The sequence below is a fragment of the Mobula birostris genome, chromosome 5 (genome assembly GCF_030028105.1).
Source record: "Mobula birostris isolate sMobBir1 chromosome 5, sMobBir1.hap1, whole genome shotgun sequence".
NCBI lineage: Eukaryota > Metazoa > Chordata > Chondrichthyes > Myliobatiformes > Myliobatidae > Mobula > Mobula birostris.
Window position 1 is genome coordinate 197801272 of NC_092374.1, and position 135228 is coordinate 197936499.

General features: G+C 45.4%; 3 protein-coding genes across 4 annotated transcripts in view; 2 read left to right on the forward strand and 1 right to left on the reverse strand.

Annotated features, from left to right (window-relative positions):
* Positions 1 to 18325, forward strand: part of LOC140198460 (POU domain, class 5, transcription factor 3-like) — a 19412-nt gene extending 1087 nt beyond the window's left edge. Inside the window, exons 2-5 of the mRNA XM_072259545.1 lie at positions 9227 to 9338; positions 11626 to 11756; positions 15496 to 15660; positions 18071 to 18325. Of these exons, the coding sequence (XP_072115646.1) occupies positions 9227 to 9338; positions 11626 to 11756; positions 15496 to 15660; positions 18071 to 18325 (663 nt within the window). The remainder of the gene's footprint in view (positions 1 to 9226; positions 9339 to 11625; positions 11757 to 15495; positions 15661 to 18070) is intronic.
* An 8923-nt stretch (positions 18326 to 27248) lies between these two features.
* On the reverse strand, positions 27249 to 58146 carry tcf19l (transcription factor 19 (SC1), like). The gene is made up of 3 exons (XM_072259283.1): positions 57286 to 58146; positions 55540 to 56314; positions 27249 to 29663 (listed from the first exon to the last, which is right to left on the reverse strand). The coding sequence occupies exons 1-3, from the start codon at positions 57563 to 57565 to the stop codon at positions 29408 to 29410; spliced, it is 1311 nt and encodes a 436-aa protein (XP_072115384.1). The 5' UTR covers positions 57566 to 58146; the 3' UTR covers positions 27249 to 29407.
* A 2688-nt stretch (positions 58147 to 60834) lies between these two features.
* Positions 60835 to 118514, forward strand: cchcr1 (coiled-coil alpha-helical rod protein 1). Of its 2 annotated transcripts, XM_072257402.1 has the most exons (17): positions 60835 to 60977; positions 64495 to 64684; positions 68089 to 68485; positions 72664 to 72839; positions 74939 to 75074; positions 78204 to 78314; positions 83819 to 83962; positions 89962 to 90072; positions 96456 to 96562; positions 106902 to 107014; positions 108275 to 108353; positions 110592 to 110716; positions 111346 to 111534; positions 112772 to 112873; positions 114622 to 114773; positions 115045 to 115198; positions 117822 to 118514. In XM_072257402.1, exons 1-17 carry the CDS (start codon positions 60920 to 60922, stop codon positions 117926 to 117928), a joined length of 2451 nt encoding a protein of 816 aa, XP_072113503.1. In that variant the 5' UTR covers positions 60835 to 60919; the 3' UTR covers positions 117929 to 118514. The 2 variants fall into 2 exon arrangements, with proteins under 2 accessions (XP_072113503.1, XP_072113505.1); XM_072257404.1 differs by lacking the exon at positions 117822 to 118514 and having other exon boundaries at positions 112772 to 112869; positions 115045 to 115134.
* The last annotated feature ends 16714 nt before the right edge of the window (positions 118515 to 135228 follow it).

A 135228-nucleotide genomic window follows, 5' to 3' on the forward strand; every position in this document is an offset into this window, starting at 1 on the left:
TGTTTACTCTTTTCCACAGATGCTACCTGGCCTGCTGAGTTCCTCCAGCAATGTGTGTGTATTAATCTGCTGGGACGAACTCAGCGGGTTGAGCGTTGACCCAAGATATCGACCCTTTCTTCCCTCCCACCGACGCTGCTCGACTTGTCGCGCCGAGTTCCTACATCAGATCGTGTCTTGCTCCGAAATAATAAGCCTTTTACATTTTTTTTCTATAGACTAAGGTCGGTACAGATATGGGCTTGGAAGTGGCTTTTGAAATTGGCTGGGACTGTTGTATTTGGGGGTTTGTGGTAAACTGGAAATCCCCTTCCCATCTGGCGTAATTTACATATTATTTTAAATTATTTATGGTTTCATATTGCTATATTTATACTCTATTCTTGGTTGGTGCAACTGTAACGAAACCCAGTTTCCCTCTGGATCAATAAAGTATGACTGTGACTGTATCTATGACTTTACGAGATTCTATCGAATCCATGCTGCACCTGAGTCACGCCACCCCCCACAGACCCATGATTTGCTCCGATTATTCTCCATCCACCTAAACTGGTAAGGGTTGAGGGGCGGGGGGAGGATATAATTTACTGTTGACCTCTGGGACGCGGGAGGAAACCGAAGTAAGGAGAACGTACAAACCTGACGCGGATAGGACCCGAGGTCAGGATCAAACCCCTGCCTTGCCGCTCTCATTCCAAATCCCAAGCTACTACGGTTGAATGTTTAACACACTCACGCAGGCAGAAAAGGTGATCAAGTGTTTGGAAATGATGTTCGTAGCGCATACATCATTCAGTCAGTCATCGGGTTCGCAAGGGCTACACGGGGAGGTTTAAACTATTGTTGCAGGGGAATGGGGACCAGAGCAGAGAACAGAATGGTTGGGGAGAAAGATGTTGTTACATACAAAGTCAGGGGTCAAAAGATCCAGCGTGATGGGAGTGATATTCTAAGCTGTGTATATTTCAATGCAAGGTGCATTGTAGGAAAGGCGGATGAGCTTGTGACATGGATCAGCAGGTGGAATTAGGATATTGTAGCCGTTAGGGCGACTCGGTTGCCGGAGGGGCGGGACTGGCAGATCGGTGTTCCGCGGCTCCGTCGTTTTAGTAGGGAAAGTATCACCGCAGTGCTCAGTCAGGACAGACTGCAGAGCTCGTCCAGCGAGGCTTTCTGCGTAGAAATGAGGAATAAAAAAGGGATGATCACGTTAACGGGATTATATTATAGACCACCCAACAGTCTGTGAGATTTGGAGGAGCAAATTTGTAGAGAGATCGCAGACTGTTGCACAAAACACAAGGTTCTTATGGTACAGTAGGTGGAAAATTAAATTTACCTATTGACTGGGACTCCCATACTGTAAAAGAGCTGGATAGGAAAGTGTTTAATATGTTCAGGAAACTTTCCTTAATCAATGCATAAAAGTCTCAACTAGAGAGAGTGCGATACCAGATCTGCTACTAGGGAATGAGACTGCGCAGGTGACAGAAGTTTGTGTAGGGGAACACTTTACATCCAGTGATCATAATGCCGTTAGTTTCAAGGTAATTATGGAAAAGGATAGGTCTGGTCCTAGGCTTGAGATCCCAAACTGGAGTAAGGCCAATTTTTATGGTATCAGAAAGGAACTGGCAGACGTATGTTGGAGCAGGTTGTTTTCTGGCAAAGGTGTATTTTGTAAGTGGGAGGCCTTCAAAAGTGAAATTTTGAGATTACAAAGTTTGTATGTTCCTATCAGAATAAAAGGCAAGGACACCATGTTCAGCGGACCTTGGTTCTCAAGAGATTTTGAGGTCCTGGTTAAGAAAAAGAAGGAGGTGCATAGCAGGTAAAGGCAGGCAGGAACGAATGAGGATATTGAGGAGTACCAGAAATGCAAGAGAGCACTTCAGAAGGAAATCAGGAGGGCTAAAAGAAGACATGAGGTGCTCTAGCAGGCAAGGTGAAGGAAAATCCTGATGGCTTTGACAGGTATATTAAGAGCAGAAGGATAGCAAGGGACAAAATTCGTACTCTGGAGGATCAGATCAATCAATGTGGGAAACAGAGAGATGGGGGAGACACGAGGAATTCTGCAGATGCTGGAAATTCAAGCAACACACATCAAAGTTGCTGGTGAACGCAACAGGCCAGGCAGCATCTCTAGGAAGAGGTACAGTCGACGTCTGAGGCTGAGACCCTTCGTCAGGACTAACTGAAGGAAGAGTGAGTAAGAGATTTGAAAGTGGGAGGGGGAGGGGGAGATCCAAAATAATAGGAGAAGACAGGAGGGGGAGGGATGGAGCCAGGAGCTGGACAGTTGATTGGCAAAAGGGATACGAGAGGATCATGGGACAGGAGGTCCTGGAAGAAAGAAAAGGGGGGTGGGGAAACCCAGAGGATGGGCAAGGGGTATAGTGAGAGGGACAGAGGGAGAAAAAGGAGAGAAAGAAAAAGAATGTGTGTAACCAACCTGATGGCACGAACATTGACTTCTCTAACTTCCGCTAATGCCCCACCTCCCCCTCGTACTCCATCCATTATTTATTTATACACACACATTCTTATATAAGGTGTTGTTCCTCCAACCTGAGTGTGGCCTCATCACAACAGTAGAGGTCATGGATGGACATATGGGAATGGGAATGGGAATTAAAATGGGTGGCCAATGGGAGATCCCACTTCTTCTGGTGGATGGAGCGTAGGTGCTCGGCGAAATGGTCTTCAAATCTACGTCGGGTCTCTTCAATGTACAGCAGACCACACCGGGAGCACAGGACATAGTATACGATTCCAACAGACTGCAGGTGAAGACTGCACCTGGAAGGACTGTTTGGAGCCATGAATGGTAGTGAGCACAATGACCACAATGACGAGGGCAGAGTTATTTTTGTTCTAATTATGTTTTGTTGTCCAGGTTGTGTATAGTTTGCGCTTCTTGTGAATAATGATGTGTATCTGATGCTACGTGCCTGTGGTGCTGCTGCAAGTAAGTTTTCCCATTGCCACCCGTGCAGACATGTACTTAGAAATATAGCAATAAACTGCTTTGATTTAGACACGTGTTGCCTGACCCGGGGAGCATTTTCAGCACTCCTTTTTTGGTTTGATATGAAAATGCACCTAGGTGAGGAAAAATTGGTAAAATTGGCTTATTGTTGCATATACTGAGATACAGCGAGAAACTGTTTTGGATGCCATCCACACTGGTATCTTCATTGCAACAGTGTACTGAGTGTCGGTGTACATTGGAAAGGCAATAGAGAGTAGGGAATAGTGGTACAGAGAGGGCAGAGTAGAGTACTAGGGCATCATGAGGTAGATTGAGGCCTTGTCCAAGGACTGTTCAGTACAGGATAGAAGATGCTCAAGTGTTGTGTGCTGTCAGGCTTGTGGAGTGTCTGCCCTGTCGGAGGTGGGAGAAGAGAGAACGTTTGGGGTTGGTTGGGTCTTTGATAATGTTGCCTGCTTTGCGGAGGTGCCAGATGTGGAGACAGAATCCATGGAGCTGTGTCCAGAACTTTTCTGTGACCTCGGGCAGAACAGTTGCCATACCAAGCCGTGATGCATTTGGATAGGATGCCTCCTTCGGAAGGCGGTGAGGGTCAACAGCGGGCCATGTCAGATCTCTTCGATCTCCTGAGGAAGTAGAGGGACTGGGGTGCTTTCTTGGCTGTGGCGTCTGCATGATTTGAATGGGACAGGCTTTTGACGATGTTGGTTCTGAAGCTCTTTTAGCTCTTAAAATTGTAAAGGACTTGTCACAGAATTGGATCGTGACCTGTAAAGTAGGGTTACATTTTTGTAGACGTAGCAAGAAGTTAGTTGACCCATGGAATCAATACTAGCTCTTGGGCCTTTGATTACAACTATTGCCCATTCCCTCGCGCCTATCAACTCTTTTCTTTCACTATCTACGCTAATGAATGGTTTACAAGGCCAATTAACCCACCAACCTTTGTGTTGTGGTGGGGAAGCAGAGCATACACTGACTGCTGGGAGAACATGCAAACTCCCCATAGTCAGCTCCAAAAATCAGGATCAAACCTGGGTACTGTACCTGCAGGTGAGGCAGTAGATCTACCTGCTGTGCAGCTCATTATTCCCATGTACTGAAAACATATGGACAGAATGAGTCAAATTGCCTCCTGTCCTGCAAATTTCTGACATTTTAAGGTGGTTAGAACAGAGAGCATAGAGCATAGAACATAGAACAGGACAGGCCTTCGGCCCACAAAGTTGTGCTGACCCTTTAGTTTACCCATAGATCAATCTAACCCAGATTGATAAATCCAGAGTAATACACACAAAATGCTGTTGGAACTCAGCAGGTCAGGCAGCATCTATGGAGTCAAAGTTTCAGGCCGAGACCCTTCAAACCACCGCCTGTTTATTCCTCTGCAGAGGTGCTGCAAGACCTGCTAAGTTCCCCCAGCATTTTGTGTGTTTCTCTGGACCATGGACGATTCTCGTGATTCTTTGAGGCTGCCATGAGTGTAATGCAATCAACCCGGTGATTCCGAAGCTGGAGTGAAGAAGCCTCCGGCTCACCCACTGTCATGGAGTGAGAAGGTGAATTTCAAGTATGTTGTTTTTCTGAAATGTTGTCCTTGTCATCTGGCAGAATGCCTTTCTTTGGAGTTTGATTTGAAAGGAGCTGAACGGAATTAGAATTGGTTCATTATTGACACACGTACTGAAATACAGTGAAAAGCTTTTTTTGCAGACTGTCCACACAGATCAGATCATTACACAGTGCACTGAGGTAGAACAAGAACAATACAGAATAATGTGAAAGTGTAACACCTAGTTTATAGGAAAAGGTTGAATAGGTTGGGACTTTATTTCCTCGCGTGCAGCAGAATGATGGAAGATTTGACAGGGATATACAAAATTGTTTGTGGTATAGATAGGTTTAATGCCAGCAGCATTTTTCCATTCAGCTTGAATGAGAATAGAACTAGAGGTCGTAGAATAAGTGTGAAAGCTGAAATATTTAAGGAGAACTTGACGGGGAATTCTTTCATTTAGAGGGTGGTGTGAGGATGGAACGAAGTGGTTGATGTAGTTTCCACTGCAAGTTTTAGAGAATTTGGATAACTGCATGGATGGGAGGGTGAAGGGCTACAGGTCGATAGGACGAGGCAGAGTAATAGTTCGGCACAGACTAGGTGGGTTGAAGGTCCTGTTTCTGTGCCGTAGTTGTCTATGTTCTGTTAATGTTTTATATCTTCCCCGTTTATTCTCAGCCTGCAGATAGGATTCTCCTTCTCTTTGGATATCAAGAAGGAGAATCCTATCTGCAGGCTGAGAATAAACAGGGAAGACATAAAACAAGTACAGAACTTCTGTTACTTAGGAAGCTGGGTGACCTCAGATGGCAGGTGCGACGTGGACATCAAAAGAAGAATAGGGTTGGCAAAAGACACCTTTACGAGAATGAAGGGTATACTGACCAATACTAAACTAGGCATGACAACCCGCCTCAGAGAACTGAAATGTTACGTTTATCCAGTTATGTTATACGGATCAGAATGTTGGACAATATCTAGTAACATGAGGAAACGAATTGAAGCAGCAGAGATGTGCTTTTGAGGAGGATGCAAAGAATATCATGGATGAAACGAATATCTAACAAGGATGTCACGAACAGAGCAAACACAAAAAGTGAAATAATGTATGAGATCATGAAAAGGCAACGTAACTTCATTGGACATGTGATTAGGAAAGAGGAGTTAGAATGCACGGTAATTATGGGAAAGATTGAAGGGAAGAAAGCAAGAGGAAAGCAAAGACAAATGATGATGGAGAACTGGAAATGAATACCAATGAATTGATTCACTTGACCCGAAACAGGAGTGTTGGGCCATGGCAGTCAAAGCTCAAACTAGGCCCGGCACCTGATGATGATATGGGTAGAGCTGCGTAACACTAAGGGGCAGAAGACGCTGGTGGGAGTTGTGTACAGGCCACCTAACAGTAGTAGTGAGGTCGGAGATGGTATTAAACAGGAAATTAGAAATGTGTGCAATAAAGGAACAGCAGTTATAATGGGTGACTTCAATCTACATGTAGATTGGGTGAACCAAATTGGTAAAGGTGCTGAGGAAGAGGATTTCTTGGAATGTATGCGGGATGGTTTTTTGAACCAACATGTCGAGGAACCGACTAGAGAGCAGGCTATTCTGGACTGGGTTTTGAGCAATGAGGAAGGGTTAATTAGCAATCTTGTCGTGAGAGGCCCCTTGGGTAAGAGTGACCATAATATGGTGGAATTCTTCATTAAGATGGAGAGTGACATAGTTAATTCAGAAACAAAGGTTCTGAACTTAAGGAAGGGTAACTTTGAAGGTATGAGACGTGAATTAGCTAAGATAGACTGGCAAATGACACTTAAAGGATTGACGGTGGATATGCAATGGCAAGCATTTAAAGGTTGCATGGATGAACTGCAACAAATGTTCATCCCAGTTTGGCAAAAGAATAAATCAAGGAAGGTAGTGCACCCGTGGCTGACAAGAGAAATTAGGGATAGTATCAATTCCAAAGAAGCAGCATACAAATTAGCCAGAGAAAGTGGCTCACCTGAGGACTGGGAGAAATTCAGAGTTCAGCAGAGGAGGACAAAGGGCTTAATTAGGAAGGGGAAAAAAGATTATGAGAGAAAACTGGCAGGCAACATAAAAACGGACTGTAAAAGCTTTTATAGATATGTAAAAAGGAAAAGACTGGTAAAGACAAATGTAGGTCCCCTGCAGACAGAAACAGGTGAGTTGATTATGGGGAGCAAGGACATGGCAGATTAATTGAATAATTACTTTGGTTCTGTCTTCACTAAGGAGGACATAAATAATCTTCCAGAAATAGTAGAGGACAGAGGGTCCAGTGAGATGGAGGAACTGAGCGAAATACATGTTAGTAGGGAAGTGGTGTTAGGTAAATTGAAGGGATTGAAGGCAGATAAATCCCCAGGGCCAGATGGTCTGCATCCCAGGGTGCTCAAGGAAGTAGCCCAAGAAATAGTGGATGCATTAGTGATAATTTTTCAAAACTCGTTAGATTCTGGACTAGTTCCTGAGGATTGGAGGGTGGCTAATGTAACTCCACTTTTTAAAAAAGGAGGGAGAGAGAAACCGGGGAATTATAGACCGGTTAGCCTAACGTCGGTGGTGGGGAAACTGCTGGAGTCAGTTATCAAGGATGTGATAACAGCACATTTGGAAAGTGGTGAAATGATCGGACAAAGTCAGCATGGATTTGTGAAAGGAAAATCATGTCTGACGAATCTCATAGAATTTTTTGAGGATGTAACTAGTAGAGTGGATAGGGGAGAACCAGTGGATGTGGTATATTTGGATTTTCAGAAGGCTTTTGACAAGGTCCCACACAGGAGATTAGTGTGCAAACTTAAAACACACGGTATTGGGGGTAAGGTATTGGTGTGGGTGGAGAGTTGGTTAGCAGACAAGAAGCAAAGAGTGGGAATAAACAGGACCTTTTCAGAATGGTAGGCGGTGACTAGTGGGGTACCGCAAGGCTCAGTGCTGGGACCCCAGTTGTTTACAATATATATTAATGACTTGGATGAGGGAATTAAATGCAGCATCTCCAAGTTTGCGGATGACACGAAGCTGGGTGGCAGTGTTAGCTGTGAGGAGGATGCAGGGTGACTTGGATAGGTTGGGTGAGTGGGCAAATTCATGGCAGATGCAACTTAATGTGGATAAATGTGAAGTTATCCACTTTGGTGGCAAAAATAGGAAAACAGATTATTATCTGAATGGTGGCCGATTAGGAAAAGGGGAGGTGCAACGTGACCTGGGTGTCATTATACACCAGTCATTGAAAGTGGGCATGCAGGTACAGCAGGCGGTGAAAAAGGCGAATGGTATGCTGGCATTTATAGCGAGAGGATTTGAGTACAGGAGCAGGGAGGTACTACTGCAGTTGTACAAGGCCCTGGTGAGACCGCACCTGGAGTATTGTGTGCAGTTTTGGTCCCCTAATCTGAGGAAAGAGATCCTTGCCATAGAGGGAGTACAGAGAAGGTTCACCAGATTGATTCCTGGGATGGCAGGACTTTCATATGAAGAAAGACTGGATGAACTGGGCTTGTACTCGTTGGAATTTAGAAGATTGAGGGGGGATCTGATTGAAACGTATAAGATCCTAAAGGGATTGGACAGGCTAGATGCAGGAAGATTGTTCCCGATGTTGGGGAAGTCCAGAAAGAGGGGTCACAGTTTGAGGATAGAGGGAAAGCCTTTTAGGACCGAGATTAGGAAAAACTTCTTCACACAGAGAGTGGTGAATCTGTGGAATTCTCTGCCACAGGAAACAGTTGAGGCCAGTTCATTGGCTATATTTAAGAGGGAGTTAGATATGGCCCTTGTGGCTACGGGGATCAGGGGGTATGGAGGGAAGGCTGGGGCGGTGTTCTGAGTTGGATGATCAGCCATGATCATAATAAATGGCGGTGCAGGCTCGAAGGGCCGAATGGCCTACTCCTGCACCTATTTTCTATGTTTCTATGTTTCTGTGATGATGATGATGAGGATGAAGATGATGATGATGATGATGCATTGGTCTATGACTCTATGACTATGCTGGACAAGAAACCATTATAAGACCATAAGACATGGGAGCAGAATTAGGCCATTCAGTCCATTGAGTCTGCTCTGCCATTCCATCATGGCTGATCCCAGATCCCACTTAACCCCATACACCCGCCTTCTCGCCATATCCTTTGATCAGGAAACGATCAACTTCATCCTTAAATACAGCCATGAACTTGGCCTCTACCTCAGTCTGTGGCAGAGCATTCCACAGAATCACTACTCTCTGGCTAAAAAATTCCTCCTTACCTCTGTTCTAACAAGTCGCCCCTCTTTTGAGGATGTGCCCTCTAGTTCTGGATACACCCACCATAGGAAAATTCTCTCCACATCCACCTTATCTAGTCCTTTCAACATTCAGTAGGTTTCAATGAGATTCCACACCCCCATTCTTCTAAATTTCAATGAGTACAGGCTCAAAGCTCCTCAAAACCCCTTCATTCCCAGACTCATCCTCGTGAACCTCCTCTGGACTCTCTCCAGTGACAACACACCTACACATCTTCTCTGAGATATGGGGCCCAAAGCTGCTCAGAATATTTCAAATGTCTGGCCAACACCTTGTAAACTTCGCAGTTCTTGTACTCAAGTTTCTGTAACTGGTGACTTGCTGTTCGTTAACCATATAGGATTCTCCCACTTCGGAGGACTTGGAGCAGTTTGCAAAAGAGCTGAAGAGGAATCGCATCACAATGGGCTTCACACAGGCTGAGGTGGGCTTGGCCCTTGGGGCTCTGTATGGTGAGTATGAAGCTTGATTGAGGGAGTGCAATGGCTCTTTTCCTTTTTGAAAAGACAAATCTTGATTAGCCCAACATCATTGTCTGTAGTGCATCATTTACTGAACTATTGGTGTCGATCATGGGACCACAGGTACTACTTTTGCCTCTCAATGGGAGGAGTTTTGATAAAAGTATACAAAATTACGAGGTAATGCAGGCTTTTTCCACTGGATCAAGAATTAGAGGTCATAGGTTTAGGGTGAAAGGTGAAATACTTAAGAGGAACCAGAAGTGGGATCTCCTTCGATCAGAGGGTGGCAGGGTAGCATAGTGGTCAACACAACACTTTACAGTACAGACGACCCAGGTTCAATTCTCATCACTACCTGTAAGGAGTTTGTACATTCTCCCGTTGACTGCATGGATTTCCTCCAGCTGCTCTGATTTTCTCCCACAGTCCACAGTCTGGTTGGTAGGTTAATTGTGCTGTGATTAGGCTTAGATTAAATTGGGGGTTTGCTGGACGACGTGGCTCAAAGGAGAGAAAAGGCCTATCCACACTGTACCTTAATAGATAATAGATCGATAAATAAATATATAAATAAAGGTGGTATCAGCTGCCAGCAGAATTGGTGGATGCAGGTTTATTTGCAATGTTTATGGGAAGTTAGATAGTACATGAGTGGGAAGGGTATGAAGGGCTATGTCCAGCTGCAGGTCAAAGGGACTTGGCAGAATAGTGGTTTGGCATGGACTAGATGGGCTGAAGGGTCTGTTACTGTACTATAATGCTCTATGACTATGACACTCCACCACACAAAATTAGTCTGGAATTGCACTAGGTTCCAAGTGTTGGATGAGATGTTAAACTTGAGGCCTGTTTGTTTTTTTCTTTCTTTTTCTTATTTCGTTCTTTCTATTTGCCATGTTGTTAAGCACATGTGCCAGCTTCCTGTACTTTTGTTTCCTTGTTCACAGACCCTGTTTGATGGAAAACAGTTCATCATTTTTGTACAGAAAAAGCTTCCATAAACAGAAAAGGGATAACAGCCTGTTTCGGAGATATTTGTACCTCAAAACAACATTGGTTAGGATACCAGGGAAAACTCCCCCTCCCCCCCCGACTCTCCACTTTCCGCAGAGATTGCTCCCTCTGTGATTCCCTTGTCCATTTGTCCTTGATCTCATTGAAACCTACTGAATATTGAAAAACCTAGGTAAAGTGGATGTGGAGAGGATGTTTCCAATAGGGGAGAGTCTAGGCCCAAAGGCAAGAGCTCGGAGTAGAAGGACGTCCCCTTAGAACTGAGATGATGAGAGTGTCTTTAAGCCAGAAGTGGTGAATCTGTGGAATCCATTGCCGCAAAAGCCGTGGAGGCCAAGTCAGTGGGTATATTTAAAGTGGAGGTTAATAGGTTCTTGATTAGGCAGAGCATGAGAGGGTACGGGGGAAAGGCAGGAAAATGGTGATGGGAGGTAATTAATCTGCCATGATTGTATTGCAGAGCAGAATCGACGGGCTGAATGATCTAACTTTTTAATTTTGCCCCAATGTCTTACGGTCTTATGTTCTGTTTGCTGTCCCAGTCCCCAGCTGAACCTGAAAGGGAAGAGCTCTAGAAGGTCCCGAGCATGGAAAGAGGTTTTTTTTTAAAGTTGTGGCTAGCATATGATAAGTGTAAGGAATGGAAACGGTGGAGTGAGGGAGGGGTTGGAAGCTGCTAAGAGAATCTGAGGCATAATGCAACAGCGCTGAGTAATCAGTGCTGAACCGAGAATGCAGACATGGGTTTACCAAGACATAGACAGTAGAGCACAGTACAGGCCCTTCGGCCCACGATGTTGTGCCGACCCTGTAACCTACACTAAGATCAACCCTACATAGCCCCCCATTTTCTTCTATCATACATGTGCCAATCTAAGAGTTTCTTAAATGCCCTGAATGTATCTGCCTTTAGCACCACCCCTGGCAATACAATACATTCCATGCATCCACCACTCTGTGTGTACGGAGCTATGCAGAGGAAGAATTCACGACTGTGCACATCACATACTCCAGATTTCACTCCATATGCTGTGTATCTCTAGTTTTGGAGATCTCACTTCAACTTCCGAAGTGGGACCTTCAAGGCCAAAAATGCACATGAAGCCGGGGCTGGTCACAGAGGTGCAGACAGCTGACGCCCTACCGAGTGTGCAAAATGTTACAGCCCATCCTGGTGGCAGTCTGCACCTGCTCTCGGCTTGTCATTGTGAACGAGCTTAGCTTTGCAAGAAGGAGTTTGTGAACCTCTGTTTCTCTCCAGGGAAGATGTTCAGCCAGACGACCATCTGTCGTTTTGAGGCGCTGCAGCTGAGCTACAAGAACATGTGCAAGCTGAAGCCCCTGCTGCAGCGGTGGCTACAAGAGGCCAAGGATAACGGCAACTTTCAGGAGGTTAGTGCAGAGGGAATGACCCCACCTACAATGGGCAGAGTAATTGGCGCATGCACGTCCTCTGGGATGTGCACTCCCTCCAGCACTGTGGGTGCTTGCAAGATCCAACGGAGGTATTGTTTGTCTGGGGTGAGAGTGCAGATGCTGTGCTCCTGCTGCCGGCGTCGGGCATCTGCGTGCTCATGTGGAAGAGGGTCAACACCCTCTCAGATGTTGCTCCTCTATTTCCCAGGCATTCCCAGGAGTCGGGGGAAGATGCTGCAAAAGGAATATCCCTGAGCCTTTTTCCTTGTCTGCCTGGAAACCTCTTCCCAAAACAGACTAGGATGACCGGGAAAACACTTGAAGAGCATGCTTGCTTTGGCAGTCTGGTGCCAGGCAAGCAGGTGATGTGGCTTGCCCACTGGAGTTGACTGAGAATAGATTGTTTATGCTGGGGATGTTGGCCTGGAAATGGGTGCTGGTGTAAACTTGCACATGCTGCCTGTGTTTTTGGAGGGGTTTGCTGGCATCTTAAAAGTTTCTTCTCTCAGTTAGAAAATCTGACTAACAATTCTAGTTAGTCACCCCCAACTCCTCCCATCGCTACATTTAAATATGTACACTCCCACCCCACTATCTTATAACCCCATCACTGCACCTTATTGTAAATACTTTCAATCACTTTTTTGAATGCTATTTACACAATAAATGCTGGTATTTATGTTTTTATACATATTTTATTCCATATCTGTACTTTAACATCTAACTTCATTCTTTATTCTTTGGAATTGTTGAATGTTCTTTCCTTCTGTTGTATTTTGCACCCACACACCACAGCAAATTCCCAATAATGTAAATGTAAATGGGGAATAAATTTGACCCTTGACATGCTGTTGGTGGTGCATGCCCTGTGTTTTGTGACGCCCCACTGTAGGTTCTGAAGCTCCCATGCTGTACTCTTCTGTGGTCTGAGGATCTTTGACCAGCACAGGGCTGAAACCATATCACACCTTTATCTCCCCTTGTGTGAGCTGCCATTAGTTGCCAGTGCTGTTGCTAAAGTGTAGTAAAAGGGACAGAGCATCAAGAAAACAGGTCCTTTCAAACTCACCCTGACCACATCTCAGCAGCTCCATTAGGATCCTGGAAAATGGGGGTTACTTTCCAAATGTTGATGGAGAAAGTGAAGAAAAAGATGAAGAACAAGGCCTCCAACCTGGGATGAAGCTGATGTGAGACTCTTCAGAAACCTCCCAGGTAGCCTGTTTCTAGACAATGTTGTGCTGGTGTTATACCCTACTCTTCCCTCCTGCACAACCCTCCATTTTCTATCATCCTCGTCCTTATCTAAGAGTTTCTTAAATGTTCCTAATCTACCTGCTTCTACCACCACCCCTGGCAGAGCATTTCATGTGCCCACCATTAACTGTGTAAATAAAATCTTATCCCTGACACCACTCCTCCAATCACCTTAATTTGCCTTGTATTAGTCATTTCCACCCTGGGAAAATGTCTCTGGCTGCCCACTCAAACGATGCCTCTTATCATCTTGCACCTGTACACTTCTATCAAGTAGCCTCTCCTCCTCCTTTGCTCCAAAGAGAAAAGCTCCAGCTTGTTCAACCTATGACATGGCCTCTAGTCTAGGTAGCATCTTGGTAAATCTCCTCTGCGCCCTCCTTAAAGCTTCCACATCCTTCCTATAATGAGGTGACCAGAACTGAAAACAATGCTCCAGGTATGGTCTAAGCAGGTGATAAAGTTTAAAGGAATGGGGGATTCTCAGATTCCTGTAAACAATGAATTAAGTACTGACTATGTCTGTGACTGCAGTGTGTTTGAATAATGTCTCACAGCTGCCTTCTTTGGAGCAAGATAATTAAAGTTCGCCCGGATCTACATAGATATCTCTGGGCTTTTCACACCTTTTGATTTTGACAAAAAGCAGCACCTGATGGAAATGAGACAGAACATTGCTTTCTTAATTAAAGCATAAATTTGATGGATGTTCTTATCTTTGTAATTAAGTTGTGACTCCAGCAAACCAGGTAGGACATTCCTTTCTTTAATTAATGTGGCTAGAATGGTTATCAAACTGATTCTTCTTTTGTATCAATAGTCCATTGACTTGGCCGGAATGGTTATCAAACTGATTGTTCTTTTGTATCGGTGGCCTTATAACTTCTGACAATTCTGACATCGGGCAGTGAACTTGTAGAACCGCCAGAGAGATGAGAAAGGTTCTCTCCCGGATGTCGGGTCTAAGTTCACTCGCCGGCTGAGCTCAAAGAAATAAACGGGTGAAAAGATAAGTAACGATCTTTTTGTGCTGTCGTTTTTTGATCCAGCGAATTATGTTTACAGAGCTGCAACAACATTACCTCACAGCTCGTTAACTCAATCCCCTGACTCGTGAGAGGCAAAACCATACCCCCGCTTAAACCCCATCAGCTTCCAGTTTACAATGGCAGCGGCTTCCATCTGGTGGCTAATGAAACAAGGAAAACAGCTAAATACTTTGTTCACCACACTTCTCCTGACAAACGATCATTGCGAGCACTAGTCTGTAACTTCCCTTTGAACTTGGAGTCAAATCGATCTGACAGGACTGAGGCAAGGCAAGGCTATGGCCCATTGCCGAGAGCAAGGATGAGCTGAGCTTTGATCGTTTTAAGGCCAAAGTGAGGCAGCGAGGTCCGGGCATCATAGCGTACCGATCTGACTGAACTCGATGTCTGAATGCAGACTTAAGTGCCACGCCAAATCGAGGTGGCGAGGCCGGGGCACCAGAGCGTATTGTGGCGATTGAACCCGATATCTGGACAGAGACTTAAGCGCAGGGCTGATTCAGAAAGGCTGAAGCGAAGCAGTGAGCTCCAGGCCCCAGCACGTATTGAAGCGACTGAACCCAAAGTTTGTACATCGATTTAGGTGTCGGGCCAGATTGAAAATGTCCGGGTGTCGGGGCCCAAGGGGAGGGATGGGCCGGTTCAGATCACAGCTCCACAACTGGGCTCTGTGCTAAATTGTGCTGAACTATGGGACTCTCTTTGTGGACACCAGTTCAGAATGCTACTTGCTTACGATTATTGTCTGCGTGATGTGTTTCTTTTCTCTCTGCACATTAGGTGCGCGACAGTCTTTTTTTAAAATGGTTTCTTTTGGTTTTCTTTGTTTTGTGACTGCCTATTAGGAGACAAATCTCAACATATCAACATATGCATACTTTGATAATAAATGTACTTTGAACATTAAACTTGTGCAAACTTTGAGGGATCTATGGAGGTTCCTTCACATTACTAAGAATCCTGTCATTATCCCTGTATTCAGCCTTCAAGTTTAACCCACGCATTAGGATGGGCGAACCGTAACCCTAATGCATTGTTCCATTCTAACCAACAACCTTCCACACAATGCACAACATCGCCAAACTTTGTGTCAGCTGCAAACTTACTATCAACCCACGTTCACAAATTATCCAATGCCTACACTAATCCTGACGTATAGTAAGTCACCCCTACCCCAATGCCTTACGTGTAGCTACAGCAGAAACATTGGGACCAAAAAGAACATTTTGTGCAACTTCACCCATGGTTTACATTCTTGCAGAACAGAGAAGGGAGGGGCCCACTGTAGTCAAATATGGTTCACCTGTGAAAGACTGTCAAGCAGAGGTAGCTGGTCAATTATTTTTTGGTTGTGGGAGGGAAGCATTGTACATGAACCGCTGTCACCATTAAGTCAATATTTAAACCAGCTGTGCAGCATCGAGCAAACATTGACTCCGTCGCGCAAGCGGAAACGGCGAACCAGCATCGATAACAACGTGAAGGAGGCGCTGGAGAATTTCTTCGTCATGTGCCCGAAGCCAACCACTCAAGAGATCTCGAAGATTGCTGACGACCTCAACCTGGAAAAGGATGTAAGTTGTGGGTTGAAATTGAAGCTCTGTAAGGAAAAGGGAAATGAAGTTGGAGAAGCCCCTGGAAAGTTTTGATAATTTTTCCTGGGATGGAGACTACAACCTCACAGATCAGAGAGCGTTCTTTGGGGGAGAGAGACAGGGGATGGAAAATGATAGATCTGAACAGAGTGAAACATGGGTGGCTGTTTTCCTTTGATAGAGGGATTGAAGACTGGAGCTCATGGGCATAAATTGAAAGGAAAAAGAATTAGACCATAAATCCATAAGACCTAGGAGCAGAAATGGGCCATTTAGCCCATTTAATTATCAAAGTTCAAAGTAAATTTATATCGAAGTACTTATACCTCACCATATACTACCCTGGGATTTATTTTCTTGCAGGCATTCACAGTAGAACAGCGAAATAGAATCAGTGAAAAACTACACACAGTGTGACAAACAACCAATGTGCAAAAGAAGACAAACTGCAAATAAAAAATAAATTAATAAATAATATTGAGAACATGAGTTGTAGAGATGTTGAAAGTGAGTCCATAGATTGTGGAATCAGTTCAGAGTTGGGGTGAGTGAAGTCAGTGGCAGATTCATGATCACGCTCAACCCCATAACCTCTGACACCCTTACTAATCAAGAACTTATCAACCTCAGCTTTAAATTTACCCAATGCCTCCATAATTGTCTATGTGAATGAATCCCACAGACTCACCATTTTTGATTCTAGAAATCATTGTGTTCTGAGGCTGTGCCCTTTGGTCCTAGACTCTCCCATTATTGGAAACATGCTCTCCCCATCCATTCCACCTAGACTTCTCAATATTCAGTCGGTTTCTACGAGATTCCCTCTCAATTCTTCTAAGCTCCAGTGAGAAGATGCCCAGATCCACCAAATGCTTCTCATACATTCTTTCTTTCCTGGGATCATTCTCGTAAACCTCCTCTGAACCCTCTCCAATGACAGCACATCCTTTCTTAGGTGAAGACCCCAAAGCAGCTCACGCTATAATTTGACCTGTGGGGAAATGCAAGTGATGTGTGGGAGAAACATTTTGATGTAACATGGCTGGAGTCTAGAATTATTCTCAGGTGTGTTGGAGGTGAGTTCCAATATGGATTCCAAAAGGGGAATGAAAAGAGCAGAGAACAATTTGGAAAGGCTCTCTAGTAGGTGGGATGAGTTGCTTAGGTGAGGAGCTGGTGAACACATAATGGGTCAAATCATAAACTTGAGAAATTCTGCAGATGCTGGAAATCCAAAGCAACACACACAAAATGCAGGAGGAACTCAACAGATTGGGCAACACCTGCAGAAACGAATAAACAGTCAAATTTCAGGCCGGGACCCTTCTTCAGAACTGGAAAGGAAGGGGGAAGACACCAGAATAAAAAAGGTGGGCGAGGGGAAGGAGGATGGCTAGAAGGTGATGGGTGAAGCCAGGTGGGTAGGAAAGGTAAAAGGCTGGAGAAGAAGGAATCTGGTGGGAGAGGAGAGAGGACCATAGGAGAAAGGGAAGGAGGAGGGGACCCAGGGCAATTGAGAAGAGGCAAATGAGAGGCAATTGAGAAGAGGTAAGAGGCCAGATTGGGAACAGAAGAAGAAGGGAGGGGGAGGGAATGTATTTTTACAGGAAGAAGAAATCAATATTCATGTAATCAGATTGGTGACTACCCAGACAGAATATAAGGTGTTGCTCCTCCACCCTGTGGGTAGACTCATTGTGGCAAAAGAGGAAGTCATGGACTGACATGTCGGAACGGGAATAGGAATCAAAACTAAAATGTTTAGCCACTGGGAGGTTCTGCTTTTGGCAGATGGGTTAAATGGCTGTTTTGTGTGCTATATTTGCTTAATTAAATTTGAGTTTTCAGACAGATGAGTACACAAAACCTTTAAGATTGCTTCACAGATGTGGGAATCAAATAATAACAGGCATTGGTGTAGTGAATAGCCAGTGCAATTTTCCCAGGGCGGAAATGACCTAATACAAAGGAGCATGATTGTAAGGTGATCGGAGGAATTAGGTGGGATGTCAGAGGCAAGCTTTTTTTACACCGAGTGCTGGGTGCATATAATGTGCTACTACAGCAGAGGCAGATATATATATTGAGGACATTTAAGATACTCTTAGATAGCCGCATGGAGACAGAAAACTGGATGGCTACGTGAGAGGGAATGGTTAAGAGGTCGGCACATCGTGGGTCGATGGGAAGCAGTTGGTGTGTTTCTACCTCCTGGCTGATGGGCAGGTTCCATATCTGACCCTGACCCTAGAGCTTGTGTTTTGAGGGTTGGTATCATAAACTTTCTAACCATTGACTTTGTTCAATCAAAGTGCAATCGTCAAGGATTCCCTGGCTCTTCCAGCCAAGCATCTAGCACATTAACTCTGTCTGTGCTTCTCCTCGGCAGGTCGTCCGAGTCTGGTTCTGCAATCGCCGCCAGAAGGGGAAGCGGGCTGCATTCCAGTTTGGGGAAGAGTTTGAGGGGTTACCCGAGTATGGAGTGTCCACATTCCCGTCAGGTGGGTTCGGTGCACAGGGCTACAACGGGGCAGCCGTCTCTGCCGCCACCATCTACGTACCCCAGCTCCACCAGGGGGATTCATACCACAGCACTGTGTCGGCACAGGGCCCTCCAGGGCCTAGGACAATGCACTCGAGTTAGGGACCAGTGAACACCAGGAAACCAAGCGTCCCAGATTGGCAGCAATGGATATCCATGCACAGAGTCCAATCTCGATGGATGGTGTGAGGACAACCAATTTGAAGACAGTGTATGGTCTGGCATTGATGTGAACTTCGTACTTTCCAGTACCTTTTTTTATAATTTTAAACAAGGGGAAGTTGTGATTGGCTAGTAATGATGACCCTACCCCCCCCCCATTAAGGAAACACTAGGCAGAGGGGTCAGGCAGCACCTACAGAAAGAGAAATGGAGTTAATATTTTGGGTTGATAACCCTTTGATCAGAGCTCCATTTACATATTTTCATTGGCTGCCTTCTTCATACGGACTAATTTGGAAAGTGCTGAGTTCCTCCAGCACTTTATGTGTGTTGCTTGGAAACTTTTCCAGCCTCTTGTGGAGTCAGCTCTTCCTAGCCTGCATCCTCCTTTAAGAACCGTCAGTTAAATATGACACAGTGCTGGCAACAAGTGTTCTGATGGAGTCATCCACCTGAAACATTAACTTTGTTTCTCTTCCCACAGCTCTTGTCTGACCTGCTGAGTCCATCAGCAGTTTTAGTTCTGACTAGTATAGTATCTGTAGTTTTTTGATACTTTTTTAATATCCAGATTGTTGTTTTATTGATACCAAGCTGAGCCATTGCTCTCTTTCCACTTTAATTTAGCTTTTATTGATTTCCATAATTTTTAATGTATTTTTTTCAACGGATATTTGGAATGTCAGATACCCCATGTTTTGTTATTTCTTTGCCTCAAAATCTCCCTCAAACTTTGTAGGTTCATAGTAAAGTTTTTTTTTCTACAGTTGGAATCAGAATTATTGCCACTACACATCAAAAGACAGTTGCCTGCCCTCGTGATAATCCATAGAAAGGGTAGGGGAAGAGCGTGTGATGATGCAGCTCGATAACTCGAGAATGTTTTGTGAAATGTTTGTGTACTATTGCTCTTCAGGCATTGTTTTTAAAACAAATATATTTAAAAAGCTTCTTCAAAAGCTGATTCCATTCTTATGAAAAATTGATCTTGCAATGTAAAGAAATGAATGACACAGTACATCATTAACTAGGTGTTATACACTGAACTGTAGTCAGTGGAATTGGATGAAAGACCAGACCCGCTGTATTGATGGAGGCCAATTTATAACCCTCTGGTGCTGCAGTATTTGTGACTCATCCTTAGTTCTTGCTAAATGTCCATGCTTAATTTACTTGGCTCTGCTGCTGAACAGCTAGAAACCCTCCACTTCAAACCAATTAAGAAGAATGTGGCAGCAGCAATTACTCTCGGCCTTGCTGCTTAGGAATGATGTGCAATCACTCGAGTCGACTATGACGTTCTCCCAAGCTGTTATTCCTTCAATGGAGAATGCCTGTGCTTGACTTTAACACAGGGAATTTGATGCAAGGGCAGCCACCACACGGCCCGTGACAGGTTGGGGGTCAAGGTCAAGGTGGCATGGATTGCAATACGAATGGGGATGCAATGCTGCAGCCTTCCTGTCATTGTGATGAGATAGATTATCCTCTGCCTGCTCCACCGCTGAGGTCTTCGTGTGGAACCTCCCCCCTTGATCTTACCACCATGGGCATCCTTACCAGGAGCCAAGCTTCAGACAGCATCAATCTCAGGAACTCACAAGCCTCTCCACCATGATCCTCAGAGACGGCTTGCAAATGCTGCCACTGGAGCCCACTGTCCCTTATAAAATCAATTGGATTTTTATATATTTCTTAGTACAAGCAACAATAAAAGCTTCATTGCTGTTTGTAGAATACTTCTGTGCAAAATCTGCATGTTACATTTAGTAGGTCGCATGTGGCTGCTTTTGGGATGTGCATGTGACAAAATAATAAAGGATATAAAATCATTCCCTGTTGTCAAGTAGCCCACCGGTACTTGAAAGAATGGTGCATCAGACCATAAGACATATACTAGGAGCAGAATTATATCAGTCAGCCCATTGAATCTGCTCCACCATTTCATCATGACTGATTTGTTATTCCTCTCAACCCAATTTTACCGTCTCCTTTTGACACCCTTACTAATCAAAATCCTATCAACTTCTTTAAATATACAAGAGCATGAGACATAGCAACAGAATTAGGCATTTAGCCCAGCCAGTCTACTCCGCCATTTCATCATGGATGAATTATTATCCCTCTCAACCCCACTCTCCTACCTTCTCCCATTAACATCTGATGCCCTAACTAACTAAGAACCTATCACTCTCTGCTTTGGTAATAAATTCCCTGTTATCAACATAGGAAATGGCTATTTGGAAATTGTACTGGGACATGCTTTAACGCTGGTGAGACTTACACTGCTGAAGAGAAATGATTTGTGGGTGATGGTGGTGTGGAAGAATATCAGACACATGGAAGGAAATTGTCACCCAGATTGTAATTGTTTTGTAGAAGGTAGGGTTGTGTCTAGCTTGAAGTATCATAATGGTATCTGAAAGTAGCAATACTTTTGGGCACAGGTTGAAGTTTGTTAGAGGGAATGGGCTGGACAATTTGGAAACTGACATCCAGTCCTTTGTATTTGCTCCACGTATAATCCTTTAGGCACAGTTCAGGGATGATTTTGCAGGTGGATCAACTGTTCTGTAATGTCAAGACATTAACCCAAAGCCCGGTTATGAAATTTTCACAGTTTAATGACTAACCCTGGACTGTTCTCATTAAATTCTGGAGAAGGCAAAAGGTGACTGCCATTTGCTGGCAGAAATAATTTACATCCAAGAATTATTTTTTGTAGGGTGGAATTAGTGCTAGGACATGCTCTTTGCTTTTAAAAATGTTCATTCAAATAAATATGCTCCTAGCTTGTCGGTTTTAAGAGCTTTTGCAACACCTCTGTTAAAATGAGGCTAACCTGCATTCTGGTATTTTAGCAAATTGTTATTGCAGGTGAGTAGTTTAATCTTCATACTTGACACTGCACATCTGCTTTATAGCAGTGGAACTATAATTTAGAACAAAATCTATCTTCTAAATTTGAGTTTTTGCTAACATCTCATGTATTCAAGCCCTTATAAAGTCCTACTGCTTAACACTAACTGATAAATTTGGCAGTCTGCTGAGTAGCATAATTCAAGGTGTACAGGATCATGGACAAGTTTGCGTATAATAAGCTACTCCTGCTAGATGGTTGCAACACACACAAAATGCTGGCGGAACACAGCAGGCCAGGCAGCATCTCTAGGAAGAGGTACAGTTGACATTTCAGGCTGAGACCCTTTGTCAGGACTAACTGAAAGAAGAGATAGTAAGAGATTTGAAAGTGGGAGGGGAGGGGGAGATCCAAAATGATAAGAGAAGACAGGAGGAAGGGGGATGGAGCCAAGAGCTGGACAGGTGATTGGAAAAAGGGATACAAGGCTGGAGAAGGGAGAGGATCATGGAACAGGAGGCCTAGGGAGAAAGAAAGGGAGAGGGGAGCACCAGAGGAAGATATTGTGAGAGGGACAGAGGGAAAAAAGAGAAAGAAAGGGGGGAAAAAAACTAAATAAGGGATGGGGTAAGAAGGGCATTAGCGGAAGTTAGAGAAGTCGATGTTCATGCCATCAGGTTGGAGGCTACCCAGACGGAATCCAAGGTGTTGTTCCTCCAACCTGAGTGTGGCTTCATCTTGACAGTAGGAGGCCATGGATGGACATATCAGAATGGGAATGGGACGTGGAATGAAAATGTGTGGCCACTGGAAGATCCTGGTTACTCTGGCAAACAGAGCGTAGGTGTTCAGCGAAACGGTCTCCCAGTCTGCATCCGGTCTCACCAATATATAGAAGGCCGCGCTGTACGCAGTATATCACCCCAGCCGGCTCACAGGTGAAGTGTCACCTCACCTGGAAGGACTGTCTGGGGACCTGACTGGTGGTGAGGGAGGACGTGTAAGGAAGGGCATGTGTAGCACTTGTTCCACTTACAAAGATAAGTAAGTGTCGCCTCACCTGGAAGGACTGTGCTACAAATGCCCTTACTCTTCTTCCCTCACCACCATTCAGGGCCCCAGACAGTCCTTTCAGGTGAGGCGACACTTCACCTGTGAGTCGCTGATGTGATATACTGCGCCCGGTGCTCCCTTCTATATATTGGCGAGACCCGACACAGACTAGAAGACTGTTTCGCTGAACATCTACATTCTGTCCGCCAGAGTAACCAGGATCTCCCAGTGGCCACACATTTTAATTCTATGTCCCATTCCCATTCTGATATGTCTATACACGGCCTCCTCTACTGTCAAGATGAAGCCACGCTCTGGTTGGAGGAACACCTTATATTCCATCTGGGGAGCCTCCAACCTGATGGCATGAACATTGACTTCTCAAATTTCCATTAATGTCCCTCCTCCCCTTCTTACCCCATCCCTTATTTAGTTATTTATTATTTTTTCCCCTCTTTTTTTCTCCCTCTATCCCTCTCACAATATCTTCCTTTGGTGCTCCCCTCCCCCTTTCTTTTTCCCTAGGCCTCCCGTCCCATGATCCTCTCCCTTCTCCAGCCTCATATCCCTTTTGCCAATCAACTATCCAGCTCTTAGCTCCATCCCTCCCCCTCTCAAATCTCTTACCATCTCTACTTTCAGTTAGTCCTGACGAAGGGTCTCGGCCCAAAACGTCGACTGTACCTCTTCCTAGAGATGCTGCCTGGCCTGCTGCGTTCCACCAGCATTTTGTGTGTGTTGCTTGAATTTCCAGCATCTGCAGATTTCGTCGTGTTTGCCTGTTAGATGGTTTATTGATTAGCGTGCAAAAAAAAAGTGAAGGCTAAAAACAAACTTCAATCAGTATTGGTGTCATGGAACTTGAATGTGGAATCAATTTCAAAAGTATGGTTAAATCAATAGCATGCAAGGATAATATCTGCTGCATGGAAAACTGCAGAACAGGACTGAAGATTGATTTAATGAACCAACACACTGACTGACCTATGCTTTTAACAACCGCATGAGTAGTATATATGGGCAAGCGGATACAGACTGAGGGAACTACTCTTATGGGCCAATCGAAAAGGAATGAATACATGCTAGACCATTCAGTATGTTTGATTATATCTAAAACTGTGCTATTCACTGATCATCTAGAAAATACACTGCAAGTTTGTTTCCAGGTTTTAAATCTCCAATTTTGGAATTCCCAAACCTATTAGCATTGTTAGTATACCTTCATCATAGAAATTATACGGTTCAGGAAAGTAACTCATTGCCTCTTTGAGGGTAAAAACTGTTGGGTTTCGAACAGCCTTGGTCAGAATACCCACATTTTAAAAAATTGTAATTATGCAAAACAAAAGTTCACCATTTTCCAAATATGCTTTGTACTCAATGCATGTGACTTATTGACAGCTTGATATCAGCCACCATTTATTTTTCTCTGCATAAAGTACAAATTTCTTGGCATTTTGACAGTGAGACATGTCCTTCTCTGAACATGCAAATACAGACAAAGTGACAACAGTTGCTTAGTCTTCGATTGACATGGAGACAAAGCCAAGATTCTGCACAGGCCACACTTATGCCTTTTCAGCAGAGGTCAGAACTATACATCGCCTCTTTCCAACCAAAGGGGCATTGAAGCCAATCTGCAAGGCAAGATACCTTACTAGATTGCAGCCTTGCACCTTTGTGGGGCAGGAAAAGAAATCTGTTTACGTACATGACCATCAGTACTTCTTCAGATGTGTCATACACAACATAAAGACAAAGCTCTTCGCAATTTAATTTATTCAATACTGGCAGTGATATTGGCAAGATTTTTCCTACAATTAGAGAAACAAGCAGTAAGGCAGTTGTAATAAATTGTTTCTTAAATGCAAAAAGTCCATAACCAAATCAATTTGGACAGTACAAATCCAGTGCAAGTTACAGAATGCATGTCTAATAAAATATGCTTTATGCTGATTATTTGATATGTAGCTGAATTTTTTTTTGGTTATATCCTGACTGTGCACAAACATAATTGTACAAACAAAACCACCCAACATACATACCATTGTTCCCTCTTAAACAGATCAAATAGAAAAACATAATATAAGCAAGGCTCACACTAACAGATTCGAGCTCAAAGGGGTTGACATGACCGTAGCATTAAGATTTGCATAAAGCTGATCTGGTATTGTAATTGCTGCTCATGACACTGTACAGGGCTTGCATCAATCCAAATCACACATACATAGTCTAAACTTGGGACCTCTTTAAATATACAGCTCTTATTGGGTACTCTGTCTACTGGGTGCTGCTTAATGCACACAAAATCCTGGAGAAGCTCAAGGGATCAGACAACATCTGTGCAAACTGATAAAAGTCAACAAAGGGTCTTGGCTCGAAATGTTGACTGTTTAGTCATTTCCACAGATGCTGCCTGACCTGCTGAGTTTGTCTAGCATTTTGTGCATATTGCCTTGGATTTTCAACATCAGCAGAATCTTATTTTTAATGAGCTACTGGGTCCTGCTGCCAGGCTTTGATCATAATCACTATTCTGCTTCAGCAGAAAAATGGCAGGATCCAAGATTTAACCATTCCCCACTTGGATTGTGTGGTAAAAAAACTGTGCCAATAGATTAACACCCTTTGCCTGTTAGCTACCACTAGCAAGGTGGTTGATCAGTCAGGGTAGATTGCCATTCCACTTGATCTTTATGGCAACAGAAGTCAGCAGCAAGAACCTCATTAAAGGCTATCATAGCCAGAGTTGTGCCTCCTTATCACCATCCCAGCTAGAGTAGCCATAAAAGTACAGATGAAGAGTCCAGTCAAATTTGTGGGCAAAGTGCTTATATTGGAATTTCACTTTCACAAGTGGAAGTGATCTGCACACAGTTGGCTAACTTTATACCCAATGTAATCCTGATCAGATTAATCATGTCATGTTCCAATGAAGTATTGCATCTGGACCTTACTGCAGTACTTTTTTATAACAATGAAAAACAGATGAATTGTGTCCCCTGTGCCCTCATTAATTATTTTATTAAGTTATTTGTAATGAAAGCAAACTCATCAGCTGAATGCTGACAGATGAATGTGCAAAACACACAAACAGCAGACTGTAGTGTTCATATGTCTCATATTTGATTCACTACTACCAGAGTTTAAAATCAAAGTTTAAGAACCTGTGGATTCAACACTGATCCACGATCCTTTTTTAAAAAGCACAGACAAATTCAACATTTAGTTCATAAAGTCTTTCCTTCAGTTGGCTTCCTGATCGCAAATAAACTCAAAGCGGCACCATACAGAAGCAGGACAGCAATGAGAAATCAACCATGCCACAACAAGGAGGACAAAAAGAGCAACAAGGTAGATTGAGCTAATCTACCTCAAGGAAGTCAGCTGCCTACCCACTCTGTAGTCTCTCTGCTAACAAAAGACAGAAAAGTATTAATGCATTCTTAAGATTCTGTACAGTTGCCTCTTTTTTTGAAAAATATTGGTGGATGAAGGAAAATTTGCATCGATGCAATTTATAATCTAATGTGAATTCTCATTAGCCTGCTTGCCAGTTTGTTGTGATGTAATTCCCCAATCCAAAGTATTTAATACCCAATTGAAAAATCAGGGATTGACATCAATATAGAAAAGAAGAAACAAAATCAAATCAATGAATGTGGTAACATTCTGCTAAGTTTCATTAAAATAAATAATTTAACAAGATCCATTATTAAGTGCTTCAGACTTGGACAAGGAATATAAAACAAGAAAGTGATATTTAAACACTGTTAGCTTAAAAACGGAAGATAGCCATTATAAAATAGGTGGTTGCAATTTATCCCGATTTATTCGCCAGCTCATCGGTAGAGCTTCCAATTAGATTGACTGCTCTGGTCTATCCTTGCAGCTTTGCATTTCCCTAATCCACATTAGAAAAATATCCAATGGCAAGACACAAAGTGCTGAAGGAACTCAGCAAGTCCGGCAAGCATATATGGAGGAGAATAAACAGTCAACATTTCAGGCTGAGGACCTTAATTAGGATTAGAGAGGAAGGGGGCTGCAGTCAGAATAAGTGGGGGGGGGGGCGGAGGGGAAGGGAGGAGGAATGCAAGCTGGTTGACAAGTGAGGGGGAAAGGTGGGTGGGTAGGGAAGGGGTTTATCCAATTAGCTTTAAAAGATTACCAAGGAATACAAGACCACCACCTTTAGGGTTAACCCTAACCCTTTATCAGTCAGTGCATTTCAGATCACAACAAACCCATTAAGAACAAAACACATCTGTTCTGTTTTCTAGTTTATTCAAATGTTTCCTGTGACTACATTTCTGAAATACCTCATTAACTGTAAGGTGCTTTGAGACAATCAGAGGGCATAGAATTTGATTGAATTGCAAACCAATCTTGCTTGAAAATTTCTCCCTACATACACTGTCCCCATTCATAAATCCATAGATTTATTTTGAAAATAGGTCAAATTAATGCTTTTCATGCCAAACTACATCAAAATCTAGTTTAGTTTAAGTTTGTTCTTACAAAGTAGTTATGTTTTAGTAGCTCCCTCCTTTGCCCACTAAGGTCGACTCTCTCATTATTACACAACGCTGTCACAAAGTGAAGGAAAATAGATGAGGAGTGGACAGCGGGACCAACACAAATGAGACAACAGACAAATAAAATTTCCTATTTCTAAACATTTAGAGATCCATACTAGTTGGAAAGTTGGAATAAGACCCAGAGGAGCTCAAATTCAGTAATTAGGTTACTTTCTCAGCTTTCTATTGCTTTGATAATATTTACTAAAATTGGAATTATATTTACTGATGTATTAGGAAAAATAACCTGGTTCATGGTAGGCAAAGTCAACAGTATGAAGGAAATGAATCAAAGGTACATGATACATTCATTTAAAACAGAGTAAGTGAATCAACTGAAGTCATTCATTTACTTGTAAGAAACTGGACAAATATATTAATGAATACTCTCTGGTGAAGCCTGATCAGTGTCAGAAAAAGGTTCACAGAATAATCAACAGCATGTCAAGATCAAACTTCCACAAACTTGAAATGATCATTCTTCGACTTTCCCTCATAGAAACTCAATAAATGTGCTGTTGCATCACCCAATTTTGTAGTCTTAGAGCAAGACCACTATTTCAGGCTGTCATGTGTGTGCACTATTTTAAGTAACCCATAAACCTATCATAACTATTTTTACGGATTTAGTTGTACTGATTTACATCCAGAAACAATGGCTTAAGTAGCTGCAAAAATGGTCATTTTAACCTTAAATTCTAGATCCATCACATGATCACACTCACTTATTTAAACCGGATACAGAACCATTGTAAAGGCTGCATGTACTGTAAATCAAAAACAGGCTGGTCAGGAGCTAATTTTTTGTTTAAATGCAGTGCTTAGCTCTGCAATGGATGGTTTCAAACCCAGCTGCAAAAGGAGGAGAGTTGGACAGGGGGCTGGAGACCCCATCCCAGAGCTACAGAAGGTCCAAAGACCTCATCGCTGGGAAGAGAAAGGACCAAGATGGGCTATACGTAGGGACAACTTGAAAGACTGGCCCAGGACAGTGGACCGTCAGCAGCTTATGCCCAGATGAGGTGATACGGCTAAGAAAAAAAAGAAGGCAGTGCTTAGGTCTTAGATGCTCAAGGATCTGTCTCACAATATTTAACATTATTGCTGCTGCTATAATAATTTTACTGCCCCAAGCCATTTTGAAATAATGCTTTACATAAAAATAGCCCATTGGATTCTGATACTGAAAGTCCAAAAGGAAGAATGCACCTTTTATTAATTTTTTTTTAAGGTTAGCTAACATCATCAGGCTCTGCCACAGTCTCACACCATTCTTTCCAGTACTCAATGCAGATTTCTAATTATCATTTAGTCAACCAGAGCAAAGAACTGGTACACACCATATATTCAACTGTCCAAAACGTTACATTTCTGTAATAAACAAATCGGATGATAATCAAGTCAAAAATGCAGAATTGGTTGACAGCTATAATGAATGCAATTCCCTGCATCAAGGATCAGAAAACACACATAAACACCACTTCCTTTCCTAAGGGGTGGGGGGGGGGGGAGGTGGGAGAGAGTACCTGGTCTGCAAGGAGTGACAAGCCTCCACTGAATTGATGCATGAAACTAGGCTATTCCTGCTCAATTCAGTTGTAGCAATGATCTGTTCCTTTACCTCCCTGAGCATACCCTTAATACTCAAGTACAACCAGAAAAATACAACTTTAACAAGCACCTCCTCCAAGACAGACCCAGCAGTTTGATGTTACAACTATCTAATCCTGAACCATCCAATGGTTGTCAGACTGAGAAAGGAACAGTTCCACAAATACAAGGTGTCAGGTGCAGATTCACACAACAGCCCGAGTTTATGGGCATTTCTGCACTAGGAACTTCAGCAGTATGGATCCAATTTCACACACATGATAATAGCCAACGTTAAAAGTACTGGACATCAATCAGCAAAAGTAATCCGAATGGATTTTCCCCGATATCAACGCAGAGCCACTGTGCTGCAGTTAGCTAAATTGGTCAGGTTGTATAGAGATTGTTGAAGTCTCCACAGTTCTTCCCTCTGTTGATGAAAGCAAAGGATTTGTCCTTCATGGTCCAGAAACAATAAAAATAAATCCAGCTCCCCCACTTACTGTGAAGTAATCAGAAGGTTAATCTCAGAGTTTTACAGGTGGTATGAAAATAGAATTTTGCAAAGTGAATAATGGAAAGTTGAGACGATATAGAAATAACCAAATGTTCAGGTATTTTGCAGAAGTTCATACTGGTTTTGTACATTGGAAAACAGAAATAATCAGTAATAATATTCCCTTCAGTGAAACTGAAATTATAATTTAATTTTCATTCACCTGATTGGTCCCACTTATCAGTTGCCATATTTCCAGCACTTTACAAATGAAGTAATTTAAAAGGAAGAATATGCAGCCTTTTAAAATCTGAAGTTCACTCAAATCTCAGGGACAAAATGGTAGACAAGCAGCCAGTAGACTGCCCAGATCACCAACATCTTCTCTCAAGCTTAAAGCTTTAAGGCAAACCCTAACCGGAAGACTGATTATAAAGTGACAGTTACGTGCAGCCACAGTGGAACTCCGCTGATGCTTCTTTCATAGCGATGTAGTTGCACCCAACACAAGCGATGTGATACCATGCATCACAATCATCACACTGCACCCACTCGACAGTATCTTCCTGTGGCAACTGGCACTGCTCAGCGGCACACTGTTCAGCAGCATACAGTGTGTGGGTGAAGACCTTACACGTAACTTTCGAACCAAGTGGAATGCTGCCTAAAGGATGCTTACGGGGACGTCCTCGTTTCTTTCTGAAAGACAAAAACTACAACAGTTTAAAAAAAATCCTATTGCTGTACAATACAATGTATCATCATCTGTTGCATTGTCTCAGTCCTTCAATTTTTCACATAAACACAAGAAATTCTGGAGATCCTGGAAATCCAGAGACACAGACACACACATATACACAATGTGCTGGAGGAACTCAGCAGGTCAGGCAGCGTTTATGGCAGATGTTCTCAGTGGTGGGCAATTGGGTGCTGATAATCGGCTGGGCAGTTTTCACCACACGCTGGAGTGCCTTGCAGTCTGATACGGGACGATCGCCATACCACACTGAGATGTAGTTGGTGAGTATGCTCTCAATGGTACAGTGGTAAAAGTCCGTCAGTATCCTGGGACAGAGGTGACCTTTCTTGATGCTCTGTGGGAAATAAAAGCACTGTTGCGCCTTTTTGATCAGGCTGGAGGAGTTCAGGGACCAGGTGAGATCCTCAGAAATGTGGACACCAAGGAATTTAAATCTTGAGACACACTCCACTACAGCTCAGTTGATGTAGATGGGGACATGAGTGTGGCTCCTAGCATGCCTGAAGGCCACAATGATCTCTTTGGTCTTCCGGGTGTTAAGGGTCAGGTTGTTGTCGGCACACCACGCGGCCAGGTGCTGGACCCCATCCTTGTAGGCCGTCTCATCATCCCCTTTGATCAGGCCAACCACCGTGGTGTCGTCTGAGAACTTGATTATGGAGTTAGAACCATGTACAGGAACGCAGTCATAGGTAAAAAGGGAGTACAGAAGAGGGCTCAGCACACAGCCTTGAGGCACGCCAGTGTTCAGGGTGAGAGTGGAGGAGGAGAGGTTGTCTAACTTAACTGATTGGGGTCTGTTAGTCAGAAAGTCTAAGGTCCAATTGCAGAGGGATGAGCTGATACCAAGCTGGCGAAGTTTGACAATCAGCTTGGAGGGGATCACAGTACTGAATGCCGAACTAAAGTCAATGGACAGCATTCTGACGCAAGAGTTGGGGCAGAGAGAAGTGCCGTGGAGATGGCGTCCTCTGTTAACCTGTTGGTGCGATAAGCAAATTGATGGGGGTCCAGGGTAGTGGGCAGACCGGATTTCAGATGTGGTAGAACCAGTCTCTCAAAGCACTTTGCAATGATGGGAAGGAATCTATGGAAAGGAATAAAGAGTCAAAGTTTTGGGCAAGGAGGAGGAAGTTTTTCCAAGCTCTATTAAACAAGAGGCTTCATAACAAGCATTTGGAGGTTTCTAAAGACAGGAAAAGGGAATGACAGGGAAATGAGGGCCAGTTTGCCACAGGAGTGCACTACTAATGCAAGTGTTCCACTAACCAGCATCAGATCAACTCCAAAAGAACAGAACTAAAGCATTTTCATAAATCATATTCTCTTCACATTTAGGATCAGTTTTTTTTTATAAAACCTTTCTTGTTTTAATGCCAGCTGAATTTCTACTTTGTGGATCAAAACTGGAGAGTATCCCGTAGGACCAAATCCAAGGCAACGTTGTAGCACAGTTCTTGTAGTAATCAGCAGGAACATATGGCCTTCGGGTTCCCCAGTTCATAGTTTTCCTCATACGGAAAATTTCAGACGGAAGTTAATAATCAGGTCATGAGCCTTGTTCATTATGGTGTTTGACTGTATCTAATTATATTATAGTGTAACACTCACAACACGCTGGAGGAACTCAGCAGGTCGGGCAGCATCCGTGGAAAAGATCGGTCAACGTTTCGGGCCGGAACACTTTGTCAGGACTGTAGGGGGAAGGGGCAGAGGCCCTATAAAGAAGGTGGGGGGAGGGTGGGAAGGAGAAGGCTGGTAGGTTCCAGGTGAAAAACCAATAAGGGGAAAGATACAGGGGTGGGGGAAGGGAAGCAGGGAGGGGATAGACAGGAAAGGTGAAGAAAGAATAGGGGAAAACACAATGGGTTTAGCCTCATCATGGCAGTAGACGAGGCCATGTATGGACATATCTGAATGGGAGTGGGAAGCAGAGTTGAAGTGGGTGGCTATTGGGAGATCCTGTCTGTTTTAAACTCAGGTTGGAGGAGCAACACCTCATATACCGTCTAGGTAGTCTCCAGCCCCTTGGTATGAACATAGAATTCTCCAACTTCTGGTAATTCCCTCCCCCTCCCTTCCCCTATCCCTATGTCACTCTGCCCCCCTCCCCCAGCTGCCTATCACCTCCCTCATGGTTCCGCCTCCTACTACCCATTGTGTTTTCCCCTGTTCTTTCTTCACCTTTCCTGCCTATCACCTCCCTGCTTCCCCTCCCCCACCCCTTTATCTTTCCCCTTACTGGTTTTTCACCTGGAACCTACCAGCCTTCTCCTTCCCACCCTCCCCCCACCTTCTTTATAGGGCCTCTGCCCCCTTCCCCCTACAGTCCTGACGAAGGGTTCCGGCCCGAAACGTCGACCGATCTTTTCCATGGATGCTGCCCAACCTGCTGAGTTCCTCCAGCGTGTTGTGAGTGTTGCTTTGACCCCAGCATCTGCAGAGTATTTTGTGTTTATATTATAGTGCATCTGTGCCACCTCATACACCACCTTGACAGATGCTGTCCACCAGGAGAATCATACACAGGAATTAACCATGAAATCTCCACTGCCTTTGGCAATACAGTCCAAAGAACTATTGCCTAGCTTTCCCAAGCATTTCAATTTTATCTCTGAAATTGAAAGGCTCAGGCTAGTGACCAATCAGAAGTCTGAGAGGGGGTGATTTCAATCAGGTCCACCGACCCAGTAGAAAAGGCAGTTTCAGATTGCGGCAGCGTAACAGCTCTGAACAGCCTTTGAGATTGATTAGCAAGAGCAAATTAAAGGAAGGCAGGGACAAGAACAGCCGCCATCGTCAGAGTGGACACAGTGAGAGCGGTGATATTGAGGCTTTAGCTCTTCGAGTCTTCAGTCAGAGAAGGCAACAAAGTAAGGAAAAAACAAAACAAAGAAAACCCCGCGGTAAAGTGCTCCCCCCACCCACCACTTCCATTCTTTATATCTGCTCAGCTAGGACAGTAGAGATGACAGGAAGGATAGTCGAATGCTCCTCTTGCAGGATGTGGGAAGGCAGGGAGACCTCCGGTGTCCCTGACTACAACTGTGAGAAGTGCATCCAGCTGCAGCTTCTAACAATCCACGTTAAGGAGCTGGAGCTGGAACTGAATGAACTCTGAATTATTCAGGAGGCTGAAGGGATGATAGCAGGGCATATAGAAAGGTAGATACATCCAAGGTGCAGGACACAGGAAACTGGGTGACAGTCAGTAAGGGGAAAGGAGTTGAACACCAGTGTAGAGGACCCCTACGGCCACCCCCCTCAACAACAGTATCACTGTCGGGGGTGGGGGGAGGGGCGAGGACCTAACAGAGGAAAGTCACCGTTGTAGGGTCTCTTGCACTGAGTCTGGTTCTGTGACTCAGAAGGAGTGGCAGAAGAAGAGGCGCGCTGTGGTGACAGAGGGTTCACTAGTTAGGGGAAAAGACAGGAGGCTCTATGGGTGAGAACGAGATTCCAGGATGGTATATTGCCCCCTGGGTGCCAAGGTCCAGGATATCTCAGAATGAGTCCTCAGCATTCTTCAGTGGGAGGGTGAACAGCTAGAAGTCGTGGTCCAGGTAGGTACCAATGACATGGATAGGCTGAGTGATGAGGTTCTGCAAAGGGAGTTCATGGAGTTAGGTGCCAAGTTAAAGGGCAGGAACTCCAGAGTTGCGATCTCAGGATTGCTACCCATACCACATACTAGGGAGGCCAGAACTAGGAAGATTATACAGTTTATGTAGGAGAGAAGGCGCAAGATTTTTGGATCATTGGGCTCTCTTCCAAGGGAGGTGGGACCTGTACCAAAGGGGATGCTTGCACCTGACTGGAAGGGGACTTGAATGCTTGTGGAAAAGTTTGTTAATGCGGCACGGTGGGGTCTAAACTAGAGTTGCAAGGGGATGGGAACCATAGCGCCAGAACAGCTAGTGGAGAGTCTGTGGAGGCAGATGTTGGCAAGACCTTAGACAAAGTTAGGAATCAAAAGGTTGACTAGTTTTCTGAGCTGCATGTACTTGAATGCAAGAAATATCGTAGGAAGAGCGGATGAGCTCAGGGCATGGATCAACATCTGGCATCATGACATTGTAGCCATTAGTGAGACTTGGCTGCAGGAGAGGAAGGATTGGCAGCTCAGTATTCCGGGGTTCCGTTGTTATAGAAACGACAGAGCGGGAGGGAAGGCGATATCAGTTAGGGAAAATGTCTGGGCAGTGCACTGTCAGGCCAGACTGGGGAACTCTACTAGTGAGGCATAATGGGTGGAACTGAGAAATAAGAACGACATGACCACATTAATGGGGCTATATTTCAGACCACCCAATAATCCTAGGCATTCACGAGGAACAAATTTTTAAATAGTTCGCAGACTGTTGCAAGAAACATAAGGTTGTAATAGCAAGTGATTTCAACTTTTCACATATTGACTGGGAATCCCATACTGCAAAAGGATTAGATAGGATATAGTTTGTCAAACATGTTCAGGAATGTTTCCTTCATCTCTATGTAGAAGTCCCAATGAGAGAGCATGCAATACTGAATCTGCTGTTAGGGAGTGAGACAAGGCAGGTGACAGAAGCTTGTGTAAGAGAACACTTCGCATCCTGTGACCACAATGCCATTAGTTTCAAAGCAAATATGCAAAAAGATAGGTCTGGTCTACGGGTTGAGATTCTAAATTTGAGAAAGGCCAATTTTGATGGTATCAGAACTGATCTGACAAGTATGGATTGGGACAAGGCAAAGATGTACTTGGAAAGTGGGAGGCCTTCAAAAAAAAAAGGAAATATTGAGAATACAATGCTTGCATGTGCCTGTCAGAATAAAAGCTAGAGATAACAAGTTTAGAGAATCTTTGTTTTCAAGAGATATTGAGGCCCTGGTTAAGAGAAAAAAGGAGGTGCATAGCAGGTATAGGCAAGTAGAAACAAATTAGGTGCTTATGGAGTACAAGAACTGCAAGAAAACACTTGAGGAAATTGGGAGGGCTAAAAGAAGGCATGAATAGCTCTTGCAGACAAAGTGAAGGGGGATCCTAAGGGATTCTACAAATATGTTAAGAGCAAAAGGATTCCAAGGGACCAAATTGGTCCTCTGGAAGATCAGAATGGTGATCCATGTGTGGAGCCAAAACAGATGAAGGAAGATCTTAGATGAGTTCTTTGCATCTGTATTTACTCAGGAGACAGAGACGAATCTATAGAGATAAGATAAAGCAGCATCAACTTAATAGACATTGCACAGATTAGAGGATGAGGTGTTTGCTACCCTGAGGCAAATCAGGGTGGATAAATCCCCAGGGCCTGACAAGGTGTTCCCTTGGAAACGATGGGAGACAAGTGCAAAAATTGCTGGGGCCTTAGCAGAGATATTTAAAACATTCTTAATGATAGAAGAGCTTCCAGAGAATCGGAGGATAGCCAATGTCATTCCACTGTTTAAAAAAGACTAATCATAAACGAGGAAATTATAGGCCAGTGAGTCTGACACTGGGAAAGTTTTTGGAAGGTATTCTAAGGGAGCAAATGCAAGTATTTGGATAGATATGGGCTGATTAAGGATAGTCAGCATGGCTTTGTGTGATAGGTCAAGTCTAACCAATCAGTTTTTCGAGGAAGTTACCTGGAAAGTGGATGAAGGCAAAGCAGTGGATGTTGACTACATGGACATCAATAAGGTCCGCATAGGAGGCTGGTCAAGAACGCCAAGTTCCGCATAGGAGGCTGGTCAAGAAGGTTCAGTCTCTCGGCATTCAGGATGAGGTAGCAAACTGGATTAGACTGGCTTCGTGGGAGAAGCCAGAGAGTGGTAGTAAACGGTTGTCTCTCTGACTGGAGGCCTGGCTGTGGGGATTGGTGTTGGGTCCTTTGCTGTTTGCCATCTATATCAATGATCAGGATGATAATGTGGGGAACTGGATCAGCAAGTTTGCGGATGACATGAAGATTGGGGTTGTGGTGGACAGTGAGGAAGCCCATAATGGCTTGCAGACGGATCTGCATCAGCTGGAAAATGGCAGATGGAACTTAATACAGACAAATACGAGGTGTTGCACTTTAGTAGAACAAAGGGATCTGGGAATCCCGGTCCATAATTCATTGAAAGTAATGTCACAGGTAGACAGGGTAGTAAAGGAAGCTTTTGGCACATTGGCCTTCATAAATCAAAATACTGTATGCAGGATTGAATGTTATGTTAAAGTTGTACAAGGTGTTGGTGAGGCCCAATTTGGAGTAGTGTGTGCAGTTTCGGTTACCTATCTACAAAAAAAGATGTAGGCAAGGTTGAAAGAGTGGAAAAAATTCACAAGGATGTTGCTGGGTCTGGAGGATCTGAGTTATAAGGGAAGGTTCCGACTGTATTCTTTAGAATGTAAAAGATTGAGAGAAGATTTGATGTACGTATGTAAATTTATAAAGGGTATCAATAGGGTCACCGCAGGCAGGTTTTTTCCACTGAGGCTGGGTGGGACTACAAACAAGTCACGGGTTAAGGGTGAAAGGTGAGAAGTTTAAGGGAACGAGGGGAAACTTCGTCACTCAGAGGGTCGTGAGAGTGTATAATGAACTCCCAGCGCAAGTAGTGCATGCAAGCTCGGTTGCAGTTTAAGAAAATTTTGGACAGGTACATGGATAACAGGGATATAGAGGGCGATGGTTGATTGGAGTAGGCAGTTTAAATGATTTTAGCATGGACTAGATGGGCCGAAAGGCCTGTTCCTGTGCTGTACTTCAATCATACCTTACTGCTCTCTTCAAAGATGTAATGTGTGAGTCTCAATTAGTCTCAGTGGTTAAAACAATTCACAAAAAGGTCTTATTAACCAACGTAAACTTAATAATAGAAAGATGACAATTTTTAAAGAACCTTGTGTGTCTGAGAGGTGGAGCGGGGGGGGGGTCAAGTGACCCACACCTGGACATGAGGGGGTGGAAGATGGGAGGGAGGGCGGTGTGAAGAAAGAACAATTCTACCATGTACTGCAGGGGTGGCCAACCTTTTACATAGAAATATAGAAAACCTACAGCACAAAACAGGCCCTTCGGCCCACAGAGTTGTGCCGAACATTTCCATACCTTAGAAATTTCTAGGCTTACCTATAGCCCTCTATTTTTCGAAGCTCCATGTACTTATCTAAAAGTCTCTTAAGGAAAGAGCCTATCGTATCTGCCTCCACCACCGTTGCCAGTAGCCCATTCCACGCACTCCCCACTCTGAGTAAAAAACTTACCCCTGACATCTCCAAGTTTGCAGATGACACAAAGCTGGGTGGCAGTGTTAGCTGTGAGGAGGATGCTAAGAGGATGCAGGGTGACTTGGATAGGTTGGGTGAGTGGGCAAATTCATGGCAGATGCAATTTAATGTGGATAAATGTGAAGTTGTCCACTTTGGTGGCAAAAATAGGAAAACAGATTATTATCTGAATGGTGGCCGATTAGGAAAAGGGGAGGTGCAACGAGACCTGGGTGTCATTATACACCAGTCATTGAAAGTGGGCATGCAGGTACAGCAGGCGGTGAAAAAGGCAAATGGTATGCTGGCATTTATAGCGAGAGGATTCGAGTACAGGAGCAGGGAGGTACTACTGCAGTTGTACAAGGCCTTGGTGAGACCACACCTGGAGTATTGTGTGCAGTTTTGGTCCCCTAATCTGAGGAAAGACATCCTTGCCATAGAGGGAGTACAAAGAAGGTTCACCAGATTGATTCCTGGGATGGCAGGACTTTCATATGAAGAAAGACTGGATGAACTGGGCTTGTACTCGTTGGAATTTAGAAGATTGAGGGGGGATCTGATTGAAACGTATAAAATCCTAAAGGGATTGGACAGGCTAGATGCAGGAAGATTGTTCCCGATGTTGGGGAAGTCCAGAACGAGGGGCCACAGTTTGAGGATAGAGGGGAAGCCTTTTAGGACTGAGATTAGGAAAAACTTCTTCACACAGAGAGTGGTGAATCTGTGGAATTCTCTGCCACAGGAAACAGTTGAGGCCAGTTCATTGGCTATATTTAAGAGGGAGTTAGATATGGCCCTTGTGGCTACGGGGATCAGGGGGTATGGAGGGAAGGCTGGGGTGGGGTTCTGAGTTGGATGATCAGCCATGATCATAATAAATGGCGGTGCAGGCTCAAAGGGCCGAATGGCCTACTCCTGCACCTATTTTCTATGTTTCTATCTCCTCTGTACCTGCTCCCCAGCACCTTAAACCTGTGTGCTCTTGTGGCAACTATTACAGCCCTGGGAAAAAGCCTCTAACTATCCACACGATCAATGCATCTCATCATCTTACACACCTCTATCAGGTCACCTCTCATCCTCCGTCGCTCCAAGGAGAAAAAGCAGAGCTCACTCAACCTATTTTCATAAGACATGCTACCCAATCCAGGCAACATCCTTGTAAATTCTCCTCTGCACCCTTTCTATGGCTTCCACAATCTTCCTGTAGTGAGGTGACCAGAACTGAGCACAGTACTCCAAGTGGGGTCTGACCGGGGTCCTACAGAGCTGCAATATTACCACTCGGCTCCTAAGTTCAATTCACGCCTTCTTAAGCACAGAGTCAACCTGTGCAGCTGCTTTGAGTGTCCTATGGACTCGGACCCCAAGATCCCTCTGATTCTCCACACTGCCAAGAGTTTTACCATTAAAATTATATTCTACCATTACTGTTTGCATGCGACAGCAGCCACACCCTGGGCACACACACCAGGTGAGGGTAGCCGATGGGTCTCAAACCCTCGGTGAGGTAGGGAGATGTCTAACCCAGCACGAGATTGAGTCGACGAGACCAATGGAAGGTCCAACGGTCAAGAAGGCGGTCTCTGCAAGCGTCGTGGAACGTGTAGAGCAGGACAAGACACAGAAGACGTCCTGGTCATCCACTGTGCCTAGTCCCATCTCCAGCCGTCTCCACTCTGTCTTGCCACTGGATCCAGATGGGAATTGGGGAGAGAGTGAGGCTGACGCTGCGCAACTCTCCCTCACTTAAATCCAAATCACGCGATAGTTTCGACACCATCATAATGGCGCTGAGGTCCTCATCGCCATTGACGATGGACGAACATCGGATTCTGCCATCACATTTGACCAACCAAAATGAACCACTTCACACTTATCTGGGTTGAACTCCATCTGCCACTTCTCAGCCCAGTTTTGCATCTTATCAATGTCCCGCTGTAACTTCTGACAGCTCTCCACACTATCCACAACACCTCCAACCTTTGTGTCATCAGCAAACTTACTAACCCATCCCTCCACTTCCTCATCCAGGTCATTTATAAAAATCACTAAGAGTAAGGGTCCCAGAACAGATCCCTGAGGCACACCACTGGTCACCAACCTCTATGCAGAATATGACCCGTCTACAACCTTCTGCCTTCTGTGGGCAAGCCAGTTCAGGATCCATAAAGCAATGTCCCCTTGGATCCCATGCCTCCTTACTGTCTCAATAAGCCTTACATGGGCTATTTTATCAAATGCCTTGCTGAAATTCATATACGCTACATCTACTGCTCTACCTTCATCAATGTGTTTAGTCACATCCTCAAAAAATTCAATCAGGCTTGTAAGGCACGACCTGCCCTTGACAAAGCCATGCTGACTATTCCTAATCATATTATGCCTCTCCAAATGTTCATAAATCCTGCCTCTCAGGTTCTTGTCCATCAACTTACCAACCACTGAGGTAAGACTCACTGGTCTATAATTTCCTGGGCTATCTCTACTCCCTTTCTTGAATAAAGGAAAAACATCCGCAACCCTCCAATCCTCCGGAACCTCTCCCATCCCCATTGATGATGCAAAGATCATTGCCAGAGGCTCAGCAATCTCTTTCCTCACCTCCCACAGTAGCCTGGGGTACATCTCATCTGGTCCTGGCGACTTATCCAACTTCATGCTTTCCAAAAGCTCCAGCATATCCTCTTTCTTAATATCTACATGCTCAAGCTTTTCAGTCTGCTGCAAGTCATCACTACAATCACCAAGATCCTTTTCCATAGTGAATACTGACGTAAAGTATTCATTAAGTACCTCTGCTATTTCCTCCAGTTCCATACATACTTTCCCACTGTCACACTTGATAGGTCCTATTCTTTCACGTCTTATCCTCTTGCTCTTCACATACTTGTAGAACGCCTTGGGGTTTTCCTTAATCCTGCCTGCCAAGGCCTTCTCATGACCCCTTCTGGCTCTCCTAATTTCTTTCTTAAGCTCCTTCCTATTAGCCTTATAATCTTCGAGATCTCTAACATTTCCTAGCTCTCTGAACCTTTCGTAAGCTTTCCTTTTCTTCTTGACTGGATTTATTACAGCCTTTGTACACCATGGTTCCTGAACCCCACCATAACTTCCCTGTCTCATTGGAACGTACCTATGTAGAACTCCATAAAAATATCTCCTGAATATTTGCCACATTTCTTCCATACTTTTCCCTGAGAATATCTGTTTCCAATTTAAGCCTCCAATTTCCTGCCTGATAGCCTCAAAATTCCCCTTACTCCAATTAAACGCTTTTCTAACTTGTCTGTTCCTATCTCTCTCCAAGATAGAACTATAATCACTATCTCCAAAATGCTCTCCCACTGTGAGGTCTGACACCTGACCAGGTTCATTTCCCAATACCAGATCAAGTACAGCCTCTACTCTTGTCGGCTTATCTACATATTGTCAAGAAACCTTACTGAATACACCTAACAAACTCCACCCCATCTAAATCCCTCACTCTAGGGAGATGCCAATCGATATTTGGGAAATTAAAATCTCCCACCACGACAACTCTGCTACTATTACATCTTTCCAGGATCTGTTTCCCTTTCTGCTCCTCGATATCCCCGTTACTATTGGGCAGCCTATAAAAAACACCCAGTGAAGTTATTGACCCCTTCCTGTTCCTAACCTCCACTCACATAGACAATCCCTCCATGGCGTCCACCTTTTCTGCAGCCATGACACGATCTCTGATTAACTGTGCCATGCCCCCACCTCTTTTGCCTCCCTCCCTGTCCTTTCTGAAGCATCTAAAACCCAGCACTTGAAGTAACCATTCCTGTCCCTGAGCTTTCCAAGTCTCTGTAATGGCCACCATATAATATCTCCAAGTACTTATCTACTCTAAGCTCATTCCCTTTGTTCACAACACTCCTTGCGTTAAAATAGACACATCTCAAACCATCGGTCTGAGCGTGTCCCTTCTCTATCACCTGCCTATCTTCCTTCTCACACTGTCTACAAACTTTCTCTATTTGTGAGCCAACCTCCTCTTCCCCAGTCTCTTGAGTTCCATTCCCACCCCCCAACAATTCTAGTTTAAACTCTCCCCAGTAGCCTTTGCAAACCTCCCCACCAGGATATTGGTCCCCCGGGATTCAAGTGCAACCCGTCCTTTTTGTACAGGTCACACCTGCCCCAAAAGATGTCCCAATGATCCAGAAATCTGAATCCCTGCCCCCTGCTCCAATCCCTCAGCCACACATTTATCCTCCACCTCATTCTATTCCTATCCTCACTGTTGCGTGGCACAGGCAGTAATCCTGAGATTACTAGATTACTACATTTGCGGTCCTGTTTCTCAACTTCCTTCCTAACTCCCTGTAGTCTTTTTTCAGGACCTCTTTCCTTTTCCTACCTAAGTAATTGGTACCAATATGTACCACAACCTCTGGCTGTTCTCCCTCCCACTACACTGACTACAGGATATCTTGGATGCGATCTGAAATATCCTGGACCCTGGCACCTGGGAGGCAAACTACCATCCGAGTTTCTTTCCTGTGTCCACCAAGTCGCCTGTCTGACCCCCTAACTGTAGAGTCCCCTATCACTCCTGCCATCCTCTTCCTTTCCCTATCCTTCTGAGCCACAGGGTCAGACTCCGTGCCAGAGGCACAGCCACTGTTGCTTCCCCCAGGTAGGCTGTACCCCTCCATCAGTACTTAAACAGGCGTACTTATTGTCAAGGGGCACAGCCACAGGGGTACTCTCCAGTACCCGACTCTTTCCCTTCCCCCTCCTGACTGTGAGCCACTTGTCTGTCTCCCGTGACCCCGGTGTGACCACCTGCCTCTATCACCTCCTCGCTCTCCCTTACCAAGCGAAGGTCATCAAGCTGCATCTCCAGTTCCCTAATGCGGTCCCTTAGGAGCTGCAGCTCGACACACCTGGTGCAGATATGGCCATCCGGGAGGCTGGGAGACTCCAGGACCTCCCACATCTGACACCGAGCACAGAAAACTGGTCTCACACTCATACTACTTCCTTTCCACAATTAACACAGGTGAACCTACCTCGCCTCTTCCTGTTACCGCCTAAGCCCATTGAGCCAAAGCCCTATCACTCTGCCGCCTCTCACGCCGCTGCCTACTGGATATGGCAGTCTTCTTTTTAAACCTTTCGCACTCTACTGGTTGAGGCCAAGTGCCTGCACAGTCTTGCCTCTCTTTTACCCCAAGTAGTAAAAAAAAACTCCCTTCGCTCCGAAAAATCAGCCGTTCACTGGCAGCCTTCTTGCTCCAAAGCAAAAACCATTGATGATTCCTTGCTTTTTTAAACCTTTCGCGCTCTACTAGCTGACGTCTCACCTCTCATTTACGAGTAGTAAAAAAACTCCCTTCGCTCCAAAAAAATCAGCCGTTCACTCGCAACCTTCTTGCTCCGAATCCCGTGCATCAATTTTTTCACTCACGAGTTCAGATGTGCCATACAATTCTTGTACCCCCATTCAATTCTTGTAAAAATGTTAATATAGAACTCGTGCGTGAAAAAAAAATGGCATCTGAACTTTTGACGCATGGAATGTAAAGGGTTGGCCACCCCTGATGTAGAGTGTGATCTCCCAAACTTCCTACCCACAGAATTACCATCAGTTTGGTCATCGTTTTAAATTCTTCAGTACTGCAGACCTATAAAGAATACTAAGGAAATTCATTAATGCAGGGGGCCGATAGAGGACAGCAGATGTATGATACTGTCATAGAAGCTAGGGAATTCAGGGAATCGGTGTTGTCCCAACAGTTAGTCATTCAGCCAGACAAATGTGGGTAGAGTTGAAACACAAAGGTAGAGATGTCCATGGGACAAGACCAAGTCTAACTTAGACATTGGAAAATAATTGCTGGTAGAAATATAGCCACAGGTGATGTACTGGAAGACTGGACGGTGACTAAGATTGTATTTTTAGTTAAGAAGGGCTGCAAGAACAAGCGACAGTAGGCTGTGGAGACCAACAGGAAGAGAATGTGAATGGAAATAATTAACTGTGATACCACAGTAACATAGCGGTTAGTGCAACACTACTGAAGCTTTGTGCACTGGAGTTTGGAGTTCATTTCCAGTGCTGCTTGCAAGGATTTGTATCTTGTTCCCACGACTGCATGGGCTTTCTCCAGGAGTCCCGGATTCCTCCCACAATCTAAAGGTGTACTGCTTCATAGGTTAATTGGATAACTTTACAATGGTTAAACCCAGGGGATTACAACCCAGGTGGGTTGCTGGGTGACACAGCTTGGTAGGACCTGTTCAGTGTTGTATCTCTCAATATATACATATTTTTTAAAAACTGCTTTTGGAAAGTCAGCATAGCTCTGTATGTGGGAAGTAAGTGTTTTGCAGAGCTGAGTTTTTATTTTAAAGAAGTGACGAGGAAGATTTGCCAATGGTGCCGTCACAACAAACATCTCAGTCCATGGTCAGAAACTTGAGACAGTGCAGCAGTTCAAATACCTGGGGACAATCATCAGTGATGAAGGATCAAGACCAGAATTCCTGGCAAGAACTGCACAGATAATGACTGCACTATCCAATCTCAAGTCAATATGGAGGGACAGCAACATCACCATGAAGTACAAGATCAGACTCCTGCGTGCATTGGTGTTCTCCATCTTCCTGTATGCATGTGAGACATGGACCCTCACAGCAGAGCTACAGAGGAAGATACAGGCATTGGAAATGAGATGCTATCACAACATCTTGGGCATCTCATACTTGGACCACATCACAAACGAGCAGGTCCACAAGACCATCCAGCACCACACTGGTCCCCATGAAGACCTTCTCACAAGGGTGAAGAAAAGAAAGCTGAGATGGTACAGCCACGTAACAAGGTCCAGTAGCTTTGCAAAGACCGTTCTACAAGGAACTGTGGAGGGGAAAAGGAGAGGCAGATAGAGGAAAAGATGGACAGACAACATTAAAGAATGGACAGGGAAAACATTTGCGGTGACCCAGGCTCTGGCACACAACCGTGACAGATGGAACAGACTGGTGGAAAGCTTGTCATGACGGCGCCCCGACGACTCCACCAGGAGTTAAGGGGGCAAGGAAGGAAGGGAAAGATTTACAAGGGTAGGGTGTTAGATGTCACCCATCTGGACCTTAGCAAGGCCTTTAACAAGGTCCCACGTGGTAGGTCAGTTTGGAAGGTTAGATCATGGAGTGTGCTAGCCAATGGGATACAAAATTGGCTCAGTGGTAGGAGTCAGAGTGGTAGTCGAGGGTTGTTTTTCTCGATTGGAAGCCTGTGACCAGCAGGATCCGTGCTGAGCCATGTTGTTTGTCATCCATATTAATAATTAGAATGAGTCTGTAGATGGCATGGTTGTGGATGACACCAAAATTGATGGCAGAGTGGATGGTGTAGGGTATCCAAGAACATAGGTAGAATGAGGAAAGAGGTTCTGCTGAGGGAATTTGAGCAGCTAGAGACTAAATTAAAAAGCAGAACCAAAAAGATAGTAATCTCCGGATTACCACCTAAACCAGATGCAAACTGGCATAGGGTCAAGAAAATTAGAGAAAATTGCATATCTCAAGGATTGGTGTAGGAGAAGTGGGTTTGAATTCATGGGAAATTGACACCAGTATTGGGGAAGGAGGGAGCTGTACAAATGGGACCTGGATTCTAGCGAATCGCATAACTAGGGCTGTGGATAGGGCTTTAAACTAAAGAGAAGAGGGGTGGATTCAACAGATTGGAGAAGTATGGATAAAGTAAAAAAGAAAAGTATAGATAAAGAAAAGCAAAAGATAAAAGTAAGACGGGGTGAAGATAAGTCAACTACAAAAGAATAAAAGATCACAAGATTTTGAAAGCACAGTAAGTATAAAGGCACTTTATTTGAATGCCCGTAGTATTCAAAACAAGGTCAGTGAACATGTGCCACAAATCTGTACAAAGGGGTATAACTTAGTGGCAATTGTAGAGACGTGGTTGCAGGGTGGAGAGGATCGTGAATGTAATGTCCAAGGATATCAGATAATGTGGAAGAAGAGGCAGGAAGGGAAGGGAGGAGTGGTAGTGCTCTTAATTAAAAATGAGATCAGTGCGCTAGTGAGAGACGACACAAGATATAAGGAGCAGAATGTTAAATCTGTCTGGGTGGAGACTAGGAATAGTAAAGTGAAAAAAAAAATCACTGGTGGGAGTTGTCTATCAGCCACTGAATAATGACATTACAGTGGCACAGGCAATAAACAGAAATATCTGAGGCATGTAAGAATGGAACAGCAGTTATCGTGGGGGATTTCAACTTGCACATAGATTGGGTGAATCAAGTTGGTCAAGGCAGTCTTGAGGAGGACGTCATAGAATGCATCCATGATGGCTTTCTTGAACAGCATGTTACTGAACCTACAAGGGAACATGCTATCTTGGATCTGGTCCTGTGCAATGAGACAGGTAAAATTAGCAATCTCGTAGTTAAGGATCCTCTTGGAAACAGTGACCACAGGATGGTTGAGTTTCTCACACAAATGGTGGGTGCAATAGTTCGATTTAAAACCAGTGTATTATGCCTAAACAATGGAGTCTACAATGGGATGAGGGAGGATTTGCCTAGTGTCGACTGGGAACACAGGCTATATGGTGGGATGGTTGAGGAACAGTGGAAGACTTTCAAAGATATTTTTCACAGTGCTCAACAAAAGTATATTCCAGTTAAAAGCAAGGACAATAAGGGTGGGGAGAGCCAGCTCTGGATAACTAAGGAAATAAAAGAAGGCATCAAACTAAAAGCTCGTGCTAGTCGCCAAGAGTAGTGGGAAACTGGAAGATTGAGAAAATTTTAAAAAGCAACAAAGAACCACTAAGCAAGCAATTAAAAAAGGGAAGATAAAGAACATAGAATAGGACAGCACAGTACAGGCCCTTCGGCCCACAATGTTGTGCCGACCCTCAAACCCTGCCCCCCCCATATAAGCCCCCACCTTAAATTCCTCCATATACCTGTCTAGTAGTCTTTTAAACTTCACTAGTGTATCTGCCTCCACCCCTGACTCAGGCAGTGCATTCCACTCACGAACCACTCTCTGAGTGAAAAATCTTCCTCTAATATCCCCCTTGAACTTCCCACCCCTTACCTTAAAGCCATGTCCCCTTGTATTGAGCAGTGGTGCCCTGGGGAAGAGGCGCCGGCTATCCACTCTATCTGTTCCTCTTATTATCTTGTACACCTCTATCATGTCTCCTCTCATCCTCCTTCTCTCCAAAGAGTAAAGCCCCAGCTCCCTTAATCTCTGATCATAATGCATATTTTCTAAACCAGGCAGCATCCTGGTAAATCTCCTCTGTACCCTTTCCAATGCTTCCACATCCTTCCTATAGTGAGGTGACCAGAACTGGACACAGTACTCCAAGTGTGGCCTAACCAGAGTTTTACAGAGCTGCATCATTACATCGCGACTCTTAAACTCTATTCCTCAACTTATGAAAGCTAACACCCCATAAGCTTTCTTCACTACCCTATCCACCTGTGAGGCAACTTTCAGGGATCTGTGGACACGTTCCCCGAGATCCCTCTGCTCCTCCACACTACCAAGTATCCTGCCATTTACTTTGTACTCTGCCTTGGAGTTTGTCCTTCCAAAGTGTACCACCTCACACTTCTCCGGGTTAAACTCCATCTGCCACTTCTCAGCCCACTCCTGCATCCTATCAATGTCTCTCTGCAATCTTTGACAATCCTCAACACTATCTACAACACCACCAACCTTTGTGTCGTCTGCAAACTATCCCCACATCCGGTCGTTCATGAAAATCACGAAAAGTAGAGGTCCTAGAACAGATCCTGTGGGACACCACTAGTCACAATCCTCCAAACTGAATGTACTCCCTCCACCACCACCCTCTGCCTTCTGCAGGCAAGCCAATTCTGAATCCACCTGGCCAAACTTCCCTGGATCCCATGCCTTCTAACTTTCTGAATAAGCCTACCGTGTGGAATCTTGTCAAATGCCTTACTAAAATCCATATAGATCACATCCAGTGCACTACCCTCATCTATATGCCTGGTCACCTCCTCAAAGAACTCTATCAGGCTTGTTAGACACGATCTGCCCTTCACAAAGCCATGCTGACTGTCCCTGATCAGACCATGATTCTCTAAATGCCTATAGATCCTATCTCTAAGAATCTTTTCCAACAGCTTTCCCACCACAGACGTAAGGCTCACTGGTCTATAATTACCTGGACTATCCCTACTAACTTTTTTGAACAAGGGGACCACATTTGCCTCCCTCCAATCCTCCGGTACCATTTCCGTGGACAACGAGGACATAAAGATCCTAGCCAGAGGCTCAGCCAATCTCTTCTCTTGCCTCGTGGAGCAGCCTGGGGAATATTCCGTCAGGTCCCGGGGACTTATCTGTCCTAATGTATTTTAACAACTCCAACACCTCCTCTCCCTTAATATCAACATGCTCCAGAACATCAACCTCACTCATATTGTCCTCACCATCATCAAGTTCCCTCTCATTGGTGAATACCGAAGAGAAGTATTCATTGAGGACCTCGCTCACTTCCACAGCCTCCAGGCACATCTTCCCACCTTTATCTCTAATCAGTCCTACCTTCACTTCTGTCATCCTTTTGCTCTTCACATAATTGAAGAATGCCTTGGGGTTTTCCTTAACCCTACTCACCAAGGCCTTCTCATGCCCCCTTCTTGCTCTTCTCAGCCCCTTCTTAAGCTCCTTTCTTGCTTCCCTATATTCCTCAATAGACCCATCTGATCCTTGCTTCCTAAACCTCATGTATGCTGCCTTCTTCTACCTGACTAGATTTTCCAACTCACTTGTCACCCATGGTTCCTTCACCCTACCATTCTTTATCTTCCTCACCGGGACAAATTTATCCCTAACATCCTGCAAGGGATCTCTAAACATTGACCACATGTCCATAGTACATTTCCCTGCAAAAACAGCATCCCAATTCACACCCGCAAGCTCTAGCCTTATAGCCTCATAGCCTATAAACTAACACAAAATATACAAACATATATAAAGCCGAAAAGGGTGGCTAAAGTGAACATGGGTCCCTTGGAGGATGAGGAGGAATTGATATTGGGTAATGAGGAAATGGCTGAGGATTTGAATGACTACTTTGTGTTGGTCTTCGCAGTGGAGGACACGTCAAACATGCCAAAGGGAGCTGTTATGGATGCGATGGGAGGTGAGGACCTCAATAGCTATCACTAAAGAGGTAGTGCTGAGCAAACTTGTGGGCCTGAAGATAGACAAGTCCCCTGGTCCTGATGGAATGCTTCCCAGGGTACTGAAAGAAATGGCAGAAGTTATCATGGAGGCTTTGGTGATAACTTACCAAAATTCTCTGGACTCTGGGCAGGTCCCGGCAGATTGGAAGACAGCAAATGTCATTCCGCTGTTCAAAAAAAGATGTAGGCAAAGGGCAGGTAACTATAGTCCAGTTACTTTAACATCTATAGTTGGGAAAATGCTTGAAGCAATCATTAAAGAAGAAATAACAAGGCATCTGGAAAGAAATTGATCCATCAGGCAGACGCAGCATGGATTTAGTGAAGGGGGGTCCTGTTTGACAAACTTACTGGAGTTCCTTGAGGATATAACAAGCACAGTGGACAGAGGGAAATTATTTTATTGGATTTCCAGAAGGCACTCAATAAGGCGCCACATAAAAGACTTATCCATAAGATAAGGATGCATAGAATTGGGGTGACATATTAGCATGGACAGAGGATTGGTTAACTAATAGAAAGCAGAGAGTTAGGATACATGTGTATTACTCTGGTTGAATTGAACGGAATTGACTTTATTACTTACATCCTTCATATACATGAGTAAAAATCTTTACATTACACATCCATCTAAATGTGCAATGTAAAATTTATAGTAATTTATAATAAACAGTATGTACCAACAATCAGTGGTGAGTGGTGTGCCACAGAGGTTGGTGCTGGGCCCAACTGTTCACGATATACATTAACGATCTGGAAGAGGGGACCAAGTGTATTGCATCTAAGTTTGCTGATGATTCTAAATTGAGTGAAAAAGCAAATTGTGCAGAAGATATGGAGAGTCTGCAGCGAAATATAGATAGGTTAAGCGAGTGGGCAAGGGTCTGGCAGATGGAGTACAATGTTGGTAAATGCAAGGTAACCACTTTGGAAGGGAAAATAAAAGAGCAGATTATCATATAAATGGTAAAAAAAAATTGCAGCACGCTGTTGTGCAGAGAGATTTGGGAGAGCTTGTGCATGAATCACAAAAGGTTGGTTTGCAGGTGCAGCAGCCTATCACGAAGGCAAATGGAATGTTGGCTAGAGGGATTGAATTTAAGAACAGGGAGGATATGCTGCAACTGTATGGGGTACTGGTGAGGCCACACCTGGAGTACTGCGTGCAATTCTGGTCTGCTGATTTGAGGAAGAATATACTGGCTTTGGAGGCGGTGCAGAGGAGGTTCATCCGGTTGAGGGGGTGAGACTACGTGGAGAGATTGTTTCAGCTTGCTCCTGCCCCACTGAACTCATTTCTGCAAACCTCAACACTGCTTTATCCCCCCTTGTTCAATCCCTTCCCACCTATGTTCATGACACTTCTCATGCTCTGGATTTTTTCAATGATTTCAAGTTCCCTGGCCCCCATTGTCTTATTTTCACATGGATGTCCAGTCCCTGTATACCTCCAAACACCACCAGGAAGGTCTCAAAGCTCTCCGTTTCTTTTTGGATTCCAGACCCAACCAGTTCCCCTCTACAACCACTCTCCTCTGTCTCGTAGAATTGGTCCTTACTTTTAATAATTTCTCCTTTGGCTCCTCCCACTTCCTCCAAACTAAAGGTGTAGCTATGGGCACCCACATGGGTCCCAGCTATGCCTGCCTTTTTGTTGGCTTTGTGAAACAGTCCATGTTCCAAGTCTATACTGGTATCCGCCCCCCCCCACTTTTCCTCCGCTACATCGACGATTGCATTGGCGCTGCTTCCTGCATGCCTGCTGAACTCGTTGACTTCATCAACTTTGCCTCCAACTTCCATCCTGCCCTCAAATTTACCTGGTCCATTTCCGACACCTCCCTCCCCTTCCTTGATCTCTCTGTCTCTGGAGACAACTTATCTACTGATGTCAACTATAAGCCCATGAACTCTCTCAGCTACCTGGACTATTCCTTTTCCCAACCGTTACTTGCAAAAATGCCATCCCCTTCTCTCAATTCCTCCATCTCCACCGCATCTGCTCTCAGAATGAGGCTTTTCATTCCAGGACGAAGGAGATGTCTTCTTTTTTTAAAGAAAGGGGCTTCCCTTCATCCACCATCAATTCTGCCCTCAAACTCATCTCTCCCATTTCACACACATCTGCTCTCATCCCATCCTCCTGCCACCCCACTAGGAATAGGGTTCCTCTTGTCCTCACCTACCACCCCACCAGCCTCCGTGTCCAACATATAATTCTCCGTAACTTCCACCACCTCCAACGGGATCCCACCACCAAGCACATCTTTCCCACTTTCTGCTTTCCGCAGGGATTGCTCCCTACGCGACTCCTTTGTCCATTCGTACCCCCCCATCTCCTCCCACTGATCTCCCTCCAGGCACTCATCCTTGTAAGCGGAACAAGTGCTACACCTGCCTCACCACCATTCAGGGCCCAGACAGTCCTTCCAGGTGAGGCGACACTTCACCTGTGAGTCGGCTGGGGTGATATACTGCGTCCGGTGCTCCCGATGTGGCCTTCTATATATTGGTGAGACCCGACGCAGACTGGGAGACCGCTTCGCTGAACACCTACGCTCTGTCCGCCAGAGAAAGCAGGATCTCCCAGTGGCCACACATTTTAATTCCACGTCCCATTCCGATATGTCAATCCATGGCCTCCTCTACTGTCGAGATAAAGCCACACTCAGGTTGGAGGACAACACCTTATATTCCGTCTGGGTAGCCTCCAACCTGATGGCATGAATATTGGCTTCTCTAACTTCTGTTAATGCCCCTCCTCCCCTTCTTACCCCCATCCCTAATTTATTTTTTTTCCTCTCTTTCCCTCTCACAATATCTCCTTGCCTGTTCTCCATCTTCCTCTGGTGCTGCCCTCCCCCTTTCTTTCTTCCAAGGCCCCCTGCCCTATGACACTCCCCCTTCTCCAGCCTTATCCCTTTTGCCAATCAACTTCCCAGCTCTTAGCTTCATCCCTTCCCCTCCTGTCTTCTCCTATCATTTCGAGTCTCCCCCTCCCCTTTTCAAATCTCTTACTATCTCTTTTTTCCGTTAGTCCTGATGAAGGGTCTCGACCCGAAACATCGACTGTATTTCTTCCTACAGATGTTGCTTGGCCTGCTGTGTTCCACCAGCATTTTGTGTGTGTTGCATGGAGAGGTTGAGTCACTTGGGATGGTACTTGCTGGCATTCAGAAGAATGAGAGATCTTATAGAAACATAAAATTATGAAAGGGATAGATAAGATAGAGGCAGGAACGTTGTTTCCAAGAGACATTATCTCAAGATTCGGGGAGTAGATTTAGGATGGAGATGAGACATATCTGCTTTTCCCAGTGGGTGGTGAATCTGTGGAATTCTCTGCCCAATGAAGCAGTGGAGGCTACTCAGTAAATATATGTAAGACAGGGTTAGACAGGGTTTTGCAAGGTTGGGGAATTAAGAGTTATGGGGAAAAGGCAGGGAGGTGGAGGTGAGTCCATGACCAGATCCGCCATGATCTTATTGAATGGTGAAGCAGGCTCGACGGGCCAGATGGCCGACTCCTGCTCCTATTTCTTCTGTTCTTCACTCAGAGGGTCATGAGAGTGTGGAATGAACTGATTGTGAGAGTGTGAGCTTAATTTCAACATTTAAGAGAAGTCTGGATAGGTGCATGGATGGTAGGGGTATGGAGGGTATGGTCCCGGAAGAGGTCGATGGTGGTAGGCAGTTTAAATGGTTGCCACATGAACGAGATGTTTCTGTGCTGTACCCTTCCATGACCACGGGCAGGATTTGCTCTGCAAATGCCAGGACCATGCATTGTGTTGTAGAATTGAGTCACCGAGGGGTACACGTCCAATGTGACAACACAAGTAGACAGGGTGATCAGATGACGTTTGTCACTCCCACCATCATTCAAGGCACCGAGCTCAAGAAAACGAGAAAATCTGTAGAAATCCAAAAGCAACACACACAAAATGCGCGAGGAACTCAGCAGGTCAGGCAGCATTTATGGAAAAGAGTAAACAGTTGACGTTTTGGGTTGAGACCCTTCATCGGGACAGAATTGAGCATAAGAGTTGGGATGTCATTGCTGAGAAGGCACTTGGAGAATCCTGTGCAGTTCTGGATGCCTACCTCCAGGAAGGATGTTATTAATCTGGAAAGGGAGCAGAAAAGAATTACAAGGATTTTGCCAAGACGAGAGAGCATGAGCTATAAGGAGAGACTAAATAGGTTGTGGCTATTTTCTCTGGAGGCTCGGAGTGACCTTACACAGGTACATAAAATCATGAAAGGCATAGATAAGGTGAATGGTCTGTCTTTTTCTTATAGAGGGCATAGATTTAAAGTTGGGGGGAAAGATTTAATGGGGACCTGAGATATATGTTTTTTGACACGAGCAGCAGTGGGTATATGGACTGAGCTGCCAAACGAAGTGGTGGAGGCAGAAACCATTACAATGTTTGAAAGACATTTAGACGAGTACATGGATGGAAAAAATCTTGAGGTGGAAGAAATAAAGGGTCGAAGAAGGAACCTAACAGGAAAGCAGTGGACAGGAGGAGCTGAGGGCAATACAGAGGGACCTGAAAGCCAGGATCAGGGAGGCTAAAGACAGGTACAGGAGGAAGCTTGAGTGGAAACTCCAGCAGAACAACATGAGAGAGGTCTGGAGGGGGATGGGGACCATCACTGGGTTCTGGCAAACTAGCAACAGAGGAGCTGAAGGCAGTGTGGACAGGGCCAATGAACATAACCTGTTCTTTAACAGATTTGACATTGTGACCCCTGCCCATCCCATACATGAGCCATCTGTTGTCAGTCCCCAACCAACACATATTCCACAGTCCCCCACCCTGCTCTCATGACTTTACCCATTCCCCACACAAAACCACCACAGTGGGCTTCACAGCTCTACAGGTGAGAAGACAGCTGAAACGTCTCAACCCAAGCAAGGCTGCAGGACCGGATGGTGTCAGTACCAGGGTGCTCAAAGCCCGTGCTCCTCAGCTATGTGGAGTACCTCACCATGTATTCAACCTGAGCCTGAGGCTCCGGAGGGTTCCTGTATTGTAGAAAAAGTCCTGCCTTGTCCCTGTGCCGAAGACGCCGCGCCCCAGCGGCCTCAATGACTACAGACCGGTGGCATTGACCTCCCACATCATGAAGACCCTGGAGAGACTTGTTCTGGAGCTGCTCCGGCCTATGGTCAGGCCACACTTAGATCCCCTCCAGTTCGCCTACCAGCCCCGACTAGGAGTTGAGGATGCCATCATCTTCCTGCTGAACCGTGTCTACGCCCACCTGGACAAGCCAGCGAGCACTGTGAGGGTCATGTTTTTTGACTTCTCCAGTGCATTCAACACCATCCGCCCTGCTCTGCTGGGGAGAAGCTGACAGCAATGCAGGTGGATGCTTCCCTGGTGTCATGGATTCTTGATCACCTGACTTGCAGACACCACAGTACGTGTGTTTGCAACACTGTGTGTCCGACAGAGTGATCAGCAGCACCGGGGCTCCACAGGGGACTGTCTTGTCTCCCTTTCTCTTCACCATTTTCACCTCGGACTTCAACTACTGCACAGAGTCTTGTCATCTTCAGAAGTTTTCTGATGACTCTGCCATAGTTGGATGCATCAGCAAGGGAGATGAGGCTGAGTACAGGGCTACGGTAGGAAACTTTGTCACATGGTGTGAGCAGAATTATCTGCGGCTTAATGTGAAAAAGACTAAGGAGCTGGTGGTGGACCTGAGGAGAGCTAAGTTACTGGTGACCCCTGTTTCCATCCAGAGGGTCAGTATGGACATGGTGGAGGATTACAAATACCTGGGGATACGAATTGACAATAAACTGGACTGGTCAAAGAACACTGAGGCTGTCTACAAGAAGGGTCAGAGCCGTCTCTATTTCCTGAGGAGACTGAGGTCCTTTAACATCTGCCAGACGATGCTGAGGATGTTCTACGAGTCTGTGGTGGCCAGTGCTATCATGTTTGCTGTTGTGTGCTGGGGCAGCAGACAGCAACAGAATCAACAAACTCATGCGTAAGGCCAGTGATGTTGTGGGGATGGAACTGGACTCTCTCACGGTGGTGTCTGAAAAGTGGATGCTGTCTAAGTTGCATGCCATCTTGGTCAATGTCTCCCATCCACTGCATAACGTACTGGGTGGGCACAGGAGTACATTCAGCCAGAGACTCATTCCACCGAGATGCAGCACTGAGCGTCACAGGAAGTCATTCCTGCCTGTGGCCATCAAACTTTACAACTCCTCCCTTGGAGGGTCAGACATCCTGAGCCAATAGGCTGGTCCTGGACTTATTTCATAGTTTACTGGCGTAATTTACATATTACTATTTAACTATTTATGGTTCTATTACTATTTATTATTTATGGAGCAACTGTAACGAAAACCAATTTCCCTCGGGATTAATAAAGTATGACTATGACTATAACTATTGGAAGAAATGGGAGGGGAGTCAGAATAGGGAATGGAAAAAGGAAAAGGGGGGGGGGGGGGAGAAATTACCAGAAGTTATTAAAATCAATGTGCACGCCATCAGGTTGGAGGCTACCCAGACAGAAAATGAGGCGTTGCTCTTCCAGCTTGAGTCTTGCCGCATTGTGGCAGTAGAGGAGGCCACGGACAGACATATCAGAATGACAACGGAATATCGAACTGAAATGGGTAACCACTGGGACATGCTGCTATTTGCAGCAGACAGTAAAGATGCTCGACAAAGTGGTCATCTCATCTGCATTTGGGTCTCAACAATGTACAGGAGGTTGCAGGAGGAGCTCGAGAGACTCACAAGTTAAGCTTCACTTTACCTGGAAGGTCATTTTGGGGCCCTGAATATTGGCAAGGGAGGGGATGTAAGGGCAGGTGTAGCATTTGACCACTTGTCCCGATAAGTGCCAGGAGGGAGATAAGTGAAGAGGGATAGGAGACTCACAAAATGAGCAATCCCTATAGAAGGCGGGGGATTGGGGAGCAGGGGAGGAAAAGATGTGGATAGTGGTGGAATCCCTTTGGAGACGGATATTTATGGGTCTAGCTCAAAGTTAGCACAGTTCTAATCTCTTTACCCCAGTATGTTAAAACCGAAAGTACAAGCAGCAGGGCTACATTAGTCTGCAACTGCACTGGAGTATGGGAAAGATGGGTTTGGGCTTCGATCTGAACTGCGCAGCCCTCAAGGATTTCATGCAAATGATTCACTTGACTGTACGTCAACAAATAAAGTTCATTTTTAATCTTTCAATCACTTACTTGCAGCACACTTCCAACTTCAGGAAGCATTAGACAGGTAGGTAAGGATTCTCCATCCAAAAAGTGCAAGATGTAAATTTGAGAAACACATGTGGACTTACCCAGTGGGAGTGATGTGGGTATTCTCCATTGAATTTTGGAGAACGGGAGTGTTGTGCTCCAATTTATGCTTTTTGAAAGTAGGCTTTGGTTCTGGCGACAGTTCCCGAACACCCAAAGTCAACTGTCGGTACAGATCTGGGTCAACGTCAGACTCAGACTTACAGTGCCGACGGCTGTTGGCACTTTGTTGCACTTCTACTGAGAACCGTTGTAATTCCTCCTCGAGCTCCAGGTCAGGAAGAACAGTGTGGACTGTCTTCCGCCGTTGCTTGGTTACAGGCCTCTTCTGGGCTGGAGCAGCAACTGCATTGTTACTGGGACGGCAGCCATTCAAAGAGAACTGCTGAAATTTTCCAAGAACTCCCTTTGTATCATTGCACTGGCCTCTACCTCCCCGTTCTGTCTGAAATGCAGACAGTTGTGACTTCAGCTTGCTGATACTTCCTATGGAATTCAGAATCAATGTTGCTCGGGAAGCAGCTGGAGTTTCAGTGAAGCTCCGTATCCTGGCCCCTTGGGGAGAGATGCACTTGTCTGTAGAACAAACAGGTCGGAATCCACACTGCTCCCGAACCTTGGGGATTGTTATGGCATCAAAGTCCGCTGGACGGACCCTGACCTTTTGGAACAGAAAATAGAATTCAGAGTCCTGCTGACTTGCCAAACAACCTTCTGGGATATTCACAGCATCTGGGTGGCCAAAAGTGACAGTATCTCCATCTGCAAGCTCTGTCCTTTGGCCTTTGGGTATGCGAACATCATTCACAAAGGTACCTAGAGAAAACAACACAGCCATCAGCATGCCTTCCTTTGACGTAATCAGCTCGCAAACATTCACTCTTGCAACTCAGAAATGCTCATTAGTGCAAACTTGCTGATATCGGAGTCTGGTTCTTTTCCTCCCAGTGAAGATCCGTATTTAACAAGATTACAAACACCACTATGTTGTGCCAGTTGACAGCACATCACAAATGTTATTGGATGTCAAACCGGTATTAATGGGCCATCTGTCACAGGAATTATAGGAACAGATCAGGCATCTCAATTTACCATTTTAACCATCAGCAAACAAAAGAAAATGGCTTGTACTATATTCCATCTGCACTACACAATTAGGACAGTGACAGACAAGACAGCTGACAGTGAAGGTGCAATGATTCTGACAATGAAAGGTAACTTCAAATCCACTCTTGCTCCTCTAATCTTTAAACCATCCCTTGTCCTTAAACACTCCAATAAACCCTTCCCCATTCAAGAAAAAGCCCTTAAATTAGCATTCCCAATTTTCCTTTAGTCCTGTATGCCTTACTCTCTTTGGGTCTAAAATCTCCCCAGAAACTCCAATTTATAATCAGTTTTGATTTAATCCCTCTCCTCAACCCAACCCCTTTTCCCCTCACACCACCGTAGCCCCCCCCCCACCCCGGCTACCACTCTCTCCATAACCCAACCCCTCCACCTCCCCTCCTCAAGGCTCCAGCCCCTTTTCTACACCCTAACTGCCTCACCTCCAGCCCATATCCAGACGCCCAGCCCACCCGGCGCAGATTAATACGACCCAGCAAACATAGAAATCTACAGCACATTACAGGCCCTTCGGCCCACAATGTTGTACTAGCCAGTAGCTCTTCCTCATCCCGAACCCCAGTCATACCCCGCCCTATTTAGTGTATATGCCCCACCCCTGCCAGTAGCGTCCCAACCCCACCCAGTCCCTCCCCAACACCCATTGCCCCCATCCTCACCATTAGTGCTCCTGTCCACGATGTGCACCTTCCAGTCGCCGGCCGAGCCCCTCTCGGCCTGCAGCTCGGCGTGCACCCGCGAAATGAGTTCGTCAGCCCGGCCCGAGCTCAGGCGCAGGTCGGTCAAGTCAGCCTGGCGGCCCAGGCGAAAGGTACAGCGCTGACCGGCCGGCAGGAAGGTGTAGAGATCTCGCGGAGCGGCCGGCCCGGATTCGGGGCTCGGCTGAGGAGCGGTGCCGATGCGCAGCAGCTGCAGGCACGGTTGCACCTCCGACAGCATCGTCGCTCTGACTGGCGGCGGAACGGCCCTTGGAGCCCCGGGGCTCGCGCTCCGGCACGGGAGCCTTCACGTCATCAAACCTGGGGCGACGGGTCGGGGGGAGATGATGCTACGTCATCGGAGCCCGAGCTCCTTCCACTGCATTGACAGCAAAGCTCTCGTCAGGGTGCGGGCTGAGGCACCGACTGTCACGTCATCAAAGGACTCGTACTTGGTCCGCGAGACGAAAGAGTAGTGGAGGGGAGAGAGGCGCGCGCGATCGTTATGTCACCCAGGCGGCCGCGAGCCGACAGGGAGAAAAGAGGGCGCGAGGGTCGGGGGTGGTGGGGTCAAGTCGCGCGCTCGATACGCGGGCCGCCGCCAATAGGATGAGAGGCTGGAGGGGAAGGGCGCGAGAGCTCGGGTACCGGGGCTGCCGATGGTCCTGTCATCGCGCGGAGTCGGCGACAGCTGCAGAGGCGGCCTCGAGGAGAGGGGTAGGTGTTATTGTGGGGGTAGGCGCCCCCACAACAAGGTGCAACCACCAGCTGCCCTTCGCTTGTTTCTCTTTCTTCTCCTCTGTTTACAGGAAGCGCCTTTGAAAATTGGCGCGCTGGAGCAACGGCGGCCAACCCCGCGAGATTTCATCTAAAGGCGGAGCCCCTCAACTGCTGCGCGTGCGCATTTGGAGACAGTCGCCATATTTCATACAGGCGGGCGTGATTATTTGGAGAGCGGCGCCAAGCAGACTTGTCAGATATTTCAGTGAAAAATTCCTCTTGACGTAGTGCAGTAATGAACGGAGTATCAATTGCAGTAACAATGAACGCTGCACGCGTCAAATTCAATCTACTGGTTTATGATATTAAACACAGTTTAGGAAATAAAAGTTTTCTGGCGATTCTGACTCCCGTGTTTTTTCTGCTATTGAATAATTCAGTCACCACTCTTCTGCAATAGTCCCCTGTGCATCCTTTCGATTTGACAAACGATGATGGCAATGAATGAAACCGGGGATTCCACTGTTTACAGAACCATGTGGTTGCTAGATTAATGTGTAATGGAGTTTCGTTTTAACAGCTGTAAGTTTCCACCCCATTCTGTTTTCTTAAATTTCAGTCATTTCTGAATTTAAAATAACTTGCATCTTAGTGATCGACAATTCCACACCTATCACAGAAAAAGAGATTCCTCCCTTCAAATAATTTTTATCTTAGCCAAAGGGACTATCATATAATGAAGGATATTTTAATAATTATTTCGCCATCAGAATTGATTTGTTTAATTTTCATTGACATTTGAATAGAGCAACAGCCTGACTATATAAAATTATGATTGAAAAGCAAACAAACAAGTTGTTAGAAACCAGAAACAGAAAGAGAAAATGCTGGAAATAGTAAGCCTGCCAGGCAGCATCTTTGGAGGTAAAAATATAGTTAAATAGTCATAGTCATAGTCATACTCTATTGATCCCAGGGGAAATTGGTTTTTGTTACAGTTGCACCATAAATAATTAAATAGTAATAAAATAGTAATAGTAATAAAACCATAAATAGTTAAATAGTAATATGTAAATTATGCCAGGAAATAAGTCCAGGACCAGCCTGTTGGCCCAGGGTGTCTGACCCTCCAAGGGAGGAGTTGTAAAGTTTGATGGCCACAGGCGGGAATGACTTCCTATGACGCTCTGTGTTGCATCTCGGTGGAATGAGTCTCTGGCTGAATGTACTCCTGTGCCCACCCAGTACATTATGTAGTGGATGGGAGACATTGTCCAAAATGGCATGCAACTTGGACAGCATCCTCTTTTCAGACACCACCGTGAGAGAGTCCAGTTCCATCCCCACAACATCACTAGACTTACGAATAAGTTTGTTGATTCTGTTAGTGTCTGCTACCCTCAGCCTGCTGCCCCAGCACACAACAGCAAACATGATCACACGGGCCACCACAGACTCGTAGAACATCCTCAGCATCGTCCAGCAGATATTAAAGGACCTCAGTCTCCTCGGCAAATAGAGACGGCTCTGACCCTTCTTGTAGACAGCCTCAGTGTTCCTTGACCAGTCCAGTTTATTGTCAATTCGTATCCCCAGGTATTTGTAATCCTCCACCATGTCCACACTGACAAATTGTAAATAGACTAAAATGGCTTAGAAGATCGTGCACACAAAGAAACTGGCAACATTTCACCTGTGAATCTGCTGGGCTTGCCTATTGTATCTGATGCCCCAGGTGCACCCTACTCTGCATTGGCGAGGCCTGTTGTAAATTGAGGGACCACTTCATTGAGCACCTCCGCTCCCATGCCAAAAGCGGAACTTCCCTGTGGCCCAACACTTTAATTCCGAGTCTCACATGTTAGTCCATGGGCTCCTCTTGTGCCACAATAAGGCCACCCTCAGGGTGGAGGAGCAACACCTTGTATTCTATCTGGGCAGCCTCCAACTTGATGGCACAAATATCAATTTCTTCTTCGGTAAAAAATAATCCCTCCCCCTCCATTCTTATTCTATTCCCCCACTCTGGCCTCTTACCTCTTCTCACTTGCCTATCACCTCCCCTTGGTGCCCCTCTGCCTTCCACTTTCCTCTCCTTTCAGATTCCTTCATCTTTCCCATCCACCTGGCTTCACCTACCACTTTCTTGCTCTCCTTTTTATTCTGGTATCTTCCCCCTTCCTTTCCAGTCCTGAGCAAGGGTCTCGGTCCGAAACGTCGTCTCTTGGTTCTTTTCCACAGATGCTGCCTGACTTGCTGAGTCGCCCCAGCACTTTGTGTATTGTTGCTTCGGATTTCCAGCATCTGCAGAATTTCGTGCGTTTGTGACCTTAATGATGGATGCCCCCTTTTGACACATCAAAGAAATATTAAGTTAGTCCCATATTTTATACACAATTAAAATTGGTTTTAAAAAGACGCGTGAGGAACTAGGCGGGGTTATGCAGCATCTGTGGAGGGAAATGGACAGTCAACTTTCGCGTCAAGACCTTTTGCCAGGACTGATTATGTTTATCGGGATTGTAAAAACGGGGAAGCTGTTGTCAAATATATAGATGTGCGCAGTCGGCGTTACTGTCACTCCAAGGACTGACTGCACTCAGAGCGGGAATTGAGCCAGCACCCGATGTTCGGGGGGACTGATAGGTCGTGGCAGGCGTTCTCCAGCCGGACGGTAAAAGATGTAACCGCCGGCGGAGTCTTTGTGGCGCCGGACGCGCGGAGTTGGCGGTTCGGTGAAGCGGGAGGGACGGAGGGGAGAGGCAAACCAAGTCATTCTTTGCTCCACACTCCACCTCAGTAGGTGGCGGTACTGCACCGTTTGCCAACCGCCATTAAACATTACTGCAACAACAAACCAAGTAACGGGAGAGCGATGTCGGAGAGGCCGGGCAGAGGGCTGGAGCCACCGGCAGCTTTCGGGGGCAAAATCGGTACAAAGTAAAGATAAAAAATGTCAAGAGAGCGGCGATGTAACTGGGATGGGGAGAGCCGATCTGGGGAATGAGCTGCATGTCGCTGAGATTCCTGAAATAGTGTGGATGGGCAGGAGAATGGTACCAAGTGGGACTGTGGTACAGCGAGTGACATGCAAGTTTCCTGGTGTCAGTATAGCCTCAGTGTATCCTCGGTACGGCGTGTTTGGTTTATCCTTGGTGTGGAGTGATCAGAATCTCCCTGGTACAGAGGAAGACACGATCGAGTATCGTTGGTTCAGACTTAATGGATGTCCAAGTTAGGAGACAAAACTATAGGTTACTTTTATAGGAGACAAGCCCAACTGGTGTGGGGAAAATACTGTGAAATCATTGTTATAGGGATACAGATTCTATTGACGTAGGCAAGACTTGGTGATGTAGTGGAGAAAGGTTTAGACTCTGATATATGTCCATAAGATACAGTGGCATGCAAAAGTTTGGGCACCCCTAGTCAAAATTTCTGTTACTGTGAATAGCTAAGCGAGTAAAAGATGAACTGATTTCTAAAAGGCATATAGTTAAAGATGGCACATTTCTTTAATATTTTAAGCAAGAAAACTTTTTTATTTCCATCTATTTTAACTTCATCAGTCCACAGGACTTGTTTCCAAAATGCATCAGGGTTGTTTAGATGTTCCTTTGAACCTTTTGAATAGAACTTCCTGGCAGCAATGAGCAAAGGTATGTATGGAGAAAAAAAGGGTGCAGAATTTCCTGTCCAACTGTTAAGCATGGGGGTGGATCGATCATGCTTTGGGCTTGTGTTGCAGCCAGTGGCACAGGGAACATTCACTGGTAAAGGGAAGAATGAATTCAATTAAATACCAGCAAATTCTGGAAGCAAACATCATACAGTCTGTAATAAAGCCGAAGATGAAAAGCGGATAGCTTCTACAACAGGATAATGAACCTAAACACACCTCAAAATCCACAATGAGGTGCAAGCTGAAGGTTTTGCCATGGCCCTCATAGTCCCCTGACCTAAACATCATTGAGAATCTGTGGATAGACCTCAAAAGAGCAGTGCATGCAAAACAGCCGGAGAATCTCACAGAACTAGAAGCCTTTTGCAAGGAAGAATGGGCGAAAATCCCCCAAACAAGAATTGAAAGACTCTTAGCTGGCTACAAAAAGCATTTACAAGCTGTGATATTTACCAAAGGGGGTGTTACTAAGTACTGCCATGCAGGGTGCCCAAACTTTTGCTTCGGGCCCTTTTCCTTTTTTGCTATTTTGAAACTGTAAAAGATGGAAATAAAAAAGTTTTCTTGCTTAAAATATTAAAGAAATGTGTCATCTTTAACTTTATGCCTTTTGGAAATCAGTTCATCTTTTACTCACTTGGCTATTCACAGTAACAGAACTTTTGCATGCCACTATATATGAGCAGAATTAAGCCATCAAGTCTTCTCCGCCATTCGATCATGATGGATTTGTTTTCCCTCTCAACGCTATTCTGTCTTCTCCCCGTAACCTTTGATGCTTTGACTATTCCAGAACGTAGCAAACTGCGCTTTGAATTACCCGATGACTTAGTCTCCACAGCCTTCTGTGAGTCACCACCCTCTGGCTAAAGAAGTTCCTTCTCATCTCTGTTCTAAAGGGATGCTGTTGTACTCTGATATGCCTCCTGGTCCTGGATTCATCCACTATTGGAAATATCCTGTCCACGTCCACATTTGATTACTAATTTAATTGGCTCAGCACAATGTTGTGGGCCGAATGGTTTTTCTGTGCTGTACTGTTCTGTGTTCTAATATAGGAAACAGAGGCAGGTTTTGACATAGGAGCAAACTAGCTCTGTAAAGAATGTCTGCAGTGCACATAGAGGTTTGCAACTTAGTGCAGGTTTATAATGTGGAGTGATATTGAGGAAATGTTGAGATGTATGAGATTTGGGTTATCCCTATAGATAGCTATGGGCATATAGATATTTGAAATAGATATGCATTAATAACTGAGAGATTGCTTTGTTTTCTAGAAGTCTGAGTATGTGGCTATACAAATAGGTGACACAAATTATGGGGCATTGTATGTGGTTTTACACATAGCAAACTGGATATTGAAAAGAACAACACACACAAAATTCTGGAGGAACTCAGCAGATTAGGCAGCATCTATGGAAGAAAATACAGTCAATGTTTTGGGCTGAAATCCTTTGGCAGGACTGACGAAGGGTCTCGGCCCGAAACGTCGACTGTACTTCTTCCTATAGATGCTGCCTGGCCTGCTGCGTTCCACCAGCATTTAGTGTGTGTAGCTTGAATTTCCAGCATCTGCAGATTTCCTCGTGTTTGCTCTTTTTCCATAGATGTGATGATGACGCTTTCTGACAAACAGTCTGAGTCCAGCATCTGCAGATTTTCTCTTGCTTGTGGATGGGATCGAGCAAGGCAAGATGGCGGCATGTTTGATTGCAGCAACGTCTATGCGGTCAATCATGTGGACATTAAGAGCTTAAAACACTGCAGGTCTGTACCATCAACGACTCGCCCGTTGGCAGAGAAACTGAAGGAGCTGGGCTTGGTGCAGATTTTGCTGCTGCCTGCGTTAGAGAGGCATCGGAGTAGACGGCGTGCAGTCTGACAGCGAGTGATCAGAGTGGTCGCAAAACCCTGTTGAACACTGTTAGTGTGGAATGTTGTAAGTCGGATTCACTGGTTTATGGGCGGATGGCGGGGGAGCTGCATGACCTTGATCGTCGTACGGTAATGGCCTCAAGCTGCAGTGTTGCCTGTTTACAGCCGCCCAGGAGAGAGGCGTTGGAGTTGGTACACTCCCCCGGAGGTGATGTGGTGTGGCATTGAAGCTGGACTCGGTGCTGCTCCGTTGTGATTGTTTGGCAGAAGACGGGGCTGTACTGTCAACTGAACACTGCTGCAACATTCATGGACTCAGAATCTTGAATGGAATATGTTTTTGTGTGACTGTATTTTACTGATGTCTTGTATGTGCTTTGTGCTGTGTGTGACTGTCTGTACTGTGTTTTGCACCTTGGTCCCAGAGTAATACTGTTTTGTTTGGTTGTGTTGATGGATATTCATGTATGGTTGAATGACAATTAAACCTGAACTTAGTGATAATCAGCAGTGAACCTTTTTGACATTAGTTGTACCTTATGCATTACACGGTCAGTACAACAAAATGGAAACAAGGTAAGGGCTGAGTGAAGCCATGGTAGAGTTAGGAGCTATGATCATGTTGTTCTACAGTTTGTAGGGAATTCAAGAATATGGAGAAAGGCGTGAAAGATTAAGTCCATTGCTGAAGTGCAAATTTAGGAATAGTCAGAGGTGTTAACAGCACTGAGTTTCAAGGAAGATCATTATAACAAAACAGGTTTAGAAGGGGAAAAACTTACGAACTAGCTGATCATAGATGAATCTTGCGAAGGCTCAGAGAAGGTTAAAGAGATTCTACTCCACTGGTGGTGTGTCGCAGGCTGTCTAAGTAAACCTGTTCTCGTCAACAGGGCCAGAGGACCTGATTCCCCCATCACACTTCAGCAGTCGAACCCGTGCCCCACCGCCACTGGACTCAAACCCCTGGGCTGCCCTGTCCAAGGCTACCAAAGACATCCTGGAACTGAGGCAAGAGAATGAACGTCTGAGGAGGAGGCAGGGATCACCAAACAGGTGCTGCTGCGAATTTGAAAAGGAAAGGTACGTTGATGCACTAAGGAAGATTGACACCCGCCAAGACGAAGCAAATTGCTTAAATGTCCCTCTGTCTACCACTCTAAACATTCAGTCCACCGCTGGATACAGTGTGTGCTTTTAAAAACTGCTTGCAGTTACTCACCAAGGCTCAGTACAGTGGATTCCAGTTAATTGGGACACATCAGGACCAATACATTTTGGCCCAATTAAGGGCGGCCCCAATTAGCTGAAGTGTCATGGCAATAGTTAAAAAGATATAAAGAAGGACAAACCACCATTAAACTGAGTAACAAATTATTTATTTAAATGAAAAACAGAACAAATTAGAGCACCATCCAATACTACTGTATTTCCATAAAACTGTACGTTAGTTCCATTACAGTAGTTATCAGTGTATGCTGCAGTATAGGGAGTGGAGTATTTTCAATTCTTTTAGTGGCATCTTGGCAAAGGTCCGAAATTTTTAAAAGTCAAAATAAAAAACGAATTGATAAAAAACCACTGTTTTTTGAATTGGTGTCTGTTGTCTGAAATTGATAACATAACGCAAGCACGTGCAACTGATGCTATTTTAAAACCTGTTTGCTCTAAGTACAGTGTAATGTTTAAAGGCCACACAAGTGCACTCAGTTGATGCTAATTAGAACTGTTCGGCAACATTCTGCTGTCCCAATAGTGTCGCAAATAAACAGAGGGCGTCCCGGCTATTTTTTCCGGTAGTGTTTGCTCTTTAAGAGTTGTCCCAAATAAGCAGCTGCCCTGATTAACAGATGGCCCATTGAACTGGAATCTACTGTATTTCCAACCCCATGGGATCAAAGGCACCATGTGCTGAGGTTCTTTCTGTCCCCGGTGTTGCAAAGTATGGGTTTGACCCGTTGCCACACAAAGTCCAGCTGGTCCAAGTCCCTCTGCAGGCTCTGAAAACCTACCTCACTGTCTACTACACCTCCAATCTTTGTATCATCAGCAAACTTGCTGATCCAATTTACCACATTATCATCCAGATCATTGATATAGATGACAAATAACAATGGACCCAGCACTGATCCCTGTGGCACACCACTAGTCACAGGCCTCCACTCAGAGAAGCAATTCTCTACCACCACTCTCTGGCTTCTTCCATCGAGCCAATGGCTAATCCAATTTACCACCTCTCCATGTATACCTAGTGACTGAATTTTCCTAACTAACCTCCCATGCGGGACCTTGTCAAAGGCCTTACTGAAATCCATGTAGACAATATCCACTGCCTTCCCTTCATCCACTTTCCTGGTAACCTCCTCGAAAAACTCCAACAGATTGGTCAAACATGACCTACCACGCACAAAACCGTGTTGACTCTCCCTAATAAGTCCCAGTCTATCCAAATGCTTGTAGATTCTGTCTCTTAGTACTCCCTCCAATAACTTACCTACTACCGACGTTAAACCTACTGGCCTATAATTTCCCGGATAACTTTTCGATCCTTTTTTAAACAACGGAACAACATGAGCCACTCTCCAATCCTCTGGCACCTCACCTGTAGACAGCGACATTTTAAATATTTCAGCCAGGGCCCCTGCAATTTCAACACTAGTCTCCTTCAAGATCCGAGGGAACACCCTGTCAGGTCCCGGGGATTTATCCACTTTAATTTTCCTCAAGGCAGCAAGGACCTCCTCCTTTTCGATCTGTACAGTTTCCATGATCTCACTACTTGTTTCCCTTAATTCCATAGACTTCATGCCAGTTTCCTTAGTAAACGCAGACGCAAAAAACCTATTTAAGATCTCCCCCATTTCCTTTGGTTCTGCACATAACCGACCACTCTGATCTTCAAGAGGACTAATTTTATCCCTTACAATCCTTTTGCTCTTAATATACCTGTAAAAGCTCTTTGGATTATCCTTCACTTTGACTGCCAAGGCAATCTCATGTCTTCTTTTAGCCCTCCTGATTTCTTTCTTAAGTATTTTCTTGCACTTCTTATACTCCTCAAGCACCTTATTTACTCCCTGCTTCCTATACACGTCATACAACTCCCTCTTCTTCTTTATCAGAGTTGCAATATCCCTTGAGAACCAAGGTTCCTTATTCCTATTCACCTTGCCTTTAATCCTGACAGGAACATACAAATTCTGCACTCTCAAAGTTTCTGCTTTGAAGGCTTCCCACCTACCGATCACATCCATGCCAGAAAACAACCTGTCCCAATCCACACTTTTTAGATCCTTTCTCATTTCTTCAAATTTGGCCTTGTTCCAGTTCAGAACCTCAACCCTAGGACCAGATCTATCCTTGTCCATGATCAAGTTGAAAGTAATGGTGTTATGATCACTGGAACCAAAGTGCTCCCCTACACAGACTTCTGTCACTTGTCCTAACTCGTTTCCTAACAGGAGATCCAATATTGCATCCCCTCTAGTTGGTCCCTCTATATATTGATTTAGAAAACTTTCCTGAACACATTTTACAAACTCTAAACCATCTAGACCCCTAACAGTATGGGAGACCCAATCAATATATGGAAAATTAAAATCCCCTACCACCACAACTTTATGTTTCCTGCAGTTGCCTGCTATCTCTCTGCAGATTTGCTCTTCCAATTCTTTGACTATTGGGTGGTCTGTAATACAATCCCACTAATGTGGCCATACCTTTCCTGTTTCTCAGCTCCACCCACAAGGACTCAGTAGACAAGCCCTCTAATCTGTCCTGCCTGAGCACTGCTGTAATATTTTCCCTAACAAGCAATGCCACTCCCCCACCTTTCATTCCCCTGCCTCGATCACATCTGAAACATCGGAACCCTGGAATATTAAGCTGCCTCATTTCAGGGAGGTAGTACCAACAATTTGTGGGAGACTTCCAGGAGAGGTGGGATGTCTGCAACAGAGTAGCTCCTTATCAGCTGGCCAGCTGGTTTAAATAACGTTAGCTATGCTAATGAACGAATGACACCTGTTAAACTCACCTCAACACGTCTTTTACAGTCTTAACCCCCCACGAGCAATAGAAAAGTCAGTGTTGCAAACAGTGCAGCGAGCAACTCTGTCATTATTTTTGACCCCTATTAGGCAGGGGTACACTTTAGGATAGTCTGGGCTGACGTACTTTTATTTTTTTTGGAACACTCTGCAATGGCGCACTCTCGCTCGCTCTCTCTCGCTTTCTCACTTGCTCGCTCTCTCGCTCTCACGCTCTCTCTTGCTTTTCTCTCGCTCGCTCTCAAAAAAATTGATTTCCGTGATATTGTATATAATTTGCGGGCATCAGGGAGCCACTATTAATATGCGGGGGACTCCCGGAAGTTCCAGGAGAGGTGGGATGTCTGTGACAGTGTTTAGTCCTTGATTTTTTTAAATTATGAATAAAATTTATTTTGGTTAATAGGAAAAAATTCTGTTGTCTACCAACCCACACAGGTCATCAGAACAGGAGAGATCACTGCCGAGCCATGAGCTGGCCAGACGGGTGGAGGAGAGTTGGGAGGCACCCTGCCTGGAGGCGGGGCTGCTGAGGGACAGGGTGGCGCGGCAGGCGGCCGCCGTTGCCGAGAAGGACCGTCTGCTCGCCTGTCTGGGTGAGCAGCTGGGAGAGCTGAGGACCGAGCTGCAGAGGCTGGGGGCAGCCACGCCACAGCATTGCCACTGGGACGAGACGGACGACCAGCGGCGAGAGTTGCATGCGGTGCGGGAAGGGGACCGCTCCCCCCAGGAGCCCGGGAAGCAGCAGGGAGGGCCAAAGGAGCTGAGAAGGAGGGAACAGCAAGATGGCTCAGCCTGGCTGAGAGAAGAGACAAGCAGGGAGAACCACTTGCAGGTCAGCAGGATGGCAGATGCTCGGCACCAACTCCCGGCAGTGCTATTGCTCCAAATTTCTTTTATCTTAATAGCTGAAATGAGCAGGTGAAGATTTAAATGCACCCTAAGAGGCAACTTCTTCAAACGTGTGTTGTTCATGTACAGTATCTATAACAAGTATTCACCCCTCACTGCCCTGGAAGTTTTCATGTTTTGTTGTTTTACAACATTGAACTACAGTGGATTTTGGTTTTTTTCACACTGATCAACAGAAAAAAGGCTCTTTTATGTCAAAGTGAAAACAAATCTCTACAAAGTGATCTGCGTTAATTACAAATATAAAACACAAACTAATTGATTGCATAAGTATTCACCCCCTTCAAGTCAGTATTTAGTAGATGCACTTTTGACAGCAATTACAGCATTTAGACTATGTGAATAGGTCTCCATCAGCTTTGCACATCTGGACACTGCAATTTTTCCCCATTCTGCTTTACAAAACTGCTCAAGCTCTGTCAGATTGCATCGGATTCATGAATGAACAGCCCTTTTCAAGTCCAGCCACAAGTTGTCAATTGAATTGAAGTCTAGACTCTGACTTGCCCACTCCAGGACATTAACTTTGTTGTTTTTAAGACACTCCAGTGTAGTTTTGGCTTCGTGCTTGGGGTCATTGCTTGGCTGGGAAACAAATCTTCTCCCAAGTCACGGTTCGCTTGCAGACTGCATCAGGTCTTCCTCAGGGTTTCCCTGTATCTTGCTGCATTAAGTTTGCCCTCTACCTTCAAAAGTCTTCCAGGGCCTGCTGCAGTGAAGCATCCCCACAGCATGATGCAGCCAACCACCATGCTTCACAGTAGGGATGATGTGTGGTTCTTAGATTACGTCAAACATAGTGTTTAGTCTGATGGCCAAAAAGCCCAATTTTGGTTTCATCTGCCATAGAACCTTCTTCCAGCTGACTTCAGAATCTCCCACATGCCTTCTGGCAAATTGTAGCTGAGATTTTATGTGAGTTTTTTTCAATGGTGGCCTTCTCTTTGCCACTCTCCCTTAAAGCTGCGACCTGTGAAGCACCCGGGCAAAGTAGTTGTAAAACGCAGTCTCTCTTCATCTCAGCCACTGAAGCTTGTAACTCCTCCAGAGTTGTCGTAGGTCTCTTGGTGACCTCTCTCACTAGTCCCCTTCTTGCACAGTCACTCAGTTTTTGAAGACGGCCTGCTCTAGGTAGATTTATTCTTTCCATTTCTTGATGATTGATTTAACTGTCTCCATTCCCTGACTTGTGCTTTTCAATAACATTTTCGCGGAGTTGCTTGGAGTGTTCTTTTGGTGACATAGTTTTTGCCTGGATGCTGACTTACCAACAGTTAGACCTTCCAGATACAAGTGTATTTTTACTACAATCAACTGAAACACTTGACCGCCCATAGGTCTCCAAAAACAGATTTCCATTTAACTAATTGTGTGACTTCTAAAACCATTTAGCAGCTCCAGTGATGATTTGGTGTCACATTAAAGGGGAGTGGTGTTGAATACTTAGGCAATCAATTATTTTGTGTTTTATATTTGTAATTATTGTAGATCACTTTGTAGAATCTGTTTTCACTTTGACAGGAAAGAGTCCTTTTCTGTTGATCAGTGTCAAAAAAGTCAAATTAAATCCACTGTGATTCAATGTTGTAAAACAATAAAACATGAAAACATCTGGGGGGGGCAGGGTGAATACTTTTTATAGGCACTGTATTCGGTAATGGAAATAATTTTTAAATTCGTCTCTTGTTCTCTTCCAATTCAGCAGCAAGAGGTACCTCCAAACGAAGGAGTCCCTGGGCACATGTTCAGGATCGGAAGAAGTTAGTTCATTAGAGAAATATAAAGGATAAAATACAGAAAGAAAGAAATATGGTTAATGAGGTTGTAAAGTAAACAAATTAAACCTTATGAACCAAACACCAAGTAACTCACTGCTGGAGGGAGGCACGAATATCCGACAGCTTTTCCAGTATCTATCTCTCTCTTTCCCAACATCTCTCATACCATCTTTCTCCCATCTCTCTCCATCTCTGTCGCTATCTGTATATATTGCGCCCTATATATACAGTATATCTCCCTAACTATCTCTCTCTGTCTCTCTCATCTCTCATCTCTATCTTTTAGCACCAGTCGCAACCCAGCTTGAGAGAAGCTTTCCCCTTACACAAGGAAATTGCCCCATTTTTATACCGTTCCTCACCCTTTATCCTCGTACTTTCCCATGGCATAGAACCTGGTGGTTTCTGCACCTGCACAACTGCCTTCCCTTTCTTGGCAAGAATGTTTTTCAATATTATCTACTCAAGGGGCTGTAAACCAGTTCTCAAAGCATTCACGGTGGAATGGTCCCCTTTTACTTTGAACATTCCCACAGTCCAGACCAACGCCATTTTGTCTCACAAAACTCAATTTTGTATCATGCAATTTTGTACATGCCAAGGAGCAACTTCTTCCTTACATATTATGAGCTGCCGGAGGAAATGCTTGAGGCCGGTACAATAACATTTAAAAGACATATCGACAGAGACATGGATAGGAAAGGTTTACAGGATATGGGCCAAATGCTGGCAAATGAGACTGGCTTAGATGACATCTTGGTTGGCATGGACATGCCCAGCTGAAGGGTCTGTTTCCACTCTCTCATTCACTGACCTCGAGCCTCCCGCACCTGCAGAGTCAAAGGGGTAAGGCTTGGCACAGTGGTTAAACTGCTGGACTAGCTGGCAGAGGGAGCGGTGGAGGTGGATAGGATTGCAGTGTTTAAAATACTTTTGGCCAGCTTCCTGTATAGGAAAGGGTTTACAGAATATGGGCAAATGGGATTAGTGTAGGTAGGCATCTTGGTCAGCATGGATAAGTCAAGCCAAAGGACCTGTTTCCATGCTGTATAACTCAGTGAATCTGCGAAGTGATCCAAGGAACGAGATTCAATCAAAACATGAATAAAGAATTTAAACCCAATTAATAAACCAGAAAACACGGCTAGTAGAGTTGGATACTGTGTGCTGCTCTGATGGGTTTCAGTTTCTTATGACACTAAACATTCAAGGCCATGAAAACTATCAGATTGTCACTAATGTCCTTCAGGTGGAAATCTACCATTTTTAACCTGCTCAGGGCCGACAATATAGCTGACTGAAATAGCCCAGCAAGTCACTGGTGACCCCTGCCTTATGAGGTATGCTAGTCCACAGTATGATTTTCTGCAAGCTGTACATGTGGTGAGGCACTGTAACCTGGTGGTTAACGTAAAGCTTTACACTGCCAGCGACCTAGGTTAAATTCCCACCGTTGTCTGTAAGGGGTTTGTACGTTCTCCACATGATAGCTGGGTTTCCTCCAGATGCTCCAGTTTCCTCCCACAATCCAAAGTCGTACGTGTTAGGATTAGTGATTTGTGGGCAGCGACATTATCAGGCTTCCCCCAGTACATCCTCGGACTATGTTGGTCGTTGACACAAACGGTGCATTTCATTGTATGTTTCAGTGTACACATGACAAATAAAGCCAATCTGTAAGACCTTGATCTTTTATCGGAATCAGGTTTATTATCACTGACAGCGCAATACATAAAAATTACTTTAAGTTTCAATAAAATCTATAAAAATATAACTAGTGCAAAAAGAGAGCGAAATAGGGAGGTAGTGTTCAGGCTTCATGGACTGTTCAGAAATCTGAATGCAGAAGGGAAGAAGCTGTTCCTAAAACACTGAGTGTGGATCTTCACCTTCCTGTCCCTCCCCTCTAATGAGAAGAGGGCATGTCCCAAATGGGGAGGGTCCTTAATCAGCGATGCCACCTCCATGAGGCACTGCCTCAGTGGCGGTGGCTAGAACCCATGATGGAGCTGCCTCCCTGATGTATCAAGAAATGCGACTTGAAAAAACTAATGCATGTATTCATTTTTTTTTACATAAATTCAATGGCTGTAAATTTTATCCCTATCTCAATTTTTGGTGAGTTTTCCAAGGGCGAATTTCCTTTTCCAAATGGCTGCAATGCAGTGGGGAGTGGCGTCGTCTGTACCAGTTCAGGGGTCATTAGTTGGCAATGTTGAATCCCGAAAATATGAATGAATGAATTCCCACCCCCTGCCACAAACTAGTGTAGCTGCAGATTCCAGCATCTGTGGGTATAAACCTTTCTTTCCGGTTCCGACAGCTGTCACCTGTGCCTAAGTCTCTGGACGGGGACCTGGAGGCTCTGCGGCGAAGGGTGGCCGAGTTGGAGGAAGAGCTGCAGCAGACTCAAGAGAAAAGCCGGGGCGAGACGGCACACTTGAGGGCAACTCTTGAGATCACAGCTCAGGAGCGGGATGCCCTGCAGGAAGAACTGAGGTACGTGAAACCCTGGGTCTGTCTTGTCGTCCCTGAGTTCCTCCCTCTGCCCCATAAGGTTTTAGGTTCTGTGCTGGACTGTCAGCCGTCAACCTGGGATTTCACACATGCAGTACAGAGAAGGGACCCTTCACTGCCAATCCCAATGCCTGTATGCTAATTGCATTTTCCCACTTCATGCCTTTACCTTTCCTAACCAAGAACCTGCCCAAATGCCTTTTAACTGTGGCAATGTTATTTGCCAATGGCACCTCCTCTGGCAGCTCACTCCAGGTACTCACCACCATCTGTGTGAAAAAAACATTCCCTTCACCCCTCCATTAAACTTCTTCCCTGTCATCTTCACTGTTTTCCCTCTAGTTCCAGACTCTCCTGCCCTGGAGAAAAGATTCTGTCTATTTCCTACACTGTTTATTGCTTCTACTATTTGTTTATTTTAAGGTAACTCATAGTGATTTTTAAATGTCTTTGCAATGTGCTGCTGGCTTAAAACAACAAATTTCACAACATATGTAAGTGATGATAAACCTGGTTTTGTTTCTGATCCAATCTATGCTCCTTGTAATTTTATACTCCTGTGTGTTCACCCTTTACCCTGACATACTTTGATGTCCATCAGGTCTCTCCTTGTAACTACAGCCCTGGATTTTCAGACAACCTCCTGGCAGATATTGGTGCCCACGGTATCTAGGGGTGGTGAACCTTTTTGAGAGTGTGTGCCCAAGTTGCTGATTATTTTTAATGCCATGGACCGATACCATGAAGCAAGGGGGTCTGTGGACCCCAGGTTGGGGTCTGCCTGGAGAAGAGGATGTGTACACGCTTCTTCCCAAACTGCCTGCACATTCCCATCTCAGCAATTCCCCCCTTGTGTATCATTGTTGGAAAGGTGTGCTGTGTGCAGTTCAATACCTGCCGCTGTCTGTATGTTCTTCCAGTGGCCATGTGGTTTTCCTCCGGGTACTCTAGATTCCTTCCACGTTCCAAAGACATACAGATTAGAGTTGGTAAATTGTGGGCATGCTATGGCGCTGGAAGCATGGCAGCTCTTGTGGGCTACCCTCAGCACAGCTCGTCGTTGACACAAACAATCCATTTCACTGTCTGTTTTGAAGTATATATGACAATAAAGATCAACTTTATGCAAAAATTATCATTGATTAATGAACTAGTATTAATTAAAAACTTTTTAAGGAACAAGGATGATTCCTGTTGCTTATTTATGCATATTCATTGTTTTACAATGAATGAAAGTATAACAGATTGAAATAATTGAGGCTCTTAAAACAAATCTGTTCAAAATTTATTAACATTTGTCCTTTAAAAAGACTATTCATTTCTGAATAATATTGTCAGCCACAGTTTACTGTCCAAATACTGATGCGTACACCAGTTTAAAAATGTATCATCAATGTAACACGTTCTCGCAACCATGTAGCTGGTGCTGAGCCAGTGTGAGCCATTTCCTGTGAAGATGGGTTGTAAAAAATCATTTGCTGCTTCACTTGGCAGTAAAGATCATCATTGTGTATCTTTATAATCATTTGCAGTAAAGATAATCATTGTGTATCTTTATATTATGGGTGGAATTTAAAGAGATGAGCAGCAGCCTTGCATGTCGCCTGCCAACAAAATTTTTGTGCGTGCCTTCTTGGGTATGCTTGGCATAGGACTGGTGTGTTCTCACAACTTTGCCTTCCTATAGTTCACACTCAATAACACAGCAGCGCTGCAGTTAGTGCAATGCTTTATAGTACCGGCTGTGAGATCGGGGTTCAGTTCCCGTCGCTGTCTCCCCCGACTGCGTGATTTCCTACAGGTGCTCTGGCTTCCTCCCGCTTTCCGAAGAAGCACAGTTAGGGTTAGTGAGTTGTCGTCATGCTATGTTGGAGCTGGAAGCACCGCAACATTTGTAGGCTGCCCCCAGCAGACCCCTTATTGATTAAATTTGATACGAAGCGATACAGTTCACTGTACGCTTCGAAGCACACAACATGTGGCAAATAGAGCTAACGCTTATCTTATGTGATGATCAGACGTGTCTGAGCTTCCTGAGGTGGGATTAAATAAAACCACCTTCTTCCTCTTTACTGTTGCAGTAAAGCCAGAGTGACACTGGAATCCCAAGGCTCCTTGATCCGACAACTTCGCACCTACATCGGACAACTGGTGCCGGATGAGAAGCAGCTGGAAGAAGCCCGGCAGGAGAAGGAGCAGCTGAGCAGCAGGGTGCAGGTAGGCCTGGCAACTGGCCGTGGTCACAGACAGCACAGAGCACCGTTTCCAACCGTGATAAACAAGGGGGGAATTGCTGAGGTGGGAACGTGTAGCCAGTTCGGGAAGAAGCTGCCTGCACATCCCTGTCTCATGATAACATGTGAGACTCGCATGGTAAACAATCTTGGTGTCATACAGATGACAAACAACAAGGGACACAGCACCAATCCCTGTGGCACATGACCAGCCACTGGCCTCCAGTCAGAGAGACAACCCTCTACTACCAGTCTCTGGTTTCTCTCACAAAGCTAATGTTTAATCTAATTTACTACCTCCTCCTGAATGCTGAGAGATTGAACGTTCGTGACCAGCCTCCCATGTGGAAAATTGTTAAATGCCTTACTAAAGTTCATGTAGACAACATACATTGCCTTGCCTTCATCCACTTTCCTGGTAACTTCCTCGAAAACTCTTTAAGATTGGTAAGACGTGACCCAACCACGCACAAAGCCATGATGACTATCCCTAATCAGTTTATGTTTATCCAAATGCTCGTTTATCCAATCCCTTCCAATAACTTCCTAGTAACTGATGTCAGACTCACCGGCTTATAAATTCCTGGTTTCTGTTTAGAGCCTTTTTAAACAGCAGAACAACATTAGCTATTCTCCAATCCTTTGGTACCTCCCTGTCGCTAAAGATGATTTAAATATCTCTGTTAGGGCCCTGGCAATTTCTGCACTTGCCTCCCATAGGGTCCAAGCAAACGCCTTGTCAGGCCCTGGGGATTTATCCACCTTGATTTGCCCCAGGGTAGCAAACACCTCATTCTCTGTAATCTGTACCGGGTCCATGAAGTTGATGCCGCTTTGCCTCACTTCCATAGACTCGGTCCATATCCTGAGAAAATATAGATGTAAATAATTCATTTAAGATCACCCCATTTTGGCGTGATGGAGCTCGGTTCTCCTCAGACTGTCAGAGTTGAATGATCACCTCTCACTGCATCTATTATCGGGTTTCAGCACTGATTGGCTTCACATCTGCTGTCAGTTTCAAACAGCCGCCTGTTCCGGGGCGGTGGGGGGGTTGCGGGGTAGTTTTATATGTTATTAATTTTGTGAATGAAACAATTAGCTTCAATTTTCAGTTCACCAAGATTGATTTTTGCTTGTTCCATGATCAGCATACGTTAAGCAGCATATGTTCACTGCGATGCTGATGATTCCACTCTTTCAATACACGACTGAGATCTTCATTTTTCGTTTTATGCAGTGTTGTTCTATTTTCCATTAACCTCTGTTGTGTGGTCACTTCTCAACTGTCTGTGGTGCACAGAGACCTGTGCATTGCTTGGGAACCTTCCCAGCGCTTTGCGGAGTTTTCCATTTTTCCATTTGTGGCATCGTCAGTGCTCAAAATAAAAATTTGGATTTAGAATTTCAGATAAGGGGTACTCAGCCTGCATTGATAATTGGTTTATTACTGTCACATGCACCAGGTACAGTGAAAAGCTTGACTGGCATATTCTTCATACAGATCAAATTACTGCCAGTGCATTGAGCAAGATTAAGGTAAAACTATAAAGGGACTGAAAAAGTGGCAGCACGGCTAGGAAGGGAATATGATAGCAGTTCATCAGCTTTTTCATTCAGGTTTTAAAGCTCCTCAGAATCAGGATCGGTTACTATCACTGGCACTTGTAGTGAAATTTGTTTTGTTGAAGCAGTACATCCAGTACATAATAAATAATATATAATTTACAGTAAGAAATTAAACTAAATAAGTAGCGCAAAAAGAGAGGAAAAATATCGAGTGAGTGATTATGGGTTGGTTTTTTATCCCATCAGAAACCTGATGGCGGATTCATAAATCTTTGAGTATGTGTCTTCAGGCTCCTGTACCTCCTTCCAAATGGTAGCACTAAGAAGAGGGCATGTGCTGGGTGATGGATGCTGCCTTTTTCAGACATCATTTTTTGAAGATGTCCTCGATGCTGGGGAGGCTAGTGCCTCTGTGTTCTTCTGGAAGATGGAGAAGGGACAAGGGAATGACACACTGAAGATGGGTGGAATGGAAGGAAGCAGCAAGGTTTGGCAGTGTTCACCACTGTCTGCAGCTTCATTTGTTTCAGAGCAGAGCAGTTGCCATGTCAGGCTGAGATTCAACTGGTCAGGGTACTTAGAGTTCTTCTATGGAAGTTCAAGAGAGTCCTCGTGGGCAAGCTGAAGCTCAGATGTGATGTTGAGGCCCCATAAGACACTCGTGAGACCAGACTCGGAGTATTGTGTGAAGTTTTGGGCTCCTTATTTTAAAAGGATATACCGACATTGGAGAGGGTTCAGAGAAGATTCACGAGAATGATTCCAGGAATTAAAGGGTTACCATATGAGGAACGTCTGGTTGCTCTTGGGCTGTATTCTCTGGAGTTCAGGTTAATGAGAGGAGATCTCAGGGAAACATTTCGAGTGTTAAAAGGCCTGAACAGTTTAGATATGGCAAAGTTATTTCCCATGATAGGGGAGTCTAGGACAAGAGGGCATGACTTCAGGATTGAAGGATGTCCATTTAGAACAGAGATGCAGAGAAATTACTTTAATCAGAGTGTGGTAAATCTGTGGAATTTGTTGTCATGAGTGGCTGTGGAGGCCAAGTCATTGGGTGCATTTAAGGCAGAGATAGATAGGTTCTTGATTAGCCAGGGCATCAAAGGGCATGGAGAGAAGGTAGGGGAGTTGGGATGACTGGAAGAATTGGATCAGTCATGATTAAATGGTGGAGCAGACTTGATGGGCTGAATGGCCTACATCTGCACCTATACCTTATGGTCTTATGGACATTTAAGAGACTCTTGGATAGGCACATGGATGTAAGAAAAATGGAGGACTATGTGGGAGGGAAGAATTTTATCGATCTTGGATTATGTTAAAAGGCTGACACACTATCATAGGCCGAAGGGCCTGTACTGTGCTGTCATGTTCTATGTTCTCAAGTACATACACCGATGGGCTTCCTTGATCACCACATCAGTGTGATATAGTGACTCGTGCTCCTGTACCACTCTGCTGCCAGTCCTTGATACTCGTGTCTCGTTGAATTGGATCGGGTGTCACCATCAGTCACTGTTGTGCCCTTTTGTTTTGCCAGCACCTGGAGAAGGAGAGGGAGACACTAAGAGCCACATCAGAGCTTCTCAACGTGCGCCTGACGTCTCTGATGGACATTCTCACCATCCAGGAGAGTGACCGCAGCGGGAAGGTACCGGCAACACTCTGAGCTGAAGTGAAGGGAGAGAAAGCTGGAAATACCCAGCAAGTCAGTCAGCATCTGTAGAGAGTGTTGGCATTACAGGCTGGTGAACTTTGATCCATTCGGAAGGATTAACACTCTTTTCTCTTAACAGTGCTGTCTGATATGCGGCACTTTCGATTTCAGTTTCAGTTTTCAAGCATCTACGGGTGCTGTGGTTTTGTCCATGCCAATGATATGGTTAATTGGCAGCTGTATATCTCCGAGTGTAGGTGGGTGGGTTTGATGCGATGTGATGACAATGGGTTATAGGGCTAACTTAGTGGAGGAATGGCATGGACTCAATGGGCCAAACAACTAAAGGATATAGGGGCACGATTAGGCTATTCGGCCTGTCAGGTTCTGAGCCATTCAACTATGGCTGAGTTTTTTTCAACTCCGTTCTCCCATTCTCCCCATTCACCTTTACCACCGTAGTATAGAGGTTAGTGCAACGCTGTTACAACTTGGACATCGGAGTTTGGCGTCATCTGTAAGGGTCTCTGTACGTGTGTGGGTTTTCCGCGTGTGCTCTGGTTTCCTCCCACAGTCCGAAGATGTATCAAGTAGGTTAATTAGTCATTGTAAATTGCCCCGTGATTAGGTTAGGGTTAAAGCGGGGTTGTCGGAGGTTGCAGGGCGGTGCAGCTCGAAGGGCCTGAAGGACCTACTCCACATATAACTCTGAGTAAATGAAATAAATCATCCCCTTTCCAACTAGGAGCCTGTCGACTTCCGCAGACCTTTGTGGCAATGAATTCCACAGATTCACCACCATCTGCTTGAAAAAATTCCTTCACATTTCTATTCTATTCTGTTCCCTCAGATCCTATATTCTCCTACTGATGGAAATATCATCTCCATTTCCACTCTATCCAAGCCTTTCAATATCTGGTAGATTTCAGTGATATTCTCACACCCTCCCCCACCCCCCCATCCTTCTGAACTTCAGGTTCAGGACCAGAGACATCAAATGCATCTCATACATTGATGAAGGTGTTATATTTGAATGCACGCAGTATACGGAATTTTGTAGCACCGATGCAGACTGGCAGGTATCATGTTGTAGGCGTCACTGAATCACGGCTGAAAGAAGATTATAGCTGGGAGCTATGAGCATGAGGGTACACATTGTGTCAAAAGGACAGACAAGAAGGCAGAGGGGGTGGCGTTGCTCTGCTGGTAAAAAATGAAATCAAATCATTAGAAAGAGGTGGCATAGGGACAGAAGGTGGTGAATCTTTGTGGATAGAACTAAGGAGCTGCAAGGGTAAAAAGACCCTGATGGGAGTTGTATGCAAACCCCCAAACAATGGTAAGAATGTGGCCTAGAAATTATAACAAGAAATAGAAAATGCTCATCAAAAGGGCAATATTACAATCATCATGGTGGATTTCAATGTGCAGGGAGATTGGGAAAATCAGATTGGTGCTGGATTCCAGAAGGGGGAATTTCTGAAGTGCCTATGAGTTAGCTTTTTTTGAGGAGCTCACGGTTGAACGGACAAAGGGATCAACTATTCTGGATTGGGTATTGTGCAATGAACCGGAATTGATTAGAAACCTTAAGTAAAAGAACCCTTAGTGGGCCAGTGGTCATAATACAATAGAATTTATCCTGAAATTTGAGAAAAAGAAGGTAAAGTCAGATGTATCAGTATTACAGTGGAGTAAAAGAATTACAGAGGCATGAGAGATGAGTTGGCCAGAATTGATTGGAAGGCACAGGATATATATATGCCAAAGAGGAAGAAATATTCTAAAGGAAAGATGACATAACCGTGGCTAACACAACAAGTCAAAGCCAACAAAACCAGAGTTCTGAAAGAGGTGGTTGAAGAGATTGTGGAGGCATTATCGAGAATCTCTAGATTCTGGAATGGTTCCAGAAGACTGAAAAATTGAAAACACCATTTCACTCTTCAAGAAGGGAGTGAGGATGAAGAAAGGAAACTATAGGCCAGTTAGTCTGAGCTCAGTGGTTGGTAAGATGTTTGATTCGATTATCAAGGATGAGGTTTCAGGGCACCTGGAGGCAGATGATAAAATAGGCCACAGTCAGCATGGTTTCCTCAAGGGAAAATCTTGCCTGAAAAATCTGTTGGAATTCTTTGAAGAAATAACAAGCAGGATAGAGAAAGGAGAATCGGTTGATGTCGTGTACTTGGATTTTCAGAAGGACTTTGACAAGGTGCCACACCTGAGGCTGCTTAACAAGCTATGAGCCTGTAGTATGACTGGAAAGATTCCAGCATGGATAAAGCAGTGGCTGATTGGTAGGAGGCAAAGAATGGGAATAAACAGAGCCTTTTCTGGCTGGCTGCCAGTAACTAGTGGTGTTCCACAGGGGTCTGTATTGGGACCATTTCTTATTACATTGTATGTCAATGATTTGGATGATGGAATTGATGGCTTTGTTACAAAGTTTGCAGGCGATATGAAGGTGGGTGGAGGGGAGGTAGTTTTGAGGAAGTAGAGGGGCTACAGAAGGACTTAGACAGTTTTGGAGAATGGGCAAAGAAATGGCAGATGGAATACAGTGTTGGGAAGTGTAAGGCCATGCATTTTGTTAGAAGAAATGAAAGGGTTGACTGTTTTCTAAATGGAGAGAAAATGCAAAAAAAACTGAGGTGCAAAGGAACTTGGGAGTCCTTGTGCAGGATTCCCAAAAGGTTAATTTGAAGGTTAAGTCTGTGGTAAGGAGGGAAATGCGATGTTAGGATTCATTTCAAGAGAACAAGAATATAAAAGCAAGGATGTAATGTTGAGACTTTATAAAGCACTGGTGAGGCCTCACTTGGAGTATTGTGAGCAGTTTTGGGCCCCTTATCTTAGAAAACCTGTTGAGACTATAGAGGGTTCAAAGGAGGTTCATGAAAATGATTCCAGGATTGAATGGCTTGTTACCTGATGAGCATTTGATGGGTATTCACTAGAATTCAGAAGAATGAGGGGTGACCTCATTGAAACCTATTGATTGAGTGGATGTGGAGAGGATGTTTCCTATGGTAGTAGAGTCTAAGACCAGAGCACACAACCTCAGAATTGAGGGGTGTCCTTTTTGTACAGAGATGAGAAGGAATTTCTTTAGCGAGAGAGTGGTGAATCTGGAATTCTTTGCCATGAGCAGCTATGGAGGCCAAGTCTTTATGTATATTTAAGGCAATGCTTGATAGATTCTTGATTGGTCATGGAATGAATGGATGTGGAGAAAAGGCAAGATATTGGGGTTGAGAGGAAAATTGGATCAGCCATGATGAAATGGCAGAGCAGACTCAATGGGCCAAATGGCCAAATTCTGCTCCTATATCCTATGTCTTATTAATCCTTTCATTCTTCTGAACCTCTCCAGAGCCAACACATGTGTATGATGCCCTCTGACAAAGAAATGGGGTAGGCGGGAGAGGGCGTTTTCTGGAAATGAGTCCATGTCTTTCTGACTGGAGCCAGATAGCTGCTAATTCCAAAGCAAATATAACCTGGAAATATGACATACTCAGCAGGTCAGGCAGCATCTATGGGAAGAAAAACCAACATTAATAGTTCAAGTCAGAAGGGAAAATGTAGGAATTGGAACATGTATAAGTCGCAGAGGAGATCAAGAGACGGTAGAGGTGATCAGTGGTAGGTTGGAGACTAGGACAGACTGAAGGGCAGGAGGAGCTACAGTCTTCAGTAGAAACTCAGCTGGTCGAGCAGCATCTGTAAGGAGGAAAGGAAATGACCAACGTTTCAGGTGGAAACCCCGTGGAGGGAGAATGTGTTGAAGGATTGTCTGGTGGAAGATGTAGGAAGACATTGGGAAGGCCACATTTGGACTGTTGTGTTCAACTTTGGTAACCTTGCTCTAGGAAAGATGTCATTAAGCTGGTTCGAAAGCAAAAAAAGAGATATGAGACTTTTGCCACGTCTCAAGCGACTGAGCTCTAGAGAGTGGTTAGCAGGCTAGGACGTTATTCATTGGAGCATAGGAGAATTGAGGGATGAACTTATGGAAGTGTACAGCACTGTGCAAAAGTCTTAGGCACATGTAAACAGAATCTGTAAAACAAGATGCTTTCAAAAGCAATGAAAAGTTTCCAAATGTCAAATAGATTATATTGCAATAAACAGTAAAAAACTAAATCAAATCAATATTTGGTGTGACTACCCTTTGCCTTTAATTTCTCTTAGGTAGGCTGCCATTTGTCATTAGGTAGGGTGTCACCGACCCACCAGCTGACCCATGGCTTGGCGTGACCCTGATCGGGGAGCCAAGCAGGTACTGCAGCTTGCCCAAGGCTGGCCTGCAGACTAGCGGAGGGAAGGAGAGCCTTACACCTCCTTTGGTAGAGATTTATCTCCACCCTGCCACCCAACCCTATCTATACCTCCATCAAATCTCCCCTCATTGTTCTTCACTTGGGGAATGAAGTCCTGATTTATTCAACCTTTCCTGATAACTCAAGTCCCAGCAACGTCTGTGTAAAATTTCTCAGTACTCATTCAATCTAATTGATATATTTCCTGAAGGTAGGTGAACAGAACTCTGCACACACTATTTCAAATTAGGCCTCACCAACATCTTATGCATCTTCAACATTTATATGAGATACAGAACCGATTAACTAAAATACTGTAGTTGAATTAAATTTTGAGTCCATGAAACCAGGAGGTGAGATACTTTCCATTGAGGTTCATGGGAACAGTGTGGGAGGCTGAGGATGGGGATTGTACTGACAGGTCACTAGCAGTTTGGTACACACTGTGGGGCACTAGGAAACATGGACCTTCGTCAGAATTAGAATCAAGTTTAATATCACCGGCATACGTCATGAACCTGTTGATCCTGTTTTACTATAAATAAATAGTTAATTAATTACTGCAAAAAACTAGGAATAAAAAGGTAGTGAGGTAGTGTTCATGGGTTCAATGTCCATTCAGAAATCGGATGACAGGGGAAGAAGCTGTTCTTGAATCGTTGAATGTGTGCCTGCAGTCTTCAGTATCTCCTTCCTGATGGTAGCAATGAGAAGAGGGCATGTCCTGGGTAATGGGGATCATTAGTGATAGACGCTGCCTTTTTGAGGCATCACTCCTTGAAGATATCCTGGATACTAAGGAGGCTAGTGCCCATGATGGAGCTGACTAACTTTACAAGTCTCTGCAGCTTACTTCAATCCTGTGCAGCAGCCCCTTCCCTCCCCCGCATACCAGATGGGGATGCAGCCAGTTGGAGTGCACTCCATGGTGCATCTGTAGAAATCCGCGAGTGTTTTCGGTGACAAACGAAATCTCCTCAAACTCCCAATGAAGTACAGCCACTGTCTTGCCGCCTTTATGGTGCCTTGATACAGTATGTTGGGACCGGGTTAGGTCCTCAGAGATATTGACACCCAGGAACTTGAAATTGCTCACTCTCTCCACTTCTGAAGTTTGTAGAAGGGAAGAGAAAGCAAATGGTTATTGTGATTTCTTCTGCCTTGTGTTTCCAGCCGACACTGGATGTCGAGAGCAGGGACAATAGGAGGAAAGCATCAGTGGTGACGCGTTGGAGAGAGAAGGTGTTTGCTCTGATGGTGCAGCTGAAGTCACAGGAGATCAGTCACACCAACGATATCAATCATCTCCAGGTCAAGGTGCGTACCTTGTTTATTAATTGCATTCTGCCTTCAATATTATTATTTCAAGCAGCTCTTCATAACTTATAAACACAAGATAGTCTGCAGATGCTAAAAATCTAGAGCAGCACACATGAAATGTTGGAGGAACTCAGCACGTTAGGCAGCATCAATGGAGAGGAATAAACAGTCAATGTTTCAGGTTGAGACCCTTCATCAGGACCTGATTGTTTATTTTGTGGGTGTCGCTCATCATAACTTATTTTTATATAACACTTTATTCTTTATAGTTGTTGAATGTTGTTGTTTTTTGTTGCATGTTACACCCGGACCAACACACCACAGTAAATTTGTAACACATGTAAATGCATATGGCGAATAAAATTGATCCTTGACTCTTGATTAACTCTGGGCCTAGGTCGTCATTTCCTCCCTCTGCAACTGGATCTTTGACTCCCTAACTAATAGACTGCACTCAGTAAGGACAGGCGGCAACACTTACACCCTGATCTTTCTAAATACTGCTGCCCCACAAGGTTGTGTCCTCAGCCCATTAATTTACTCCCTGTACGTTCTCTGGCATGATCAGATTCTGCTCTAGCTCCATCTACTGGTTTGTAGGTGAAACCACTGTAGAGGACTGCATCTCAATGAAGGAGATTGAGAGCTTAGTTATGTGGCTTTCACTCAACGTCAACAAAAGGGATGGTCATTGACTTCAGGAAGGGGGTGCCCTGGACTGCTTTGGGCCTTGTTTGCAGAAAGAGCAGCCCTGGAAATTCCCACAGACCCTGCCTCCGCCAGAAATACAGAAATTGCGGGTCCCGAGGAATGGGATGGGACCTCATGGCACCGCTGAGACATTCCAGTCCCACCTCGGTGATCATATAATCCAGGCTGATTCGCTCATCTTCCAGAACAGATATTAAAACAGAAACAAGATTACTAAATCAGTATTTATTTACTATCACTGCCTTATGTGTTGAGAAGTTTGTTGTTTTGTGGTAGCAGTACAGTGCAAAGGTATAAATTCACTGCTAGTTACAGAAACAGTGCAAAAAAAAGGACTCATGAAGTAGTGCTCATGGGTTCACGGAGGGGAATTCAGTTGATCCTAAATTGTAGAGTTTTAGGGACCTCAGGATCCACTACCTCCTCCCCGATTGTGGAAACGAGAAGAGGGCATGCCTCAGATGGAGGGGTGGCGCCTTCTTGAGTCACTGCCTCTTGAGGATGTCCTCAGTGGTGGGGGAGACTTGTGCCCATGATGGAGCTGAGCCTACAACCCTTTGCATCCTCTTCCAGTCCTGTGCATGGGAGCATCGATACCAGCTGTGATGCAACCAGACAGCTGCTAGATGAAACCATTCTCTGCAGCTTCTTTTTCATTGTTAATTCCTTATTTCTGTAATAAATTTTCTGGTGAAGTTCTTAGCAGTAGTCACAAATTTGCATTAATTGGTCAACAATTGCTACAAAATCATGAATGCCCCTTTTCCTAGGGATTTGCTGAAATGCACAGGCAGAAAGGATTCAAGATTCAAGTTTATTTACCATGTATATATTGAAACATACAGTAAAATGCTTCTTATGACTAAACCCTAACCTGACCCCTAACTCCCTTTTCTGTCCCCAAAACCATCTCCACGAACCTAAAAAAAACACTGATTCTGAGCCATGACTCAACAGAAGTCTCAGCCCAGAACCACCTTGGAGCAGGGGGCCTTGGTGTGACTGGATTTCAGAGTTCAAAGAAAAATTTTTATCAGAGTATATAAGGTATAGGAGCAGAATTAGGTCTTTTGGTCCATCGAGTCTGCTGTGCCATTTCATCATGGCTGATCCCAATCTCCTGCCTTCTCCCTGTATCCCTTCATGCCCTGACTAATCAAGAATCTATCAATTTTTGCTTTAAATGTACATAAAGACTTGGCTCCACAGCCACTTGTGCATCGAATTCCACAGATTCACCACTGTCTGACTAAAGAAATTCCTCCTCATCTCCGTTCCAAAAGGATGCCGCTCTATTCTGAGGCTGTATCCTCTGGTCCCAGAATCTCCCACCATAAGAAACATCCTCTCCACATCCACTCTTATCAAGGCCTTTCAACATTCAATAGGTTTCAATGAGGTAACCCCTCATTCTTCGGAATTCTATCGAATACAGGCCCAGAACCACCAAACGCTCTTCATATGACAAGCCATCCTGTCCTTAGAATTATTTTCTTGAACCTCCTTTGAACTTTCTCCAGGGTCAGCACATCCTTTCTAGTGTAAGAGGCCCAAAACTGCTAATAATACTCCAACTGAGGCCTCACCAATGCTTTATAAAGTCTCAACATCACATCCTTGCTTTTAGGTTCTAGTTCTCTTGAAATGAAAGCCAACGTTGCATTTGCTTTCCTCACCACAGACTCAAACTGCAAATTTATCTTTAGGGAATCCTGCTGAAGGACTCCCAAGATTTTGAATTGACTTTTGATTTTTCTCTCCATTTAGAAAATAGTCTACCCTATTTTTTTTTGAGAAATTGCATGGCTATTCACTTCCCGACACTGTATTCAATCTGCCATTTCTTTGCCCATTCTCCAAATCTGTCTAAGTCCTCTGTAGCCTCTATAATTTCTCAAAACTACCTATCCTCCTATTTTTGTATCGTCCACAAACTTTGCAACAAAGCCATCAATTCCATCATCCAAGTCATTGACATATACCATAAAAAGAAGACCCCTCACTGGTCACCACAGCCAATCAGAAAAGGCACCCTTTATTCCAATTCTTTGCCTCCTGCCAATCAGCCACTGCTTTATCCATGCTTGTTAAGTAGCCTCATGTGTGGCAACTTGTCAAAAGCTTTCTGAAAATCCAAGTACACAACATCAACCAATTGTCCTTTGTCTATCCTGCTTGTTACTTCTTCAAAGAATTCTGACAGCTTCGTCAGGCAAGACATTCCCTTGAGGAAACCATGCTGACTATGGCCTATTTTATCAAGTACCCTGAGACCTCATCCTTAGTAATAGACTCCAATATCTTCCCAACCACTGAGGTCAGAGTAACTGGCTTGTAATTTCCTTTCTTCTGCCTCTCTCCCTTCTGGAAGAGTGGAATGACATTTTCAATTTTCCAATCTCAGAATTAGAATCAGGTTTATTATCACTGGCATGTGCTGTGAAATTTGTTAACTTAGCAGCAACAGCTCGATGCAATACATAACATAGAAGAAAAAAACAAAGTAAATTAATAATAAATAAATAATTCTATTACAGTATATGTATGTCGAATAGATTAAAAATCATGCAAAAAAAAAAGAAATAATATATACTTAAAAAGTGAGGTAGTGTCCAGAATGCTCTCCATGGTACATCTATAGAAGTTTTTGGGTGTATTTGCTGACATACCAAATCTCTTCAAACTCCTAATGAAGTCTAGCTGCTGTCGTGCCTTCTTTATAATTGCATTGATATGTTGGGACCAGGTTAGATCCTCAGAGATCTTGACACCCAGGAACTTGAAACTGCTCACTCTCTCCACTTCTGATCCTCTATGAGGATGGGTATGTGTTCCTTTGTCTTACCTTTCCTGAAGCCCACAATCAGCTCTTTCGTCTCCCTGACATTGAGTGCCAGGTTGTTGCTGCGACACCACTCCACTAGTTGGCATATCTCACTCCTGTACGCCTTCTCGTCACCATCTGAGATTCTACCAACAATGGTGGAACTATTACAAAACCTAGTGATTCTCGAAAGATCATTACAAATGCCTCCACAATCTCTTCAGCCACCTCTTTCAGGACACAGGGGTGTATACCATCTGATCCAGGTGACTTCAGACCTTGCAGGTTCCCAACAGTCTTCTCCCTAGTAGTGGTAACTTCTGACCCCTGACTCTCTGGAACTTCCACAGTGAAGACTGATGCAAAATACTTATTCAGTTCATCTGGCCAGGCAGCATCTGGCCTGGTCTGGTGCTGATGCTGCCTGGCCTGCTGCTGCGTTCCACCAGCATTTTGTGTGTGTTGCTTGAATTTCCAGCATCTGCAGATTTTCTCGTATTCAGTTCATCCACCACTTTCTTGTCCCTCATTACTACCTCTCCATCGTCATTTTCCAGTGGTCCAATATCCACTCTTGCCTCTCTTTAACACTTTATGTATCTGAAGAAGCTTCTGGTATCCTCATTTAACAACATACATATGTATAACCGTATAATGTATATAGAAACAAGGCAATGTTTCCTCAAACCAGGGTGTAAAGCACACTAGTACACATAACACAGATAACACATGATAACTTATGACGGTAAGGATAAAATCTACGGATGGATCACACAAGTAATAAACTAAAGTGCATTAATATTTAATATTGTAAGGTATGGAATAGATTAACCAGTGACACTTCAAATATGATATGGCTGGAAGTTCTGAAGCCAAATGGCCTGGGGGAAGAAACGGTTTCTCAGCCTGACCGTTCTTGTTTTTATATGTCACAGTCTCTTGCCTGATGGTAGAACGTCAAAGAGGATGCTGGATTGATGGGTGGGATCCTTACTAATACTAAGGGCTCTAGGTATGCAGCATTCCTGATAAATATCTCTGATGGATGGTAGGGAGACCCCAGTGATCCTCTGAGCTGTTCTCACAGTCCTTTGTTGGGACTTTCGGTCCAGTGCTCGACTGCTCCCTTTCCAGGTAGAGATGCAACTTGTCAGGATGCTCTCAGTGGTGCTTCTATAAAATACAGTTAGGATGTGGGGTTGTGAGAGCCTTGCTTACCTCAATCTCGAGGAAGTGGAGGCACTGCTCTGCCTTCTCGTTCAGAGAGATGATATTAAGGGACCAGGTGAGGTCATCCATGATGTGAACTCCCAGGAACTTGGTGCACTTAACCGTCTAAGGAGGAGCCATGTATTCACAGAGGGAGATTGTTTGTCTGCACCCTTCTGATGTCCACAATGATTTCATTTGTCTTCCCTACGTTCAGGCTTAGGTTGTTCTTCTCACACCAATCCACCAGCCGCTCCACTTTTGCTCTGTACTGCGAACAGATGCAATGTGTAGTATCTCACTACATACTGCCTCTGTCTGTCACCATATTACCCTGAGATTCACTTTCTTGCAGGCATTCAGACAACAGAGAAATGCAATAGAATCGGTGAAAAACTACACACAAAGGGTGACAAGCAGCCAATGTGCAATCAATCAGTTGACCTATCAATCAATCAATGAATAAATAATATTGAGAACATGAGTTGTAGAGTGGTACTGAGTGAGTCCATAGGTTGTGGAATCAGTTCAGAGTTGAGGTGAGTGAAGTTATCTACACCGGTTCAGGATCCTGATGGTTGATGGGTAATAACCGTTCCTGAACATGGTGGTGTGAGATCTGAGGCTCCTGTACCTTCTTCCTGATGCAGCAGTGAGAAGAGAGCATAGCCTGGATGGTGGGGGTCCTTGATGATAGATGCTGCTTTCCTGTGGCCGTGCTCTCTGATGGGGAGGGCTTTGCCTGTGATGGACTAAGCTGTGTTCACCACTTTTTGTAGGCTTTTTCATTCCTGGGTATTGGTGTTTCCATGCCAGACTGCAATGCAACCAGTTTGGATAGTTTCCACTGTGTATCGATAAAAGTTTTATGTGACATGCCAAAACTGCACAGATATCTAAGGAAGTAGAGGTACTGCTGTGCTGTCTCTGTGTTGACACATACGTGCTGGTCCCAGGACAGATCCTCTGACGTGATAGCACCAAGGAATTTAAAGTTACTGAACCACTCCACCTCCAATCCTCTAATAAGAACTGGCTTGTGGATCTCCGGTTTCTTCCTCCTGTAGCCAATAATCCGTTCTTTGGTCTTGCTGACGTTGAGTGAGTGGTTGTTGTTGTTGTGGCACCATTCAGCCAGATTTTCAATCTCCCTCCTGTATGCTCCGCCTTTTGCTGTACCTTCCTGAAGCCGTTAGCTCAGCAGGTCATTTATTATGAAGCTTGTGCAGCTGAAATTCTTGTACCAGTGCAGGTTGCACACCTGGAGGCGGAGCTTGCAACGAAAGGTCAAGAACATGCCGTGCTGGTCCACAGCTTACAGGACAGGACTGCAGAGGTGGGCATGGAGCGAGTGAAAAACCAGGTGAGTGACCATTAGAGGAGAGCGTGAGCACCTGTGTACTTTACAGAGGAGAACACAACAGTATAAAAGTAAATATTTCAGAGGGTACCTGAGAAAATATTTCATCAGGGTGCTTTTAGCTGGAACATTTTGCTTTGAATCTAATCATTAACTGAGGGTTTAACCATCTACCAAGACTTTATCTCTCTCTCTTTCTCTTCCCCTGTATCTCTCTTCCTCCTGTTCCCTCCCCCTCCCTCCCCTCTCCCTCTGCATGACTTGCTGCTGTGACAAACGGCTCATCTGCTAACCCCCCACCCCACCAAAGCCTTTCCACTATCTGTAAGGCACAAGTCAGGAGCACGATAAGATTCCGTCTACCTGCCTGGCTCAGGGCAATTCCAACAAAGCAAGAAATTCCATACTATCCAGGATAAAGCAGGCACCTCGAGGAAGGCACAATAACTACACTTATAAGACATATGGATAGGAAGAGCTTAGAGGAATATGGGTCTAACATGGACAAATGGGACCAGCTCAGAACTTTGAACAGAACAGTACAGCACAGAATCAAGCCCTTTGGCTCAACAATGTGCCAAATTAAATTAGTAATCAAATGGCCAACTAAACTATAACACGAGGAATTCTGCAGATGCTGGAAATTCAAGCAACACACATCAAAGTTGCTGGTGAACACAGCAGGCCAGGCAGCATCTGTAGGAAGAGGTACAGTTGACGTTTCAGTCCTGACATAGAAACATAGAAAATAGGTGCAGGAGTAGGCCATTTGGCCCTTCGAGCCTGCACCGGATTTCAGTATGATCATGGCTGATCATCCAACTCAGAACACCGCCCCAGCCTTCCCTCCATATCCCCTGATCCCTTTAGCCACAAGGGCCATATCTAACTCACTCTTAAATATAGCCAATGAACTGGCTTCAACTGTTCCCTGTGGCAGAGAATTCCACAGATTCACCACTCTCTGTGTGAAGAAGTTTTTCCTAATCTCAGTCCTAAAAGGCTTCCCCTTTATCCTCAAACTGTGACCCCTTGTTCTGGACCTCCCCAACATCGGGAACAATCTTCCTGCATCTAGCCTGTCCAATCCCTTTAGGATTTTATACGTTTCAATAAGATCCCCCCTCAATCTTCTAAATTCCAATGAGTATAAGCCTAGTTCATCCAGTCTTTCATCATATGAAAGTCCTGCCATCCCAGGAATCAATCTGGTGAACCTTCTCTGTACTCCCTCTATGGCAAGGATGTCTTTCCTCAGATTAGGGGACCAAAACTGCACACAATACTCCAGGTGTGGTCTCACCAAGGCCTTGTACAACTGCAGTAGTACCTCCCTGCTCCTGTACTGGAATCCTCTTGCTATGAATGCCAACATACCATTCGCCTTTTTCACCGCCTGCTGTACCTGCATGCCCACTTTCAATGACTGGTGTATAATGACACCCAGGTCTCATTGCACCTCCCCTTTTCCTAATCGGCCACCATTCAGATAATAATCTGTTTTCCTGTTTTTGCCACCAAAGTGGATAACCTCACATTTATCCACATTAAATTGCATCTGCCATGAATTTGCCTACTCACCTAACCTATCCAAGTCACCCTGCATCCTCTTAGCATCCTCCTCACAGCTAACACTGCCGCTCAGCTTCGTGTCATCCGCAAACTTGGAGATGCTGCATTTAATTCCCTCATCCAAGTTATTAATATATATTGTAAACAACTGAGGTCCCAGCACTGAGCCTTGCGGTACCCCACTAGTCACTGCCTGCCATTCTGAAAAGGTCTCATGTATTCCCACTCTTTGCTTCCTGTCTGCCAACCAATTCTCTATCCACATCAATACCTTACCCCCAATACCGTGTGCTTTAAGTTTGCACACTAATCTCCTGTGTGGGACCTTGTCAAAAGCCTTTTGAAAATCCAAATATACCACATCCACTGGTTCTTCCCATCCACTCTACTAGTAACATCCTCAAAAAATTCTAAGAGATTCGTCAGACATGATTTTCCTTTCACAAATCCATGCTGACTTTATCTGATGATTTCAACGCTTTCCAAATGTGCTGTGATCACATCTTTGATAACTGACTCTAGCATTTTCCCCACCACCGATGTCAGGCTAACCGGTCTATAATTCCCCAGTTTCTCTCTCCCTCCTTTTTTAAAAAGCGGGGTTACATTAGCAACCCTCCAATCCTCAGGAACTAATCCAGAATCTAAAGAGTTTTGAAAAATTATCTCTAATGCATCCACTATTTCTTGGGCTACTTCCTTAAGCACTCTGGGATGCAGACCATCTGGCCCTGAGGATTTATCTGCCTTTAATCCCTTCAATTTACCTAACACCACTTCCCTACTAACATGTATTTCCCTCAGTTCCTCCATCTCACTGGACCCTCTGTCCCCTACTATTTCCTGAAGATTATTTATGTCCTCCTTAGTGAAGACAGAACCAAAGTAATTATTCAATTGGTCTGCCATGTCCTTGCTCCCCATAATCAATTCACCTGTTTCTGACCGTAAGGGACCTACATTTGTCTTAACCAATCTTTTTCTTTTCACATATCTATAAAAGCTTTTACAGTCCGTTTTTATGTTCCCTGCCAGTTTTCTGTCATAATCTTTTTTCCCCTTCTTTATTAAGCCCTTTGTCCTCCTCTGCTGAATTCTGAATTTCTCCCTGTTCTCAGGTGAGCCACTTTTTCTGGCTAATTTGTATGCTTCTTCTTTGGAATTGATACTATCCCTAATTTCTCTTGTCAGCCACGGGTGCACTACCTTCCTTGATTTATTCTTTTGCCAAACTGAGATGAACAATTGTTGTATTTCATCCATGCAACCTTTAAATGCTTGCCATTGCATATCCACTGTCAACCCTTTAAGTGTCATTTGCCAGTCTATCTTAGCTAATTCACGTCTCATACCTTCAAAGTCACCCTTCTTTAAGTTCAGAACCTTTGTTTCTGAATTAACTATGTCACTCTCCATCTTAAATGAAGAATTCCACCATATTATGGTCACTCTTACCCAAGGGGCCTCTCACGACTAGATTGCTAATTAACCCTTCCTCATTGCTCAATACCTAGTCTAGAATAGCCTGCTCTCTAGTTGGTTCCTCGACATGTTGGTTCAAAAAACCATCCCGCATACATTCCAAGAAATCCTCTTCCTCAGCACCCTTACCAATTTGGTTCACCCAATCTATATGTAGATGGAAGTCACCCATTATAACTGCTGTTCCTTTATTGCACACATTTCTAATTTCCTGTTTAATACCATCCCCAACCTCACTACTACTGTTAGGTGGCCTGTACACAACTCCCACCAGCGTTTTCTGCCCCTTAGTGTTATGCAGCTCTACCCATATCGATTCCACATCCTCCCGGCTAATGTCCTTCCTTTCTATTGCGTTAATCTCCTCTCTAACCAGCAATGCTAACCCCACCTCCTTTTCTTTCATGTCTATCCCTCCTGACTATTGAATATGCCTGAATGTTGAGCTCCCATCCTTGGTCACCCTGGAGTCATGTCTCTGTGATCCCAACTATATCATATTCATTAATAACAATCTGCACTTATAATTCATCCACCTTGTTACGAATGCTCCTTGCATTGACACACAAACCCTTCAGGCTCGGTTTTACGACACTCTTAGCCCTTATACAATTATGTTGAAAAGTGGCCCTTTTTGATTTTTGCCCTGGATTTGCCAGCCTGCCACTTTTACTTTTCACCTTACTACTTTTTGCTTCTACACTCATTTTACACCCCTCTGTCTCTCTGCACTGGTTCCCATCCCCCTGTTGTAAACTAACCTCCTCTCTCCTAGTCTCTTTAATTTGATTCCCACCCCTAGCCATTCTAGTTTAAAGTCACCTCAGTAGCCCTCGCAAATCTCCCCGCCAGGATATTGGTCCCCCTAGGATTCAAGTGTAACCCGTCCTTTTTGTACAGGTCACGCCTGCGCCAAAAGAGGTCCCAATGATCCAAAAACTTGAATCTCTGCCCCCTGCTCCAATCCCCCAGCCACGCATTTATCCTCCACCTCATTGCATTCCTACTCTCATGGTCGCGTGGCACAGGCAGTAATCCCGAGATTACTACCTTTGCAGTCCTTTTTCTCAACTCCCTTCCTAACTCCCTATATTCTCATTTCAGGACCTCTTCCCTTTTCCTACCCATGTCATTGGTACCTATAGGTACCACGACCTCTGGCTCCTCATCCTCCCGCTTCAGGATATCTTGGTCACGATCAGAAATATCCCAGACCCTGGCACCAGGGAGGCAAACTGCCATCCGGGTCTCTGGACTGCGTCCACAGAATCGCCTATCTGACCCCCTTACTATCGAGTCCCCTATTACAACTGCCCTCCTCTTCCCCTCCCTACCCTTCTGAGCTACAGGGCTGGACTCTGTGCCGGAGGCACGGCCACTGTCGCTTCCCCCAGGTAAGCTGTCCCCCCCAACAGTACTCAAACAGGAGTACCTATTGTCAAGGGGCACAGCCACCGGGGTACTCTCTATTACCTGACCCTTCCCCTTCCCCCTCCTAACCATGACCCACTTGTCTGCCTCCCATGGCCCCGGTGTGACCACCTGCCTGTAACTCCTCTCTATCAACTCCTCACTCTCCCTGACCATACGAAGGTCATCGAGCTGCAGCTCCAGTTCCCTAACGCGGTCCCTTAGGAGCTGCATCTCGGCGCACCTGGCGCAGATGTGGACGTCCGGGAGGCTTGGAGACTCCAGGGCCTCCCACATCCGGCACCGAGAACAACAAACTGCACTCACACTCATACTGCCCCTCTCCTCAAATAACAACAAACCATGAATTCCAAACCTTCCTCGCCTCGCCCGTTTCTGCCTAAGCCCATTGAGCCAAAGCCCTTAAGCCTTCACTCTGCTCCCAGCTCACTCCGCCGCCTGCAAACTACGCTGCCCGCTGTATGAGGCTCTGTTCCTTTTAAATCTGCGCTTCACTGCCCGACATCACACGCCTGCGCAGTCCCGCCTCTCTGAACGCCGACGGAAAAAAAAATGAAAAATTCAAAAATGGCTTCCTTGCACTCCCGCTCCGATTCTCAGACTTCCTTCTTCGACAAAGGGTCTCGGCCCGAGACGTCGACTGTACCTCTTCCTAGAGATGCTGCCTGGCCTGCTGCGTTCACCAGCAACTTTGATGTGGCCAACTAAACTAATCCCCTCTGCCTGCACAATGTCCATGTCTTCCATTTTCCTCACATTCATGTGCCTGTCTGAATGTCTCTTAAAAGTCCCCGATGTATCTGCCTCTACCACCATCCCAGAGAGCACATTCCAGGCACCTGTGTTAAAAGACAAAAACTTGCCCTCGGGCCTCCTTTGAAATTACTCACTCTTACCTTAACTGCATGCTCGTTGGAAAAAGATGCTGTTTGCCTACTCTAGTCTTTCACAATCTTATTAATCTCTCAGATCTCCCCTCAGCCTCTGCTTCTCCAGAGAAAACAACCCAAGTTTGTCCAACATTTTGTTATAGTGCGTGCTGTCTAATGTCTAATCCAGGCAGCATCCTGGTATACCTCTTCTGCATCCTCTACAAAGCCTCAATATTCTTTCTATAATAGAACTGCATGCAGTACTCCAGATGTGGCCGAACTGGAGTTTTATAAAGCTGCAACATAACTTCTTGACTTTTGAACTCGGTGCCTCGACAAGCATGCCATACATTTTGTTAACCACCCTATCAACCTGTGTAGTCACTTTCAGGGAGCTATGAATTTAGACCCAAGATCCATCTGCTAATCAATACTGTTAAGGGTCCTGCCTTTAGAAGTGTGCTGTCCTTTACATTTGACCTACCAAGGTTCAGCTGTTCGCATTTGGTCAGGTTAAACTCCATATGCCGTACCTCAGCCCATATCTCTGACTGACCTATGTCCCACTGTATTCCTTGCCTGTTGTCTACACTATCCCAACACCACCAATCTTCATATCATCTGCAAAGTGACTAACCCACCCACCTAGGTCACTCATATACATGATAAGCAGCAGAAGTCCCAGCGCAGATCTCTTTACACATTCCCAATACACAACTAATTGCAGATCTCCAGCTAGACTAAGTCCCTTCAACCACTACATTGTGTCTTCGATAGGCAAGCCAGTTCTGAATCCAAAAGGCCAATTCACCATGGATCCCATGCATCTTAATCTTCTGAATGAGCCTGCCACAAGGCACCTTGTCAAACATCTTCCCAAAATCCATGTAGACAACATTCACAGCTGTACCAACACCCTCGGCGTAATCATCCTTGGCTGGCATGGGTGAGTTGGGCTGAAGGGCCTATATCCATGCTGAGTTACTCAATGACTTCCTAAGGTAGGTTTTCATCTGTTTTCCCTTGCAGTCCCTCAGAGATGAGCTGGCTGATGCTCAGAATAGTGTGGTTCGGTTTCAGGAGATGGCAAACCGAGCTGACGATGCCCTACACCACATCCAAGAGCAAATGAGCAGGTAGGTGGTGTGACAGATTAGATTAGATTGAGCAGCATCCTGTTAGATTGATAAGCTAACGTTTTGCTGTTTGCAGGGTTTAGTAAGTGCACTGCCAGCACATCTGGCAAATGCCATTCGAATAAGTGTGAGGTGTTGCACTTTGGCAAGTCAAACCAACCAGGAGAGGGCTTTAACATTGAATAGCTAGAGTTGTAGAACAGGACCTAGAGGTACAAGTCCATAGTTCCCTGAGAGTGACAGCACAGGTACATAGGGAGGGTTTTTGCACACAGGCCATCATCAGTCAGGGCACTGAGTTCAGGAATTGGACGTTATGTTGTAGAAGATGTTGGTGAGGCTGCACTTGGAGTATTGTGTACTGTATAGGTTTGGTCACCCTATTGTAGGGAAAACCTCATGAAGTTGAAAGGAGTGCAAAGAAGATTTATGAGGATGTTGCCAGGGCTCATGGGCTTGAGTTATAGGGAAAAGTTGGGAAGGCTAGGACTTTTTATAAAAAAAAAAGAGCTTTGACCAGCGGCCAGTCTGGACATCGGAAATTTGGAGAGGAAGGGACTTATTCTTAACCAACCCTTTAGTTAAGATTCATAAATATAATTCCTTTAATTGTATACAGTGCAGTGTCTGTTATTTTGTGGCACTAATTTGTAACAAATTACTCAGCATCAACACAAACTGGGGTTTGGGGTGGGACGAGCCATCTCAATCTCATGAGTTTGGCGGAACTTGAGAGTGTTTTCCCCTAGGCTTACGCAGCCAAGGAAACCAGGGTGTTTCATAAGAATGTGGCCTATAAATTACAATGGGAGATAGAAAATGCGTGCCAAAAGGGCAAGGTTACAATCATCATGAGAGACTTCAATATGCAAGGAAAATCAGGTTGGTGCTGGATCACAGGAGGGGAGTTTCTAGAGCAGGGGTCCCCAAACTTTTTTGCACCGTGGACCGGTTTAATATTGACAATATTCTTGCGGACCAGCCGACTGGGTGGGGGGGTGCGCGGGGGTGGTGTTCAAGTAGGGTTAAACTCACCTCAACATGTCTTTACAGTTAGGGTTGCCAACTTTCTCACTCCCAAATAAGGGACAAAATTAGCAGTCAAATCCCGGGACACTTTACCCCAGGAAAGACTACCGTGACCATGAAGCCTTGCGCAGCCACCTGTGTGCGCATGCGCATACGTGCCGATTTTTTTGCACCCCACAAATCAGTTGTGCCTTCATCTTCCCGACTATACTGTACATACATTATTTCTACTTTATATAAGCTGTGTATTTATCAAATCATTCCTGCCTTTACTATATGTTAGTGTTATTTTCAGTTTTATGTGTTACTTGGTATGATTTGTTAGGTTGTTTTTTGGGTCTGGGAACGCTCAAAAATTTTTCCCATATGAATTAATGGTAATTGCTTCTTCACTTTACATCATTTCAGCACGAAAGCTTTCATAGAAATGCTCTACCTTAGCGGGGGAAATACGGGACAAGGATGGTCCCGTATGGGACAAATATAGCCCAATATACGGGATGTCCCAGCAAATACGGGACAGTTGGCACCCTATGTTCAAGTTCAACAGTGCGTGACAGGGAATGAGAAAAGGTACAGCTGATTCATACCGTTTCCTCGCGGCCCGGTGGTTGGGGACCGCTGTTCTAGAGTGCCTACAAGATTTCTTTTTAGAGCAGCTCAAAGTTGGGCCCACTAGAGGATCAGCTATTCTGGACTGGGAGTTGTGCAATAAATTAGAATTGATTAGAGAGCTTAAAGTAAAAGAACTCTTGGGGCAAGTGATCATAATATGATATGTTATAATGTATACCTATTATATATGTTATATATAATTCTATCATATCTATAATATGATAGAATTCACCCTGAAATTTGAGAAGGAGAAGCTAAAGTCAGATGTATCAGTATTACAGTGGAGTAAAGGGAATTACAGAGGCATGAGAGAGGAGTTGGCCAGAATTGACTGGAAAAGAACATTGGCAGCGGTGATGGCAGAGCAGCAATGGCTGGAATTTCTGGAGCCAATTCAGAAGGCACAGGATATATACATCCCAAAGAGGAAGAAGTATTCTGAAGGAAAGATGACACAACCGTGGCTAACAACAGAAGTCAAAGCCAACATAAAAGCCAAAGAGAGGGCACATAATAGAGCAAAAAATAGAGGGATGTTAGAGGATTGAGAAGATTTTAAAAACCAACACGAGGCAACTAAGAAGTCATTATGAAGGTAAAGATGGAATACGTAAGTAAGCTAGCCAGTAATATTAAAGAGGATGCCAAAAGTTTCTTCAGATACATAAGGTGTAAAAGAGAGACAAGAGTGGAATTTGGACCACTGGATAACGATACTGGAGAGGTAGTAATGGGGGACAAGGAAATGGCAGATGAACTGAATAAGTATTTTGCATAGTCTTCACTGTGGAAGACAGCAGCATTATGGTGGAAGTTCTAGTTGATAGGGGTCATGAAGTGTGTGAAGTTACTATAACTAGACTGAAGGTTCTTGGGGAAATTGAAAGGGATGAAGGTAGATAAGTCACCTGGACCAGAAGGTGTACACTCCAGGGTTCTGAAAGAGGTGGCTGAAGAGATTGTGGAGGCATTAGTAATGATCTTTCAAGAATCACTAGATGCTGGCATGGTTCAGGAAGACTGGAAAATTGCAAACATCACTCCACTGTTCAAGAAGGGAGAGAAGTAGAAGAAGAGAAACTATAGGCCAGTCAGTGGTTCAGAAGATGTTGAAATTGATTATTAAGGATGAATTCTCAGGGTACCTGGAAGAACATGTTAAAATAGATTGCACTCAGCATGGTTTCCTCAAGGGAAAATCTTGCCTGGCAAATCTGTTGGAATTCTTTGAAGAAATATCAAGCAGCATAGACAAGGGAGAATTGGTTGATGTTGTGTACTTGAATTTTCAGAAGATCTTAGACAAGGTGCTATGCATGAGGCTGTTCAACAAGCTACGAGCTCAAATTATTACAGTAAAGATTCTAGCATGGACAAAGCAGTGGCTGATTGGCAGGAAGCAAAGAGTAGGAATAAAGGGAACCTTTTCTGGCTGGCTGCCAGTGGCTAGTGGTGTTCCACAGTGGTCTGTGTTGGGACGGATTATTTTTACATTATATGTCGATTATTTGATGATGGAATTGATGGCTTTGTTGCAATGTTTGCAGACGATATAGAAACATAGAAACATAGAAAATAGGTGCAGGAGTAGGCCATTCGGCCCTTCGAGCCTGCACCGCCATTTATTATGATCATGGCTGATCATCCAACTCAGAACACTGCCCCAGCCTTCCCTCCATACCCCCTGATCCCTTTAGCCACAAGGGCCATATCTAACTCCCTCTTAAATATAGCCAATGAACTGGCCTCAACTGTTTCCTGTGACAGAGAATTCCACAGATTCACCACTCTCTGTGTGAAGAAGTTTTTCCTAATCTCGGTCCTAAAAGGCTTCCCCTCTATCCTCAAACTGTGGCCCCTTGTTCTGGACTTCCCCAACATCGGGAACAATCTTCCTGCATCTAGCCTGTCCAATCTCTTTAGGATCTTATACGTTTCAATCAGATCCCCCCTCAATCTTCTAAATTCCAACGAGTACAAGCCCAGTTCATCCAGTCTTTCTTCATATGAAAGTCCTGCCATCCCAGGAATCAATCTGGTAAACCTTCTTTGTACTCCCTCTATGGCAAGGATGTCTTTCCTCAGATTAGGGGACCAAAACTGCACACAATACTCCAGGTGTGGTCTCACCAAGGCCTTGTACAACTGCAGTAGTACCTCCCTGCTCCTGTACTCAAATCCTCTCGCTATAAATGCCAGCATACCATTCGCCTTTTTCACCGTCTGCTGTACCTGCATGCCCACTTTCAATGACTGGTGTATAATGACACCCAGGTCTTGTTGCACCTCCCCTTTTCCTAATCGGCCACCATTCAGATAATAATCTGTTTTCCTATTTTTCCACCAAAGTGGATAACTTCACATTTATCCACATTAAATTGCATCTGCCATGAATTTGCCCACTCACCCAACCTATCCAAGTCACCCTGCATCCTCTTAGCATCCTCCTCACAGCTAACACTGCCACCCAGCTTCGTGTCATCCACAAACTTGGAGATGCTGCATTTAATTCCCTCATCCAAGTCATTAATATATATTGTAAACAACTGGGGTCCCAGCACTGAGCCTTGCGGTACCCCACTAGTCACCGCCTGCCATTCTGAAAAGGTCCCGTTTATTCCCACTCTTTGCTTCCTGTCTGCTAACCAACTCTCCACCCACACCAATACCTTACCCCCAATACCGTGTGCTTTAAGTTTGCACACTAATCTCCTGTGTGGGACCTTGTCAAAAGCCTTCTGAAAATCCAAATATACCACATCCACTGGTTCTCCCCTATCCACTCTACTAGTTACATCTTCAAAAAATTCTATGAGATTCGTCAGACATGATTTTCCTTTCACAAATCCATGCTGACTTTGTCCGATCATTTCACCGCTTTCCAAATGTGCTGTTATCACATCCTTGATAACTGACTCCAGCAGTTTCCCCACCACCGACGTTAGGCTAACCGGTCTATAATTCCCCGGTTTCTCTCCCCCTCCTTTTTTAAAAAGTGGAGTTACATTAGCCACCCTCCAATCCTCAGGAACTAGTCCAGAATCTAACGAGTTTTGAAAAATTATCACTAATGCATCCACTATTTCTTGGGCTACTTCCTTAAGCACCCTGGGATGCAGACCCTCTGGCCCTGGGGATTTATCTGCCTTCAATCCCTTCAATTTACCTAACACCACTTCCCTACTAACATGTATTTCGCTCAGTTCCTCCATCTCACTGGACCCTCTGTCCCCTACTATTTCTGGAAGATTATTTATGTCCTCCTTAGTGAAGACAGAACCAAAGTAATTATTCAATTGGTCTGCCATGTCCTTGCTCCCCATAATCAATTCACCTGTTTCTGTCTGCAGGGGACCTACATTTGTCTTTACCAGTCTTTTCCTTTTTACATATCTATAAAAGCTTTTACAGTCCGTTTTTATGTTCCCTGCCAGTTTTCTCTCATAATCTTTTTTCCCCTTCCTAATTAAGCCCTTTGTCCTCCTCTGCTGAACTCTGAATTTCTCCCAGTCCTCAGGTGAGCCACTTTCTCTGGCTAATTTGTATGCTTCTTCTTTGGAATTGATACTATCCCTAATTTCTCTTGTCAGCCACGGGTGCACTACCTTCCTTGATTTATTCTTTTGCTAAACTGGGATGAACAATTGTTGTAGTTCATCCATGCAACCTTTAAATGCTTGTCATTGCATATCCACCGTCAACCCTTTAAGTGTCATTTGCCAGTCTATCTTAGCTAATTCACGTCTCATACCTTCAAAGTTACCCCTGTTTAAGTTCAGAACCTTTGTTTCTGAATTAACTATGTCACTGTCCATCTTAATGAAGAATTCCACCATATTATGGTCACTCTTACCCAAGGGGCCTCTCACGACAAGATTGCTAATTAACCCTTCCTCATTGCTCAAAACCCAGTCCAGAATAGCCTGCTCTCTAGTCGGTTCCTCGACATGTTGGTTCAAAAAACCATCCCACATACATTCCAAGAAATCCTCTTCCTCAGCACCTTTACCAATTTGGTTCATCCAATCTACATGTAGATTGAAGTCACCCATTATAACTGCTGTTCCTTTATTGCACACATTTCTAATTTCCTGTTTAATACCATCTCTGACCTCACTACTACTGTTAGGTGGCCTGTACACAACTCCCACCAGCGTCTTCTGCCCCTTAGTGTTACGCAGCTCTACCCATATCGATTCCACATCTTCCCGGCTTATGTCCTTCCTTTCTATTGCGTTAATCTCTTCTTTAACCAGCAACGCCACCCCACCTCCCCTTCCTTCATGTCTATCCCTCCTGAATATTGAATATTCCTGAACGTTGAGCTCCCATCCCTGGTCACCCTGGAGCCATGTCTCTGTGATCCCAACTATATCATAATCATTAATAACAATCTGCACTTTCAATTCATCCACCTTATTACGAATGCTCCTTGCATTGACACACAAAGCCTTCAGGCGCTCTTTTACAACTCTCTTAGCCCTTATACAGTTATGCTGAAAAGTGGCCCTTTTTAATGCTTGCCCTGGATTTGTTGGCCTGCCACTTTTACTTTTCTCCATAGTACTTTTTGTTTCTACCCTCACTTTACACCCCTCTGCCTCTCTGCACTGGTTCCCATCCCCCTGTAGTGAACTAACCTCCTCACACCTAGCCTCTTTAATTTGATTCCCACCCCCCAACCATTCTAGTTTAAAGTCACCTCAGTAGCCCCCGCTAATCTCCCTGCCAGGATATTGGTCCCCCTAGGATTCAAGTGCAACCCGTCCTTTTTGTACAGGTCACGCCTGCGCCAAAAGAAGTCCCAATGATCCAAAAACTTGAATCCCTGCCCCCTGCTCCAATCCCCCAGCCACACATTTATCCTCCACCTCATCGCATTCCTACTCTCACTGTCGCGTGGCACAGGCAGTAATCCTGAGATTACTACCTTTGCGGTCCTTTTTCTCAACTCCCTTCCTAGCTCCCTATATTCTCCTTTCAGGACCTCATCCCTTTTCCTACCCATGTCATTGGTACCTATATGTACCACGACCTCTGGTTCCTCACCCTCCCACTTCAGGATATCTTGGACACGATCAGAAATATCCCGGACCCTGGCACCAGGGAGGCAAACTACCATCCGGGTCTCTGGACTGCGTCCACAGAATCGCCTATCTGACCCCCTTACTATCGAGTCCCCTATCACAACTGCCCTCCTCTTCCTTGCCCTACCCTTCTGAGCTACAGGGCCGGACTCTGTGCCGGAGGCACTGCCACTGTCGCTTCCCCCGGGTAAGCTGTCCCCCCCTGCAACAGTACTCAAACAGGAGTACCTGTTGTTAAGGGGCACAGCCACCGGGGTACTCCCTATTACCTGACCTTTCCCCTTCCCCCTCCTAACCGTGACCCACTTGTCTGCCTCCCGTGGCCCCGGCGTAACCACCTGCCTGCAACTCCTCTCTATCACCTCCTCACTCTCCCTGACCAGACGAAGGTCATCGAGCTGCAGCTCCAGTTCCGTAATGCGGTCCCTTAGGAGCTGCATCTCGATGCACTTGGCACAGATGTAGACGTCCGGGAGGCTTGGAGACTCCAGGGCCTCCCACATCCGACACCGAGAACAGCAAACTGCCCTCACACTCATACTGCCCCTCTCCTCAAATAACAACAGAAAATGAATGCCAAACCTTCCTCGCCCGTTTCCGCCTAAACCCGTTGAGCCGAAGCCCTTAAGCCTTCACTCTGTTCCCGGCTCACTCCGCAGCCCACAAACTACGCTGCCCGCTCTATGAGGCTCTGTTCCTTTTAAATCTGCCGCGCTGCACTGCCCGACGTCACACGCCTGCGCAGTCCCGCCTCTCAGAACGCCGTTGGAGAAAAAAAAATAACGAAAATTTCAAAAATGTCTTTCTCAGCACTCCCACTCAGACTCTCAGACTCCTTCTTCGAATCAAACCCGAAGCAGGATGTCTGCCCTTTTAAATCTGCCGCGCTGCACTGCCCGACGTCACACGCCTGCGCAGTCCCGCCTCTCAGAACGCCGTTGGAGAAAAAAAATAACGAAAATTTCAAAAATGTCTTTCTCGGCACTCCCACTCAGATATGAAGATAGGTGGAGGGGCAGGTAGTTTTGAGGAAGTAGAGGCGCTACAGAAGGACTTAGATTAGGAGGATGGGCAAAGAAATGACAGATGCAATACAGTGTCAGGAAGTGGTGGAAGAAATGAAAGAGTTGACTATTTTCTAAATGGAGAGAAAATACAAAAAACTGAGGTGCAAAGGGACTTGGGAGTCCTGGCACAAACAAGAGAAAATCTGCAAATGCTGGAAATCCAAGTAACACACACAAAGTGTTGGAGGAACTCAGCAGGCCAGGCAATGTTTATGGAAAAGAATATAGTCAACATTTTCGGGCCAAGACCCTACAGCATTTTGTGTGTGTTGCTTGGGAGTCCTTGTGCAGGATTCCCTAAAGGTTAATTTGCAGGTTGAATGTGGGGTGAGGAAGACAAATTTAATGTAGCTTTCATTTCAAGAGGACTAGAATATAAAAGCAAGGATATAATGTTGAAACTTTATAAAGCACTGGTGAGGCCTCATTAAGAGTATTGGGACCAGGTTTGGGCCCCTAATCTTAGAAAAGATGTGCTGAAACTGGAGAGGGTTCAAAGGAGGTTCATGAAAATGATTCCAGAATTGAAAGGTTGTCATATGAAGACCATTTGATGGCTCTGGGTTTGTACTACCTAGAATTCAGAAGAATGAGGGATGACTTCATTGAAAGCTGTGGAATGGTGAAAGGACTTGATAGAGGGGATGTGGAGAGGATGATCCTTATGGCGGGAGAGTCAAAGACCAGAGAACAGAGCCTCAGAAAAGAGGGGCATCTTTTTAGAGCAGAGGTGACGAGGAATTTCTCTAGCCAGAGTATAGTCATTCTGTAGAGAAGGAAGACTCTCATTTTAAACCTCTGCTGCCTTGCGGCCATACCCACCCATGGGAACGGCTTCAGGAGTAAAACCCCAAGGAAGAAATCCGGAGTTGGGGTCCCTAAGGCAGTTTGATGTTGTTTACAACTTCACTCTGGCAACCTCTGCGACAACACTGGTGCCAAGCTGTGTCAGCGCTTGCCCCTTGAACTACATCAGTGACGTGGAGAGGGGGAACCTACTAGTTCCTCAAATGGGAGACAGCCAGTTCTTCAAATCTTCCCGCCCAGGCTTGCACCCTGGAGAGGACACAGTCCACCAGAGGAGCAAACCCATGATCCCCTGGGATCAACGGCTGCCTACTACTAGTGATTCTGTGGAATTCATTGCCACAGACAGCTGTGGAGTCCGTCTTTATGTATATTTAAGGCAGAGGTTGATAGATTTTTGATTGATCAGGGCATGAAGGGGTATGGGGAGAAGGCAGGAGATTGGGGCTGAGAGGAAAATTGGATCAGCCATGATGAGATGACAGAGGAGACTCAATGGGCCAAATGGCCTAATTCTGCTCCTATATCTTATGGTCTTTATTCCTTGGAGTGTAAGACACTGAGGGGGTATAAAATCATCAGGAGCATAGGTAGTGTGAATGCATGCAATCTTTTTTTCTCCAGGGAAAAGTAACAAAAAAAAGAGGACTTAGGTTTAAGTTGAGAGGGAAAAGAGTTAAAAGAGTCTGGAGGGAACATCTCTGCCCAGGGTGTGGTGCTTGTATGGAATGAGCTGCCAGAGGAAATATTTGAAGCAGGCGCAATAACAACGTATATTGAAAGAGTTATAAGGATACGGGCCAACTGAGAGTAAATGGGGCTTCATGTGACATGGACAAGTTGGCCTAAGAGCCTGTTTCCATGCTAGAGGGCCTGACTTTTGCTTCCCCCACCTTCTCCTCTCCCTGCACAGTACGGTATGTAAGTGATAATAAACCTGGTTTTAATTCTGATTGATTGGCAGTCGAACAGTAGGATGGCACTTCTAACTCACTGCTTACTTCCCTGCACGAATATTACATCCCAGCAGAGGGCGCCCGAATGTACCTTATCCCATTCTCATTCATCCACACCAAGTGCTGCAAGAATTCAGTCTGGGCATCGCTGGGAACTCTTTTCACTTGTCCGGCAACTTTGAAAGATCAATGGACGTGGACCCTTAACCGGGGTTTTATAGAACTGCAACAATATGTCGCAGCTCTTGAACTCAATTCCTGACTACTGAAGACCAACACAATATGCACCTTCTTAACAACTGTATCAACTTGTGCGGTAAATTTGAGAGATCGATGGACGTGGACCTCAAGATCCTTCAGTTCAGTCTGTTCCGCGGAAGTTGATAAGTTTGCTAAGATGGATAGGGAGAGACCAGAATCCAACTACTCAATATGTATTGCTTATTTATTTATCATTATTTATTTCTCTTTGTATTTGCACAGTTTGTTGTCTTCTGCACTCTGGAAGAACACCCAAGTTGAGTGGTCTTCCATGTTTATTATTCTATATTTTTATTGAGTATGCCCAGAGGGAAATGAATGTCAGCGTTGTATATGCCAACATACAGTATTTGTATTTAGATAACAAATTTATTTTGAACTGAGAGACAGTGAACATGAGGGTGATTTGCTGCAGGATAAGAAACGGGCAGCAGCGTTTGGAATGGCCTCAGAGTTTCCGCAAATAAACTTGCAGCATTAACTCACTTTTTACCCTCACCACCCCCCTGTTCTTTAGTTTCTACCAGAGGTTCCTGGAGCAGGAGGCAGAGCTGAAGACGGCCTTGTGTCAGCTGGTGAACCTGAGCCAGAGGGTGACCTTCGCCAACAAGCGGATTGACACCATTCACGGTGAGTAAACTCCAGCGGATCCTCTCAGATTCCCATAGGGCTTTCTCAGGAAGTGTGGGCAGGATTGCCGGTTGACTAGCTTGCCGAGGACACCAGCGTCAACCTCCAACATTTTTGTGAGGGCATGTCTGGGCGCACAAGAGGGCAGACGCGAGCTAACCATTGCGTACGTTTACAAGGAGCGCTGCCAGGAGAAAGCAGCATCCATCATCTCGGACCCCCCTCCCCCCCAATCAAGGCTGTGCTCTCTTCTTGCGACTACTATCGGGAGGAGGTACAGGAGCCTCAAGTCCCCCACCAACACATTCAGGAACGTTTAATACCCTACAAACATCAATCTCCTGAATCAGCATGGATAATTTCACTCACCACAATTCTGAACTGATTCCACAATCTACTGACTCTTTCAAGGACTCTACATCTTGTGTTCTCAGTATTATTTATTTAATATATTATTTGCACATATTGTCCTTTTTTTTTGCACATTGATGGATTAATAGCATGGGTAACTTCTTATCACTACTCTGAACTGATTCTGTGACCTACAGACTCACCTTCAAGGACTGTTTTTACAACTTATGCTAGAATCATAGAGCACAATGACTCTGAAACAGGCCATTTGGCCCATCTAGTCCATGCCAAACTGTTACTCTGCCTAGTCCCATCAACTTGTACCTGGACCATAACCTCCTATACCCCTCCCATCCATATACTGATCCAAACTTGTCTTAAAAGCTGCAATCAAACCTGCAACCACCATCTCCATTGGTACCACCCTCTGAGTGAAGAAGATCCCCCTTCGGTTCCCCTTCAGTATTTCATCTTTCACTATCATCTCTAGTTCTAGTTTTATTCTCAGTATTGTTATTTACACTGTTGTTTGTCAGTCTTTCTTTATATATAGATTTTTGTAACCTATTGTATTTCAGTTTCCCTGTAAATGCCTGTAAGCAGGTGAATCTCAAGGTAGGGTATGATAGATTTACTTTGAACTTTTAACCTCCTGTTACCTCACCTGCCACCAGCCCGCTGTGACCATCACAAGGCTTGGAGAGGGCTGGTGGATGATCTTGCCTGTGCTGCTCAGCTCTCTGCAGCTCTTTGTTAGATACCCAAACTTGAGTCACAGCAAGAAACAGGAGTTCCTGGGGCTGAGAGGGTGGGCTACAGAGGGGAAGCAGTGGCGTCTGTGCCGGAGTGAGGATGGGGGCTTTTGGCACTGTGGCACCGCTTGTGACAATCCTGCTTTGCTCTGACCAGGGTTGTGCGCCCGGAAGGAGGCACTCGCTCGACTTCAGCTACAGGAGAGACACAGGGAGACAGGCAGAGATGTGGGCAGGTTGGTACCATGTCAGATGAAGAGGAGGTGAGATGGCACTGCCTTCTCGTGGAGTCCTCAGCCCACTGTGGACTTGCTGAACCTCAAGCACCCATCTGCACGAATCCCATTCTGCTCTTCACGTGCAGGTCAGGCGCATCACCCCAAACTCTTGCCACCCCTTACAGTGGGGACAACCTACAGAAGGAGGGACAGCCCTTAAGATACTGGAGCAGAATTAGGCTATCTGACCCATCGAGTCTGCTCTGCCAGTTCATAATGGCTGATCCATTTTCTCTCTCAGGCCCAATTTCCTGCCTTCCCCCATATCCCTTCATTCCGTGACCAATCAAGAATCTATCAATCTCTGCCATGTATATACCTGGACTTGGCCTCCATAGCTGCCTGTGGCAACAGATTCCACAGATTCACCACTCTCTGGCTAAAGAAATGCCTCCTCATCTCCGTTCTAAAAGGACGGACGCCCCTCTATTCGGAGGCTGTGTCTTCTGGTCTTGGACTACCCCACCATAGGAAACATCCTCTCCATATCCACTCTATCGAGGCCTTCCAACATTCAATAGATTTCAATGAGGTCACCCCTCATTCTTCTCAACCCAGTGAGTACAGGCCCAGAGTCATCAAATGCTCTTCATACAACAAGCTATTCAATCGTGGAATCATTTTTGTGAATCTCCTTTGAACCCTCTCCAATGTTAGCACATCCTTTCTTAGATAAGGGGCCCAAAACTGTTCACAATACTCCAAGTGAGACCTCACCTGTGCTTTATAAAGTCTCAACATTACGTCCTTGCTTTTACAACAAGGAAACTGACGCTTCAGCCATCAATCACTCGTTTAGTCTAATCAGATATTAATCCCATTTTATTCTTCCCACATTCCCATAAACTCCCCCACCATTCCTCGACCATTCAACTACACACTAGGGACAATTTACAGTGGACAGTTAACTTGTTCATGCAGATCAAGTCATTACACAGCCCACTGAGGTAGTACACAGAAGGAAAATGGATTCATTTCCAGAGGACCAGACTACAAGAGTAAGAATTTAACGTTGAAGCTTTATAAGACATTAGGCAGACCACACAGTATTGTGAGCAGTTTTGGACCCAATATCTAAGAAAGGATGTGTTGGCATTGGAGAGGGCCCAGAGGAGGATTTCAAGAATGATTCCAGGAATAAAAGGGTTTACATATAATATGGGGCATGTTTGATGGCTAGAGTTTGGATGAAGGGAGGATCTCTGTGAAGCCTATCGGATATTGAAAGGCCTGGATAGAATGGACATGGAGAGGATGTTTCCAATAGTGGAGGATCCAGGACCAGAGGATACAGCATCAAAATACAATAGACAATTGAAGAATAACATCATTTGTAAATAGTATTATTGTAACGGTTTGCTATGCCAATACTGTGGACCCCAGGACTGTGAGGTACCGTGGACCCCAGGACTGTGAGGTACCGTGGACCCCAGGACTGTGAGGTACCGTGGACCCCAGGACTGTGAGGTACCGTGGACCCCAGGTCTGTGAGGTACCCTGGACCCCAGGTCTGTGAGGTACCCTGGACCCCAGGACTGTGAGGTACCCTGAACCCCAGGACTGTGAGGTACCGTGGACCCCAGGACTGTGAGGTACCGTGGACCCCAGGTCTGTGAGGTACCCTGGACCCCAGGTCTGTGAGGTACCGTGGACCCCAGGACTGTGAGGTACCGTGGACCCCAGGTCCGTGAGGTACCGTGGACCCCAGGACTGTGAGGTACCGTGGACCCCAGGACTGTGAGGTACCGTGGACCCCAGGACTGTGAGGTACCGTGGACCCCAGGTCTGTGAGGTACCCTGGACCCCAGGTCTGTGAGGTACCGTGGACCCCAGGACTGTGAGGTACCGTGGACCCCAGGACTGTGAGGTGTATCATCCAGTGTCACGTGTTCTTGCAACTGTCCAGCTGGCACCATGCCGGTGTGAGATACTTCACATGAAAACATCTCACTGCTCTCGGGCCATAAAAATCACTGTCTGCTTCATTTGGCAGGAAAGATGATCATTGTGCTTCTTTCCATAATGGGTGGGATTTAAAGAATTGAGGGGTGGCACTGCATGCCTCATGCCAACAAAATTTTTGTGCATGCCATCTTGGGCGCACATGCCATAGGTTTGCCAGCCCTGCACTAGAACCTGGCAAGGTTGGCGGACCTGTCACAGCCCTCAATACGTTTTCCTGCTCTCCCCGCACAGACGCCCCTATGAGGATCTGGAGAAGGAGCTGGAGATGCTGAACGGGGAGCGGGACCAGCTGGCAGCTGAACTGAGGCGGAACTCGCAGCTGATTGAGAGGAAGGTTACAGAGGCGCGGCTGAAGTGTGAGTACGCTGTGGCACTCTCCCCTCTGGGAGCCACCCCATCGGTTTGCACCAGACCCACACCTGGTCTGTAGATGCTGAAAATCTTGAGGAACACACACAAGATGATGGAGGAACTGAATGAGTCAGGCAGCATCTATGGTGAGGAATAAACAGCCGATGTTCCTTCATCAGGCCTGGAAAGGCAGGGGGCAGACGCCGGAGTTAGAAGGTGGGGAGAGAGGAAGGAGTACAAGTGGGCAGGTGATAGGGGAAACCAGCTGAGGGGGGAGGTGAGAGTGAGGGAGGGGAGATTTGAAGTGAGAAGCTGGGAGGGGATAGGTTGAAGAGGTAAAGTACTGAAGATGAAGGAATCTGTTAGGAAAGGATGGTGGACTGTGGAATGTGTCCACAAATCTCTGCAGTTTCTTGCAGTCACAGGTAGAACAGTTGCTGTACAAAGCGTGATGCATCTGGATAGGTGCTTCAATAAACACAGGCAAAATTTGACAGTGATTGTAATTTCTCCTGGAGAGGTGTTGGGTTTTGATTGAACCATGCTAAACTGGCATTTAAAGCCACACCTCTGTTATCTGAAACCTCTTTGGAGAGACCTTCTCCATTTCCCCCTCTTCCTGTTCTAATTTTAGTTGAGGCGGACTTGAAGGAGCACCTGGCGGTGAAGGGGCAGCTGGAGGAAGCCTTGGCGCAGGAGACCCGACAGCAGCGGAGGCTGACCGAGCGGCTGAGCGAGGCCCAGCAGGAGCTGAAGGAGGCCTGGGAGGCCGTGGAGGATCTAAAGGCAGACCTGTGCCGGCAGCAGGCGCACTACGAAGAAGGTGAGGCTGGAGCGCGGTGCAAAGGGAATCCACAGCCAAGATGGGAAGCTGCAGTGGAGAACATACATCGTCCATCCATTTCAGTTCGTTCTTATGATCCAGGCCCATTCATCCACCAGGCTAGTGTTGATAGCCCACCCTGAATAACACTGGAGGAGGAGGTGGTTTACAGTACAGCACAGTGCAAAAGTCTTGGGTACATCTATAGAGCTAGGGTGCCTAAAACATTTGCACAGTATTGTATTTGTCAATGTGGAGCAGAGAGCGAGTTTGTAAACCTGACGGGAACAAAGGATGTGGAGAACGTTGCAGGTGGAGACACACAGTCTGCTGCGGAGAGGTATGGGACAGTTGGCAGAGAAGGAATGCCAGGGTGGGGGGTGGCTTGGGTGAAGACACACCCATCCCTGAGACACCAGACAAGGTCGTTGGATTCCAAACAAGTGGTTTATTGACCATAACCGAACGTTTCTCTGGTGCTTCCCACTCCCTCCCTTTTCCCAACCATGATTCTCCTCTCCCTGTCCCCTTCCCAATCTCAGTCCACAGTAGAGACCCATATCAGAATAATGGTTATCATCACTCACATTTGTTATGAAATTTGTCTTTTTGTGGCATAAATACAGTTCAATACATAAAAATCACGACAGTACTATGCAACAGGCTTAGACAGTCGAGCTATATACGTGTCTGAGACTGCTGCACAGTGTTGTATGGAATGGCCCAAAATGGCACAGCACAGGGACAGGTCCTTCAGCCCACAATATCTGTGCTAAACTAAGTTAAAACCTAAACGTGGGATCTCTCCCTTCTCCATGTATTCATATAAAAGCCTCCTAAACACCACTGTCATATTTTGCTTCTATCACTATCCAGGCACCCACCATTCTCTATGTAAAATAGACCTCTCCTTTAAATATTCCCTCAGCTTAATTTAATATGCTGCAGTATCTGACATTTCTACTCTGGGGGGAAGAAGGATTCTGCCTGCACTGTCTATGCCTCTCGAGCAATTCAGAGAAAACAATCCAATTTTGTCCAGCCTCTCCTCGTAACTCATCCAGGCATCATCATGATGAACCTCATCTGCACATCCTTCCTGTAATGGGATGATTAGAATGGGCTGACCGGCCAAATTCTGCTCCTGTGTCTTACGGACTTGCAGTCCAAATCCTGTGTGATAGTAACAAGCCAGCAGCGGCTGCGATAGGCTCACCAGCCTGCGTTGTCCCTGCAGCCCTGCGTGAGAAGATGGCGGAAGTGGAGAGGCGTGCAGCTGAGCAGCTGTCCGAAATGGAGAAGCGACTCAACGAGGCGCGCAGGGAGCATACCAAGGCAGGTAAGTGGGGCAGGCTGGGAGGGGGGTGAGACAAGGGCAGGGAGGGTCCCCCACCCATCATCACGGTGTCCATCTTCTGGCACAACACACAGTCTGCTGTGGGAGGAAAGGAAGTGCTGACATTTTGGACAGTGTGGTAGCATAGTGCAATGTTTTAGAAGGTTTAATTCCCACCGCTGTCTGTAAGGAGTTTCTACATTCTTCCTGCAACCACGTGGATTTCCTCCCACATTCCAAAGTCATTTAGTTAGGCTTGGTAAGTTGTGGGCACACTATGTCGGTGCCTGTAATTTCCCTGTCGGAATTGAGCTTTTGAACTTAGCATTTTTGCGGTGGGAACTGAAGTCTGGAAGGTGCAGAACGGTTGCAGAATGGCATGTACGGGCGGAATTGTGGCAGCGGTGTCCGGGCCAGAGAGCAGGGAACGAGCCAATGTTTGCCCACTGCTGGAGTGCACTTGGAGACAATTTGATGCAGCAGAACCGAGGCAAGGCAAGTGGAGGTGAGGCAGAGTCGAGGTGGATCCCAGGCCCAAGAGCAAAGGAAGATCCAAGGTTTGATCAATTTAAACACCAAGCCGAATTAAAAAGGTCAGGTACGGACTGAATCGAGGCAGCGGGGCTCAGGCCCCAGAGTGAGGAGCAACCCAAGGTTTGGACAATTTAAACACCAGGCCAGATTGCAAAGATCAGGGTGTTGGGCTGGAGACAAGAGACAGGCCTGTACACATTGGGAAGGTCAGGGTGTCGGGCTGGAGACAAGAGATGGGCCTGTACAGATTGGGAAGGTCGGGGTGTCGGGCTGGAGACAAGAGACGGGCCTGCTCCATGTGGTTTGCTTGCTCTGCAGTGAACTGAGGCAGTTGTCTGTAACTACCGCGCTTCTGAATCAGCTACAGTGATGCCTGGCTTCATGTCAGTGGGCTTCAGTTATGAATGTTTTTTTTTTGCACTTTGGGTGTTTGACAGGTTTCTTTTTTTAATGAGTGCTATTACGTTTCTTTGTTTTGTGGCTGCCTGCAAGGGGACGAACCTAAGGTTGTATAAAGTATACGTACTTTGATAATAAATGAACTTTGAGAAGCATCCCTGATTCAGTGGGTTAAGTCCTGGGTCCCAAGAGTTCTCCAGCTAAACTCCTTTGTCCCCCTAAATCTAATCCGACAGTCTCTCTAACCGGGTGGCTGTGAATGGGTTGCTCTTCTGTCAGTCAGGGTAGTTGTTGGTCCAGCAGTCTTGCTCAAGTGGGGGGTGACTGGGTTCGATGGAGAGTCAGACTTCACCATCTGAGCCTCAGTGCGAACACATAGCAAAATACTGAGGTAGTCCTCATGGGTTCATGGAATCTGATGGTAGAGTGGAAGAAGCTATTTCTAAAACATTAAGTGTGTGCCTTCAAGCTCCTGAACCTTCTCCCAGATGGTAGTAATGAGAAGAGGGGATGTCCTGAGTGATGAGGGTCTTTAATGATGGACGCTGCCTTTCTGAGGCATCACCTTTTGAAAATATCTTTGATGGTGAAGAGAGCTCTCATAATGGAGCTGGTTGAGTTTACGACCCTCTGCAGCTTTTTCCAACCCCGTGCAGTGCACCCTTCCATACCAAACGGTGAAGCAATCAGTTAGAATGCTCTCCACAATACAACTGTAGAAATACGGTGACCTAGCAAATCCCCTTAAATGGGCAAGGGTGGCAGTTTGTTACGTTAGCAGCTGTTTGAGGCGTTTTCTCGGTCTCTCGCAAACACAGTGGTGGCCCTGCGCCAAACGGACCGCCAGGCGGCGCGAGACAAGGAGCGGCTGGAGACCTGCGCGAAGCTACAGGAAGAGCAACACCAGCGGGAGGCCCAGAAGCTGAGTGAGCAGCTGAGGGAGCTGCAACGGGACAAGAACCTCCTGGTGGTAAGCACTGCCCTGGTGGGGGACAGGAGGTGAGAGTTGTCTGTTGTGCAGGCAGGTTGGGAGGGGGGGCGGGGGGGTAGAACAGAGCTGGGGATCTGCTCAGCAGTATCCGTGGGGGTGGGAGGGGGATGCTGGGGGCGGGGGTTCACGTCACTGAGCTACAATTAGAACTGGGAACCCCTTGGACTGGAAGGCCTGTCACCGCGCTGTGTCTCAAAATAATATTTTTTCAAAAATATGACTAGTGAAATTTATTTTTTTAAAACGGCAGGCGACACTGAGACAGGAAGGGCTACTCAGTCAGTTCAGGAAGAGCCGAGCTGTGGCTGTCCACACATCTACTGCCCTCTCTGACCAGTCGAAGCCAACCAGGGCCCCAGCCCAGTCGCCAGCCTCGAGGCCTAGAGGCACTGACCCCTCGAAAGGTACGTGTGAGCAGTTGCAGTTTCCCGTCGTGATGACTGAAGTAGAAGGGCGCGCACGAAGGAAGATGAGAGGTGGCTTGATAGAGGTGTATGAGAGACAGACAAAGTGGACAGCCAGAGCCTTTTTTGCGGGTTGGAAATGGCTAATACAACAAGGTGATGGGTGGAAAGTATAGGGGGATGTCAGAATGTAAAACATAGAACAGTGCAGCATTGTACAAACCCTTTAGCCCATGGTGTTGTGCCAACCTTTTAACCGACTCCAAAATCAATTTACCCCTTCTCCATGCCTCCCCCCTCCCACCCACATAGGCCTCCATTTTTCTCTCGTTCCTGTGCTTATCTAAGAGTCCCTTAAGTATCTGCAACTACCACCAAGCTCGGCACTGCAAATTAAAACAGAAAACTCTCACCTGGATTCCACTCACATTCAGATTACATCGAAACATACAGTCAAATGCGTCACTTGTGTTAATGGCCAACAGAAACCTAATGATGTTCCGGAGGCAGCTTGCAAGTGTTGCCAGAGTTCTGGTGCCAACACCGCGTGCTCACTACAGTCACCAGAGTAACACAGGCAACACCAGCAACAGCAAAGCAAGCCCCTTTCCCACTCACACACATAGCTAAGCTGCCACGATCAGGACAAGCTGCTTCCAGACTTGTGACCTCCAGACCTCAGCCCCAGACTCTCAGACTCAGACTTCAGGCCTGCAACCTTCGAGCCCTTGCCCAGAATCGCAGACCGCTGGACGTGCTGATCCAGAAGCTTTGGCCTTCGAGCCTTGAACCATCTGATCCCCAGACTTCGCTCACCTCTCTTGCTCTCCCTCTCCCCATTGCACTTCATCTAATGATGCCACCGTATAACATCAACTCTTCCGATATCATCGGCTTTTCATCCACTGTCCCCCGCGGTTCCCACCAGAGGGCATGCATTTAAAGTGAGAGGTGGTAACTTCAAAAGAAGATGTGAGGGGCAGGTTTTTTCACACAGAGAGTGGTGGGTGCATGGAGCGTGCTGCCTGGGATGGTGGTAGAGGCAGAAACATCGACTTTTCAGAGATGTTTAGATAAGAGCGTGAATATGAGGGAAATAGAAGGATATGGACATTATGTAGGCAGAAGAGATCATTTTAGTTGGCCACTTGATTCCTAATTGAGTTAGTTTGGCACACTGTGGGCCAAAGAGCCTGTTCCTGTGCTGTCCCGTTCTATGTTCTCATCCTTATCCCTCACTCTCACCTGTTTATCCCTTCCTCCATTCCACTGAGCAGGGAAGCAGCTAAGGCTTTTGGAAGAGATGTTGAATGAAGCTCGTGTCTACCTTCTGGGGGGTGGAGAGGGAGTGCAGAGGGCAGGGGAAGGTCCTTCTGAGGGAGAGCAGGAAGTTCTGTGTACCCAAAGTTCATGTTCAAGTTTTTAATGAAATTGTCATTCAACCGTACAGGAAGACCCATGAATAAAGCCCAATGAAACAGTGTTCCTCAGGGGCCAAGGTGCCAACATAAGACACATGTAGCACATACAAGGTAACAAACACCTAAAAGGTGGCAAGTATAAGACAGCAGTGAAATGCAGTCACAGAACAAAATAGTCCAAGTGCCCGAGTCCATGAATGTTGCAGCAGTGTGCAGTGGAACACAGTACAGCTTGTCTTCTGCCAAGCGAACACTGGGGGGCAGCACCGACTCGAGCATGGAGGCCGCCCCACACTGCCTGCAACTCCGTCACCTGCCACTGGGCGGCTGCAAACAGGCAGCACCGCGGCTTGAGGCCTAGTCCATGCCACGACTGAGGCCACTCAGCTCCCCCACTGCCTGGCCCTGCCGTTTTCCAACAAACCAATGAACTGGACTTTCAGTATTCCCCACCACCAACAGGGTCTTGTGATCACAAGTGACTAAGACGATTCACTCACTACTAACCTACACACCTCCTTCATGCAGTGACGCAGGCAGTATCATGGTCCGCACCGTCCAGCTCCGTCAGTTTCTCTGCTGATGAGCAACTCGATGAATGTGTAGGCCTGCAGTACTTTTAAGTTTTTAATGTCCAGCAGGGTCTGCGATCATAAAAAAGACAATGACATCTGTGGTTGACCCCACTGCATCCGAGCGCGTCGCCATCTTACTGGAAGCACACACCATTAAACATCCATTGGCCGAAACCATCCATCAATCCTAATTTAATCTTCCCACATACCCATCGATTCCCCTTCTCCGTGTCCTACCATTTACCCACACACTGGGGGTAATCTACACTGGCCAGGTACCCTACCAGCCTCCACTTCTTTGGGACGTGGGACAAAATGGAGGCAACCCACAGTCACACAGAAGATGTGAAAACTCCACACAGATAGCATTGGAGGTCAGGATTGAACCCAGGTCTCTGACACTTTGAGGAGGCAGCTTTAACTCACTGTGCTACTTGGCCTGTCTTGAGGGACATCATTGAGAAATACAATCAGATGATCATCGCACTGACATTTGTAGGAGTTTACTCACAGTATTGGACAATGCTACTACCTCTTTAAAGATGCGTCTGTTAGTCATCATAGATCACTTTAATGTCTTCGAGTTAGGAAAGGCTATTATAATAGTTCTTTTACCCCCGATTCCAGATTCCCTTGCAGAGGTTCTCAAGGAACTGCAAGTATTGAGCGCAGCAGTGACTATGGATGAAGAGGAGAGAGAGATAACAGAGGAGGAGGAGGAAGAAACTCAGTAGGAAGGAAGGAAGTTTCAAGCCAACTTTTCCTTGAAGATTGCCAGCTGATTAATGCTCCTGGGTGATCACAGGCTTCCGCAGATAAGATCAGTTGGTGATGCATGTTGGAGAATTCGAGCTGCAGCTCATTTCTACTTCAGCAGCTCTCTGAAGTAGATCTTAGTTTGGTGCACGGTCAGATGCTCTGCGGCTCATGGTGCTTGCCTCTGCACATAAACGCTGAGAGGTTTCATTCCTAGTCTGGTGAACCTGAAGCTGCAAAATCCAAAACGGTAAACCAAGTTCCCATCTGCTTAAACGAAAAGGTTACGCACTGGGATACATGCCTTTCCTGACACAGCAGAGGGGAGCGATCACAAGCCAAGTTGTAACCCCCTTATCAACCACGGACGTAATGTTGTGGAAGTTTAAACAGCTGGTTTTGTTATACCCCATATAATGGTTTAATCACAAGGTTTCACTAACCAGCTTTCTGCTTTTGTACTATATCTGACAGGTTGGCCCTAATTCCTAATGTTTTCATCAAAAACTGAAGAGTTTATATTTATATTGTGGGTAATATTTTTTAAACAATAAATCATATCTATTTTAATCCAGTTTGCTGTTCTAATGATTACCAAAGCTCAATTTTAAGATCGAGAGAGAGCAGAGCAAAATCAGGCCTTTCAGCTCATTGAGTCTGCTCACCATTTGATCATAGTCGATTTATTTTTCCTCTCAACTCCATTCACCTGTCTTCACCCCGTGGCCTTTAACGCTCTCACTAATCGAGAACTTATCTACCTCAGCTTTAAATATACCCAATGGCTTGGAGTCCACAGCTGTCTGTGGTAATGAATTCCACAGATTCACCACCCTCTAAAGGGATGTCCTTCTGTTCTGAGGCTGTGCCCTCTGGTCCTAGACTCTCCCACAGTTTGAAACATCCTCTCCATGTCCACTCTATGTATGCCTTTCAATATTCAGTTTTTATTCCCCGTTCATTCTTCTAAACTCCAGCAAGTACAGGCCTAATCCATCAAACATTCTTTATACATTAACCCTTTCATTTTCAAGGTATTCTCGTGAACCCTCTCCAGTGCCAGCACATCCTTTCTTGAATATGGGGCTCAAAACTGCTCACAATACTCCCATGTGCATTCTGATTAAACTAAATAAATTGGAAAATGAACGGAGGTGCCTGTGCAATGTAAAATGAAGGACTTACCACAGCTCCAGAGATATGGTCAGGCCACACTTAGATGCCCTCCAGTTCGCCTACCAGCCCCGACTAGAAACATAGAAAATAGGTGTAGGAGTAGGCCATTCGGCCCTTCGAGCCTGCACCGCCATTCAGGAGTTGAGGATGCCATCGTCTACCTGCTGAACCGTGTCTACGCCCACCTGGACAAGCCAGCGAGCACTGTGAGGGTCATGTTTTTTGACTTCTCCAGTGCGTACAACACCATCCACCCTGCTCTGCTGGGGGAGAAGCTGACAGCGATGCAGGTGGATGCTTCCCTGGTGTCATGGATTCTTGACTACCTGACTGGTAGACCACAGTACGTGTGCTTGCAACAGTGTGTGTCCGACAGAGTGATCAGCAGCACTGGGGCTCCACAGGGGACTGTCTTGTCTCCCTTTCTCTTCACCATTTACACCTCGGACTTCAACTACTGCATAGAGTCTTGTCACCTTCAGAAGTTTTCTGATGACTCTGCCATAGTTGGATGCATCAGCAAGGGAGATGAGGCTGAGTACAGGGCTACGGTAGGAAACTTTGTCACATGGTGTGAGCAGAATCATCTGCAGCTTAATGTGAAAAAGACTAAGGAGCTGGTGGTAGACCTGAGGAGAGCTAAGGTACCGGTGACCCCTGTTTCCATCCAGGGGGTCAGTGTGGACATGGTGGAGGATTACAAGTACCTGGGGATATGAATTGACAATAAACTGGACTGGTTAAAGAACACTGAGGCTGTCTACAAGAAGAGTCAGAGCCATCTCTATTTCCTGAGGAGACTGAGGTCCTTTAACATCTGCCGGATGATGCTGAGGATGTTCTACGAGTCTGTGGTGGCCAGTGCTATCATGTTTGCTGTTGTGTGCTGGGACAGCAGGCTGAGGGTAGCAGACACCAACAGAAACAACAAACTCATCCGTAAGGCCAGTGATGTTGTGGGGATGGAACTGGACTCTCTCACGGTGGTGTCTGAAAAGAGAATGCTGTCTAAGTTGCATGCCATCTTGGTCAATGTCTCCCATCCACTACATAATGTACTGGGTGGGCACAGGAGTACATTCAGCCAGAGACTCATTCCACCGAGATGCAGCACAGAGTGTCATAGGAAGTCATTCCTGCCTGTGGCCATCAAACTTTACAACTCCTCCCTTGGAGGGTGAGATATCCTGAGCCAATAGGCTGGCCCTGGACTTATTTCATAATTTACTGGCATAATTTACATATTACTATTTAACTATTTATGGTTCTATTACTATTTATTATTTACAGAGCAACTGTAACGAAAACCAATTTCCCCCGGGATCAATAAAGTATGACTATGACTATGATTACCTGGAATGATGGCGGTGACTGGCAATCGCAGACCAATGACTTAGTAACACCAGAGTCGCACTTAAATGGTCCAGGATAGACCTTTGGGCTTGGCTGTGATTCCATAAACAAGAATGGAAGTTCAAAATACCACGATGAAGATGGATGCTCCAATTTTAGTTGCACGAACACCACAGCAGTCCTCAGGCAGTGTTTACTTTGCAATCTGTAAAAGATGGAGATCCAGCTTTTCAGAATCAGAATCAGGTTTATTATCCGTACGTACGATACAGTCTTAGGCACCCTAACTATATATATGCGCCTAAGACTTGCACACTACTATCTGTCCACATGGAGCGGAGAGTGCATTTGCAAATCTAGCGGGAGCAAAGGATGTTGGGCATGGTGTGGGACAAGTGGCAGAGGTGGAGGGCCAGGAGCATGGGGTGTCGCGAGTACAGACACACCCAGCCTGACACACACCAGGCAGGGGCATTTGCTGCCGAACAATTGGTTTATTGATCATTACAGAAGGTGTCTCTGGGGCTTCTCACTTTCTCACCTCTTCCTTTTCCCAAACGTGATTCCCCTCTCCCTCCCCCTTCCACTCAGTCCTCAACAGAGACTGATATCAAAATCAGGTTTATCCTCACTCACGTGTCATGAAATTTGATTTTTTTTGGGGGGCAGCAGTACAGTACAATACATAAAATTATTACAGGACTGTGCAAAAGTCTTAGGAACCCTAGATATGTAACATAGCTAGGTTTGCTAAGACTTTTGCGCAGTACTGTAGGATAGTGAAATGCTCCTCGTGTGGTACGTGGGAAGCGACAGGGACAGCTCCAGCGTCCGGCTGCAGTTTCTTCCAGACCGTGTTAGGGAGTCAGAGCTGGAACTGCACGAACTCCAAATTATTCAGGAGACTGGGGGGTTGATCGACAGGACAGATGGAGGCACTTACACCCAAGGTGGAGGACACGGGTAACTGGGTGACTGTCGGGAGGGGAAAAAGGGGATAGGTAGCCAGTGCAGAGTACCCCTGTGGCTGTTCCCCTCAACAAGTACATTGCTTTGGATACCATTGGTGGGGTGGGATGACCTAATGGGAAAAGCCACAACAGTCAGGTTCCTGGCACTGTTTCTGGCTCAGAAGGGAAGAAGGGGGAAATGAGTGCAGTAGTGATGGGGGGGGTGTTTTCATAATTAGGAGCAGACAGACAATTCTGTGGTCGTGATAGAGACACCTGGATGATACTTAGCTTTCCAAGTACAAGGGTCAGGGATATCTCAGATCAGATCCACAGCATTATAGAGGGGGAGAGTGAGCAGCCAGATGTCATGATACATTGTGGTAAACAGCATTAATAGGAAACGGGAGGAGGTCCTGAGGAGACAATACAGGGAGTTGGGTAGAAAGCTGAAAAGCAGGACCTCCAGGGTAGTAATCTCTGGTTTGCTGCCTGTGCCACACACAGTGAGGGTACAAGAAGGATGATTTGGCAGATGAATGCATGGCTGAAGCAGGGTTTCAGATTTCTGGATCATTGAGATCTCTTCTGGGGAAGATATGACCTGTACAAAGGGACAGATTATATCTGAACTCAAAGGAACCAATATCCTTGTAGGCAGGTTTGCTACAGCTGTTGGGGAGGGTTTAAACAAATTTAGCGGAGGGAAAGGAACCAGAGTGAATGGGCTGAGGGTGGGGATGTTGGTTTACAAATCAATGCAGTGTGTGGTGAGCCTGTGAGAAAGGACAGGCAGATGATTGGGCAACATTGCAGTCAGAGGGATGAGTTGAAGTGTAACCTAAGAAAAGAAAACTGTCAAACACCCAACGTGCAGAGAAACAAAACATCATGCAAACAATACAGGTAAGCAAATTGCATTCAGAACAAAAGTGAATCTACAGACATGAAACCCAGAGCAGGCCATAGCCTCAGCCTCAGTTTAGCACAGTGCTGAGTAAATATTATGGAACAGCGAGCAGAACTGGCCTGACATTCACTTCTTGTCCTGATACCCTGCCTTTTCAATTTGGCCTGGCGCTTAAATCATCTGAACAACGGGTCGTTCCTCGCTCGAGGGTCGGAGCTCTGTCATTCCATACACTCTGGGCCTAGACCTCACTGCCACATTACGGCCCAAATTGGCCTGGCGCTTAGATCGATCAAACCTCGCCCTCAGTTTAGGTGGACGGGCCTTGGCTCTTCCTCACCTCGAATCAGCCTTGATTTCAGCTCACACCCACTCGCTTCGACCGTCAACTCAGTCTCACCTCTGCTCGCTTTGATCCTCGATTCTTGCTCGCCTCTACCAGCCTCTCCATTGTTTGTGGTGATCAGTTACCATAAACTTTAACAGAAAAAGTGAAATTAACTAAGTCTTGTTTGCCACTGAAAAGCAGTCGCTGGGTTTCACCAGTGCCGTTGCAGTTATGACTTTGTGGGCATCACTGAGTCATGGCTGAAAGACGATCATAGTTGGGAGCTTAGTATCCAAGGATACAGGTATCAAAAGGGAAGACTGGTTGGCAGATGGGGTGGGCTGGCTCTGTAGGTAAACAATGAAATCAAATCATTGAAAAGAGGTGACATAGGATCGGAAGAAACACACAAGATGCTGGAGAACTCAGCAGGGCAAGCAAAGAGAGTAAACAGTCGACATTTCGGGCTGAGTCCCTTCATCAGGACTGGAGAAAAAAGATGAGAAGTCAGAATAAGAAGGTGTGTGGAGGGGAGGAAGAAATATGAAGTAGGTGATAGGTGAAACCGGGAGAGGGGGAGGGGTGAAGTAAGGAGCTGGGAAGTTGAATGGTGAAAGAGATAAAGGCTGGAGAAGGGGGATCTGTTCAGAGAGGACAGAGGCTGTGGAAGAAAAGGAAGGGGAGGAGTGCCAGAGCGAGGTGATGGGCAGGTAAGGAGATAAGGTGGGAGAGAGAAGAGGGATTGGGGAATGGTGAAGGAGAGGGTGGGGTTTGGGGGACATTGCCTGAAGTTTGAGAAATCGATGTTCATGCCATCAGGTTGGAGGCTATCCAGACAGAATATAAGATGATGCTCCTGAGTGTGGCCTCACTGCGGCAGAAGAGGAAGCCATTGACTGACACGTCAGAATGAGAATGGAAAGTAGAACAGAGATGAGAAGGAATTTCTTTGGCTAGAGGGAGGTGAATCCATTGAATTCATTGCCGCAGATGGCTATGGAGGCCACACCATTGGGTATGTTTAAAGTGGAGGTTGATAGGTTCTTGATTAGTCAGGGCACTAAAGATTACTGGGAGAAGGCAGGGAAATGGGGTTGAGGGGAGTAATATAGCAGCTATTATGGAATGCTGAAGTTGACTTGATGGGCTGAATGGCCTAATTCTGCTCCTATATCCTATGATGTATTATATACAGTGAAATAAATTTTAAAAAAATATTCAGAATCAGAATCATGTTTGTTATACCGGCATGCATTGTGAAATTTGTTAACTTAGCAGCAGCAGTTCAATGCAATACATAATATAGAAGAAAAAATAATAATAACAAATAAATTAATTACAGTATATGTATAATGAATAGATTAAAAATCGTGCAAAAACAGAAATAATATATATATATATTTTAAAAGTGAGGGAATGTTCATGGGATCAATGTCCATTTAGGAATCGGATGGCAGAGGGGAAGAAGCTGTTCCTGAATCGCTGAGTGTGTGCCTTCAGGCTTCTGTACCTCTTACCTGATGGTAACAGTGAGAAAAGGGCATGCTCTGGGTGCTGGAGGTCCTTAAAAATGGATGCTGCCTTTCTGAGACATCGCTCCTTGAAGATGTCCTGGGTACTTTGTAGGCCAGTACCCAAGATGGAGCCAACTAAATTTACAACCCTCTGCAGCTTCTTTCAGTCCTGTCAAGTAATCCCCTCCATACCAGACAGTGATCCAGCCTGTCAGAATGCTCTGCACGGTACATCTATAGAAGTTTCTGAGTGTTTTTGTTAACATACCAAATCTCTTCAAACCCCTAATGAAGTATAGTCACTGTCTTGCCTTCTTTGTAGCTGCATTGATATGTTGGGACCAGGTTAGGTTCTCAGAGATCTTGACACCCAGAAACTTGAAACTGCTCACTCTCTCCACTTCCGATCCCTCTATGAGGATTGGTATGTGTTCCTTCATTTTACCCTCCCTGAAATCCACAATCTGCTCTTTTGTCTTACTAACATTGAGTGCCAGGTTGTTGCTGCGACACCACTCCACTAGTTGGCATACCTCACTCCTGTACGCCCTCTCGTCACCATCTGAGACTCTACCAACAATGGTGCATAATCAGCAAATTTATAGATGATATTTGAGCTATGCCTAGCAACACAGTCATGGATATAGACAGAGTAGAGCAGCGGGTTAAGCACACACCCTGATAGTGTTGATCGTCAGCGAGGAGGAGATATTATTATCAATTCGCAAAAATTGTGGTCTTCCAATTGCAGAGGGAGGTACAGAGGCCCAGGTTCTGTAACCTCTCAATCAGGACTGTGGGAATGGTTGTGTTGAATGCTGAGCTATAGTCGATGAACAGCATCCTGACATAGGTGTCTGTATGGGTGATTATCATAAGTTACACTAAGAAATTTATTTTAGAATCAGATTTATTTATCAGATCTATATCAAAATGTACAGTGAAAAGGTTTACATATTTAACAACCAACACACCCAAAGATGTGCCCAGGGCAACCAGCAACTGTGGCCACACATTCCAGCACCAGCACCACGTGTCCACAGTGTTCAGCGGAACAACACCAGCAAAGCAAGCCCTTTCCCACCCACCCACTCACTCAGACAGACAGCCCTCCAGTCCCAGGACAGACAACCACCTGTCTCCAGTCTCCCAGATTTGAAGGCATTGGATCCCTGACCTCCAGATAAGCTGACCCTGGAGCTCTGACTTTCCAGTCTCTACCTCTGAATTTACAAACTTTAGTCTTTGACCTTCAGTCTTCTGCCTCTGAACTCTGGCCTTTGACCCAGGGCTTTGCCCTCTGGACTTTGCTGCCCTGTGGGTATTGACCCCAGGACACTGTGATCACGGGAGCTGGGGCTGCTGACACAGAGCCCCAGGGTGCCAGGTTCAATGGGACCTTGGCTTTCTCTGGCCGCTGTGGTTTCATCGCAAACCTGGTAGGGCAACACGATAGCGTAATGGTTAGTGCAATCACTGGCCAAAGTTCAACACCAGCAATCACTGGCCAGAGTTCGATTCTGTAATGAGTTCGAACACATGGGTCTCCTCAGGGTGCTCCGTTTCCTCCCACACTCCAAAGACATATGGGTCAAGGTTAGTGAGTTTCGAGCACGTTATGCTGGTGCTGGAAATGTGGAGACTCTTTCAGTGAACGATTTGACAGTTTGATATACATGTGACAAATCAGTCTGAACTTTAGTTGGCCCTTGGTTGTAAGCAAGTGACAAGAGGAAACACTTGTGGTGGAGGATGGCAGTGCTGGGATTGCTCTGAGGAGATCGAGCATGGAACTTGTGGGGTGAATGGCCCATGTTGTTGTAAGCAAATAACGTTGATGTGTACCTGAAGCACTGGTCTCAAGGAGCCACAGGGTGGTAACAGGATAGTGGTGGGAGGATGGTGGTACGGCAGTGTAGCAGTAGGCGTGACAGTATTATATACCAGAGACTGGGTTCAATTCTGCCATTGTCGGTAAGGCGTTAATAGGTTCTCCCCGTGACTACAGGGTTTCCCCTGCATTCTCCAGTTTCCTCCCACATTCCCAAGATACACAAAATGCTGGAGGAACTCAGCAGGTCAGGCAGCATCTACAGAAATGAATAAACAGTCACTGTTTTGGGCTGAAACCCTTCTTCAGAACTGATTGGCAGGAGGCAGAGAGTTAAAATGGAGGGGGGGGTCCTGTTCTGGTGGGCAGCTGGTGACTCGTGATGTTTTACAGGGGCTGGTGTTGGGACCGCTTCTTTTTATGATATAGATGTCAACGATTCTGATGATGGAATTGATGGCTTTGTGGCCAACCTTGCAGATGATATGAAGACAGATGGGGGTGACAGTAGTACTGAGGAAATAGGGTGTCTGCAGAAGGACTCGGACAGTTGGAGGAAGTGGTGAATGGAATACAGTGTAGGAAAGTGTATGGTCATGCACTTTGGTAGACTATTTTCTAAACAGAGAGAAAATCTATAAATCAGAGTTCAAAGGACTTGAGAGTCCTTGTGCAGGATTTCCTAAAGGTTAGCTTGTGGGTTGAGTCGGTGGCGAGGAAGGTAAATGCAATGTTAGCATTAATTTCATTTAGAATGCAAGAGCAAGGATGTGATGTTAAGACTTTATAAGGCATTGGGCAGACCACATGGAGTATTGTGAACAGGTTTGGGCCTCTTATCCAAGAAAAGATGAGTTGGCATTCGAGAGTCATAAGTCATAGTCATACTTTATTGATCCCGAGGGAAATTGGTTTTCGTTACAGTTGCACCATAAATAATAAATAGTAATAGAACCATAAATAGTTAAATAGTAATATGTAAATTATGCCAGTAAAAGAATGATTCCGGCAATGAATGAGTTAATGTATGAGAAGCGCTTGATGGCTTTGGGGCTGTACTCGCTGGAGTTTAGAAGAATGGGGTGGGGTGGGGTGGGGTGGGGTGGGGGGAGGAGATATAGAACTGAAACCAATCGAATATTAAAAGGCCTAGAATAGAGTGGATGTGGAGAGGATGTCTCCTATAATGGGAGAGTCTAGAACCAGGGGACGCAGCCTCGGGGAGATGAGAAGGAAATTTCTTTAGCCAGATGCTGGTTAATCTGTGGAATTCATTGCCAGGTGCGGCTGAGGCCAAGTCTCTGAGTGCATTTAAAACAGAGGCTGATAGGTTCTTGGTTAGTCAGGGTGTGAAAGGTTACCGGCAGAAGACAGGAGAATGGGGTTGAGAGGGGTAATAAATCAGCCACGGCAGAATGGCAGACCAGACCTGGTGGGCCGAATCGCCTAATTTGCTCCCTCGTCTTATGGTCTGATAGGTAATTGGTCACATGGGTGTAATTAGGCGACGCATAAGAAAATATTCTTATGAACAGCACATCAGGCTTGACGGGCTGACCAGCGCACTTCGGCCCCCGTTTCACTGATATTGTGCGACGATTGCCCGCTGTGTTTCCTACCTTACAACGCTGGCCACGATTAAAACATTCTTGGGAACATCCTGCGGTTTTAAAGGCATTATGGAAATGTAGATTTCTCATTCCGGTCAGACTTCCACAGTTTTTAAATCCTGCGGAAGAGGGATGATTTAGAATGGAGGACGTGAAGAGAAGTCTTGTTCGCAGTAGAATGGGGGTATTGGCTGATCTATTTTCATGTAAAACTTCACCCGAGAAGAGTAATTGAGATGCAATGACCACTAAAGAATCTAATGAGGCGAGGAAATTGCTTGTCCAGTGGGGAGAGAGGTATTAGGTGCTTCCTTGATTACCTGTATAGCAAACGAAAAACGCGGCAAACACGGGCACTGTACAAAATCTAAACGTCATCTGAACGTGTAACAAGCGGGGGATAAAATGATGGGTCAGAAATCTTTAATCTGAACTCAGATGGAGTACACTTTCCAGCTGGTAATGCACATTAAGTACTGCTGGCCGATTATCAACAAAGGGAAAAACTCTCTGTGGTCCTCCCGAAACGTCGCGGTCTGCCAGCACATCGAGGTAGAGAGATCCCAAAAGAAATTACAGTGTTACAGTAATATTACAAATGCACAGATATAAATATTAGAAGTAGAGAGAATTAAAAAAAATAAGTTGCCACAAACAGACTAACAGGAAGGGGTCATCACTTCCCCGGCTACAGGTTGACTCATTATAGAGCCTAATGGCCGAGGGTAAGAATAACCTCATCTAACGCTCTTTGGAGCAGCACAGATGTCTTAGTCTATGACTGAAAGGGCTCCTCTGTTCAGCCAAGGTAGCGTGCAGAGGGTGAGAAACATTGTCCAGAATTGCCAGGATTTCCCGTAGATCCTTTATTCTACCACAGCCTCCAGTGTGTCCAGTTTGACTGCTATAACAGAGCCAGCCTTTCTAATCAGTTTATTGAGCCCGTTGGCATCACCCGTGTTGATGCCACTGGCTGAGCACACCACCACATAGAAGATTGCGCTGGGGACAACAGACTGGTAGTTCTTATATTAGAACATGTGAAGGAGAGGACTGCATATTCCAAAGAATCTCAGTCTCCTCAGGAAATAGAGGCGACTCGGGACCCTCCTTGCACATAGCCTCGATGCTGGTGCTCCACTCAAGTCTGTCATCCAGGTGTACTGTCCAAAAACCCGAATGGTGTACTGTGAGGGAATGCTGCTGACTGGCACATTCCAGGCTGCAGGAGGACGTGCTGAGAGACACACTGAAGCCCAGTGTAGCCATTGCATGGGCTTGGAGGGGAAGGACGACAGTAATCCATCCACTACTGTGCAGGGAGGGACCCTGTTGGGGAAGGAAGCCCCTCAATTATTGTAGTGGTGATCCACCCCAGGGGGCTGCATGGGGTGTTCCGCACAACACGTATTTTAAGGAGACATTGGATTGCCTGTAATTAGGCCAGTAAAAAGGTTCAAGATTCAGGGGAGCAGAGATAGGACGGAGATGAGGAGAAACTGTTTTTCCCAGAGAGTGGTGATTCTGTGGAATTCTCTGCCCAGGGAGACAGTTGAGGCTTCTTCACTGAATATATTTAAGAAACAGTTAGATAGGTTTTTACATAGTAAGGGAATTAAGGGTTACGGGGAAAAGGCAGGTAGACAGAGCTGAGTTTACGGACAGATCAGCCATGATCTTATTGAATGGCGGGGCAGGCTGGCCTACTCCTGCTCCTATTTCTTATGTTCTAAGCTGAGTGGCCATTGAGTGAGTGGGTCAGTATTAGACTGGGGAGTTGTGGCTTTGGCTGAACTCCCGTTCCCGTTCTGTCATATCGGTCCATGGCCTCTTCTTGTGCCACAATGAGGCCACCCTCAGGGTGGAGGAGCAACATCTTATATTCCATCTGAGTAGCGTCCAACCCAATGACATGAATATCGATTTCTCCTTCCAGTAAAAAGAATTCCCTCCCCCTCCCCTCGTCTTCTATTCCCACTCAGACCTCTTACCTTTTCTCACCTGCCCAACACCTTGCCCTGGGTCCCCTGCTCCTTCCCTTTATCCTATGGTCTTCCGGGAGCTGCATTTCAGGGTAAATAGCAGATCTGGAAACACCCAATTGACCTGAGATGTCTGCAAAGGCATAAATACGACTCAAGAGACAATGGTAAGGAAGACTCATTCTGGGTGTGTTGGTGGGAAGACCAAGGTATTTGAAACTTTACATGCAACTCAAAAGAAGCATTGCAACAATAGAAATTGCCCTGTTACCTGTTCTTTAACGTATAAAAATGTGCTGTAATATTGAGTCGGGAAGCCTTTCTCTCTTGAGTGACTCCGAAGACAGCCAGCTTCCGTCTGTCCCAAATAAAGACTTTTATATCTACCGGCTACGTCTCTCCGGCGACTTCGTTCACAGTCACGACAGACGGTTTCACGCCGAGACTCTTCATCAGGACTGACAATGAGAGGGGAAGATGCCAGAATGGAAAGGTTGTGGGGGGGGGGGAAGAAGGACTAGCTATAGGGTGATAGGTGAAGCTGGGTTGGGTGAGACTTGAACTAGAGGTCGTGGGTTAAGGGTGAAACACAAAATGTTTAAGGGGAACATGAGGAGAAGCGTGGAACGAGCCGCCAGCAGAAGTTGCAGACACAGGATCGATTTCAACATTTAAGAGAGGTTTGGATAGGCATCTGGATAGGCATCTGGATAGAAGGTGTATGAAGGGTGTTTGTTAATGTGACTAGCCAGATCAATGGTCTGATGTGGACTAGATGGACTGAAGAGCCTGCTTCTGTGTTGTGGTGATTTGTGTCTCTGATTCCAATTGCATCCAGTAGCAGCTTCAAACACTCCACATTAAAGAGTTGGAGCTGGAACTGGATGAACTCCAGATCATTCGGGAGGCTGAAAGGTTGATCAATGGCAGGTACATGGAGGCAGTTACACCAAGCTGCAAGACACCGGTAACTGGGTGACCGTCTGGAAGGGAAAAGGAATAGGCAGCCAGTGCAGAATACACCTGTGTCCATTCCCCTCAATTACAGGTGTACTGCTGGGCAGGGGTGGGGTATCAACTTAGCGGAGGAAAGCCAAAGTGGTCAGGTTTCTGGCAGTGAGTCTGGCTCTGTGGCTCAAAAGGGAAATGGGGGTGGGGAGAAGAGGCAAACTCCAGTGATAGGGCATTCAATGGCGAGAGGAACAGATAGGAGGTTCTGTTGACGAGAACGAGATTCCCAGAGGATATGTTACCTGCTGGGTGACAGGGTCAGGGACATCCCGGATTGAATCCACAGCACTTGTAAGTAGTAGGGTGAACAGCTTGAGGTCATGGTCCATGGTGGCATCAATGATATAGATAGGAAGCGTGGTGAGGTCTTGTGAAGTGAGTTCAGGGAGTTGGGTGCTCAATTAAAGGACAAGACCTGCAGGATTGTGATCTCAGGGTTGCTACCTGTGCCACATGCTTGTGAGGCTAAAAATAGGAAGATTATACGGTTCAGCACGTGATTAAGGAGATCGTGCAGGAGGGAGGGCTTCAGATTTTTGGATCATAGGGCTCTCTTTCAGAGAAGCTGGGACCCATACAGAAGTGACTGTTTGCACCTGAACTTGAGGGGGACTAATATCCTTGCAGGAAGGTTTGCTAGTGCTGCACAGGGGAGTTTAAACTAGAGCTGCAGGGGGATGGGAACTAGAGCACCAGAACAGATAGTGGAGAAGTTGTGGGGAAATATGTTTTTAAGCTTACAGACTTGGACAGGAACCAAAAGGTTGAGCATGGTGGGACTAAGATGTCTATATTTCAATGCAAGACATATTGTAGGAACGATGCATGAGTTTAGGGCATGGATCAGCACATGGAATTGTGCTGTTGTAGTCATCAGTGAGGCTTGGTTGTGGCTCAATATTCTGGGTTTCCATTGTTTAATACGTGATAGAGCTGGAAATACTAAAGGGGGAATGGGTGGGATTACTAGTCAGGGAAAATGACAAGACAGACTGAAGAGCTTGCCTACTGAGCTTTGATGCCCCAAGTTGTAACAGCTTTGTGCGCCATAGTGCCCACAGTTGATTAGGGAGAGTCAGCATTGCTTTGTGCATGGTAGCTTATGTCTAATCAATCTTATAGAGTTTTTACCAGGAAGTTGATGAAAGCAGGGCAGTGTATGTCGTCCACATGGACTTTAGCAAGGCCTTTGATGAGGTCCCACATGGGAGATCGGTCATGAATGTTCAGTCGCTCGGCATTCAGGATGAGGTAGTAAATTGGACTAGACATTGATATCGTGGGAGAAGCAGAGAATGGTAGTAGATGGTTGCTTCTTTGACTGGAGGCCCGTGACTAGTGTTAGATCCTTTGCTGTTTGTCATCTATTTCAATGATCTGGGAAATGAGGTTCTAAACTAGATCAGCAAATATGCAGATTATTCCAAGACTGGGGGTGTAGTGGACAGCAAGGAAGACTAGTGAAGCAGGATCTGGACCTGCACCTGCTGGAAAAATGGGTTGAAAATGGCCAGTGGAATTTAATGTGAGGTGTTACACTTTGGGAGGACAAACCAGGGTAGGTCTTACATAGTGAATGGCAGGGCACTGAAGAGTGCTGTAGAAGAGGGATCTAGGAATACAGATTCATAATTGTATGAAAGTTGTGTCACAAGTAGATAGGGTTGTAAAGACAGCTTTTGGCACATTGACCCTTGGAAATCAAAGTATTGAGCACAGAGGTTAGGATATTACGTTGAAGTTGCACAAGATGATGGCGAGGCCAAATTTGGTGAATTGTGTGCAGTTTTACCGACCCATCTACAAGAAAGATTATCAATTAGAGAAAACTTACATGGATGTTGCCAGGACTTGAGGATCTGAGCTATAGGGAAATGTTGAATAAGTTGGAACTTTATTTCCAAGAGCATAGGGGAATGAGGGGAAATTTGATAGAGGTATACAAATTCTGGGGGTTATAGATAGTATTTAAGGGGAACATGAAGGGAAATTTCTTCACTCAGAGGGTGGAACGAGTTGCCACCATAAGCAGTGGATTCAGATTCAATTCGAACACTTAAGAGAAATTTGGACAGGCACATGGACTGGATGAGTATAGAGGGCTATGGTCCAGGTGCCGGTCGATGGGACTAGGCAATCAATTGTTCGGCACAGACCAGATCGGCTGACGAGTCTGTTTCTGTGCTGTAGTGTTGTATGTCTCCAACGATGTAATCAAACACTATTTAAAACAGTTTCTACAAATGTAAGGAGTTTGTCCGTATGGGTTTCCTCAGGGTGCTCCGGTTTGCCCTCCACATTCTAAAAACTTGAGGTTGGTAAATCGTGGACATGCTACGAGGGGCGATTGATAAGTTCGTGGCCTAAGGTAGGAGGAGTCAATTTTAGAAAACCTAGTACATTTATTTTTCAACATAGTCCCCTCCTACACTTAGCCCAGCTGTTGTGGAGCATACGGATCCCTTCTTTGTAGAAGTCGGCGTCTTGGACCTCCAGAAGTGGTCCACGGGGGTGATTGATAAGTTCATGGCCTAAGGTAGAAGGAGATGAGTTTTACAGCTCTCGTTACATGCACGTGCAGTTCAACTCTTTGAGTGATAATGCAGAAAGTTTGAAGTTACTAACTCATCTCCTTCTACCTTCGCCACAAATGCATCAATCACCCCTGCTATGGACCACTTCTGAAGGTCCAAGACGCCGAGTTCTACAAAGAAGGGATCCGTATGCTCCACGACCGCTGGACTAAGTGTGTAAATGTAGGAAAAACAAATGTGCTAGGTTTTCTAAAAGTGACTCCTTTTATCTTAGGCGAACTAATCAATCACCCCTCATATGTTGGGGCTCGCAGCATGGCAACACTTGTCGGCTGCCCTAGCAGATCCTCGAACTGCGCTGATTGCTCACGCAAAATGATGAGTTTCACTGCACGTTGCCATGAGTATGTGACAAATAAAGCAGATCTCCTGCATCAAACTCTGGGTGTAATTCGGCACATTGGGCTGAAAGGTCCTGTTTGTGCTCCCCATCTCTAAGTAAAAAAACTAAATAACCAGTACTGACACTCAGAAAGGAGAAACCTCCCCCTCCCCCAGTCTGGGAGCCAGAGCATAAAGAGACCCACAACCCTGAGACTGATCACCTCGCATATCGTACAAGTTGTGAGTCTGTGTAACACCCTGGGAAAGGTTTCACTGCTAATGTAATGGTCAGAGTTTGGGTTATGGTTTGAGATAACGGGTGCTTTGGAATGTGAGCCGTCCAATGACCGGAGGGTGTTTTCGTGCCGTGTGCCTGACACCAGGGTGATCTGGGTCTTTTGTTCGGCGGGAAGGAAAGACCCAGATGAGGAGAGAAGATGCCAGAGCGGGGCCATGACCCGACGAAGGCTGGGGGGACCGAAGGAGGATCTGCGAAGGGAAAACCATGAGTTCCAACTGGTGCACATTAGACACATTGATTAAAATGGGCCATTTTCTTTTTTTTGCTTTTTCTTCACTAACCCTGCAGACAAATTAAGAATTGTAAAGCTAAATCGTTCAATTGCATGTGGTGTACCGTCTGTTATTTCCTGGGTACTGATTTGTAAAAGTCTCTTAACAGACTTGGATAGGTACATGGAGTTTAGAAAAATAGAGGGCTATGGGTGAGCCGAGTAACTTCTAAGGTAGGAACATGTTCGGCACAGTTTTATGGGCCGAGGGGCCTGTATTGTGCTGTAGGTTTTCTATGTAACTCACACAGCATCCACACAAACAGGGGGTTTCTGGGTGGACTCACATCTCAATCTCACCCACTTGACAGGGCCAGACATTTGTCCACAATTACGCCTTCAAACAGAGTCAAATAAACCTTTTACCAGCTGTCAGTAGGGTGAATGTAATATTAGTGCGAATTCGCAACGATATTTACTGCCCATCTTTCCTCACGTCTCAGCAGTCCATCCGCCGATGGGAGGTTCCAGGATTTCAAAGATCATAAGCTGCTGGACACCAGTGACTTCACTGGCTTTGGGATGCCTTGGGATTGTCCAAGACAGTGGACAAATGCAAGTCTGTGAAAACCCATACAAAAAAAAACTTACAGGTAGAGCTGAAAACTTACCTGCCACAAGAAAATAGCATTCATCATCAAGAACTCCTATTCAGGCCACACTATCTTCTCACTACCACCATCAGGCAGGAGTTACAGAAGCCTCAAGTCATTACCTACACCCATGGTGTGGGTCTCTTCACTCACCACCTGACTCTACCACCTACTTTCAAGGATTCTTTCCAATCCATGTTCTCAGGATTATTTTTTATTTACACAATTTGCCTTATTTTACATACTGGTAGTTTTATTGGTCTTCATAGTTTTTCATAACTATTTTTTAAAAGTCTGTCTCAAGCCTTGTGGCCCATCAGGCCGGTGCTTATACCGGTTTCTGTGGTGTGAAGTAACTGAGAGTACGAGACTCCCCCCCCCACCCCCTGGATAGGACGCCAGTCTATCGTGAGTCCATCCCCAGCATTTTTGCCGGTACCTGTTCTCAGCTGGGTAGACTGGAGCATTGTATGGTTAAGTGCCTTGCTCAAGGACACACATGCAGCCCCGGCCGAGGCTCGAACCCACGA

Coding starts and splice junctions, on each gene's coding strand:
- cchcr1 (XM_072257402.1), top strand. CDS start 60,920: ATGTCGGAGAGGCCGGGCAGAGGGCTGGAGCCACCGGCAGCTTTCGGG. Junction 60,978..64,494: donor AGCTTTCGGGGGCAAAATCG/GTACAAAGTAAA, acceptor TCTCGTCAACAG/GGCCAGAGGACCTGATTCCC. Junction 112,874..114,621: donor CAGGGAGCATACCAAGGCAG/GTAAGTGGGGCA, acceptor TCGCAAACACAG/TGGTGGCCCTGCGCCAAACG.
- tcf19l (XM_072259283.1), bottom strand. CDS start 57,565: ATGCTGTCGGAGGTGCAACCGTGCCTGCAGCTGCTGCGCATCGGCACC. Junction 56,315..57,285: donor CGTGGACAGGAGCACTAATG/GTGAGGATGGGG, acceptor TGTTTTCTCTAG/GTACCTTTGTGAATGATGTT. Junction 29,664..55,539: donor ACCCACATCACTCCCACTGG/GTAAGTCCACAT, acceptor TTTGTCTTTCAG/AAAGAAACGAGGACGTCCCC.